Source organism: Notolepis coatsorum (genome assembly GCF_963971535.1).
Source record: "Notolepis coatsorum genome assembly, chromosome: 14".
Lineage (NCBI taxonomy): Eukaryota > Metazoa > Chordata > Actinopteri > Aulopiformes > Paralepididae > Notolepis > Notolepis coatsorum.
Window position 1 is genome coordinate 87847696 of NC_140178.1, and position 114405 is coordinate 87962100.

The 114405-nt window shown below is 43.0% G+C and overlaps 2 protein-coding genes across 3 annotated transcripts; one reads left to right on the plus strand and one right to left on the minus strand.

Moving 5' to 3' along the window:
* Positions 1-17990: 17990 nt before the first annotated feature.
* On the minus strand, positions 17991-21534 carry LOC311240595 (GTPase IMAP family member 7-like; the record flags this gene model as incomplete). The annotated part of the gene is made up of 4 exons (XM_084329169.1): positions 21469-21534; positions 21305-21376; positions 19855-20622; positions 17991-18028 (listed from the first exon to the last, which is right to left on the minus strand). Exons 2-4 carry the CDS (start codon positions 21354-21356, stop codon positions 17991-17993), a joined length of 858 nt encoding a protein of 285 aa, XP_084185295.1. The 5' UTR covers positions 21357-21376; positions 21469-21534.
* An 8887-nt stretch (positions 21535-30421) lies between these two features.
* Positions 30422-108067, plus strand: ints2 (integrator complex subunit 2). Of its 2 annotated transcripts, none has more exons than XM_084328167.1 (25): positions 30422-30495; positions 33573-33887; positions 34279-34417; positions 36175-36277; positions 36886-36999; positions 40972-41102; positions 56691-56861; positions 57494-57714; positions 62493-62618; positions 64530-64601; positions 69057-69171; positions 70045-70113; positions 71283-71417; positions 73309-73485; positions 75746-75857; positions 77961-78065; positions 78510-78674; positions 81391-81592; positions 84850-84975; positions 93783-93984; positions 95602-95904; positions 97881-97988; positions 98339-98444; positions 104436-104612; positions 107202-108067. In XM_084328167.1, exons 2-25 carry the CDS (start codon positions 33595-33597, stop codon positions 107375-107377), a joined length of 3648 nt encoding a protein of 1215 aa, XP_084184293.1. In that variant the 5' UTR covers positions 30422-30495; positions 33573-33594; the 3' UTR covers positions 107378-108067. The 2 variants fall into 2 exon arrangements, with proteins under 2 accessions (XP_084184293.1, XP_084184294.1); XM_084328168.1 differs by lacking the exon at positions 30422-30495 and adding an exon at positions 32966-33029.
* The last annotated feature ends 6338 nt before the right edge of the window (positions 108068-114405 follow it).

The window sequence follows — 114405 nt, forward strand, 5'->3', positions numbered from 1 at the left end:
TCCCGTAGGTGTTCTTTGAGAGTGTTTTTGAAGGTGGGTAGTGATTTACATTCCTTTACAGCTTTGGGTAGGGCGTTCCACATTGTTGTGGCATAATTGCGAAACGTGTTTAGTCCCTTGTTTGAGCCGAATCTGGGTTTTACATGATTTGTGGAGCTCCCTCTGGTGTTGTGATCGTGGTATTCACTGACCTTTGGGAAGTATTTTGACATGTACATGGGTACCTTGGTCGTGTAGTGTATCTTGTAGACCAGGCCCATTGCAAGTTGCTGTACTCTGTTGTCTACTCTAAGCCATCCTAGGTTGGCAAAGTGTGCAGGGGTGAGGTGGGTTCTAGGAGTCAGGTCAAGCAGTAGTCTGACTAGTTTGTTTTGAGATGTTTGTAATTTGGTTTTTAGTGCCTTTGAGGTGCTTTGGTACCATGAGGTGCAAGCATAGTCGTTAACTTTAATTAACAGATTGCAGAATGAGTACAGTACAGCTCAATACACACAATTGTTAAGGGAATGCAGACCAGAGAAGGACTTTCGACTTGTTTACTTCATCAAGGTCCCCCATTTTCAATTCGTAATGAAATTGCTATTATGTGTCTGCATGAACACACAACTGTAACTGTACTCAAAAATAACAAAATAAGGGTTGTCTCAGTTCACAACTATATTGGTCAAGTTTTGGGTGGGACTTGTTTGCGTCCCTACAGCTTCTTATTCAATTGAGCGAGATGCTCGGTTATGTCACACAGCCAGCTTGCATCTGACAGTTCAGACAATATTTCTTCAACCCTTTGTTACAGGGACGTGCACAGGACTTTAGAGGGGCAGGTGCTCAAAGGCTGAAAAGGGCACAACACTTGTGTGTCTATATTAAGCAAGCGCGCGTAAGGGCCCTTTTCGGGCGGGGGGCCCCCTTTTTATGCTTTTTGGGGGGTTTTGGTGATCAAATATTGAATATTGAACTATAATAATCAGTGCAGGAGCTCACTTATCCTTGAAAGACACTTTTATCACTGACTTAAAAGGCCCACACATCTCCATAAATGTTCAGGGGGGAGGGAATAAGTGCTTATCCTACAGACCCCAAGAAGTGCTGTATATTCTGTATTGTTTAATATAAATGCATTTTTTATTCCAATCCCGATTTGTATTTGAGATTCCCAAATCCCATCGGACTTGACTTCTTTGTGTCCCTCAGTGAGTGTAATACCAGCATTCAACAGTGGTTTCTATCATGATCATCATCACCACCCACGCTATGCATAAAATATATACAGTAGGTCCGCGGAGAGGCACGCTGAGGAGGCCGTGCAAACTGCAATGGAATATGGGGCATCTCTCTCTCTTTACCTAATATTTTTATTCTATCCTGACATTTTTCAGTTGGAAGGGCAGTCTATATGCGTAACAGTAAAAAAAAAAAAAAAAAAAAAAAAAAAAAAGGGCACTTTTTTGATGAGGCTCAAAAAGGCAGGTGCTCAGGCACCCCTTGGCCTCTATGTGTGCACGTGCCTGCTTTGTTACCTATTCCGCCTGGATCTTTTTTGTATTTTGGGCTGTAAAATTGTCAAAGAATGTCTGAGGAGTAAGTGCTTTTGGCTTTTTTCCTTTGTTACTTCATCAATACCTCAGATGTTCAACACACATGTATGTGTAAGAATGTGTAATAACTAAGGCTGTCAAAGCTTTATTAACGCATTAACCCACAATTATTTTAACGCCGCTATTTTTTTACCGGCGCTCTTGGGGGGCCACATCAAATGACGTGGCGGGCCGCATTTGGCCCGCGGGCCATGAGTTTGACACCTATGCATTAGACTATTGTGTGATGTCATTATTCAGGCTCATTCTTAACCATCAATATTTGTTCATTTTCTTACTCACCTCTGATATATAATGCCATATTTACTTATTTGCATTTTGCATCTGAAAAAATACAACAATTTAATTTGAAAAATTAGACCAAATTTATGAACTTGAATTAACATTTATTTGTCTCTGCACTTATAAATCAAAAACTAACAAAATAATCTAATGGAAAATAAATAGTTGTATGGCACAACAGCAGCATTTATCAGGATACAGTAAGTAACATTATCATCTGATAATAAAATGAACATAAAATAAATACTTGTATAAATCAAAATAAATAATGTTATAAACAAATGTGCACAGGTAATCAAGAACTGTATGAAAAATAGTAGCAGCATCTTAGAACAACAAGAAGAAAAGTAACTACTGCAGCATGTCACCGACATGCAGACTGGAAGAGCCGGGATTCAAACCACTGACCTCTTTTATCCAAAGCGAGTAGTGACGACTATATTCTCTTCCTCAACTTCTTGCTCTGAGAGCTAGTCACAGTCCCATTCATCCACTGCTCTGCCAAATGGGCTCCAAATGATTTATTTAACAATATCTTGGCGTTTTTACATGGAAGGCAGCCAATGCATCCCTCCTTGGCAAATAACCAGTCATATTTATTTTTCCAAAAGTTCCACTGACTCGGACCCCAGCATTGTGGTGGTTGAGTAGCAGCGCAGTCCAGGTCGCGTGTAGCTTTATGCCAAGCAAGCAGTGCAAAAACTTACCGTAGTGGCATGCAGTAATGCGCCTTTCATTTTCCGCCGCCCAGCGCCCACGTCGCGCGGAAATAGGCTGTCTATTGCCATTCTCTTTGACAAACTCTAACCTTAACCAGCTCCTTAACAACGCCTAAACTTAACCGTTCTAACCTTAACCAACTCCGAAACCATGCCTAACCTTAACCATAGAAATTATATTGCCATTCTCTTTGACAAACTCTAACCTTAACCAGCTCCTTAACAGCGCCTAAACTTAACCGTTCTAACCTTAACCAACTCCGAAACAATGCCTAACCTTAATCGGCGAAAGAATACACGTTAAAAAAAATCACGTTAAAAAATATTTTCGATGGGATTCGAACTCGCCAGCAAACAAGCCATAGGATCCACAGCCATGTGTCCTTGCCAATTGAGCTATTGCTAGATACTGAATTTAGGGGCGGTGACTTATATATATTGAGCTCCGCTCGTGTCGCATGCGCGGGCACCTCGCGCGAGCACGCCGGCGCACGCACGCACCTGAGCGAGCACGCCGCCGCCGGTGCACGCACGGTAGCATTTGTCTGAAAAGAAGGGCGCTTTACCGCACTAGCGTGCGGTGACGAATGCGGAAGCATTTTTGCACTGCTTGCTTGGCATTAACGTACAGGCGTCCAGGTCTAGTGGTGGAGACTCGGGTCTGGCAGTGGCAACCGGCGCGGTAACAATAACAGGTGCACTGCGCACAGGAGCAGCAGAGCTAACACTAGTACTAGCACTAGCAGTGTCAACTTCAGTGACAGTAGCGCTGCTAGCTGCTGCACTAACAGCGTCAGTCTTTGGCCTTTTTATAAAACCAAAGCTGTCCAGCTTTGTACAGCCTTGCGGCGGGTTGAGCCTTTTTTTTTTTCGTTCTTTTTGGCGGCATGTGGCGTACTGTTTAGTGTTTATGTTTTTAGTTGTTCTTCTTTATTCTTTATCATTATTATTATTATTTAAATGTTTCTTGTTTAACTATGGATTGTGTTTCTTTTATAATGGTATAAATGATTATTTGTGTAAATAAGGTTATACGCCGACCATTAAGAAAATACATGTTAGTTTAGGAATAAGGGGCAGGTAACTATAAGATTTATTCTTCTTCCTGCTCCTTTTGTCCATGGAATGGCTATTTATGATTTTTTTTTTAATGAAGAAACTATGATTGTATTATTCCATGTGGCAAATAAAAACTCTGAACTGAACTGAACTGAACACAGACCGGCAGCTTTCTGTTTACAGCAGCTGCTTGCTGCTTCTTCTTCACTAGGTTGCAGTAGCGTTAAACTCATGGGCGACGCATAGCGGCTTGGAGGTGAAATGCAGCCTATTCCACAACATTAATTACTCAGTTCTTTTAAAAACTGAAAAGAAAAATATGATCTATTAACAATTTATTTAGGTAACATAAATAATACTAATTCGTAAAAAAAAAAAAAAAAAAAAATTATATACATTTTTTGAGAGACCCCCACAGGGGGTCTTGACTATGGGGGCTCAGACTATAGCTATGGGGGCTGAGCCCCCATTGGCCCCCTCATAATTCGAACACTGCTCTCCCCGCTGTTGAAAGCCGGAGCACGGAGGGGCGTTGGTTAAGGTTAGAGTTTGTCTTAGAGCGTGACGGCAAGTTCTTTCGACGGTTAAGCTTAGGCACTCTTTCGAAGTTGGTTAAGGTTAGAGTTTGTCTTAGAGCATGGCGATAGAACGCCAGCTAGTTTGCAGGCTGTTCGCCGCGGAAATGGGTAAAGACACAGCTCGTCACGCGATTGGGCAAACATGTCAGTGGCCAATCAGAGAGCGTCAGTCAGTGACAATCAGAGAGCGTCTGCCAGAAATGCGGCTAGGTTTGGTAATCACGCGTCACGCGTCTCCGTAAGAGGCTGGTGGGGAAAAAAAGGTATAGCGGGAGGAGACATCTCTATTTATACTCGCCACCTGGTCGTAACTTGAGTGGCTCCGCCTAGACCGCCCTCTAGTGGAAACAGTTATATATGCAGTTAGACAGTTACTAACAATCCTACATAGAACCTCTAACTTCAACACTCCCACTTAGGGTTGTATTAGCATACTGGATAACTTCTCCGAAAAACATTTTACAAAGGAAATAATATAATCCAAAACATCAATAGAGTATGGCAGTCAATATTTACACATTAAACATGACCTCTGCAAATCTCTTCAATTTCAATTTGGAACAGGTTTCCTCATAGTGTCTGCTACCCTGTCGTCCGTTTGGACAATAAATCAGTGTCATTCTTTCTTCTCTGATGACAGATCTGATGAGATGATATTTTATATCGACATGTTTACATCTATGTCGGCACACAGGGTTCCTAGCAATTACAATGGTTCCCTGGTTGCCCTCATAAACAACAGTCTTCATATATACATAGGTGTTCACCATTTTTAAATGATGTTAACAAAACGCCCCTCATCTTCAAAAACACAATATTCGGTATAGAGGATACATTCCAACTACCTACTACATAATAGGCAATATATTCATAATGTTATCTCCATCACTTCGAGCAGTTGTTCTAGATAAACACATTTCTGCATTGTCATAGCTAGAAACATATACTCGGCTTCACAGGCTGATAGTATCACTGTGGGCTTTAAGCAAACCCTTGCTGCCCTTTCTGAAACACAGCTGTTCTTCTGCTGCACCTCTGGGGTAACGAAAAACATGTTTTTGACGTAGTTCAATGCTTCTCTGTGGCGTCAGCAAAATACTGTGACAATTTTTACTCACTACAAAACATAGGTCAGGGCGAGTACAGGTTGTCTAACAAATGAGGCTACCCACAGCTTACATCAGTCAAAACATCTCAGGATCTTTTCCACATAATTAAATCATTTAGAACATGGTAAATCATCCACCTCTGTATTTAAACATCAAATCAAATCAAATCAGATTTATTTATAAGGCCCGACAACACACGTTAATGTCCCCATGGGCCGTACAGGTCTTCTTTAAACAAGTCAAGAACAGAACAAGAGCACCATAAGGTCCAAAAAAATTAAGATAAATGCAAATAAATGAAAGAATGCAAGCACTCCCAGACATACCCCACGCGAAGGTAAGGAAAAACTCACTAAAACCTAACAATAGGGAAAAATGCTCCACAGGCAGTGTGGAGGAGAGACACCTTAGAAGGGCCATTCAAGGGGGGATCTCCCTTCTTAGATGTCTGTGATAGTAGTGTTGCAGACTAACAGTTGGTAAGCATGCACTCAAGTGTGTAGAGAAACACAGATGAGTGCAAGCAATAGCAACTGGACATTTTGAAAGATTAAAGATAGAGCTAATAGCGATAGCAACTGAACATTTTGAAAGATTGAAGATAGAGCTGATAGCGGATCTATTTGAGGCACAGGGGCGGCGCAAAGAGGGTCACGTCCTCCCCGTCTTAGTCACGGGACATTCAACACTCCGGTCATTGCTCAGGGACAGCCGGAGACAGGGAGATAGGGGGCGGCGCAGAGAGGGTTGCGAACTCCCCGACATCATTGCGGGACGTCCGGCACTCCGGTCACCACTACAAGACCTCCGGAGACAGGGGGGCACGCAGAGGGGGTCGCAGCCTCCCGGCCTTCATCACGGGACGTCCGACACTCCGGTCAGCACTCCAGGACAGCAACTCACAGGGGGACAGGGAGACGGGACAGGCGTTAGACAGCTCATGTGATTGTGGTGGGCGGACATAGCAATAGATACAAGTGGTAAGCATATATGTGAATGGAGTAGATATATGAAGTAAGCATATTATGTGAATAGAATAGAAGTACTTAACCCAGCAATGAAACCGCGTTGACTGTTAATCTGTTAACAGTCTGTTAATACTGTTAATCAGTTGACAGGACCACGGACAGACGACGGTAAGTAACTGATCCAAGGCCTCAGTGGTGCATGTAGAGCTGTCACTGCAATCTTGGCCAAGACCCCGAGGCATCCATCACCTTAGTCAGCGCTAGGAGATGGGCACTCAGAGAGAGGGGGGAGGGAAGGGGGGGGGGGAAGGGGGGAGGGAGGGGGGGGGAAGGGGGGGGGGGAGGAGTTAGAGAGTTCCCATGTTTGTGGTGCTGCAAAAGAGCAGACATGTAGTACCCTGTAGTGCCATGTAGTACCATGTAGTACCCTGTAGTGCCATGTAGTACCCTGTAGTACCCTGTAGTACCATGTAGTACCCTGTAGTACCCTGTAGTGCCATGTAGTACCATATAGTACCCTGTAGTGCCATGTAGTACCCTGTAGTGCCCTGTAGTACCATGTAGTACCCTGTAGTACCCTGTAGTACCCTGTAGTGCCATGTAGTGCCATGTAGTACCATGTAGTACCCTGTGGTGTCATGTAGTACCATGTAGTACCCTGTAGTGCCATGTAGTACCATGTAGTACATGGGACCCATTTCAGTATTTAAACATGGAATTAAACATAGGATCAATTTCAGTATTTAAGCAGTGTAGCCACCCTCCTTCAGTATTTAAACAGGGAGTACCCTCCTTCAGCATTTAAGCAATTAGCTACGAACCATACTTTGTATTTGTTGTGGCCTTCAATACCCTCCTGGGTTGATTACACCCATTTCCCTCCCACTGTCTGTCTGCCCTCTGGTAACTTGGTTGAATACACCCATTTCCCTCCTACTGTCTGTCTGCCCTCTGGTAACTTGGCTGGAGCAAAGGTGTGGTTGTCCTCTAGGGACCTCATCTCCTCATCCCTTGCTCTCTCCCATTTACTTGATTCGGGGGACACTGTGGCCTCTTTAAAGGTCGGGGGTACCCCACTGACTACCCTGTAGCAGTAATCAATGGTGGTAAGTGTACCGTCATCCTCGTCACTCCCTTTCCGGGCATAGTCTGTCAGATACTTTGGGGGTTTGTGTTCACTTGAGGGATACCTCCCACTGCTTGGGGCACTTGACATCACCCTCGGGTGCTCCTCGTCATCGCCCTCTGGGGGTGGCTGACTGTCTGCCTGCACGACCGTGCTAAGTACACTGGGCTGATGTGTCTCTGTTTCTACAGACCTTACTCTGGAGTCCAGCTCTGGCTCCTCTGTCTGTGTCTCGCTCTCACATGTGGTCTTTGTGACAAACTTGACTAGCATGTGTTTCTGCACTCTCCCTTTACCGGGATGATAAACTAGGAGAGCGGGGCTTCCCTTGTCGTGCCCTACAAAGAGTCCTTTTACACATCTGGACTCTGGCTTTCCCCTGTCTTGCAGGTACGCATAACACACTGATCCAAATCGGTGCATTCTAGCTAGATTACACTTCTTTCCTGTCAGTGCTGTATACGGGGTGGTGCCCGTGTGCTTATTAAAGCACCTGTTTCTGGTGTAAGCGGCTTCTTGCACCGCATAATGCCATAGGCTCTTAGGTAAGTTACTGTCTACTAGCTTACACCTAGCCATTTCGAAAAGGGTGCGCCATTTCCTCTCTGCCACTCCGTTCTGGTGTGGGGGATATGGACATGACGTCTTGCGTCTTATCTTGTACCTTCTCAACAGTGATTGGAACTCTCTGTTTGTGAACTCGGTTTCGTTGTCGGACCTCAAGCATCCTACGTTACTGTTATATCTGATCCTGGTAATATAACAAGGAATCATCACAGACACGGAGGTACTCAGTAACGAGGCTTTATACTTGATAGCAGGTAAATACAATAACAACCCCAGGTGCGCAATCACCACGTACATATACAGGGCGAGTACGGCGATCGCCCTGGGACAAACCCAACCCAATACATAACATCTCCTCCCCACTTAGCATAATGGTACCCCTAAGTTGCAACGGCCCACATGGCAATACCACATCATAATAATATATTTTTTTCTTTTTCATTTGCCAGGTCAACAACATTCCAAAAAATCTAACAGTCCACTCTCCCCCTTTCCCATTTTGGACACAGACTTTTTTTCTTTTCATTTTTTTTACATTTTTTTTGTATAAGTCTTTCATTTAGGTAAGTCTATAGATCCAAACGAATGGGCGGCCGCCGTTCCCGACTTGGATATCGGCGGTCACCACTGTCCATTTGTGGCGTCGGTGGCATGGACTTTGGTGCCGGGGTGTCGGCGTCATCATCACCCTCCTGGGTGGGTGAGGCCACTGTAGGCTCTTCCAGGGAAGGTAAGTCAATTGACACCGGCTGCATAGTTGGAGTGTCATTCAAAAACAGCTCTGTCATTCCAGCAGTGCATTGGGGTTCCCTAGGGGTCTCTACACTCCCCAATAACTGCTCTGTGTGCCGTTTCCACACAAGATCGCTGTCTGTCTGTACTGTATAGGACAGTGGTCCTGTCTGACGGACTACAGAGGCGGGCACCCACTTCGGTCCACGATGGTAGTTCCGTGCCAGTACGTGGTCACCAGCACTGAAGGCCCTGGTCTTGGCTCTCAATGCTCTTCTTCTTACTTGCTTATCCTGTTCATGCCACACAATTTTTGCTTCCTCTGGTGGTCTGAGAAGATCCAGGTTGGTGCGCAGCGGTCTCTTAAGGAGCAGTTCTGCTGGGGATGCCTTGGTGGTTGCGTGTGCGGTGTTCCGGTAGGTTAAGAGGAAACCGTGAAGGCGTTGGTGGAGACTACCTTGCCCCTGTGATGCCTTTAGGCTGTGTTTCAGAGTCTGCACAAATCTCTCAGCTAACCCATTAGTTGCTGGGTGGTAGGGTGCAGATCTAATGTGTTTAACTCCGTTGACCTTTAAGAAAGTGTCCATCTCCTGAGAGATAAATTGGGGCCCATTGTCACTCACCAGTTGTTCTGGACACCCGAAACGGCTAAACATTTCCCCCAGTTTCTCAATGGTCCTCTCAGCCGTTGTGGATTTCATTATTGCCACTTCGGGCCATTTGCTGTGGGCGTCTATCGCCACAAGAAACATTTTCTCTTCGTACGGCCCAGCAAAATCAACATGTAGCCGTTTCCATGGCTCACTTGGCCACTCCCAGGGGTGTAGTGGTGCCGGCTGGGGTGCATTACGGACCCGCTGACAGGTGGGGCATGTCTTAGCCTTTTCTTCGATGTTGCTGTCCAGCCCGGGCCACCAAAAATAGCTACGTTCGACCTCTTTCATACGGACCATGCCACAGTGTCCCGTATGAAGTTGTTGTAGCATGGACTTATGCAGCGAAGGAGGGATGACCACTCTTCTTCCCCAGAGCAGGCACCCAGCTTGAGTCGACAGTTCATGTTGTCTAGAGATGAAAGGCTTGAGCTCGGGTGTGTCCTTCATTCTCCCCCCCTTTACGATGGAGTCCATTACTTGTGAAAACACTGGGTCATTCCTAGTGGCCCTCCTCACCTGTTGCGCGGTGACTGGTGCATTTTCCACTTGACTGAAATAAAAGATGTCAACCTGACCCGGGCCTGGCTTTGACACGGGTAATGGTAGCCTGGAGAGGCCGTCCGCGTTACCATGCAATTCTGACTTCCGATATTTAATTGCATAGTCATGGGCAGACAAGAGCAATGCCCATCTCTGCATCCTGCTCGCTGCGATTGATTGATTGATTGATTGATTGAAAAGTTTATTAACAGATTGCAGAATGGGTACAGTACAGTACAGCTCAATACATACAATTGTTAAGAGGATGCAGACCTGAGAAAGACTTTTGTCTTGTTTCCATCAGGGTCCCCCATTTTCAATTCATCATATGACACACACGACATACAGATAGACAGTACTGCTACATCTATACATTTATGACATACCAGATTTTCAAATACAGTACTGTTTGTGATACTAAAAAAATCCAGAAAAAGAGTGTATATACATTTGACATAGAAACTGTGCATTGGAGGAGGTTGGGTAGGTGGGGTGGGGCTGTACATTGGGGGGGGGGGGGGGGGGGGGGTTGGGTAGGGGGGGACACACTGTACATTGGAATACTGACATACATTTGACATAGAAACTGTACATTGGAGGAGGTTGGGTAGGTGGGGTGGGGTTGGGTACATTGGAATACTGACAAAGCCATGCTTGGTCTTTATTGTACAACTGGGTTAGGACATTTGTAGGGGCCAGTTTTGAATTGCAGTCTCCCGTAGGTGTTCTTTGAGAGTGTTTTTGAAGGTGGGTAGTGATTCACATTCCTTTACAGCTTTGGGTAGGGCGTTCCACATTGTTGTGGCATAATTGCTAAACGTGTTTAGTCCCTTGTTTGAGCCGAATCTGGGTTTTACATGATTTGTGGAGCTCCCTCTGGTGTTGTGATCGTGGTATTCACTGACCTTTGGGAAGTATTTTGACATGTACATGGGTACCTTAGTCGTGTAGTGTATCTTGTAGACCAGGCCCATTGCAAGTTGCTGTACTCTGTCGTCTACTCTAAGCCATCCTAGGTTGGCAAAGTGTGCAGGGGTGAGGTGGGTTCTAGGAGTCAGGTCAAGCAGTAGTCTGACTAGTTTGTTTTGAGATGTTTGTAATTTGGTTTTTAGTGCCTTTGAGGTGCTTTGGTACTATGAGGTGCAAGCATAGTCGTAGTACCCTTGAATGAGTGCTCCTGCCAGAGTCTTCAGGGTATTCTTGTTTACCAGAGAGGAGATCCGGTACAAGAATCGAGTTCGTTGATTGACTTTTTTTATTACATTGGATGCCATTTTGTCACAGGAAAGATTAGCCTCTAGGATGGAACCCAGGTAGGTAATTTCATCTTTCCTTGTGACAATATTGTCACCCACTGTAACTGAGAAGCCGTCGGTCTTGCTGAGTTTGTTATTTGAACCGAAGAGAATGGACTCTGTTTTGACCATGTGTAATGATAGTTTGTTGTCGGCGAGCCATATGCAGATTTTACCTAGTTCCGAGCTGAGGGTTTTTTCAACCTGTAACTTGTTCTTGTCAGAGACCAGCAGGGCTGAGTCGTCCGCAAACAGGAACAAGTTGCAGTCACAAGCTGACGACATGTCATTTGCATAAATTAGGAACAGTAGTGGTCCTAGTATGCTTCCTTGTGGAACACCACAGTTCACTGTGAGGGGGGGGGGATAGGGTACCGTTTACCTCCACCATCTGTTCTCTCCCCTCCAGGTAGGATTGTATCCACCTCACTGATAAACTATCAAAACCAATTGCTTTTAGCTTGTCAATCAGAATGGTGTGATTGACAGTGTCGAAGGCCTTTTGTAGGTCTAGCATGACCATGCCGCAGTATTTGCCCGCGTCCACCTCTTGCTTGATGTGGTCGTTCAAATAGAGAAGGCATGTGTCAGTGGAGTGGGATGTTCTGAAGCCAGATTGGAATTCGTAGATTAGATTTTTATCCGCAAGGTACTTTTCGACCTGTTCGTATACTATTTTTTCCATGACTTTCGAGATGGATGTAAGGATAGAAACAGGGCGGTAGTTGCCTGGGTCTAATTTGCTGCCCTTTTTGTGCAGGGGTGTTACTCTCGCTATTTTGAAGTCCTTGGGGACGTGTCCCTGTTTTATGGAGAGGTTTATTATGTGTGTGATGACTGGGGTGATGGCGGCTGCTGAGTCTCTGAGGAATTTGGAGGGGATGTTGTCATGGCCAGTGGCCTTGTTCGGTTGGAGGGCGCTCAGTTTATTGAGTACCTCATCTGTAGTTACCATTTCCAGTTTGAAATCATCTTTGTGGACGCCTAGGTTCTTGTAGTATGCTACTATGTGTTCTACCCCATACTGCCCTGAGTGGCAGGGTAGTTTGTTTACCAGTGTTGTGGCTATGTTTGTGAAGAAAGTGTTTAAGTAATTGGCTACATCCAGTTTGTCTATGATGAGCGTGTTGTCCGTCTTTATGTTTATGTTTGAAAACCTGGTTTTAAGTTTTTTACTGCAGCCTAGTTGATTGCGAGCGGTGGGATGCCCACATGCGGACCTAGTATGGTCGTGAGTGGCTTGTGGTCGGTCAGGAGCGTGAACCGTCTCCCGAACAGGTACTGGTGAAATTTTCGTATGCCGAACACGATGCTTAGTGCTTCACGCTCTATTTGAGCGTAATTTGATTCAGCCTTGTTCAGTGTTCTGGACGCAAAAGCAATGGGTTTCTCTACCCCATCCAGCATGATATGGGAGATAACCGACAGTACCTGAACAACCCTTTGTGGGTGTTAACAGTCAGAAACTCTCTGGAGTCTTGATCCACGTGCATCTGCAGGTACGCATGGCGGAGGTCAATTTTACTGAATTTCTGGCCGCCAGACAGGCCAGCGAACAAGTCCTCGATAAGAGGCAAGGGGTATTTCTCCACTTCCAGCACTGGGTTCAACGTAGTCTTGAAATCACCACATACCCTTATTTCCCCATCCTTTTTTACAATGGGCACGATGGGGGTACTCCAATCGCTGACGCTAACTGGCTCCAGCACCCCACTTTTCACCAGAGCATCCAGTTCCGCCTCCACCTTGGGCCTGATGGCGTAGGGCACTGGCCGCGCTTTCAAGAACTTAGGTGTGCTGCCTGGTTTAACTCTCAGCTTCACCGTAATGTCCTTCATGCTTCCGAGCTCCTTTTTAAAAACATCAGCATGTTTCTTAAGAACTGTGGATAACCCTGTGTCCCCCTGTGTCACCAGTCGCACCGCGGGCCAGTCCAATTGTATTTTCTCCATCCATGCCCGTCCCAGTAAGGAGGGGTAGTCGCCATGCACCACATAGAGTGGTAGTTTAGCGTGCTGTCCGTTCAACTCCACTTTGACCTCTGTGACCCCTTTTAGGGCCACCGCTTCTCCGGTATATGTCTTCAGCACCACTCGGGCTGGCCGCAGTGGTAGGTGTTTCAGTGTTTGTCGATACACTTTGTCTGACACCAGTGACACCGCCGCGCCAGTGTCTATCTCCATACGCACTGATTTCCCCTCTAGCGAAGGTAACACCCAGTAGCCACTAGACCCACCCGCCACAGTTAGTATGTGTAGTGGATACTCCTCGTCAGAGGAGTCACTAACAGCCTTGTGTTCCACCTGGTATACGCCTTTCTTGGTCCTAGGTTTGAATGCCTCTTTTTGAAACCTAGGTTGTCTGTGCTGCGACGGTGCTTCGCTCCTCTTATTACGGCATGCCCGCTCAATGTGGCCCTGTTTGCCACAGCCCCGGCACTCTAACTCCTTGCACCAACATTCCGTCGCTTGATGCCCTGGCTTGCCACACCGAAAACACATGCCCTGTCCTGACATTTGTCTTTGGTTTACATTAAAAACCTGATGCACTTTGGCAGACGCACTCAGTTGTTGTGCCTCTCTGGCTGCCAATTCCATTGACACACTGACATCAATGGCCTTTTGTAGGGTGAGCCCATGTTCTGTTAACAGTCTTTTTTGTGCTGCCTCACTTTGCAGTCCACACACAAGTCTATCCCTGATGGTGTCATTTAATACCTCATTAAATTCACAGTGTTCAGATAATTTCCTAAGTGCTGCTACAAACATCGTTACAGTTTCCCCCTCCTCTTGATTCCTCCTATGGAACCGAAACCGTTCCGCTATCAGGAGTGGTTTAGGAGAAAAGTGTCCCGTCAATGCAGTAACAATCTGTGCATAGGTCATTTCCCCCGGTTTCATCGGTCGTACCAAACTCCGTAGAATGTTGAAAGTCCTTGCCCCAATCACACTCATAAACGTGGGCACAATCTTAATGTTTTTAATGTCATTTGCGAGCACAAAGAAATCAAATCTCTCCGTATATGAATTCCATTGTTCCACGCTCTCATCAAAGGGGCCGATACTCCCCAATATTCCAGCCATTGTTCTTGTTACCACATGCACTTCTTGTTTGTCCGTACTCTTATCACTGTCTGTGTCTAGATCCGACATTCACACACACATCAACGTTACCAGTCCGCCGCAGTGCCGCACACGCATAGCTCCGTTAGCCGCTCAGGGTACACGTATTAGCTCCGTTGCTAATGGCAACCAAATGTCCACCACTTAGTTCCAAAGTCCAACTTTTCTTTCGACCAAGGATGCCGCGCAGTTCCGTCGTCCACATCGCCAATTTGTTATATCTGATCCTGGTAATATAACAAGGAATCATCACAGACACGGAGGTACTCAGTAACAAGGCTTTATACTTGATAGCAGATAAATACAATAACAACCCCAGGTGCGCAATCACCACGTACATATACAGGGCGAGTATGGCGATCGCCCTGAGACAAACCCAACCCAATACATAACAGTTACCATAAGGGGCTACGTCTGCCAGGAATTTCTCTGTGGCCTGGAGTGTGTCACTCTTTGCTTTGAGAAAGTAAACAAACACTGCTCCCGTGCACACATCTGTAAAAAACTGTACATATCTAAAGCCTCCTATGGACTCGTTGCTTACTGGACCGGCTAGATCCGTGTTAACTAGTGCAAGTGGTACCTTTACTTTTTCTGTGGGATTTTTGTTTCTCGATTGAGTAAACTTTCCCGTTTTGCACACTACACATTTTTTGTCAGGTCTACGCTTTTCACCTTCAATGTGCACGCCTTCTGTCACTGCTTGCAGTTTCAGTAAATCCTCGTAATTACAATGACCCATAATCTCGTGCCATGTCTGAATATCGTGACTGGCCATCACGCTACACATATCATTATTATCATTACACTTGTCGTTGTCATTACACTCTGTTTGCAGATAATACACTCTCTGGTACATCTTTATGTCAAACCGTGTACCGTCAGGCTCTACAAGAACATTTGTACCTTTATCGAAGAATACCTTGGCACCGCTTGCAGTAGCAGCTATTACAGAGAATAGTCCTTGTGGGAAAGATGGTACGTAGAGAGCGTTCTTTAACGTCACTGTACGCCGGCGCCCCCCACTGTCCGTGAGGCATACCTGTGCGTCTCCTCTCTCTTGCGCCAACCCGTAGGTGCGCTTCCCATCTGCCAGCTCCATGCTGTGCCTCTCCGGGTGGAAAGTGTTGTCAAAGTTCTTGAACCGACTCCTGTCGTTGATGACATGGGACGACGCACCTGTGTCCACGATCAGTCCCTTCCTCTGGGCCCGCTGCAGCTGTGCCGGCCTTGCGATGCACGCTGTCCGCGCCCCGAAAGCGAAGTCTTCTTGTCCCGTTATTCTCCGGGCGTCGTCTCGATCCGTCTCACGTCGACCGTCGCTGCCATCGTGTCCGCTGCCGCCATCTTGTCCACAGCCGCCATCTTGTCCGTAGCCGGCGTCTTGTCCATGGCCGCCATCTTGTCCATGCGCGTATCGCGCGCTCTGGACGTGTTTCTTCATGCACGCTCTGTCTGTGTGCCCCGTGGATTTGCAGAAGCTACTAACAGACAGTCTTTGTGCAGTCGCCTCTCCGATGGCCTTTCTCTCCGCATCGCCAACACGCCAGTTCCGCCGTGGTCCTGGTCCTCTCCCTTGGCGTCGCTCGGGCCTTTAGCACCCTCTCTCCCGCTTCCGTGGCGGCTGGGTGGGTATCTTCTGAGGCCTCGAAGTTTCTTAACTTGGCCTTGAACTGTCCCAGCGTCATGTCCGCTGAACCGTGTGTTACCAGGAGTGTGAACGGTTTGTACAGCTCCGTTAGTCCCCTCATCACCATCGCCATCATTAGCCCATCACTTGGTGTTTCTCCTGCACTCTTCAATGCCGTCATGGACTGCTCAGCTCTGATGACGTATTCGGTCACCATCTCGGTGTGCCCCTTCCTCAGGGCCGTTAGTGGTATGTAGAGGGCCACGACTCAGGGTCTTCCTCGCCCGATGTAATGCTCTCTCAACACCCCCAGGCTTTCTCTGCCTTTGTCTTTAGTGTCGCGGAATATCAGCCCCAAGCTGGTGTCGTCGAGCAGTGGCGCTAACTCACAGTACGCGTCTGCGTTACGCTGTTCGTCCAGGGCTTGCTCTTCCGCCGTCAGGTGGGGGCTGTCAAGATCGTCGCCTTCAGTCCTGCACCGTGCATGGAGCATAACATGCGCTCTTCCCAGAGCTCGTAGTCCTCTGCTTTTCCATTGAATGAGGGCCATTTGCTCCTTCCCTTGGTCGCCATCCTCTTGGTTGATGGTAGGCGTAGCTTTATCTCTTGTTGGCCTAGCGTCTAGCCATGCGGTGCTCCCGGTGCTAACCTAGCCTATACTTTAGCTAAACTTGCTACCCTTATTATTTCGCCCCGGCGTGATCTGGGCCCATAACCTGTTGACAGAATCTGGCTATGGGGCGACAATAATGTGGTCAAGAGGCATGGTTTCTATCTTTAGCCTTTAAACGGCGTGGTTTATTCATTCACATGGTATGAGCAGCAGCACATGAGTCCTCCTCTCCGTGAGAGGCTGGTGGGGGGAAAAAATGTAGAGGGGGAGGAGACATCTCTATTTATACTCGCCACAGTTACTAACAATCCTACATAGAACAACTTTCCTTGGGCATTCAAGAGAGATTGCCTCATGTGCACCTCCACAGTTCACATTTTAGAATAGAATAGAATAGAATAGAAATACTTTATTCATCCTGAGGGAAATTTGGCACTACAAATCGCTCACAGTAAACAGTAAACATTTAGGTAGACAAAAACAAAGTCACAAATAAGAATAAAAAATAAGCCAAAGAATAAAATACGGTCCGGAATATACATTTCCTATGTTATGTATATACATTCTAATATAAAATATACAGTCAAAATATACAGTAAGTGTACAGTAAAGTGTAATATTGAACAATGTTGGTTTAAAAGTAAAAGTCCAGGAAGATGGTAACTGTCACCCTGTGTTCAGTGATGCAGTGAGGCACAGTGATGCATTGTAAAGTCTGATGGCTGTCGGAATGAAGGACTTCCTGTGCCGTTCAGTGCTACATCTTGGGAGTCTTCTAGCACTGAACGTGCTCCTTCTGTCAGCCAAGTCTGTGTATAGTGGGTGGGAGGGGTTGTCCCTTATGGCATGGAGCTTAGCAAGGCTCCTCCTCTCCGCCACCACCGCTAGAGTCCAGCTCCACCCCTATCACGTTACTGGCCTTCCTGACCAGCTTATCCAGCCTGTTTGTGTCCCCCACTCTCAGTCCACTGCCCCAGCAGGTCACAGCGTACAAGAAGGCGCCCGCCCCCACAGACTCGTAAAACATCCTCAACATCCTTGTACAGACGTTGAAGGATCTCAGCCTTCTGAGGAAGTAGAGTCGGCTCTGCCCTTCTTGAGAGTGCCTCTGCGTGTTTTGACCCATTCAGTTTATTGTCGATGTGTACACAGAGGTATTTGTAATCCTCAACCGTGTCCACATCGACTCCCCTGATGGAAATGGCGGTCACAGATGCACTCCTCCTCCTCCCCAGATCCACAACCAGTTCCCTGGTCTTCGTCACATTTAGCTGAAGGTGGTTCTCTTCGCACCATGTGACAAAGTCCACCACCAGTGCCCGGTATTCCTCCTCATCACCGTCCTTAATACATCCCACTATCGCATAGTCATCAGAAAACTTCTGAGGTGGCAGGACTCTTACAGATAGTGGAAGTCTGGAAGTCGTTGGTGTAGACCTGTGAAGAGGAAGGGAGAGAGGACTGTCCCCTGCGGGGCCCCGGTGTTGCTGACCAGTCTGTCTGACACACAGCTTTGTAGGCGCACATACTTTGGTCTGCACGTCAGATAGTCAACAACCCAGGACACCAGGGGGGCCTCTACCTTTTGAACTGGCTCTACATACAACTCAGAAATGCATGTCATCCTGCTGCACCTACAGGTCTCCTACAGACTGAAGCCACTTGTCCAAATGTCTTCACTGTAGTGGAAACGCTACAAGGGGTCTTACTGCATCCTGTGCTTTTTTCAGTGTATCGCCACCCATTCCGTTTATGTGCCAAAGAGCTTAGCAGTGCATCCCTTTAATTAATGACCACTTTTTCTTTTTTTTTTATATAATTTATATAAAGGAAAATAAGTTGATTTCATATTTCACAGCAGGTAACAAACAAAAAAGTGTTCCAAAGAAAATATTACGTTTTTTAGTTGTGTCACTGTTTTATCTATTCTCAAGGATGCACAATCTAGCATTTTCCTAAATTAATTTACATTTATGCAAGGTCAATAGTGATACATTCACATCCATTCAAGAACCATAACAATAACTGTTCTCCCCTCTCGTTAGTGATATTATCAGTCCATGAAATTCCTAGCATTTTCCACCAGAAATGTCTGTACTTAGCTAATTGTTTCTCTAGCTTTGATGTTATTGACGATAGCCAGATAGGGAGAGAGATTATTAATTTAGTAGTTAATTTAATAGTTTATTTTCTTATAGAATAGAATAGAATAGAATAGAATAGAATAGAATAGAATAGAATAGAATAGAATAGAATAGAATAGAATAGAAATACTTTAATCATCCCAAGGGAAATTTGGCTCTCCTTATACCTTTTTGACCTTGTAAAGACTTTGCCTTTCCTTCATTTCATTCTGTATTAGACCTCTGTTTATTGTAAATAAACTATCCTTTTTATATAAATGGACGACTTGTCTTCAGTTGTTCGATTACGATTGTTCAAAATGTACCAGGGAGAGATAGGGGTGTCACAATTTCCGTGGGAGGACGGAATTGCACCACGAATGATTGCCTCAATGGAATGACCAAACAAACAATACACAACGCAGAGGACAGAGACAAGACAGACAGAGGCTGATAACGATCGACGATCAGGCTGAAATGATTTTGAGAGAGTAACTTTATTTTTTAAATAAAAATAAAAAAATCTATAGACAATGGGTCTCATTCATCAAGGACTTACGACAAAAAGGGCTTTCTCTTAGGGCCATTTGAGACCTTTTCGGGGGGATTTTGGGATTCACCAACCGTCCCAATAAAACATATATAATTAATATTATATTATAATATATTGTCTATATTCATGTCTTGCCCGAAAAGGTCTCAAATGGCTAAGGGTTAGGGTACTTTTTGTCATAAGTCCGTTGGAGAATGAGACCCAATGTGCATTTACATTAATCATTGTCACATGAAAACATGTTTGCACCAGATTTAGCAGAAGCTAATTTCCATCTGTAGTTATACTATGGAAATAACATATTGAAATTATTCTTAATTTGGGTGGCGTTCCCCTTTAAGGAATTGGCAGTTGAGGTTTCAACACCTCAAAAGGAAGTTATCTAAAATAATTGATCATTTCTTTGAATATCTTCCATACAGAGGCAAACAGAGGTCTTCTGAACATGACACAAATGGCACCTACACCACCAATTAGCATGGCCATTGGTTCCCCTGTTTTGTCTCTTAGAAGGATTAAACACAAGACTGCTCCGCACAACATCAGCATGATGCATTTGACAAATTTGGACCACGAGGTTGGCTCACTCTCGGCCTCCGTTCTCGCTTTATCCTCCTCTTTTCTCCACAGCTCCTTCTTCTTCTTCTCCAGCTCCTCCCCCTGGTGGTACTCCTGGAGCTCCCTCTCTTTGCGACTGATCTCGCGGTCTCTCTCGGCCAGGATGCTCTCCTGTCTGACCCGGATCCTCCTCTCCTCCTTCGGGTACAGGTCGCTGTGGTAGTGGTTCCCTCCGTTCAAGGCCACCATCGTCTGGATCTTGCTCATGAAGCCAGTCACCTGCCCCTGGTCCTCTGCGTTCTTATTGCCGAAGACGTGGAACCCGCCGGTACACTTGCGGATGAAGCTGCGCAGGTTCTCGTCGCTCTTGGTGATGACGTCGTTGATGGTCTTCCCCTCCAGGCGATCCCCGTGGGTGAACAGCACGATGGTGTAGTCCCAGACTTTTGGGCCAAATTTGGCCTCGATGCGTTCATTGGTCTGTTGATCCTCCAGGGTCATCCTTCCCACTGGAACCACGACCACAAAGACATGTGGCCCAGGCTCCTGGAGCTTGATGCATTTCATGATTTCTCTGACTATTTCCTTCTCTTCACGGTCGGTCTCGAAGAGCCCTGGTGTGTCTATCACGGCGACGTGGACATCGTCGATCGTCCCACACTCCCTTTCACAGTACTGAGTGACCCTGGCGAGCTTCATGTCTGACTTGAACACAACCTTTCCCAGGATGGTGTTCCCACTAGAGCTCTTGCCAGCACCGCTCTTTCCAAGCAGCATGATCCTCAAAGTCTCTACCTCTGCGTTGAAGAAGGAAGGAAATTCAACAAAACCCATGAATGACTTCAAAATTAAAACGTTTATCTAAGCAGCAAAGTGCACTCTAGGCAAATATATGTGAGGGAAGAGATTCTTGACGACTCTGTGATATAGGTTAATACATGTTACATATTAAAATCCCATTTAAAATCTCAATAGAGGCCTTGCACATAATGTCTGTGTAGTTCTCTTCCTTCCAGCATGGCTGCTTGTAACTACTGGTAACCACTTTCAAAAGAAAATGCCTAATCTTTGTGCAGTGGTAGTGATACTCTATAGAGTAGCTAAAATACTGGAAAAGCATGATATTGCTATTCTACGGTGACTTGTTTACAAGATCCAGTAATAAGACACCAAATTATTATGTTTTTTTTGTATTTCTCATATCAACACATAGCGACTGTTCCATTGCCTCTTCCATGTACAAAATAATGGTTGCTATGTTACAGGCAGGAGGAACTACATAAACATTCCATGCAAGGGCTCTATGGATGGTTTCATCTTGACAACATAAACATTCTAAACAAGACCCAAGTTAATTTCCTGTTGCAATAACTGCCAGGAAATACACTTGGGTCCAAACAACAGAATTCCAGTGAAACCGCCCATAGGACCAAAGTACATATTTAGCTACATTTTCTAAATACTTCATTTTCCACTTACGTTCCCCAGGATCCTCTTGCTCTGCAGTCCCCATGCTGTCTGGGGTCATCATGGTAAAGAAAGACTGGATTTCTGGGTCAAAAACAAACACATGATTAAAACATTTTAAATCCTCGCTCAAGACACATCTTTTATCTCTCTCCTTCAGCCTACCCTGATCTCACCTGGTTGGGGACAGACCCTTAGCTTAGTCTGGTTAGTTCAGTTAGGATGTCTGTTGAATGCTCCCATGTCTGCCTATTGCGGACATCGGAGCTTTTCTAACCCGGCTTGTCCCTGTCTCTCTGTGAGTGTAGTGTATATAAACAGTCAGCCCTGGTCCTGCCCCCTTTGGGCCTGTCAAGGTGGTGTGATCTTCCCTGCACGGTCCTTGATGTGGCCAACAGCGTTGACTGCAGTGACTGTTCTACCTCAAACTGGATCTGAGTACCACAGGCGCAATGGATCTGCTCTACATCGCCGACCTATGGCGTCTAACCGTGCCCGCTCTACTCCAACTGGATCCAAGTGGTTCTCCTGCCCCCTGGGGAATGTGACTCTGAGACTTTGAGCTTTGAACCTTGACTTTGAGCCTTCATCTTATTTTCATACCAGCGCTTGTATTCCTATGCTTTTTTGTTCTTATCTCTATTATTATTTAAATTTTAAAATGTTCTTATGTACTTATGTATGTATGTATGTATGTATGTATGTATGTATGTATGTATGTATGTATGTATGTATGTATGTATGTATGTATGTATGTATGTATGTATGTATGTATGTATGTATGTATGTATGTTTGTATGTGTGTTTTATTACACATTTATACATTCACATACCAATTATTCGCTTGTTCTATTCTCCATCCATCCATCATCCATAGCAACACTATAATATCACCGACATCCTGATGGGGGATCCCCTTTGAATGGCTCATCTGAGGTTTCTTCCCAGCACGGCGCCTGTGGTGTTTGTTTCTCTCCTATATTGCTAGGTTTTAGGGAGTCGTTCCTTATCTTCATTGGGGAAAGTCTGGGGGTGTTGCAAAATGTGGATTTGGTGGTGGCTTTTGTTCTGGATCTGTAAAGCCCATGGGGGCAATCCGTTGTGATTTCGGGCTATACAAAATAAATACATTCGATTTTATTTGATTTAAAAGGTAGCCATAAATACGGCATAGTTTTTACATACCTACATATACTATATTTATAGTATCCCTTACCTACTTTTACTAGTTCTACCGCTGGCCAGTATTACTAGTATTTTTATACCTGTGTAACCAAGTGGATTTGATCCTGGGACCATAGGATCCACAGGCGGCTGCACTAACCAGGTCTAACCCACCAGCAGGTACTGGTTGAGTGTGACATACTCATCGGTAGTTTACAGTCGTCCTCCCCCTGAGAAGTGAGTCCTCGCATGTTCTTTTGTCCATGCACACACTTTCCTAATGTTAAGGCACTGAGATCCCACCCCCATTGCTACGTGAACCTGGATGCAGATTCACAGGGCAGTGAGATCCCACCGCTGCCATCAATGTAACCTGAGTGGATTTAAACCTGGGACCATTGAATCCACAGGCGGCCGCACTAACCAGCTGAGCTAAAGGATCCGACCCGTTATTAGGTGCTGGTTGACTGTGACCGACTTGTCACTAGTTTACACCTGTATCACTGCCTACATAATACTATAACTGTAACGTTGGTGTTATGGGAACAGAGGAACGGGACCCGTATAAAGGCAACACAACAGTTTCAAAGGGGAAAATGCCAACCGGCATGTATTTATTAAGATACAAAACAAAACAGAAAAAAAATATGGATATGAAGTGTGTAATTAATAAATGTGTTGGGAAGCTGGTGACTATGTGTGTGTGTATTAACAAAGAATGGGGTCTTACCGTGTTGTATATGTAGTGGGTCAAGGTTGTCTAAACAATTCCAGGGAATAGTCAGGAGTCCCGGGGGCGTCTATGTTTGTCTGTCTTAATCACAGTAATTATTAACCGGTGTGTGTGGTTACTCAAAAGACATTTTATACCTTCCCGTGTCTCACTTTCTTGTGAGTTGTTCATTCATCATTCGCTACGGCAGTTGCATGTATCGTGTAAGCCTTAACGTTCCCCGCCAGCACTTATTGTGATTTCATCACCTCAAAAGCCCTGTTGTTTTTTGAAAAATGGGGGTTTTGAGTTGATGAAATCACTGCACCCAGGAAGCAATGATTCGGCAAAAAATAGTTCAGAGTATATCTGCTTAGAAAACCAAAATGTCTAATAATTCTTTAAAAATTTCTCCACGTGGTAAATACACATGTCATAACATGTTTACAGGATTGATTGATTGATTGATTGAAAAGTTTATTAACAGATTGCAGAATGGGTACAGTACAGTACATCTCAATACATACAATTGTTAAGGGGATGCAGACCAGAGAAAGACTTTCGTCTTGTTTACACCAGGGTCCCCCATTTTCAATTCATCATAACATATATGACATACATGACATACAGATAGACAGTACTGCTACATCTATACATTTATGACATATCAGATTTGCAAATACAGTACTGTTTGTGATACAAAAGTGTCCAGAAAAGGAGTGTATATACATTTGGCGTAGAAACTGTACATTGGAGGAGGTTGGTGGGGTGGGGTTGGGTGAGGGCTGTACATTGGAGGTGGGGGGGGGGGGGTTGGGTAGGGGACACACACACATTTTACACTGTACATTGGAATATTGACAAAGCCTTACTTGGTCATTTACTGTACAACTAGGTTAGGACATTTGTAGGGGCCAGTTTCGAATTGCAGTCTCACGTAGGTGTTTTTTGAGAGTGTTTTTGAAGGTGGGTAGTGATTCACATTCCTTTACAGCTTTAGGCAGGGCGTTCCACATTGATGTGGCATAATTGCGAAACGTGTTTAGTCCCTTGTTTGAGCCGAATCTGGGTTTTACATGATTTGTGGAGCTCCCTCTGGTGTTGTGATCGTGGTATTCACTGACCTTTGGGAAGTATTTTGACATGTACATGGGTACCTTGGTCGCGTAGTGTATCTTGTAGACCAGGCCCATTGCAAGTTGCTGTACTCTGTCGTCTACTCTAAGCCATCCTAGGTTGTCAAAGTGGGCAGGGGTGAGGTGGGTTCTAGGAGTCAGGTCAAGTAGTAGTCTGACTAGCTTGTTTTGAGATGTTTGTAATTTGTTTTTTAGTGCCTTTGAGGTGCTTTGGTACCATGAGGTGCAAGCATAGTCGTAGTACCCTTGAATGAGTGCTCCTGCTAGAGTCTTCAGGGTATTCTTGTTTACCAGAGAGGAGATCCGGTACAAGAATCGCGTTCGTTGGTTGACTTTTTTTATTACATTGGATGCCATTTTGTCACAGGAAAGATTAGCCTCTAGGATGGAACCCAGGTAGGTAATTTCATCTTTCCTTGTGATAATATTGTCACCCACTGTAACCGAGAAGCCGTCGGTCTTGCTGAGTTTGTTATTTGAACCGAAGAGAATGGACTCTGTTTTGCCCATGTGTAATGATAGTTTGTTGTCGGCGAGCCATATGCAGATTTTGCCTAGTTCCGAGCTGAGGGCTTTTTCAACCTGTAACTTGTTCTTGTCAGAGACCAGCAGGGCTGAGTCGTCCGCAAACAGGAACAAGTTGCAGTCACAAGCTGACGACATGTCATTTGCATAAATTAGGAATAGTAGCGGTCCTAGTATGCTTCCTTGTGGAACACCACAGCTCACTGTGAGGGGGGGGGGATAGGGTACCGTTTACTTCCACCATCTGTTCCCTCCCCTCCAGGTAGGATTGTATCCAGCTCACTGATAAACTATCAAAACCAATTGCTTTTAGCTTGTCAATCAGAATGGTGTGATTGACAGTGTCGAAGGCCTTTTGTAGGTCCAGCATGACCATGCCGCAGTATTTGCCCGCGTCCACCTCTTGTTTGATGTGGTCGTTCAAGTAGAGAAGGCATGTGTCAGTGGAGTGGGATGTTCTGAAGCCAGATTGGAATTCGTAGATTAGATTTTTTTCCGCGAGGTACTTTTCGATCTGTTCGTATACTATTTTTTCCATGACTTTCGAGATGGATGTAAGGATAGAAACAGGGCGGTAGTTACCCGGGTCTAATTTGCTGCCCTTTTTGTGCAGGGGTGTTACTCTCGCAATTTTGAAGTCCTTGGGGACGTGTCCCTGTTTTATGGAGAGGTTTATTATGTGTGTGATGACTGGGGTGATGGCTGCTGCTGAGTCTCTGAGGAATTTCGAGGGGATGTTGTCATGGCCAGTGGCCTTGTTTGGTTGGAGGGCGCTCAGTTTTTTGAGTACCTCATCTGTAGTTACTATTTCCAGTTTGAAGTCGTCTTTGTGGACGCCTAGGTTCATGTAGTATGCTACTATGTGTTCTACCCCATACTGCCCTGAGTGGGAGGGTAGTTTGTTTACCAGTGTTGTGGCTATGTTTGTGAAGAAAGTGTTTAAGTAATTGGCTACATCCAGCTTGTCTGTGATGTACGTTTTGGAGTTGTATTTGGAGTGTATTTCGTGACTGTTGGGAACTAGGCTACACTGGCACACTTACTTCCAGTGAATGACGCTAAGCTAGGCTAATGGTGCGGCTGTTCCCTAAGCCTATGCAAGGACAGAGAAGAAAAGGGTATGTATCTGCTTGTCTAACTCCAGGGTAGAGGGCAAATAAGCCAATTTCCAAAAAAGTTGGCGTGTTCCTTTAAGTATGGAAAGCCTGTTGTATAGATTGCCGTGTATTTTGTATGTAAAGCATTATTGAAGGCTAAAACTTCTCTCTGTGTATTTCATGCTATTGTTTGCCTCCGTGTTCAGTTAACCGTTTTTGGAGCATACGTTTTCTCCAGCTTTATTTTCTTGTCTGTTGTACAGTCCGATTATTGTTTCGTATTTAAATTTTTGGAGACGAAGCTTTCTCCCCTTTATTTTATTATGTTTTGTATATGACTTTCTTGATCGGCAACTCAAATAAACAGTGTTGCTTTTTGTAAATCTACACCTGCATCCTCGTCTCCTCTGTTCTGCACTGCATCTGGGTCCAACACGTTAAATCACTCGAAACAATAACACTTCATACATCTGATTATCATTATTACTCTATTACTATTAGTGGTACTCATTTGTATATACTCCAGTTGAATCACCTGTACATTGTATATAGCTATTGCACTTTACTGTTACATTTGGACTCTGGTTAGATGCCAAACCTCTTTGATATGATACATTTATTTATATTGCGCCCCTCAACGTTGTAGCTGTACTTATACTGTATAATGACAATACATTTTAATCTAATCGAGGATCCACTCAGAGGGATAAATAAAGGATGACTCAAGAGAGAAATATACTCACCAAAAATAAAAAATAAAATATTTGGCACAGTCTGTAGAACGCTCCTTCAGGTTGAGATACCGCCTGACAATATACCACTTGAGTTATACAATATATGCCTCCTGTGTTTTAAAAGTCCCAGAGCAAAGTCTGATTATGACATAAGCCAATGGAGATATGCTGTCTTGGTGACACCTATCTATGAAGTTGTTTTGCAAATGAAAATGTGAAACACAATGAGGAAGTGCTCTTATTTAATAGGAGGGGTTGCCTGTATATTTTCCCCAACAGAGTTTCACTTCCGCGTTCGGTTTGCGCGATCTGATTGGCCACTGACGTTTCTCTCAGCGCCAATCGTGTTACTCCTAACAAACTGGTTAAGCTTGGCAACTCTTTCGAAGTCGCTCTCTTTCGAAGTTGGTTAAGGTTAGGGTTAGGTTTAGTTGGTTAAGGTTAGGGTTAGGGTTAGGGTTAGTTGGTTAAGGTTAGGGTTAGGGTAACAGCCTGCTGGCGCGATTGTTAGGAGTAACGCGATTGGCGCTGAAAAAAACATCAGTGGCCAATCAGATTGCGCAAACCGAACGCGGAAGTGAAACTCCGTTGGGGAAAATATACACGCGGATGGGTTTCCTCCATAGATATATATAGAACACTAGATAGCTTACCCGCGCTGCCGGCCAATGGAGAGCGACGTCGTCGTAGGGTGGCCATCTTGCCCCAGGCAGCTCAGCTACTGATAACATTAATGTCTATGGTGCATGTACTATTTAAATAACCATAGATTGCTCAATTCTTTACCGATTTTCAAACGGGTTGGTTTGCTATAAACATCAAAGATGTAAACACAAAGCCAGGAATGCCCTGCATCATAAATGTATCTAAAGATGTTTTTTTACAAACCGCTTGAATCATAGCCACGTTAATAATGCTTGTAATAAACCAAACCGTTTGTAAATCCGTCAATATTTCAGCGAGTTATGAGTATTTTTGTCTGTGCAGATCACTCACCCTCCAACAGCTACCATAGAACGTAACAGAAAGGCTGACTGGGGCAAGATGGCGGCGGTTCAGCGACGCTGGTGACTCCGCCTTAAGCTATCTAGTGTTCTATATATATCTATGGTTTCCTCCTCCTTCTTTTCCTTCTCCATCTCACTTGGCTTCCTGGAATAAGACACTAACCAGTTTACAGAAAGTATGATGGGCTGGAAAATTTGCAGTGAGCCGATTTGGACTCTGTTTGTGAATAATGGCAATAGACAATGTAATGTAGCTATAAGCATTAAAATGCCTATATGTCTACCTGATACATACAGTACAGCAGGCTATACAGTATGGCCAATCAGAATCTCTATATAGAGGGGTGATCCCGTTGGATTCCAAGCCTTATACTGGTTTCTGAGTACTATTCTGTCGAGGTGTTTCTACGTTTGCTTACAGAGTTGGTGGAGTACAACACTTCTTATCAGATCAGTCGAATCTGTTGAATGTTTTAAGCAGTGCCCCAAAACTCGCTTCTACAGCTTTATATTTTGGTTGTTGTCGTTTATTCTTTTGTTTCTCTTTTATTGTGTCTATTCCTTCGAACAGGTCGAAAAATACATCGCAGAAAAAAATCTAATCTACGAATTCCAATCTGGCTTCATAACATCCCACTCCACTGACACATGCCTTCTCTATTTAAACGACCACATCAAACAAGAGGTGGACGCGGGCAAATACTGCAGCATGGTCATGCTGGACCTACAAAAGGCCTTCGACACTGTCAATCACACCATTCTGATTGACAAGCTAAAAGCAATTGGTTTTGATAGTCTATCAGTGAGCTGGATGCAATCCTACCTGGAGGGGAGAGAGCAGATGGTGGAGGTAAACGGTACCCTACCCCCCCCCCCCCCCCCTCACAGTGAGCTGTGGTGTTCCACAAGGAAGCATACTAGGTCCGCTACTGTTCCTAATTTATGCAAATGACATGTCGTCAGCTTGTGACTGCAACTTGTTCCTGTTTGCGGACGACTCAGCCCTGCTGGTCTCTGACAAGAACAAGTTACAGGTTGAAAAAACCCTCAGCTCAGAACTAGGCAAAATCTGCATATGGCTCACTGATAACAAACTATCATTACACATGGGCAAAACAGAGTCCATTCTCTTCGGTTCAAATAACAAACTCAGCAAGACCGACGGCTTCTCAGTTACAGTGGGTGACAATATTGTCACAAGGAAAGAAGATATTACCTACCTGGGTTCCATCCTAGAGGCAAATCTTTCCTGTGACAAAATGGCATCCAATGTAATAAAAAAAGTCAACCAACAAACACGATTCTTGTACCGGATCTCCTCACTGGTAAACAAGAATACCCTGAAGACTCTGGCAGGAGCACTCATTCAAGGGTACTACGACTATGCTTGCACCTCATGGTACCAAAGCACCTCAAAGGCGCTAAAAACAAAATTACAAACATCTCAAAACAAACTGGTCAGACTACTGCTTGACCTTACTCCTAGAACCCACCTCACCCCTGCCCACTTTGACAACCTAGGATGGCTTAGAGTAGACGACAGAGTACAGCAACTTGCAATGGGCCTGGTCTACAAGATACACTACACGACCAAGGTACCCATGTACATGTCAAAATACTTCCCAAAGGTCAGTGAATACCACAATCACAACACCAGATGGAGCTCAACAAATCATGTTAAACCCAGATTCGGCTCAAACAAGGGACTAAACACGTTTAGCAATTATGCCACATCAATGTGGAACGCCCTACCCAAAGCTGTAAAGGAATGTGAATCACTACCCACTTTCAAAAACACTGTCAAAAAACACCTACGGGAGACTGCAATTCGAAAACTGGCCCCTGTAAATGTCCTAACACAACCCCCCCCCCCAATGTACAGTAAATTACCAAGTATGGTCTTGTCAATATTCCAATGTACAGTTTTGCTTGTTCAGTTGTACAGTGTCCCCCCCCCCCCACCCAACCACCTCCAATGTACAGTCCCCCCCCACCTACCCTACCTCCTCCAATGTACAGTTTCCACGTCAAATGTATATACTCTCTTTTCTGGACTCTTTTCGTATCACAAACAGTACTGTATTTGCAAATCTGGTATGTCATAAATGTATAGATGTAGCAGTACTGTCTATCTGTATGTCATGTATGTCATATATGTTATGATGAATTGAAAATGGGGGACCCTGATGTAAATCCCCTTAACAATTGTATTGAGCTGTACTGTACTGTAGTCTGTACCCATTCTGAAATCTGTTAATAAAGTTTTCAATCAATCAATCAATCGCTGTCAGGATCTATGGGTAACAGAACTGTATATTTGAATATCGTATGTCACAAATGTAACAGTACTAAATACCTGTATGTCCCTATGCCATAAATGTCATGTATGTTGAATATGTCATAAATGTCAATATGAATTGAAAATGGGGGACCCTGATGTAAACAAGACAAACGTCTTTCTCTGGTCTGCATAACCTTAACAATTGTGTGTATTGAGACGTACTGTATTGTACCCATCCTGCAATCTGTTAAATAAAGTTTTCTTTCATTCATTGACTCATTGTATTGTAGAAATATTGCGACAAATTGTTTTAGAACGGTTGTTCTTGGGAGTTTCATGCCGAACCAACCTTTGAACAAAAATACAACCGAACTGAGAGTGGAGTGTGTTCACAAATACTGACTAAACAGTTCAGGCATAAGCACATGTGAATGGTTGGCATTCTCCTTTAATAGTACTACTACTAGCAGCAGCCACCAGAGAGCATTAGCGGCCTGTAATCTAGTTATATATTTAATATTAAAAAGAATATACGATCATAAGTGAGGTAAGCTAACTTTATCATGTTGTGATTTTATGCCAAGCTAGCTATTTTTCAATTCATGGCAAGGGCATACCAGTAAATCCAGGCAAGTTAGTACGTTATGTTATGGTGTTGTATTTTAAGTTATAGCTTCAGAAGAGCTACAGAAAGTTAACTTAGCACTGCAGTGTGTTGTGCGAGGTAGCTTGTAAAACAGAACCGAATCGAGACCCCGATGCTTATTTTTTCCATTTTCGATACCTAAATATGAATATAATATGACCAAATTAAATAAACAAAAGTTGGGTCCTGATTCAGCGCTAGGGAATAATGAATGAAACATAGAGCTATCACATGGATGTCACACCGTCACGGGCAAATATAAGCCTATTTTATACTTCCGGTTAAGGAGTATTGCCTTCAAAACAAAAGCTCGAGGCAACAATTTACATTTAGATAAGATAGAGCTGCATTAAAGTAAAAATGGTATTGGTATTTTGTTGAATAGTTTGATTAAGGTCCTGCCACTTTCAATGATTGCACTTTCTGAAGACCATGTAAATATCATACATAAATGTTTCAATTGGGTGTTTCTCCTTTAAGTTGAGAGTCAATTATGCATGCTTATCGAAGGCTAGATGGCTTGCCATTGCATAGGACTTCAACAAAACGTGATTTCATATTTTGCTCAGTCACATTTAAATAGTTATAGTTTTAAAGATTTTTAGAACTCACCTGTCAAGGTATGCATTATGTGAGTTTATGCAACATTTATGCTAGTTCCAATGCATTGTGATTGGACGATGATGGTTGGACTGCTTACAATCACAATAAATTATTTGTGGAGCACTAAATGAAAGCTTTTGTATTTGCTGAACCTTGTGTTTGAATAACATACCGAGGTCATGCTATAGGGGGTTAGTGGTACCTGTGTGCTGATCAACAGAACACACCAGTGGCAGTGCCAATAACTACAATACAGCACCTGTATACCTGTAGTAGACATATACATTTCCATCACAGTAAAGTAGAGTGTGACTTTCTCCAGAGAAATTTAGCCACTGCGTATGTAACGGAGGTACCGCATGTCTATCCACAGTCACGAGGGACTTGTATAGTGAAGTGACTGTGGACGTTAAGCGGTACTGCAAGTAAACTCACTCCCCAGAGGCATTCAGACCCAGTACTTAGAAGTGAATTCACCTCTTGGTACAGTGGTCTGTGATGCCGCCCGCGGCGCGGGAGACCGGGGTTCAACTCCCACTCAGGGTGATCCCTTAACAGGGGTCGAATCGAAACACAATGCATTGATTGATTGAAAAGTTTATTAACAGATTGCAGAATGGGTACAGTACAGTACAGCTCAATACATACAATTGTTAAGGGGATGCAGACCAGAGAAAGACTTTCATCTTGTTTACATCAGGGTCCCCCATTTTCAATTCATCATATGACACACACGACATACAGATAGACAGTACTGCTACATCTATACCTTTATGACATACCAGATTTGCAAATACAGTACTGTTTGTGATACAAAAAGTGTCCAGAAAAAGAGTGTATATACATTTGACATAGAAACTGTACATTGGAGGAGGTTGGGTAGGTGGGGTGGGGTTGGGTGGGTGGGGCTGTACATTGGAGGTGGGGGGGGGGGGGTAGGGGGACACACACACTGTACATTGGAATACTGACAAAGCCATACTTGGTCTTTACTGTACAACTGGGTTAGGACATTTGTAGGGGCCAGTTTCGAATTGCAGTCTCCCGTAGGTGTTCTTTGAGAGTGTTTTTGAAAGTGGGTAGTGACTCACATTCCTTTACAGCTTTGGGTAGGGCGTTCCACATTGATGTGGCATAATTGCGAATTTGGTTTTTAGTGCCTTTGAGGTGCTTTGGTACCATGAGGTGCAAGCATAGTCGTAGTACCCTTGAATGAGTGCTCCTGCCAGAGTCTTCAGGGTATTCTTGTTTACCAGAGAGGAGATCCGGTACAAGAATCGAGTTTGTTGGTTGACTTTTTTTTATTACATTGGATGCCATTTTGTCACAGGAAAGATTAGCCTCTAGGATGGAACCCAGGTAGGTAATTTCATCTTTCCTTGTGACAATATTGTCACCCACTGTAACTGAGAAGCCGTCAGGCTTGCTGAGTTTGTTATTTGAACCGAAGAGAATGGACTCTTTTTGCCCATGTGTAATGATAGTTTGTTGTCGGCGAGCCATATCCAGATTTTGCCTAGTTCCGAGCTGAGGGTTTTTTCAACCTGCAGAGCAAGATCACACCGGCTACACGTACTATTGACCTTATTAGAAGAAAAAAAGTTATACTGGATATTTTTCAACCTTTATATAACCAGGTAAAATGCTTGAGATCAAGGATCTCTTTTACGAGCAAGACCTGACCAAAATATATACAAAATATGCAAAATACCACAACCTGAGTAACCTTTATTCTGAAAACCAGACCGGAAGTGGCATCGGTGTGTTTTGTGTGTGTACAGTGTACTGTGTACCAAGGATGCTAATTTAGCTTAACGCTAACGTTAGCGTAGGTAAGTTAACAATAGCCTCACGTTATGGCCAAAGGTTTCAAATAAAGATGAAAGTGTCAAGTTAGCGAATAATATACAATTATGAATAATGAATTCTAGCTAATTAAACGGACATCGAACTTTAGCTTGCTAATCGCTTCTTAGCGTTGGTTGCTCCTAGCCACTTTGAAGGTAACAGTTAGCGCTAGCTAGCTAGCGTTACGTTAGCAACATAACAGATAAAGGCTGGTGCGTAAGCTTACGCAGCAATAGAGAGCACGATTCTGGTAAACCTCCATCCTAACCCCTGGCCCGCAATAGTTACATTATTACAATACCTCAGCTCAGGATGCACACAGAATCATCTCTTGATGGGCTATGTTACTTATTTTAAATTTAGTGTTTAGTTAATTATTTATGATCTTGTGTTTATCCCTTGATCTTAGTGTTATTACAACAATTCCACACATCCCACACCATGCCTGCACCATGACAGTTCAATTAATCCTGCTGCTATCACATCCAGACCATTTCATTGTGGGTTTATTTTGTTTTTACTTCCAGGTTTGGAGCCAGTCTTGCAGAGATGGCAGACAGTGCAGGGCTGCAGTTTGTCAGCCCCTTTGCATTTGAAGCCATGCAGAAGGTAGATGTGGTCCGCCTGGCTGCCCTGAGTGACCCAGAACTGAGGCTACTGCTCCCTTGCCTGGTGAGGATGGCTCTGTGTGCCCCTGCTGACCAGAGCCAGGCATGGGCCCAGGACAAGAAGCTCATCCTTCGTCTCCTCTCAGGAGTGGAGGCTGTTAACTCTATTGTAGCGCTGTTATCTGTCGACTTCCATGCTCTGGAGCAGGATGCGCGCAAGGAGCAGCAGCTCAGGTAAACTCGGCTCAAGGGCCGCTCTGACCACTTCCAGCTAAGTCTAGCAGCGTGGCTGCATTCAATTAATTTCCAATGTAAAGGAGCATAAGCAGTACCTTGCGAGTACCTTGCAGCTGCATACACTCCTCTACATGGGAAATTAATTGAAAGCAGCCCCACCGCTAGACTTGGCTGCTTTGGGTGGGAACGAACCATCACACACATGGCCACAGCGGTAACTGGCAACCTGTAGGTGGTGAAGTGCTATTCCGTGTTTTGACTAACTGCGATCCATCGTTTTTTGGTTTGCACCTTTCCTAGCGGTAACTAGGTGACTGTCCTCCAATATTTATTGTGAATATACTGTGTGATATGGTTGGTATTTATTGGTTGATGTTTCCTCTGCCAGACACAAGGCTGGTGGCTCTAACGGAGAGAGCATTCTGGTGTCCCAGCTACAGCACGGTCTGACCCTGGAGTTTGAACACAGTGACCCTCTCAGGAGGCTCCGGCTCACCCTCAGTGAGCTGCTAGCTATCATGAACAAGGTACTGTGCTTTATATCCTTCTAAATACCTTTATATCTTTCTATATACTTACTTATACACCTGCATATAATCCATAACTCTATGATAGCATGTACAATAATGCTATACCATATACAGTATATATTCTCACCATATATACTGTATATATATATCCACACTCTGTATATACCGGCACATAATCTTTTTACATATCTGTATATACTATATATATATTTGTACATATCCCTTACTTACTCTATATTTTATACCCAGTTTAATCACCTGCACATTGTATATTACTATTGTCAAAGTCTACTTTATTGTCATTTCCCATAATGTGCAAGACATACAGAACATTTTAATTACGTTCCCCTCTTCCCATGGTGTATATAAAAAGATCTAATATAAACATAAAGTAACATATAGGACAGAATATACACACACAATATGCAGGACTATATACAATATAAACAGTAGCTAAAGATGAAATGAATGAGTGAAATAAATATAGAGGTAAAAGAGAACTTTGTTCAAATCTAGCAGCAGTGGTACATAGTAAATATAAATAATGGCAGTAAATAAAATAATGGCAGTAAAGTGGCTGTGTGTCTGTCTGTCTGTCTGTCTGTCTGTCTGTCTGTCTGTCTGTCTGTCTGTCTGTGTCTCTCTCTCTCTCAGTGGGGGGGGTTCTTAGTCCAGAGTCTGTGGGGGCAGAGTAAGAGAGGGGGGAGAGCTGGGAGAGAGTTCAGCTTCCTAATAATAATAATAATAATAACTTCGTTTTATATAGCGCCTTTCAGAGGACCCAAGGTCGCTTTACATAGGGGGGGGGGATGACAAATTAACAAACATAGTGGACAGACACAACATATACATATAAAGTGAGAAAGTTAGGGGTTAAAGGCCTGATGGATGAAGCTGTCTTTCAGTCTGCTAGTCCTAGCTCCTAGCCCGGAGGGCAGGAGAGTGAAGAAGCGTTGTGAGGGGTGGGTGATGTTGCCTGCGATGCGTAGTGCTTTGCGGGCCAGGTGTGTATTATAAATGTCCTGGAGGGATGGGAGGGGGCCAGTGGCACCAACGATCCTCTCAGCTGTTCTGACCGTGCGCTGCAGGGTCTTGCGGCAGGATGCTGAGCAGCAGCCGTACCACTCGATGGTGCCCCGGTAGAAGGAGCACAGGATGGGAACTGAGGCTCCAGCTCTTCTCAGTTTGCCGAGGAAGTAAAGGTGCTGTTGAGCTTTCTTCGCCAGTGATGCGGTGTTGGTGTTCCAGGAGAGGTCCTCTGTGATGTGCACACCCAGGAAGTTGGTGCTGCTCACTCTCTCCACCACTGCACCGTTGATGGTCAGTGGAGGGTGCTGGGTGTGCGCTCTCCGGAAGTCGACAACAACCTCCTTTTGTTTTCTCCACATTGAGAATGAGGTTATTGTTCCCGCACCACGTGTTCAGTTGGCTCACCTCGTCCCTGTAGTGAGACTCATCATTGTTTTTAATGAGCACTTTACTGTTACATTTGCACTCTGGTTGGATGCCAAACTTATTTTCCTTGTACTGTACTTGGTCAATCCCAGAATTTGCCAGATAGATGGAAATTATATGTAAAATAAGTGTCAATTTCCACACCCTATTTGTTTCTAGTTGTTTCTCTGTGTTGATCATGTAACATAAATTCACAAACACTTAATTTGTCTCATTAATCCTATAATTCGTCCATTTGTTCTATAATCGTTTAGTCTTCAGCTAACGAGACGTGTTGATTGATTGTCATTGTTTCTTAGGTGGTAGACTCAAATGGGGAGTTTTTCTTGAAGTCCTCTGAACTCTTTGAAAGTCCTGTTTATTTGGAGGAGGTGGCAGATGTACTCTGTATCCTACAAGCAGGTATACAACTCTCAGCATTTACTATGATGATAATAATAATAATACATTTAATTTGTATAGCGCTTTCTCACATAGTATAATAATAGTTCTACATTCTGGCAGCCATCACTGATATAGTGTTTGGTCAGTAACATGGGTCTCCTAGTCCCTCCACTCTGCAGTAAACACAAACATTTTCTGGTATCCTGTTCCCACTTTATCCAATCAGGAGAGAGAGTCTGCCAAAAGCTAGTTTTAAGAAAATATGTGCTTTAAACAAGTAAAATAATCTACCAGTGCAGTAAGCAAATATGGCATGGCAAGATTTCTTGAAACAAAACAAAATTGGATAAAGTGTGAAGGGATACCAGAAAATATTTATTTTCCTGCTGAGTGGAGGGACTGGGTGACGACATGTTACTGACCAAACTCTATATCAGTGATGGCTGTCGGAATGTAGAGCTATTTAACACTTATTTGAACAAAAGAAATACCACTTACAGCACCTTGAACGTTTAACCTGTCTGTAAAGTATTTACTTCAGGGTACTCTTTCTCTTGGGATCTTTACGTTCAGATTGTCACAAGATAAGTTTGCGCTGATAATGTTTCTTCTGTATCTTACCACAGAGCTGCCCTCCTTGTTGCCCATCATCGACGTGGCCGAGGCTTTACTTCACGTCCGTAACGGGGACTGGTTTCTGTGTCTGTTGGTCGCCAATGTCCCCGACAGCTTCAATGAAGGTAACTCGATTGATCTCAGAGGTTTCCCGCTTTTACATGTCATGTCACGAGTGTAGCTTACTAGCATGTAGGGCTGACCCCTATTAGTCGACTAATCGGTCGAAAGGAGCCGTAGTCGACTAGCCAACCTCTTAGTCGAATACAAAAAAAATTATAAAAAAAAGAAAAAAATTTATCATTCTTTCCAAAAGAAAAGAGGCCTAGAAGCGTGGCTAACGCTAATGTCACGCATACCAGAGGCTAACTGCCTACGAAAACAGGCACAGAGGCACTGAAAGAGGATTTCACCCATCTAATGAACACACTAGACTAGACAAATATCAAGATGTATCCATTAGTGGACCAATTGCATGCTTTTGCAGAGGACAAGAAGCCTTCAGTCGACTCCTTCAGACATTAAGCACCCCCACAGCCCAAATGGAATGATAAAAAAAAATAAAAATCTTTTTTTAAAATATTATACTTATTTTTTTTTAAGTCGACCAATAGTCGACTAACGGCACATTTTGGCCAATCATAGTCGACCATCCAAATCCTTAAGGCCTCTGCATGCTACAGAGACTGCAACGCAACTGCAACACAACATCAGCACGACTTCAACGCAACATGTTGTAGAGGGTGTTGTAGAGTGTGTTGTGAGGATGTTGCGTACCTCTCCCCAAAATCTAATCTGAACAACCTTGCGTTGATGTTGCGTAGCAGTGATTGGTTGGTTAGCGAATGGGGGCGGGGCTGTCATAGAATAATATTGGTCCCGCAGCGAGGAATACCATCCTCCATTGTTGTAGCCAGCCAGCTAGCGTTGATGCTATTCAATGCTCTATCATACCCAACTAACGTTAATGCCATTCAGAATTTATTAACATAGCTACAACAACACACAGTAACGTTAACACTTTGGTTGCCTTGGGTTAAATTAATGATATACCGTAGGTTGCCGGCTCTATTTGTCTATGGAGAAGTACCCCTTCTTTGCATGGCTATAACTTTTTAAATTCTATTGCTACATTGCCATTATTAGGGCCCATTCAAAGTCCTATATGTATTGTTCATTGTGTAGCAACGTTAAACTTTTTCATTCACATATTCATAGTAAAGTATGGTCTAATGCAGGGGTGGGCAATTATTTTTCCCGGGGGGCCGAATGAGCAACTGAAAATATGTTGGGGGGCCGGGCCAAAATTCCAAACTCAATTATGCATAATATACATTTTATTTCTATATAAAAAGCAGTAAATGGCATTGTTTTGACCCCTGGTAAGAGTGTATGTTATTATTTGGCAATTAAAAGGTGAGGTTATAGCTTTCAAAAATATCATTTATTCAAATAGAATTTATTTCCAAAATGATAAACAAAATGTGAAACATTAATAACAAAGGGAATTTTGAGTTTCATATACTATTGAAACAAGGATTTTCTTAGCTTTCTAAAGACATCACATCATCTTATAGCAAAAATAAACAAGACATGTCACTGAACTGTGTAAAGAAAAGTGTCCCAGTTTTGTAGCCTTTTTTACTTTACATGCCTATATTAAACATTTTATGTTTTCAGAACTGTGCAAAAAAAAGAAAAAAAATATATCAAGTGTCCCATTTCACTTGTTATATTTCCACATTTTAGTGTTCTTCAGTTCTTTTTTTTCATTCAGTGTGAGAAATCCAGTCTCTGTTGAGCTTTAACAAGTCCATCAAAGTCAGGTTGCATGTCTGAGGTGGAGATGTGAAGCACAGCTGCCAGATGTTCATCAGTGAGAGAGGATCTGTACCTGGACTTGGTAAACGTCATGACTGAGAATGTCTGTTCACATATGTAGGTGGATCCAAAGAGAACCAACATCTTCTGAGCATGTCTCCTAAGCGTATACTGTGCGTGTGAACGTTGACATGAAAAAAAAAAAAAAGTAAAAAATAAAAATAAAAAAAAATATTAAAAAAATATATTTTTTTTTATTTTTTTTTTATTTTTTTTTATTATCATGTAATCTTTCGCGGGCCGGTCAGAATCATCCCGCGGGCCGGATCCGTACAATGCCCAGGTCTGGTCTAATGTATAAGTATGTTTTCATCTCTTTCTGCAGCTTTCTCCAGAACGTGATCTATAGCCCCAAATGCATTATATTGATGATGCAATACAGTTTTATGGCAATCAGCGCGATATAAAAAATTCCAACTAGACGTACTTCTAGAAGTTACTACACGTCATCTGATGTTGACCGGATGGGCTAGGGGGCGTTTATAATTCCGTGGGCAGCGTTATACCAATCATCTAATGTGGGTCAAATGTTGATAATAGCAGTTAGTATCGAAGAGGGTAACGTTACACGCTGAAACTCACCCCAGTCTCCGCGCGCCGTTGGGCGATCATCGTCGAGTTGAGATCTTATCATTATGGGATGTAAATTTACCCGGTCCATCTCCAGCTTGTATAATGGTATATACGTCCAAATCATGTTGTTTATCGAGTTATTGGCAATCGATCACTGTGTAGTGTGACGAGCCAGAGTCGCGGGACCTATAGAGAGCGCCGGAAGTACTACGGTCGTCTAGGACAACCTCTATTCAACATCCTGTTTGGCGATTGCGCCGATCGGCCACCAGATGGCGCTCCTGAACCGCCAGAGAGCTCAGTGGGTCCTGCTGGTGGATCTCAGGCCAGCGGAGGGACATTATGAATCCGATCGCAGATTTTTGAAATATTGATATAAGGACGCTGTACAGCGTCCCCCGGCAACTTTAGCATGGCCAGCAAAGACGTGAAAAGACGTGTCCCGGCACTCAAAGTGTTAATATAATTACATGCATCATTGTTTACAATGAACGGTGGGGCAGTTCGAAAGGACTGGACACGGGACAAGTTGTTAAACAGCAATCAATTAATTTAATATAACAGGTAGTTTGAGCTGCATTTTCGTGCCTACAACCACAGCCACAGGGATATATCCAGCTTTGACGAGCTCTCTCTCCTCCTGCCGATTAAATTCAGCAGCTCTTCCTCGACCTCGAGTGCCTGTAGCTGCCTGCATTTGCACAAAGGTGTCCATCCCTGCTGCTAGCTAACGTTAAAACTAACCTAAAGTTACACAAGCAGAATACATCACAAATACTTCCGGTCAGGGGATTTCAAAATAAAAGACCGACCTCTAAAAGCACCGGAAATACGTTTATTTTGTACATTATCTAACGTTAACACGAACCTAAACTAACTTTAGATTAGTTTAGGTTCGTGTTAATGTTCGATAATGTACAAAATAAACGTATTTACGGTGCTTTTAGACGTCGCTCTTTTATTTTGAAATCCCCCGACCGGAAGTAAAAAATAATGCTTCTTTTTCTGCTTGTTATCAATGGGTTGGTTGAGAAGGGAAATTTCATCTATCTAGGGAACCTAGCTACATCCGGGGTACAATGTTGCATAGGCTGCACATCGATGTTGCAGAAGCATAAAGGCAGAGTGTCTGCAACACCGTTGCTTTGTCGATGTTGTGTTGCAGTTGCTTTGCAGTTTCTGTAGCATGCAGAGGCCTTAAGTCCGGTACAGCCCTACTAGCATGTTAGCTAGTTATATGCATTTTCGACACAATTTCACTAAATGATTATTTAAAAACATTTACCATACGGTCGCTACATTCTATAGTTTAATTTCAACATGTTGACATTAATAATTCCAACTAGTAGTGAGAGTTAAACATTTAGGAATAACATGTTCTCAATTCTGAGTGTATGTGAACCTACCACGGGCTCATTCCTTGTGTAATGATACCACTCTTAACATGGACACTTGGCGTAGTAGCTCACAAGGAAACGCCCACCAACCAATAAGAATACATAGAACAACTAAATGCTATTCTATTGGTTCTTAGTTACCTTGGCAAGTGGAATCACTATCAACTCTGTTACATGTACATACAGAAATGAGCAAAAAAACAAACATTCACATTCATTCAAACGTCTTGACTAACTGTGTTTTAGTTTGCAGGGGGCTCATTAAGAATGGTGAGCGTCAGGATGAGGAGAGCATGGGTGGCCGACGTAGAACCGAGGCCCTCAGGCAGCTGTGTCAGATGAACCCCTCCCAGGCGCTCAACATCAGAGCTATGGTGGTAAGTCACACTGTTGCTGCTGCTACAGAACTCTGTGTCCCGTGTTTTGGGGGACCTCCTGGGATGACTCCTGGGGGGTCATCAAAGAGAAGCAGGCTGTTCTCGCTCCACAGTGGTGGAACAAACTGTTAAGTTAACTTTGGTGTTTGGTAGTAGTACAGTTAATACGGTATCACTAACGGTTCTGTTTTAATTATCGGGTCGATAATTATCGGGCCGATATCAGCAATTATGACGTCATCCGGATAAACCCGATAAAAGTATTGATAGAGGGGAGCTCCAGTAGCTCACCGCGTACCTCGAACGCTATTTCGGCGTCGGGGACAACCGTGCGCGTCACGGATCTGGGGTACACGTAGAGCTGCCGCGATTACCGCATTACCGCGGTATCGCTGTTACATCACGGCCACCGCAGAGTAGGCTGAATACCGCGTCACCGCTGTTTTTTATAATAATAATAATAAATTACCCTCCTCTCGTTGGGCTTGCGGCTCTGCAGATATACCCTACTCTATCGAGGTTCCAAGCGACCCTATTGGGTACCAGAAAAGTCACGTGAAACATTGCAGACCACTGATTGGTCAGAAGAGAGACGCGTCACACGTTTTTTACGTCCTGAATGTCAGCTCATCACAACACGGCTAATAACGTTAGCTTTAACTCTCCGCCGGAGTGGACTACCATCGCTCTTCAGGAGTACTAAACGAGACATAATGATTTTACTGTCTGCAACGAATGTTATAATAAAAGCCCTTCGTTCTATACACTTGTCTGATTGAAAACTTTATTAACAGACCGCAGAATGGGACAACTCAGCACGCTCTGAGCAAAGAAAGGAACTGAGATATGAATAGAGTATTGCTTGCCTTGTTATGGTCCGGTAAATACGCTGATGTTATTGAGCGTATAACTATATAATGTTAATGCCACAAAACGAATGCCTTTATTATAAAGTAGTAACTTTATAGTAATAATAATAAGAAAGGGTCGGGGGGGTTAGGGGTAACCACCCCTGCCCGCGACACCGAGTGAACGGCGCACGACCATAGGGGAAACTTCGAATCCGTGTTTCACTTTCAATAACTAATGCGTGCTTGCCGAATCCCAAACAATATTCATGCTGCAAAGTCATCCTCTAAAGATAGACATTTAGACTAGAGGCAGGCTATATGCTATAAAGAGTAGACTACTACTAAAAAAAAAATGCATTCAAACTTTTTTTTTTTTAATTTTTTGTGCGTGCGGTAATAACCGCGCGGTAGGAAATATTTTGCAAATTAGTGCGGTAAGGAAAACATCAATACCGCGGCAGCTCTAGGTACACGAGTTCGACTCCCGGACTCGCCGTATTTTCTCAGAGTGTCTTTCCCCCGATCTATACCCCATTCAACCTGTTTCTGTCGGTCATACTTGACCAGAAAAAGCGATAAACGCTAAAAGAACCAGCTGACTGGTCAAAGTTTAAAAAAAAAAAAAAAAGTATTGATAGCTCCGATAATAATTTTATCTTTTCATTTCTCTTTTTTTTTACACTTTCTTTTTCTTTTTTAAACTTTTTTTCTTTTCATGTCAACGTTCACACGCACAATATATGCTTACTTAGGATTTGACTTGATTCAACAACAAAGCAGTCGGGGCAATGGCAAGCCGAAAACTGTCGAAAATGTGGTTATTTGAAGTTTGGATTCTTTTTTTTTTTACAACTGAGGTAGGTAGATTTTTAGAGACTAAAGTACAGAAAAAAGGTACCGTTGGGTACCGGTATCGATTCACAGGTACCGGTATCGTATCGGTTCAAATGTGAACGGTACCCATCCCTACTGACAAAGCACAATACCTGTTGGTTTTTAGTTCACTCATTGTTCAGGGAAATACATTGTTAATGACATTGACGGATTGTGAATTTTGTGATTGACTCAAATTATATTTATTTGGAAAAATAAATATAGTCACTTTATTTGAAGAGTCAAAACTGTTCTCTTGGCTTTGTTTTGTTCATAGTAGTAACGCTTGTGTCATGATAAATCTGGTTAGGTCAAAACTACAGGAATATACATAAAAAAAAAATTATAATACAATAAATATATATATATATATATCGGGTATCGGTATCGACCTTGAGGAGCAGAAAGTTATCAGTATCGATATCGGAGTAAAAAAATCAATATCGTGCACCCCTAGTTCTGTTAGTTAGCCTACTTCTACTGCAGCCTTTATGGTAATCTGGGAAGAGGGGAATGCGCTCTGTTGTTGTTCTTCACTTGTTTGAACTGTACTGAGGCTGTGGCCACTAGGCTGCTGAGAGCGTCAAATAAACTGGAGTGCAAATAAAACGGTCGTCTTGTTTGCAGACTAACACGAACTTCCCACCACAGTCAGGACAACTGAAACCCGCCCGATTTCCCCCTTCTTCAATCAATATCTGAAAAAAAACCCAAACAATTTTATTACTATTATGTACCTTACCACTGTGTACTATGTTACTATATCCTTAACACATTGAGTGCCAACGACGAGATATCTCGTTGTTGGCCGACATGCGTTGAGTGCCAATGACGAGAAATCTCGTTATTTAATCGTTATTGCTTTTATTAGCGATATCCATTAATTTTTCATCAATCCAGCCTCACGTTATCATTGGGACTGTCTATGAGCTCAAAAAGGGCAAATACCGCCCCCTATCGTCTCCCGGATGGTATTGCACCCATTGGAATGGACTCAATGAAAATGCATGTGAAAAGAAAACTCCGGATTCCACATTTTACTTCTCAGGCATGTAACCCGAGACTACTGCATTCATTGGGGACCCTCAGAGCAGCGTGGATTATGTGTTTAGAGTACATAACGTTGGATCAATAAACGCGATCGATATTTGGAATGGCGATCAGGAATTGGAATAATCTTTTTGCAGAACATCTGATCTGAGGTAAGGAATCTATTTTACCAGTCTTGGGGTAATCAGATGTTTTTTTTCACATATTTCACAACGTGTCCCCTATGTGTGTATGTGTGTATATACGTTAGCGCTGACCAGGTCATAGATAATCGATTTTTCAGCCCGCTTCTCTAGCGTGCATAAGTACACATATACCGTACTATTGATAATCTAGCGTTTATTTGAAAACGATTAATAAATCAGCCGGAAAATGACAACGTGTTGTGTGTATTACACTAAAGGGCGATTCCTGCGGAATCTTTTTTTTTATTTTTTTTAGACATTTTCAAAAACATCTGTTTTTCAAAACGGTATAAAACGGAAATGTACAGATGAAAAAACAATCCGTTTCGTACATGTTGACTGCAAGCAAGTCATTGATAAGCGACGGGCATATTAGACACATAGCCATAATATAGAATATAGAAATAGCTCCGCGAAAATCATGAAATATCGGAAAATCAGTCCCAAAAGGCTGGCATTCAAGCGATAAATAGTGCGCCCCCTGCTGGCACTCAATGTGTTAAGGTGCTCCCATCGTCGAGCGGACCGTACACGGAGCGGACTCCACGAAGGTCCGCGTGGACTCAAAGCGTACACAAAGCGGACACCAAGTGCGAAGCCCCAATTTTCTAATGCGCGGACATCCGCGCCGCTCACTTGGTGCCACACAAAACGCTGCTCTGCATTTAATGTGACGCCGATCTGCATTTTACTCTGACCACTCGCTCCATGCCAAGTGAGAGTAGGGCAGGATCATGATTAAATGGGTAGGATTGGTCCGGTAAAACGTTGGCAGGTAGATGACGCAAAATTTAGTTTTACTATCGCTAATCGTCACCCATTCCAATTCATATACATTTGGACCATGTCTTTTTTCATCATCTGAAGAAACTTGAGATGTTTGAATGGCTTTTCTAAATGAAGTGTGTAAAACTGCCAGTTTTATTATTGAAATATTGGAAATGGAGATAACATACTCTTTATTTTGACATCGGATGACGACGACATGACAGAAGTTGAACAGCGTGGGAAAAATCGTGTGTAAAATTGTAAACTGGTGCTAGACATGTAGGAAATTGGTCTGCGGAGGTACGCTCGACTATGAAAGCTCAAAGAGCATGCGGACCTCCGCGGAGTCCAGTCCGCGTACAGTCCGCTCGAGCCATGGGAGCACCTTTATACTACTACCTATCATGCTAATATGTCTATACTACTATGCATTCAGAGTGTAACACAAAAATTCGACACTATTATTAACCTCTTAAAAGCCCTAGCCATATTTTCAGAAAATTCGCCAAAAAGTAAATGGAAGATTGCTCCACTTCTACAAGATCCATTGCATGTTCTTGGTATCTAGGGACACCAATGAACCTCAGGGAATGTATTCACAGTGTCGGAAATATTGTGTCTGTTACTATACTTGAGTAAATTGTAATGAACCAAAGGAGAATATAAATTATTATTAAAAAAAGGAAATTCCATCTTTGATGGTGAATAACACCATACTAACATTGACCAGATGTAAAAAATTGCCACTGAGCTCATTCAGCACCTTCTTGAGATCAAGTGTACAGAATATCTAAGCAAATTAATAAAGGGCAGATGATTTGCAGGGGTTTTTGTAGATAAAGTACAGAATTTTGCCATCCGGACACATGCTATTTGAAATATGAATATAGAATATCAGGCCTATAAATTACCTTATTATGGCCAAGTCATACATCTATGGATCGGGCCAAATCTCCTCTTTCCGATGGCAGAGTTCAATCTGAATTTAGTACCACCAGCCGCCCGTTACAGGGCAGCAAAGACAGTGAATGAAATCAACTGTAAGTACAGTTACTTTTTTATAATGTAAATAGCTCCGGCAATTTTCATCAGATTGAGACGTGTTTTTTTCTACATTGTATTTTATGGCAATAACATCCCGTTTGTTCGACCTGTGCGATATAATCACAAAAACAACGCAAAGAATATTTTCAGCAGCATTGACAGGCTGGTGTGAGCTGGGTAGTGTAGTTCTATGAAATTTGTATGTCCATTGAAAGCCCTGGCTCTCCTCTGTCTTAGGACTACAACTAGGGATGCACCGATCCAACTTTTTCAGTCCCGATACCGATACCTGGGTTTGGGTATCGGCCGATACCGATCCGATACCCATTCTCCAAAAAAGTTTAAAAAAAAATTATCCGTTTGAGGGAGGAGGGGTGGGCTGGGACATGGTGGCTGGCTGCAGCCTCAGCCTGACGAATGGCGATCTATAAAAAGTTGTCATCTTTCAAATATATTTGTAGCTAAACTAGGGATGTCCCGATCACGTTTTTTTGCTCCCGATCCGATCCCGATCATGTGATTTTGAGTATCTACCGATACCGATCTTTCCCGATCCGATCAAAAAAATCATAATATTGAATATTTTTTTATTATTATTATTTTTTTTAATCCCAATTTCTCACATTACATTCACCCTGAATGTTGACGTTATCCAGGTGAAAAGTTAACTTCATTCAAGCGAGGCATTGCAATCCTTGACATAAATCATTTGATGTATAATTAGATCAAAGGAAATGCGTTTGGGTCTGAGAGTGTGGCTGGTCTGCCGTTCTGCAGCTGGATACTATTGGTTTGTTTTGGCAAAATTCTTCTGCTCTGTGTGACAATAAATAAAAGAATGATTATATTCAATTTAAAACCAAAACTAAGGCCTCAGTATGAGTTTAAGACGTGAACATGGTCATGTTTGTTGAATAAAAAAGATTTTCTTTTTCTTCTTTTTTTTATCCCGATCTTTGGAAAATCACGTGATCGGCCCCGATCACGTGATCGGATCGGGACATCCCTAAGCTAAACAATTAGCTAAGCAATTATATTTTATTTATTAGCCTATTCGTAATCATTCGTTATTAGCCTAGCTAACTCCGTATTATCTTTGCTTACCTGCAGTGGACGTGGATGGAGATGGAACACTGCGAGCAAAGCAGTCGAAAACTAATGTTATGTTTTGACAACCGATGTTTTGACAAATTGCTTGTAGGGTTAGAAAAAAAAATCCAGGGCTTTTTTTGCCCCCCTTAACACTTTGGCTGCCGGGAACCGTCTTTAGACGTCTTTGCTGGCCATGCTAAAGTTGCCGGAGGACGCGTTACGTCGTCCTTATATCAATATTTCAAAAATCTGCGATCGGATTCATATGTCCCCTCCGCTGGCCTGAGATCCACCAGCAGGACCCACTGAGCTCTCTGGCGGTTCAGGAGCGCCATCTGGTGGCCGATCGGCGCAATCGCCAAACAGGATGTGGCATAGAGGTTGTGCTAGACGTCCGTAGTACTTCCGGGCGCTCGCTATAGGTCATGGGACTCTGGCTCGTCACGCTACACGGTGATCGATTGGCAATAACTCGATAAACAACATGATTTGGACGTATATACCATTATACAAGCTGGAGATGGACCGGGTAAAAATATATCCCATAATGATAAGATTTCTACTCTACGATGATCGCCCAACGGCGCGCGGAGACTGGGGTGAGTTTCAGCGTGTAACGTTACCGTCTTCGATACTAACTGTTATTATCAACATTTGACCCACATTAGATGATTGGTATAACGCAGGCCCACGGAATTATAAACGCCCCCTCGCCCATCCGGTCAACATCAGATGACGTGTAGTAACTTCTAGAAGTACGTCTAGTTGGAATTTTTTATATCGCGCTGATTGCCATCAAACTGTATTTCATCATCAATATAATGCATTTGGGGCTATATATCACGTTCTGGAGAAAGCTGCAGAAAGAGATGAAAACATACTTATACATTAGACCATACTTTACTATGAATATGTGAATGAAAAAGTTTAACGTTGCTACACAATGAACAATACATATAGGACTTTGAATGGGCCCTAATAATGGCAATGTAGCAATAGAATTTAAAAAGTTATAGCCCTGCAAAGAAGGGGACTTTCTCCATAGACAAATAACGCTGGCAATCTATGGTATATCATGAATTTAACCTTAGGCAGCCAAAGTGTTAATTGATTTTCGGGGGCTTTTTTAAATTTATTTCGGGGGCACCGAATTTTTATGATAATTAACAAAGATTATAAAACATTGTCGACACTTTTTTTACAGTCTTCGTCCCTATGTTTGATAACGTAATGTTAATGTCTCCATATATAGGGCTATACGCTAACCTTTTTCCCAAGGAGCACATGTGCTCCTAAATAAAATTTAAATAAAAATTTAGGAGCACACAAAGAAATTTAGGAGCACAGGGGAAATTGTTCAAGTAACAGAGTTTATTAACAAACTATTTATTACATGCATATAATACTGTGCATGTGCATACTAGGGATGGGCATGAGTAATCGTTACTCGTAGCTATGAGAAAAATGGAAAAAAATAAATCGAAATTATTAATATTTTTTATGAGAAAAAAATATAAACTTTTTTTTAAACATATTTGTTCACATGTATGTGTAAGATTATACAACGCCTCTACTTCCTCAGGCGCCTAAGGAAGTTCCAAGTCAGTCAGAAGATCCTTAAGAACTTCTACTCATGTACAATAGAGAGCATCCTGACTGGCAACATCACCTCCTGGTTTGGGAATAGCACTGCACAAGACCGAAGCAGACTACAAAGAGTGACACGTTCAGCCGAACGCACAATTGGAGGGGGGCTCCCCACCCTCCAGAACATTTACAACAAGCGTTGCAGGGGCAAGGCTAAGAGAATCATTAAAGACTCCAGTCACCCGAACAACTGCCTCTTTGAACTGCTGCGGTCAGGCAAGCGATACCGGAGTCTCAAGGCGAGCACAGAAAGACTCAGAAGAAGCTTCTATCCCCAGGCCATCAGGCTGCTAAACGAACAATGAACACTACACAACAACAACCATCAAACGCACATAGCACACACATCCACACGCACACACTCACTTTAAACAAACACACTGTAGCACCCACCCCACACACTTTATAGCACACACTCACTTTAAACAAACACACTGTAGCACCCACTCCCCACACTTTATATTTATTGATGAAGGATTGCACTACAACTCGTACACCTTACTGTAAATTGTACCTAAATTGTACCTCATCCCATTTCTGCTTTGCACTATATAGTACTGTACATTAGTACACTGCATAGTATTGTATATTATATGGTAACTCAGTTACGTCTATTCTGCATCGAACATTGTACATATGTCTATACTGAACACTGTGACCTCATTTTCTACTTTTCTACTTCTAAATTACATGCTATACTATGTTATTTGATACTATCTTGTCTAGCACAGTCTCTGGAGCGTAACAGTAAGAAGCATTTTGTATGAAAGTATTCTGTACTTCTGTATGACAACTATTAAAGAAACTTGAACTGTTTGTTGGTTTCCTTAACACTTTGATTGCCTAAGGCTAAATTCATGATATACCATCCGTTGCCAGCTCTATTTAACATGGAGAAGTTCCCCTTCTTTGCAGGGCTATAACTTTTTAAATTCTATTGCTAGATTGCCATTATTAGGGCCCATTCAAGGTCCTATATGTATTGTTCATGGTGTAGCAACGTTAAACTTTTTCATTCACATATTCATACTAAAATATGGTCTAAGGTATAAGTATGTTTTCATCTCTTTCTGCAGCTTTCTCCAGAACGTGATTTATAGCCCCAAATGCATTATATTGATGATGAAATACAGTTTGATAGCAATCGGCGCGATATAAAAAATTCCAACTGGACGTACTTCTGGAAGTTACTACACGTCATCTGATGTTGACCGGATGGGTGAGGGGGCGTTTATAATTCCGTGGGCAGCGTTATACCATTCATCTAATGTGGGTCATATGTTCATCAGATCAGTTAGTATCGAACACGGTAATATTACACGCTAAAACTCACCCCAGTCTCCTCGGGCCGTTGGGCGATCAGCGTGGGTTAGACAGTTTTCCATTATGGGATGTCGAAATACCCGGTCCATTTCCAGGTTGTATAATAGTATATACGTCCAAATCATGTTGTTTATCGAGTTATTGGCAACGGATCGCTATGTATTGTGTCGAGCTCGAGTCCCGGGACCTATAGCGAGTGCCCGGAAGTAATATGGGTGATCACCACTTCATCCACATGACTTCCTGTTTGGCACTTCTGCCGATCGGCCACCAGATGGCGCTCTTGAACCGCTAGAGGATTGAGAGGAGCTCAGAACTGTGTGTGAAGGCTGCAGAGGGGAAATATGATTCCGATCACAGATTTTTGAAATATTGATATTAAAGACGAGTTAGGGCGTCCTCTGCAACTTTAGCATGGCTAGGAAAGATGCCTAAACACGTTTTCGGCACTTAAAGTGTTAAACATATATACGTGAATGAACAAAAAAATAAAAAAATAAAAATCTAATATATTTTTTTTTCCCTTTTCGAGTAATACACGATCACTCGAGTATAGCATGCGATCAATCAGTCTGGATTTTTTCTTTAAAATGCCCATCCCTAGTGCATACTAAGGGCTAAACATCTGTGCAAAGTGTCTGGGGCTTTTCTTGCCCCCCTTAACTGATTTTCGAGGGCATTTGGTAAATTTTCGAGGGCATTTTGCCCCAAGCCCCCCTTAATTTCGAACCCAATATTGCCACCCATACTTGCAAATGTTTTATTGCACTTGTGGCAACGTGCGTTGTCGGCATCGACTTTCGTAAAGTGTACCCAGACTTTCGTTTAGTTCTCTCCGCCATGATGAGCGCAGAGCTCGGTCTGTGTGGCTTCAACACGGAGCCACGTACAGGCCCCGCCCTTAACACTTTGCATGCCACGCCCGAGATTTCTCGGGTTTACCCCCGCGGGTTGAATGCCCACTCACGAGAATTCTCGTATTTTTTTTTTTAATTTTTTTTAGCAATCTGAAATCATAATTCATCAACCAAGTCTACCGTTGGAAATTCAGCTGCCTCAGGCGCTCGGATGTGAAAAAAGCGCCCCCTATCGTCTCCCAGGTGGTAATTCACCCTTTTGGATTGAACTCAATGCAAATGAATGAGAAAAAAAACCCCGCACTCCACATTTGACTTCTCACTCACGCAGCCGGCATCTACCAGCTTCATGCTGGACTCTCGGAGCCGCGGGGAATATGTGTTTTACTGTATACACGGTGAATCAATAAAAAGATAAAAAAAGAAGATTTTTTCGAATGGCGATCAGGAATTGGAATAATCCATTTGGATACCATCTGATCTCAGGTAAGGAATCTATGTTACAAGTCTAAGGATAATCAGACTAGTTTTCACGGATATATAAGCTTTTATGTGATTATGTGATAATGCTGTTTGACTATGCGCGCCGTCAGGAAATAGGAGAAGCGATTTTCAGCGCGCGCCACGAGCGTGCATGTGTACACATATACTATCGATAATCTAGCGTTTATTTGAAAACGATTCATAAATAGGCCGAACAATGACAACGTTCTAGAATATTCCAGTAAAAGGCGATTATCATGAAAATGAGGGGTTTTCTAAATGCTATGAAACGGAAATGAACCGATAAACAAACAATCTGCTTTGACAATGTTGACTGGAAATAGGTCATTGATAATGCGACAGGCAGATTAGACACATAGCCATAATTTAAAACATAGATTAGGCGATATTAACGTTAACATTGAAGTGGCCTTGGGCATTCAAGGGACTAATAAGGAATTAAACTTGGGCAGTCAAAGTGTTAAAGGTGACATGCATTATAAATGTCATTTTTCAGTCTCTAGCATTGTATTATAGTAATAGGAGTTAGTATCAATGTGTTTTTGTGTCTAAATACTATATTGGCGGATTGCTCCCCTTCAGCTCAGACCATTTCCTGCTCGATTTAATTAGGTCATTCTGATTTGAGGCGCATGCTGACGTCAGTTGGCGCTGGGTAAGCGGACAGTGATCCGATTGGCTCTGTGGTTGTAGCGCACCAAACAGGGTTTGACAGAGCGAGCGAGAGAGAGAGAGAATCAGATAGACCCTCGCGACAGAGCACACATACACACTGTGCCGCGAGCTACAGCTGCTCCCGAATCGAGAGAGAGAGAGACCACCGTGCAAACACTCCGCGTGCAGGTCCCCCCCCCTCCCCCGATTCGGGAGCACAAGCTGCAGCGCGGCACAGCGGCAGACCCCCCCGCACGGGAGAGGGAGAGGGGACCCGCACGCAGAGCGCCCACACAGTTCTCTCTCCGCTTCTCTCTCTCTCTCTCTCCCGCTCGAGGAAGTCCACCGCCGCGCCACAGCCCATGCTCCAGAACTGAGAGAGAGAGAGAGACAGAGAAGGGGACCCGCATGCAGAGCGTCCACACAGTTCCCTCTCTCTCTCTCTCTCTCTCTCTCTCTCTCTCTCTCTCTCTCTCTCTCTCTCTCTCTCTCTCTCTCTCTCTCTCTCTCTCTCACCTCTGTCTCTCTCCTCCACCTTTTGTTTCTCTTCCTCCACTTGTCTCTTTCTCTCCTCCATCTCCCTCTCTCTCGCTCTCTTTCTCTCTGTCTGCCACTCGCAGACTGTGTGGATGACTGCCACCAGGGCTGTACGCTAAGCTTTTTCACTAGGGGCACACTTTAAAAAAATATTTTTAGGGGCACATTTTTAAATAACAATTTTACCATTATTTATATCGATTGTTTTTGATTTAAAAAAATAATTATATAATTTTTTTTAAATAAAATATATATATTATATAATCATACTTGTAGTTGTATTATCTGCGAGACATCGCCACCACGCAACAAGTCAAAATGCTCGCTATATGCAACCAGCTCCACTGTCTGTGTGTACACTGCGATCATCAGCTGCTGGACTACTAGAGGCTCCCAGAAGCAGTCAAAAGAGGATCGGTAATGCAGCCTTTATCAACTATGCCCCAAAACTATGGAACAAACTACCCCAAAACATCAGGGAAGCCAACTCGCTAGACATCTTTAAAAGACAGCTTAAAACCTATCTCTTTGCTCAGGCATTTCACTGATAGATATCTGCTACCACCTAGTGGCAAGAGGAAACATCAGGGATATCCTGACACAACTTGTATTTACCTGCACTATTCTTACCCTGCCTACTCTTATACACTGCCTATCAAATTCATGTGTCGGTTATTGCACTTTTTACTTCTTACTGATGACTATTTTTAAACTGAATCATTTTAAACTATTTTTATTATTTGCTAGATCCAAATGTGAAACACTGATTATTTGTTCATGCAATAGGTCCCACTATTTAGTATGGGTTCGAGTCCCTGTGATCTAATATCACTAAAGTTACAGTGTGGGTTCGAGTCCCTGTGATCTAGTATCACTAAAGTTACAGTGTGGGTTCGAGTCCCTGTGATCTAGTATCACTAAAGTTACAGTGTGGGTTCGTGTCCCTGTGATCTAGTATCACTAAAGTTACAGTGTGGGTTCGAGTCCCTGTGATCTAGTATCACTAAAGTTACAGTGTGGGTTCGAGTCCCTGTGATCTAGTATCACTAAAGTTACAGTGTGGGTTCGAGTCCCTGTGATCTAGTATCACTAAAGTTACAGTGTGGCTTCGTGTCCCTGTGATCTAATATCACTAAAGTTACAGCAATATGTACTGGGAAGTATGTTGGGAATTACAGGAGTATTACTGAATAGAGAGCCTATTAGGATGCTAGATCCTAATGTGAAACACTGTGATTTGCCATATCTTGCTATGCTCGCTCATGCCTGTATTTTTTATGTCCGTTCTATTTTATAATTTTTTTACTATTTTTAAACTGAATCATTTTAAACAATTTTTACTATTTGTGTTACTGAAAACTGTAAGCGGAGAGCCTATTGGGATGCTAGATCCTAATGTGAAACACTGTGATTCTACCTGTCTATCTTTTTATGCTCGCTTATGCCTGTATTTTTTACTGTTGTGAAGCACTTTGAACTGCAACCTCTGTATGAAAAGTGCTATACAAATAAAGTTATTATTATTATTATTATTATTATTATTATTATTACTCGAGTAGCCTCCAGCTACGGCCAGGATTCTCCGGAGCTGCAGCTGGACCCTATACTGTAGCCTCCAGCTACGGCCAGGATTCTCCGGCGCTGCAGCTGGACCCTATTGACTATATTCAGCATGCCCTCAGCTCGAATACGCATCGACTCATAAGACATTGATATCAGGAGCTATCTGTAGCTACTGCTATATAAGACAACTCCTCAGTGAACTATTTAGTTTAATGGGACGTTTCGTTTTGAACAGTGAGCTAACGCGAGCTATCATGCACTACTAGACTTGCTGGAGCATTTGTTGATATCAGGAGCTATCAGTAGCTAGCCGGCTGGCAGGCTCACCGAGGTCCCAGTGTCCCACTAGAGACTAGTGTTTACAACAGCCACGGGTGCGGGAGGGCTGGAGGAGGAGGAGCAGCAGACGCCGCAGCTCTCTTCGTGTGTCTGAGTTCAGTTCAGTTCGGCTCACTATAGGAGGTCGAACGCATCGAAAATATGAAGCAATACTAACTTTACTTTTCTTCATAGCTAAATCAGACAGTCAGCCAGTCTATCAGAGTGAGTGCTCAGTCGATTGTTCCCGCTGATCATACCTGCTGAGTGCTCACTGCTCAGCTCGCGTGAGTGACGTCATCGCGTCATCACACGCCTTGGATAATTTAGGAGTGAAATGCGAATGCAAGGCTTGAAAGCACTACTCTCAAGCCCGCCCCCAGATAATATTTACCAATCGCAACGGCCAATTAAAGGGGCAATTCGCGATCATCTCGTCGCAGTGTACAGCCCTGGCCACTGAAAGTGCTTATGGGCGGAGCCAGGCCAATAACAGTCTGAAATCTTGAGGCTGGAAAATGATGCTTTTGAGTACTCCATTAGAAATATAAAACAATGATTATTTTTTTTAAATAAACCTTACAGATGTCTTCCATAGACTCACAGGAATTGTGTAAAGTTGCCCAAATAGTGCTAGGAATAGCAATGCAGGTCCCCTTTAATAATTATAATAATTTAGGACCTGCTCAGAGGTCATCAATCGGCACACATGCGATGCATGCATGCAATTCGTATCTGCGATTAACCCATCCTGTCGTCCTTCCCCCCCAAGGGCAGCCGGGAGCAGACAGGCGTCAACGTGAGCCGCGCCAGGTGCTCCTGTCCGTCTTCGTCAAGGACGCCACAGCGTTAGCGATCTATTGTTGTGCATGTTTTTCCATTGGGTTTATCTTATCGGGGGGGGAACCCTTGCGAGCACGGGGAGAACATGCAAACTCCACACAGAAAGGCCTGGGAGATACCCCACCTGGGTAACTGGCATCATGGAAACCTGGTCCCCAAGCGGGAATCGAACCCTGGACCTTCTTGCTGTGAGGCGACAGTGTTAACCACTACACCACCGTGCCGCTTTACATTTACATTTAGTTGACGCTTTTATCCAAAGCGACTTACAAGTTCTGTACGACAGGTCATCAGGAAGGATACAACTCTATCAGCTGAGTAACAATATTCATCAAAGTATATTCACGACGGTACTAACACGGCAATGTATGAATGGAAAAATAATGTTCCCACATCCGGAACGATAGATACCCGATGTTGAATGGGCCATAGTAATGTCGATATAGCTATAATATTTAAAACATTATAGCCCTGCAAAGAAGGTGAGCGACTCCATAGGCTTACAGCACTGGCAGAGAGTGGTATAAGATGGGCAAACTGCGTGGCAGACAATGTGTTAATCGTAAAAACGATTTCGATCACGATTTCGATTCATAGACCTATACGATCTCATTTCTAAATGATGACGATTCTGATGTATTTACATTTGTGTCAAAAATGGAGATCAGTTACATTAAAACACTCGCTCCTATTCCCCTATGCATTCACATGTTGACTTATTTGCTTCGGAACAATCCCAGTTGCAATATCAATCACAGTCTTCTTGGTCAACCTTCCCCACTCTCACCCGCCCGTGTGGGATCTCTTTCAGAACCGGAAGTGGGCTTTAAGTACCCATATGTGTATTTTGTGAGTGTGGCTCGCTGAGTTGCTGCGGCTCGCTTCTCGTGCAGACAGAGAGAGGAGAGGAGACCCAACTTTGATAATAGATTAACGGCGTCAATTGTATTATCGCGCGATAATAGTCTGGCGTTAACTTAGCCCGGTAACGGCGTTATCGGCCCAGCTCTAATATATATATATATATATATATATATATAACTGTCCCGTCTCTTGGGTCTTTGGAAATTTCAAATACCAGATGAGGTCAGAGGAGTCTGATCATTATTTACTGAGGATGGCCAGATAATGTTTATATTCAAACATTTAAAAACACAATACATGAATCAACATGATCATGCGTTTTAGTTTGTGTGGGGTTTTACAACAATAAATAATAAAATGTTCTAAATAAATGACAATGTTGAAATGGAGAAGTTTGGACTTATTTCTTTTACAACTGAAATAAAAAATAGTTGTTATTATAGAGAGAGTTAAGTACCGAAAGAAAGTACCATTGGGAACCGATACCGAATTCCAGGAACTGACACTGGTATCGCTTCAAATGTGAACGGTACCCATCCCCTAGTGTGTGTAAATAAATGTCTGTGTGTATTCATGTATTCATTCTGCGTCTGTCTGTTTCCTTGCCTGCTCCAGGTAGAGGAGTGTCACCTGCCAGGCCTGGGCGTGGCTCTGACTCTGGACTATAAGCCAGACACGGCGGACGAGGCCGTCAGTCCGCTGGTCTCCTACGTCAGCGGTCTGCTGCTGGGCACCAACGGCAAGGTCCGCACCTGGTTCAGCATGTTCATCCGCAACGGGCAGCAGGTAGGGGGCGCTAGAGTTCACACAAAGTACATTTGACATCTCCTGTCGCCGTACAGATTCGGCATTTTGAAGAAATGGAAACGGGACCTTTCAGAGGCAGACGAGAGTCGACACTTTGTCATGCACACTCAAGCATTTATATTGTTTTCCTATTTACCTAGGATCTCTTTCTCTCTCTCTCTGCGTCACCTTTCACCGATTATATATTAATTAAGTAATAATACAAATGATGAAATCCCAGATGTTGTTTTAGTTAAATATGACAACCCCAAAACAGGAAAACATCCTTTTATTTATTTTTCGCCATGGCTCTCTGCATGGTGAGCTACTGTGTGTGGGTGTGGGTGGACGGTGGCTGGGCTCTATCCAGTGCTGAACTGGAGGCAACTGAAAACAGTCTCTATTCTATCTATTGTACATTCACTGCTCTAGATCAAATTAATGATTTGTAATTGATATGTTATTCGATAGCCACATTTTTATAGTAATATTCATGCTGGTTTTAATTTAAAAAAATAGATCACCCCCCCCATCTTTGCTGAGCAAGAGTAAGGAATTAAAGGCCTGTCCCAAATATACTCAATATGCTGTTTCATGTCTTTAACTCATTCTATTCTTCTCCGTGTCACCAGCGTAAGAGGGAGAGCAGTTCGGTGCTTTGGCAGATGCGGAGGCAGCTTCTACTGGAGCTGGTAGCCATCCTGCCTCGCTCCTGCAGCACCCACATGCTCAATGACAGCATGGACATGGAGGAGGCCAGCTCTGGATACTCTGGCCTCCGAGAGGAACACGTGGTCAAGGCCAGCGCCTTGCTCAGGCTCTACTGTGCCCTCATGGGCATCGCTGGACTCAGGTGAATAACCTAGTCTGCGACACAAAGACACAGGGTTCCTAAAGTCATAGAAAACATGGAGATGGTCCAGAATGTTTTTACTCGTCCGACCACTTCAAGTCTGAAATGTCAGGTTTGGTAGCTAGTTAACTTTTAACAACTAAAAAAATTACTTATTACACAAGTCGTCTACAGGGATAGTTGTAGCCATTCAAAATAAGACATGGGACAGCGACATTCAATCAGGGAAAGAATTAACACTGACACATGTTGTGCCATAAATGCTCCATTTATGGGATAGTCATGGTTTTTGATAAGGCAAAATGTGTAGGAACCTCGCATAGATGTTGATGCTGCTAATATTGTATAATGTTCATTCATTCATTCAATCTTTATTTAATCTCGAAAGATTATATTTGATTAGATTCAAATGTATTGTCATTATACAGAACAAGAACAACAAAAATAAGTACGTCAATCAATTAAACTATTTTAATTAATGTGTGTACTTACTGTAATCTCTCCTGTTCACTTCCAGACCTACAGATAAGGAGGCAGTATGTTTATAAATAAATACAAAACACTGACCTGAAGCATACATACTATATCAATACAAAACACTGACCTGAAGCATACATACTATATCAATACAAAACACTGACCTGAACCATACATACCGTACTATATCAATACAAAACACTGACCTGAACCATACATACTATATCAATACAAAACACTGACCTGAACCATACATACTATATCAATACAAAACACTGACCTGAACCATACATACTATATCAATACAAAACACTGACCTGAACCATACATACTATATCAATACAAAACACTGACCTGAACCATACATACTATATCAATACAAAACACTGACCTGAACCATACATACTATATCAATACAAAACACTGACCTGAACCATACATACTACCGTATATCAATACAAAACACTGACGTGAACCATACATACTATATCAATACAAAACACTGACCTGAAGCATACACACTATATCAATACAAAACACTGACCTGAAGCATACATACTATATATATATATATATATATATATATATATATATATATATATATATATATATATATATATATATATATATATTAGAGGTGGGCATAGATACTTTTCTTTAATCTATCTGCAATCCTGGAGTTAATCTAGATTAAAATGGCTCATTTGAAGTCTGCCGAAGGCATTAAAAATATGTGTTCTACGCAGTGTTGTGCTAGTTACTGAAAAATAGTAACTCAGTTACTTTACTAGTTACCCAAATACGACATGAGGCCTTTATGTAAGAGGATAACATTAAATCATTAACATTGGAATTTCCCCAAGGGGATTAATAAAGTAATATCTTATCTTATCAAAGACTGCAATGAAGGAGAGAGAGAGAGAGAGATTCTAGGTTGAAAATAAGTGCACGCTAGGTTGAATGAATTGATGGAACAATTCATGTCGCCGTTGGAACGTTTCATTATAAGCGCCTTGCAAGTTGCAACGTTGGTTAAGATATGAAAATACTTGCCAGTAGTGTAAGGATGCATTAGCTTACTTACAGAGACTTGTGGTGGAGGTTCTAGCTGTGTTCAACTTCGAACGAGCCTGCCAGCTTGATTTGAGCCAGGCAGAAAACGGGTCCAGAAACGAACGTTTTAATCCACACCACAATATGTAAACAAAGGTTTTAACCATCCACAACAGAATACTGCAGTCCAAATGTATTTCCGATGCTTGATTCTTCTCTCGCAATGTCTTGAACTATTATGTTTATTGGCGACACGAGTGTAGTAGCAGTGTGTAAACAAACACGCCCACAACGTGTCTACGCACACACAGAGTAATTCGACCAGGTATACATCAGCTAATGTAATTGGCTCCCAGACCCAATTTTGAGAATAGATTAACGGCGGCAATTATTTTATTGCGCGATAATAGTCTGCCGTTAACTTAGCCTGGTAAATGCGCTAACGGCCCGGCCTTAATATATATATGTCTGTACTTACTGTACTCTCTCCTGTTCACTTCCAGACCTATATTAAACTAAATAAGACTCGTGCACATCTAGTTGGATCCCGACTGGAGGTGCAGTTCAGTGCAAGAGAGATATATAAAGCTAAAAGAAGAATACCTTCAAAAGAAGGGACCGCACACTCCTCAGGACTGATTTTTGCTTTTTTATTGCACAACGCGTTTCACTTCTGCTTCCTCAGGTAGCACACATATATTTACACATGTGGTATTGCTGGATTCAGCACAACCACACCTTTCCGAAAAAGCCCTCATCTGTGTTTCTATAACAATCCATGGCAGAGCTACTACAAAGTAAATGAGAACATTCTGCATAGATATTCATTTTTTACATTTCCGCTTATTTTAAGTATGTGTACATAGGTACTATATATTTTCTACATGCATAAAGATATTCACATCCAGGTTCTTCTATTAGGTTAAGCAACTGTCTGACTGCTAGCATATCAAGTTTGAAAACTCTTGGAGCTTGTATTATTAATCTACATTTTTTTTTATATATATTTTATTTATATGTCTCAACTCCCATACGGCCAGGCTATATTTTGGTAATTTTTTCCTTTGGGGGTGTATAACAATATCTATCAATTTAACATGTTTTGCAGTAAAATATTTTTATACAAGAATCCATTTCATATATGGGAGACCTTAGAGATGAGGAAAAACATGCTTGTGTTTTGTTCTACCTCCGGTAGGGGTATCTCAACATTTTGGGGGCATTGTCACTAGGCTATAACTTTGACAGCCCTAATATTTATATAATAATAATAATAATAACTTTATTTGTATAGCACCTTTCATACAGGGGATTGCAGTTCAAAGTGCTTTACACCAGTAAGAAATAAGACATCAAATATGTGTAAAACAAGCAGCAAGAGCAAAGCATAAAGTGGGATAAAAGAATACAGATATATTAATCAAAATCATATCAGAACCTAACGTTCCAATAGGCTTCTTGAATTTCTGTAATCTGTTACAAAACATGATAAAGGTATGCACCCAGTGGATAGTGGGCCGTAGAAATAAAAGTAAAAATAAGTTAAATAATAGCAAGGGTAAAATGAGCACAAAGTGCAGACATGTAAAATCACCGTTTTTCACATTAGGATCTAACATCCGAACAGGCCACTTTGTTTATGGTTTGATTCAGTTTTAGTAGAACAGAATAGACATGAAATGAGCACATAAAGTGCAGACATATAAAATCACAGTTTTTTACAGTGCAATAAAATAGTTCTGGATTACTGTTTAACAGTTCAAAGTGGTCTTTACCTTCTGTTTGGTATCCACGGTTTAAAACCTGACAGTCTTCCCTCTTGCTTGACCCTTCGAACCTCCCTCTCAGGGCACAGTTCTAGGCCTGGGTCCTACACGGTTTTAAAGTCTGACTTTAAAAGTCTTTCTTGCTCGATACCCACACAGTTTAATACCTGATAGTTTCGAACCTGTAATAAAAAGCAATAGACAAAGTAAATAGTGCAGTACAATAAAATTGTAGAATAGAATAGACAGTCAAATTATGAATAATAAAATAAAGTAATAAGAGAATAAAATGGAGGGAATACAAATAATAATAAACAATAAAGACACCAAGACTTGGTCTGTAAAGCCTTTCACATTTCCTGTCCACGGTCCTAAAACGTCCTGCCTATTTGTGGGAAAACAGTAATTGACTAGTACGGATGTCCAGCCTCGGATATATAAAATAAAAGAGAATAAAAACATAAAAAGGGAATAAAACATAGAGAAATAGTGCAATATAAAATAGTGCAATGTCAATCACAGAGAAATAGTGCAGTATTAGTGTAAAGTAAATCAAATGCTTTGGTAAAGAGATAGGTTTTAAGCTGCCTTTTGAAAATGTCTAACATATCCACTCCCCTAATAGTGTTGGGTAACGTGTTCCACAGTTTTGGGGTGTAGTTTACAAAGACTGCATCATCGATCTTCTTATGACTTGCTGGTTACCTCTAATAGACCTGCATCTGATGATTGCAGTGTAGTGCATTGCAGTAGTCTAGTCGGCTAGATATAAAAGCATGAATTAGCTTCTCTGCATCATTTTGATTTATGAATGGTCGTACCTTCGCTATGTTTCTGAGATGAAAGAAAGCTATTTTGGTCACTTTGTTTACATGGGCGTTGAAGTTCAAATCTGAGTCCAGGATGACACAGAGACTTGTCACCTCTGGTTTTATCCAAGTGGTTAAGATTCCTAGATTATTTGGTAGCATCTCTCTTTTTGATTTGGGGCCAACAAGTAGGACTTCAGTTTTGTCCTCATTCAATTTGAGAAACTTTACATTTGTTTATTGGTAATGGAGTTTATGGCTGTCACATTGGTTCAGCGGATATGTACAATTGTGTATCATCCGCATAGCTGATGATGTATAGAGCATATTATATAGAGAGAAAAGAGTAATGGACCTAAACAGCTCCCTTGTGCAACCCTGTAGCGGCTTTCATGTTTCTCTGATGTATGGCCTCCTAGACTCATATTAAACATCCTTCCTCTGATTTATGTTTTGATCCAGTTCAACACACAGCCAGAGAAACCAATACGCTTTTCATGTCGATTTATTAGGATGTAGCTGCACTGAGATCTATATATGTGTACTTACTGTAATCTCTTGTGCACCTCCAGACCCTACAGATAAGGAGGCAGTGTGTTTATATATATAAATAAATAATACACATAATCAATATATATGTGTGTACTTACTGTACTCTCCTGTGCACCTCCAGACCTACAGACGAGGAGGCAGAGCAGCTCCTCCAGCTGATGACCAGCCGGCCCCCGGCCACTCCTGCTGGGGTGCGCTTCGTCTCCCTCTCCTTCTGCAAGTTACTGGCCTTCCCCACACTGGTCAGGTACAGAACCTCTAGCCTTCCCCACACTGGTCAGGTACAGAACCTCTAGCCTTCCCCACACTGGTCAGGTACAGAACCTCTAGCCTTCCCCACACTGGTCAGGTACAGAACCTCTAGCTTTCCCCACACTGGTCAGGTACAGAACCTCTAGCCTTCCCCACACTGGTCAGGTACAGAACCTCTAGCCTTCCCCACACTGGTCAGGTACACAACCTCTAGCCTTCCCCACACTGGTCAGGTACAGAACCTCTAGTTACTGGCCTTCCTTCCCCACACTGGTCAGGTACAGAACCTCTAGTTACTGGCCTTCCTTCCCCACACTGGTCAGGTACAGAACCTCTAGTTACTGGCCTTCCTTCCCCACACTGGTCAGGTACAGAACCTCTAGTTACTGGCCTTCCTTCCCCACACTGGTCAGGTACAGAACCTCTAGTTACTGGCCTTCCTTCCCCACACTGGTCAGGTACAGAAGGGGTTCCCAAACTTTTCAGGCCAGGACCCAGAAAATAAGGCGTCAGAGAGCCGCGGCCCAATGCACATCGTCAGGCTTTTTTTTTCTTTTTTTTTTTGCCAAGCGACATATTTTTTAAGCCAAATATCACTTTAATCCTATTAAGTTAGTTCAAGTTAGTTATTCATTTATATGTGCTATTTATGAGAGGGCTAACTTGTTGCAAAATAATAATGATAATAATAATAGCCTCATTAAAATACTATTGTTGCTTCGGTTGTTTTCAGCGTTTTATATGCATAATCTGTTATTTAGTTTGAAATGTTCGTTGAAATAAGTAGATTTTTCGTTTTTGTTTATTTATTAAGTTAATATAAAACCATATAGTCACATTTTAGAATACAATAGAATATAATTTTAGAATACAACTAGAAACACTGTCCTGGCCTGCTTCTAAGTTCAGTGGCCTGACAAAAAAAAAATTATGATTTTTTTTTTCTTTTTTTTTTTAATCATCTCGCGGCCCACCCGTGGCTGCTCGCGGCCCACCTTTGGGTCGCGACCCCGACTTTGGGAACCACTGAGGTACAGAACCTCTAGTTACTGGCCTTCCTTCCCCACACTGGTCAGGTACAGAACATCTAGTTACTGGCCTTCCCCACACTGGTCAGGTACAGAACCTCTAGTTACTGGCCTTCCCCACACTGGTCAGGTACAGAACCTCTAGTTACTGGCCTTCCCCACACTGGTCAGGTACAGAACCTCTAGTTACTGGCCTTCCCCACACTGGTCAGGTACAGAACCTCTAGTTACTGGCCTTCCCCACACTGGTCAGGTACATGACCTCTAGTCTCATGGACCACCTCTCACTTATCCTTCCCCACACTGGTCAGGTACACAACATCTAGCCTCATGGACCACCTCTCACTTATCCTTCCCCACACTGGTCAGGTACACAACATCTAGCCTCATGGACCACCTCTCACTTATCCTTCGAGACCTTTTCAGAATAATTCCATTGCTGCAGTATTCTGTTGCTAGGGGAATTTTGTCTGGTTTGCCATCTAAATAACTAGACTAATTCTAAATAAACACAGAGTTATTTGGTTTGATTGCCCGACACTGTCTACATTCTTTGGTATCTTATCGGTTTAATTGTACCTTGTCTCTCTCTCTGTCTGTCTGTCTGTCTGTCTGTCTGTCTGTCTGTCTGTCTGTCTGTCTGTCTGTCTGTCTGTCTGTCTGTCTGTCTGTCTGTCTGTCTGTCTGTCTGTCTGTCTGTCTGTCTGTCTGTTTGTCTCTCTCTCTCTCTCTCTCTCTCTCTCTCTCTCTCTCTCTCTCTCTCTCTCTCTCTCTCTCTCTCTCTCTCTCTCTCTCTCTCTCTCTCTCTCTCTCTCTCTCTCTCTCTCTCTCTCTCTCTCTCTCTCTCTCTCTCTCTCTCTCTCTGTGTGTGTCTCCAGCACTCCAGAGCAGGAGCAGCTGATGGTGATGTGGCTCAGTTGGATGATCAAAGAGGAGGAGTACTTTGAGAGGTGAGGAGATACCCTCCATGTACAGTATTTTGTGATAATGACCACAGAGACATGATCTGGATTCATGTTGCTCTATGTCTGTGCTTATGATTTGCAATGAGACAATAACAGGGCTGTACAGTGCGACGAGGTTATCGCAAATTGCCCCTATATATGGCCTGTGCGAGTGGAGAAAAATATTTGGGGGCACCTTTGCGAGTACGGATTTCAACCCTCTCATTCGCATTTCACTCCTTTTTTCCTGCAAATCTTGTTGGTCGTTTTCTATATCTTTCCTCCCTCGGTCTCTCTCCGTCTGCCAGATCAGGAGCGGGGCTGTTTTAGTTACACACTAAAACGCTCACACTCACACATGCATACGGGTACTTGAGAGGTAATGTCCGCGCTGAAGCAGAGCAGAGCGGAGAAAACGAAACGTTCGGAAAGGCTATCGTTAGATAGCGCGACCTGTGTAACGCTAAGTAACTTGTGTTCCGTGGGGAAAGACCGTTCATCACTGCATACAACTTGGTTTAATCCAAATATCCATTCAGAAACATTGTATTATGAAATAATTCTGGGATGTCTGTCTGACTATTTCCCTGCCTTGTTTGGTGCGAAATTACAGCATCAGGCTATTGTTCTAAAAGTATCTCTACTAATAAAATGGAGTATTGAACCATTTTTAACAGCTGAGTATTGGGTGGGACATTCTGATTTAAGAACTTTCTAAATAAAATAGAAAGTCCCAAAATAGTTAATTTATCTGACTGCTTGTATTAATTGATCAAAAAGTAGCCATGTGCAGTAATATAGTTATATAAAATAATAATAAAGCAATTTCGATTCTGTTCTTAATAAAAAAAAAAATCTTGCAAAATAATAAAAAATAACCGATAATAGTATCGATAAAGTACCGAACCGTTAAACAGTATCAATAAGAGTAGTATCGATAAAATACTAACGATACCCATCCCTAATGAACACTGTTAATACACTGTTCAATGAAAGAAGAAATGTTTGCAGCTGTGGTAATACTTCAGTTGGTTCATTATAAAAGATACAAACCTGGGGGGCGGCTACGTGGCGTAGTGGGCAAGGCGCTCGCCACAAATGCGGAGACGCTGGGATCGCCTGTTCGATCCCAGCGCTCCACATTGCTTTCAGTTTAGCTGGTCGTCCACAGTAATACACATTGGCCGTATTACGGGGAGGGAAACTGAAGGGTGGGGATCGGGCGTTGTGGACAGCGACTCCTACAGGTCGGTTGGTGCGCCTGCGCAGTAGAATCAGGAAGTGTCGGGGGCAGCGTGAGCCTCCCACGCGTTACTCCTCGCCACTGAGAGATCGAGCTGCGCAGGTGAAAAGATGCGACTGCTGTTACCTCAAGTACCGGAGGGGACTTGTGCTATGTATGACTTAGGCGGCGGTTACACCTTTCGTATCATCTTCGTATTGTTTTCATATGCGTATCGCCGCGACGTCGTGCGCCTCGAGTCACACTTTCGTTTTTTTTTCGTTTTTGTCACCCGAGCACACTGATGTAGTACACTGCCAAAGCAGTAGGTGGCAGTAGGTGGCAAACATGAAGGCAATTTCAACCAATCAGAACGAATGTGCCAATACACTTCCTGGAAGCTCCAGCAAAGAAAATGTCAATAAGGCAGGCGCCTATGCCGCGCCACCATCTTGCCTATTTACTCAATGCAGCAATTCTTTTTCAGCAAAGCCTAATAAAAGTGCAATAAACAAAACGGATACATTCACTGTGTGTTCTGCCTGTCATTTGTTGATGAAACAAAACTAACATCAACACAAGTGACCACCAAGAGCGGATAGTTTAGTCTAAAAAACGATCGGTAGCATTGTTAGCTGCATGCTAACGTCAATGGAGTATGCCATTATAACAATATAGCATTGTGGCTAGAAGCTAACGTTAGCTCACGCTACTTAGCCAGCACCAAAACTGATGATATCGCGAGCTATCAGTAGTTAGATAACATTAGAGACAACGCTGTGTGTATTAAACAAAGGTGAATAGATGACTGGGCCATTTTGTTTAATGCTTGTTAAGTTGAAAGAGGAGCTCTGAGCTAATGGGGTCTGAATCCTGATAGCTCACGTTAGCCAGCTGCTCATGCAATCGGTAATGCTAGCAGAATGAATGGATGTAAACTTTATTTAACATATTGCATATGGGTACAATACAATACGGCTCAATACAAACAATTGTTAAGGGAATGCAGACTGTTGTAGCTTGGACTGGGGTCCTTATAACAATAACTTGACAACACATGGTAGCTGAAGCTATTTGGGACACGGAGGCTAGCTATGTCCCAAACACACACACTGTTGTCACCGGAAGGGCACGCAGATGGTATCTACTGCGCATGGCCGTTTTCGCAACAACGGCTAGCGTGCTGACTACACGCTGTTGTCGATTCGTTTTTTTTGCATATCTCCAAACGCAAACACAATTTTGCGTTTCAGCCGTATCCACAAAAAAACGCCAAAAAACGCATTTCTGTGTAATAGGGACATCAAACGTCGTCAAAAACGTATAAAAAAACGCCAGGAATACACTAGTCTAACCATGGCCTTAGTCCACATTGCAGCCGGCTTGTGGGAGGCAAGAAACAGCGTTCGTGACAGGGGAGGGTTGAATTGGATGATACGAAATTGGGATGGGAGAAAATATAGAAAATGGGAGAAAAAGTGGATAAAAAAAAAAGATACAAACCTGAAAACAAAAGCACTTAAATGTTAAATAAAAGGACCACAGTAATGAGGCAGGAGGAACATATTATTTTGCACTATAATGGTAAAATTTGTATTTAAAAAAAAGTGCCCCTAAAAAGATTCTGTGCCCCTACATTTTTCATTTAGGGGCACCTGTGCCCCTAGTGAAAAAGCCTAGCGTACAGCCCTGAATAATGCATGGACATTTTCATAATGGTTAGTTAGTACTTTCCATCTTTCTTCGCTCCTACCAATAAGCAATGAATGGAATCTCTGCAACTAATCTGCTCTTGGGGTACATTCAGGGTTGATGTTAATACACTTTCCTGCTAACATAAGAGTCATTGGGTCGAATTCACAAAGAATAGATTGTGCAGCGCTAATGGCACCCTTAACTGCGCGTGATTAGCGCACGCTATCTGCTCTGTCTTTGCAAGCTATTCACTAAAGATATTGCGCGGATGATATACTAGCGCAAACGCGGCCATAGGTGTACAATTTGCTCCTGGTTTGCTCCAGCGCAGTTGGCAACCCGGAGCAGTTTGCACCTGGCAGGAATGAAGGGGGGAAAATAAACCCGCAATGAGGGAGAGGGAAGCTGGCAACCACATTCGTTATTATATTACAGGCGTTGCACACTACCTGTGTTGATTGAATACGTTTGCTTCCTATTTCTAAAAACATGTTAGTTTTTGCTTAGTGGTACAATTGGAACGTGAGTGCAGTCAATAATAATAATAAACTTTATAGATAATACAAGGATTGCAGTTCAAAGTGCTTTACATAATAAAGATATAATAAAACAAGCAGCAAGAGCAATGCATAACACAAATAAAAGTTGCAGCATGATGCAAAATCTCGTTACAAAATCAATCAATCAATAGCATGGACAACATTGGGGAAGCTGACAACGTTAAATAACAATATTTAAATAATAAATAAGATTGCATGGGATCTCTGGGTGGCTGGCTCAATATCACCCTTGATTTCATAGAGTGGATCAAGAATTGCTTGAGCTGACAACCTGTGTCTCCGGATGATTTTGGTCTCGCTTAAATCAAAAAGTGATATTCTCATTAGTAATAATCTTTCACGAGCATGCCTGGCATTACGATACCTTCGCCTGTCAACAATTACTACTGCCATGATTACCATGAGACGCTGGCAATGACACCCCTTTATAAATGCGCTTAGTTACCACAAAATCTCTGGACACATAAATAGCGTAGCTTTAACTGCACGTGGCAATTAGCGCCGATCTTTGTGAATTGGAGTGTTTTTGCGATCAGGCTCATTTGCATAGAAAGGGGCACATGTTCCGCCCATATTACCTCATTTAAATACTCGCAAATAGCACTGACGCACCGAGACGCAATGCTGATGGCAACGCAGTTACCACTGTATTTCACCCTTTGCGCTTGCTTTGTGAATAGCAAACTGTGTTTCAGAGATATTTGCGCCGGCATAGCGTCAGAAAAAGCCATACAATCCCTTTGTGAATTCACCCCTGTATGTTTAAAGTAATATTTTGACATTTTGATTTATATTTGGCTATTAGACACTTGTTACATTGTGAGAAACGTGTCTATATACAGTATATCTCCAGTTTCCTTATCGACACCAAGGGACACTACTAGCATGGAGGTTGCAGCTAGCTTCAGTGAGGAATGCTAACAAAGCTAACATCCCATTTCATGGCAACCGAGACAATGTGCCTGCATGTGTGTGTCTCTCCAGTGCTGCGGGTGTAGCGGCTTCCTTCGGAGAGATGCTGCTACTGGTTGCCATGTATTTCCATAGCAACCAGCTCAGCTCCATCATAGAGTTGGTGTGTGCCACCCTGGGGATGAAGGTATGGAGGAGGGAGAGATAGACTGAGCAGCTAGCCTCACTCATCCATTACAGCAGTGGAGAACATACACCATGCAGTCAGTGATGCATGCAACACACACACACACACACACACACACACACACACGCACACACACACACATGCACGCGCGCACACACACACACACACACACAGACACACACACACACACACACACACACACACACCACACACACACACACACACACACACACACACTTGTTCATTCTATGCACACAGTGGCTTGTTATGCTTCTTTTTATTATGAGGGGATTTCCCTGTATGTGTGCAAAGATTTCCCTTCTTTTTATGTATTTTCCAATACCATCATGGTATCAATTGAATCAAATCAATACCACCCTGTATTGAAAGCAAATAACACCAATTTTCAATACTTGAAAATGAATTTGCTTTGTGTAAATCGGCACAAAGCTCTTTGGGTATATGTTGCCTTAGGGGCGACAGTGGCTCGGGAGGTAGAGCAGTCGTCTGGCAATACCGGAGATATTGGTATTGGATGTTTTGAAACGGATCATGTCCCCAACGTTAAGTGTAATCGGGGTTTGCACAAGGTCCTTGAAGTGCTTAAAGTGCTTGATTTTTTACCAAAAAAAGTCAAGTCCTGGAATCCTTAAACCAATTTTTTAACACATTGCTTAAAAATTCAAATCAACCATTCGCATTGAAAGTTTCGTTCATCCATGATAAAAAAAATGTCTGAATCAAGAAATAAAATTTTATTTATTTAAAGTAACTAATTCTATAAAAAACAGCATGTGTGTTTACTCACCTGTGGTAACTTGACCTCTTCTAATATTGTTCCCGTGTCTCTGTTCATCGTTGTTCTCGTCTCAGATTGCCATCAAGCCCAGTTCTCTTAGCAAGATGAAGACCATCTTCACACAAGAGATCTTCACCGAACAGGTATTTAGACGCCAGGACCGACGTCTCTTATATTATTCACACGACCCAGTCGGTCTACTATCAATACAACAAACTATCTTCATTCCATTTTCTTCTCCCACAGCTGTGTGTGTGGATTCTTTCTGCACCCTTAACACTTTCAGAGCCCAAGCTTAACCTTGATTTACCGGTTGAATGCCCACCATCCACTTCAATGTTAGCGTTAAAAACGCCTAATCTATGTTTTAAATTATGGCTATGTGTCTAATCTGCCCGTCGCTTATCAACGACTCGTTTTCCAGTCAACATTGTCGAAGCGGATTGTTTTTTTATCAGTTCATTTTCGTTTGATAGCATTTTGAAAAGCCCTCGTTTTCAAGGGAAATATAAATATTCCATGATAAAAGACGTTTACTGGAATATTCTAGAATACACAAAAACGTTGTAATTTTTCGGCCTATTTATGAATAGTTTTCAAATAAACGCTAGATTATCGATAGTATATGTGTACGTATGCACGCTGGGGCCGCAAGCTGAAAAATCAATTATCTGATTTCCTCATCAGCGATCGCGCACACAGAGACACACACACACATAGGGCAAACGCTGAGATCTCATCGAATACAACTCTGATTATCCCAAGACTGGTAAAATAGATTCCTTACCTCAGATCAGATGTTCTCCAAAAAGATCATTCCAATTCCTGATCGCCATTCCAAAAATCGATCACGCTTATTGATTGAGTATTGGCTACTGTGAATATATATTCCAGGCTGATTCCCGTCCCGCGATGACTTCCATGTTGAGCAGACAGCTTGCCAGCTCAAGGAGCCAGCTGGCTCCGCCTCTACATATCGACTGATCCCAGGTCAGTCTAAGCGACTGACGTGCAGTTACTCAGGGATAGACGATAGGGGGCGCTTTTTTCCATTCTGAGCTGCTGGAGGAGCTGCTGTACCAACGGTTGACTCGGTTGATGAAATATGAAATCGGATCGCTAATAAAAAAAAAAAAAAGCGCTGATACATGTCGTGGGCATTCAGGCATTGGGCTGATAAAACGTCATATGACGTCATGGCCACTGAAAGTGTTAACACATGTGTGTCCTCTAGTGATGACGGCAGGCAGGACCCGGCATTTTTGTGATAATTGACACCGTTGTGTTTCCCTGCTTGTGTTGTGTGTCCCAGGTGGTTACTGCACACGCAGTGAGGGTCGCCGTGACCAACAACCTTAGTGCCAATATCACCGGCTTCCTGCCCATCCACTGCATCTACCAGCTGCTGCGCAGCCGAGCCTTCACCAAACACAAAGTCTCCATCAAGGTGAGCAGTCCCTGTTGTCATCACGGCCCGTATCGCTGCTTCTTTGTTGTTGTCATCACAGCCTGTATCACTGCTTCCCTGTTGTCATCACAGCCCGTATCGCTGCTTCTTTGTTGTTGTCATCACAGCCTGTATCACTGCTTCCCTGTTGTCATCACAGCCCGTATCGCTGCTACCTTGTTGTTGTCATCACAGCCTGTATCACTGCTTCCCTGTTGTCATCACAGCCTGTATCACTGCTTCCCTGTTGTCATCACAGCCCGTATCGCTGCTTCTTTGTTGTTGTCATCACAGCCTGTATCACTGCTTCCTTGTTGTCATCACAGCCTGTATCACTGCTTCCTTGTTGTCATCACAGCCCGTATCACTGCTTCCCTGTTGTCATCACAGCCTGTATCACTGCTTCCCTGTTGTCATCACAGCCTGTATCACTGCTTCCCTGTTGTCATCACAGCCCGTATCACTGCTTCCTTGTTGTCATCACAGCCTGTATCACTGCTTCCTTGTTGTCATCACAGCCTGTATCACTGCTTCCCTGTTGTCATCACAGCCCGTATCACTGCTTCCTTGTTGTCATCACAGCCTGTATCACTGCTTCCTTGTTGTCATCACAGCCTGTATCACTGCTTCCTTGTTGTCATCACAGCCTGTATCACTGCTTCCCTGTTGTCATCACAGCCTGTATCACTGCTTCCCTGTTGTCATCACAGCCTGTTCTCTGCTTCCTTGTTGTCATCACAGCCTGTATCACTGCTTCCCTGTTGTCATCACAGCCTGTATCACTGCTTCCCTGTTGTCATCACAGCCTGTTCTCTGCTTCCTTGTTGTCATCACAGCCTGTATCACTGCTTCCCTGTTGTCATCACAGCCTGTATCACTGCTTCCCTGTTGCCATCACAGCCCGTATCACTGCTTCCCTGTTGTCATCACAGCCTGTATCACTGCTTCCCTGTTGTCATCACAGCCTGTATCACTGCTTCCCTGTTGTCATCACAGCCTGTATCACTGCTTCCTTGTTGTCATCACAGCCTGTATCACTGCTTCCTTGTTGTCATCACAGCCTGTATCACTGCTTCCTTGTTGTCATCACAGCCCGTATCTCTGCTTCCCTGTTGTCATCACAGCCTGTATCTCTGCTTCCCTGTTGTTGTCTCAAGCAGAGATACGGCCGACTTCACTGGTTTTGTGAGGCTCGACTTTAAAGGCTTGAGGCATGTGTAGGTATGCTATGCTAGCATATTGGAAAAATGAAAAAACTTTGATCCAAAGCACATAATACGCTGTATTCCATTTTGCTAGGGCTTTCAATATTAACACATACTTTTTTCCAATTAATTAGAAAAATTATTAATGCAACGAATCCCATTACCCCTTTTGGCGCCAACCACCTTTCATAGCTTGGACATCCGTTCCTGATCACTCTGACATGCAAACCAGGAGAGTAATGAGTGACCAGACATCCCCTGAATCTCTTATTTCATTATACTTTGTGTCCAAACGGATTTGGATTAAACTTTTGGTTTTGGATTAAACCAAGTTGTATAAACGATGCTGTGATGAACGGTCTTTCCCAGTGAAGCATGTATTAAGAACACAGGTCAAGCTACGCTATGCTTGCTAATTATGCTAACGCTAGGTAGCAGGAATGTTAATGGAGGTTTTCCAAAGGGGTCGTCTTCCAGCAAAGATATTGTTACATCAGAGAACAAATATAGTTACAAAGTGGATCACCTTCTGTAACTGATAAGTACTCGTGATTACTTAAACTTTTCATGCATTTCTTTATGACTGCAGCCCCTACAGGTGCATTTTGCTTCGTTTTTTTTTTAAATTGTGTACTGGTGAAGTTAGTTACCCCCCCCCCCCCCCCCCCTGTGTTTGTATTTTGTAGGACTGGATTTACCGGCAGCTGTGTGAGACCTCCACCCCTCTCCACACCCAGCTGCTGCCTCTCATAGATGCATACATCAACTCCATCCTCACCCCGGCCTCCAAGGCAAACCCAGAGGCCACCAACCAGCCAATCACAGAGCAGGAGATCCTCAACATCTTTCAGAGCTCTGCTGGGGTGAGTTGGCCTCATAGAGGTGGATGGGGGGGGGGGGGGGGGGGCGGGGTGCTCTGATGACGTCCTGTTCCTCACGGCAGAGAGAGAGAGAGAGAGAGAGGGAGAGAGAGAGAGAGAGAGAGAGGGAGAGAGGGAGGGGGAGAGAGAGAGAGGGAGAGAGAGGGAGAGAGAGAGAGAGGGAGAGAGAGAGAGGGAGAGAGAGAGAGAGAGAGAGAATTCTATGGACACATCATTACAATTCCAACACAGAATGTTTTGCCAGGTTCCATCTATAGTCCTATTGTGAAATATGTAGTAACGTTAAGTTACTCAAACTAAAAGAAAAAGCATCAACTAAATGTACCAAAACACCATCTAGTCTGCATCAATGAATAAATCTATCCTGTATGTTTCAGGGCCAATAACTCTAGATTACCGGTACCTTTTAATATCATTATGGCGTCACAATCGATTGGACTGCTGCCTCTAGCAGGCACATTATTTGATTTTGATACAGGGATGGGCATCGATTCTTTTAATGTTCCAAAACCCGATGCCCACTGCTTTCAACAACATCATTGATTTTCTTTAACCTGCTTGTTCTGCTTAGAGAGTGTGTGTTTTTAACCTGCTTGTCCTGCCTAGAGAGTGTGTGTTTTAACCTGCTTGTCCTGCCTAGAAAGTGTTTTAACCTGCTTGTCATGCCTAGAGAGTGTGTTTTAACCTGCTTGTCCTGCCTAGAGAGTGTGTTTAACCTGCTTGTCATGCCTAGAGAGTGTTTTTAACCTGCTTGTCATGCCTAGAGAGTGTGTTTTTTTTTTTTTTTTTTTTTTATCTTTTCCCCCTCCATTTTCCTCAGATTTTCTCCCATCCCAATGTTAGTCGTATGCCAATTCCCAGTCCCTTCCTGGTCGCTGCGCACTTACCCCCCACAGTCAGATCATCTGGGAGAGTGGAGGCTACCACGTGCTTCCTCCGACACACGTCGTCCAGCCAATCACCGCTTCTTTTCACCTGGCAGCGCGGATTCTCATCGAGAGGGCGTAGCGTGTGGGAGGACCACACTATCCCCCTCAAGTCCTATCCGCGCTTAGCAGGCGCCCCGACCGAACTGTAGGAGTCGCTGTTTACAACGACCCGGACCCACCCCGCCAGCTTCTCCCACCCTCTAATACTGCCAATTGTATTAGTGCAGATGGCCAGCCAAGCTGGTGACAACCCCGGAGCTGTGAGCTGGATTCGAACAGGCGAATCCAGCTCACAGCTCCGGGGTTGGTGACGAACGCAATCTCCGCTCGGCCACCTAACCTAGAGAGTGTGTTTTAACCTGCTTGTCCTGCCTAGAGAGTGTGTTTTAACCTGCTTGTCCTGCCTAGAGAGTGTGTTTTAACCTGCTTGTCCTGCCTAGAGAGAGTGTTTTAACCTGCTTGTCCTGCCTAGAGCGTGTGTTTTAACCTGCTTGTCCTGCCTAGAGTGTGTTTTAACCTGCTTGTCTTGCCTAGAGAGTGTTTTAACCTGCTTGTCCTGCCTAGAGAGTGTGTTTTAACCTGCTTGTCCTGCCTAGAGAGTGTTTTTAACCTGCTTGTCCTGCCTAGAGAGTGTGTTTTAACCTGCTTGTCCTGCCTAGAGTGTGTTTTAACCTGCTTGTCCTGCCTAGAGAGTGTGTGTTTTTAACCTGCTTGTCCTGCCTAGAGAGTGTGTGTTTTAAACTGCTTGTCCTGCCTAGAGTGTTTTAAACTGCTTGTCCTGCCTAGAGAGAGTGTGTGTTTTACCCTGCTTGTCCTGCCTAGAGAGTGTGTGTTTTAACCTGCTTGTCCTGCTTAGAGTGTGTTTTTAACCTGCTTGTCCTGCCTAGAGAGAGTGTGTGTTTTAACCTGCTTGTCCTGCCTAGAGTGTTTTTAACCTGCTTGTCCTGCCTAGAGAGAGAGTGTGTGTTTTTAACCTGCTTGTCCTGCCTAGAGAGTGTTTTAACCTGCTTGTCCTGCCTAGAGAGTGTGTTTTAACCTGCTTGTCCTGCCTAGAGAGAGTGTGTTTTAACCTGCTTGTCCTGCCTAGAGTGTTTTTAACCTGCTTGTCCTGCCTAGAGAGTGTGTGTTTTTAACCTGCTTGTCCTGCCTAGAGTGTGTTTTTAACCTGCTTGTCCTGCCTAGAGTGTGTTTTTAACCTGCTTGTCCTGCCTAGAGAGAGTGTGTGTTTTTCACAGGTGATGTTGAACACTTGCAGGGCCTGTCCCTGATCTGTACATGTCCCCTCCTCTCCCTCTCTCTCTGGTTGTTAACAGGCGGAGGGTGGTCGAGGAGGGCGCGTGCGCTACACGATCACCACCCAGCTCCTCATCCTCTACTACATCCTCTCCTATGAGGAGAACCTGCTAGCTAGCACTAAGCAACTAGGTACGTACCAGGCAATGAACGAGTCCTGTTAAATTAAACTATTCTGTACTCTCCTCTACTCCAGAATTTACGGTATAATACTGTCTATTGTACAAGGGGGTGAGTGAGTGTCCAGATATCCGGCCAGTCACACTCTTTATGCGCTGATAAGATCTCCCTCTGGAAGGGTGAATGGCTTCCACTCCCGATAAGAATAACCCAATGGAAAAACATGCACAACAGATCGCTAACACTGTCGCAAGGAGCACTTGGATTGGTCCCCGGGGCGCGAAAAACTCGCGTGCTTCGCGCTGTCTTAACACTTTCAGCGCCACGCCTGGTTTTCCGTTTTACCGCTTGAATGCCACCATCAGCGCCAATGTTAACGTTAATATCGCCTAATCTATGTTTTAAATTATGGCTATGTGTCTAATCTGCCCATCGCATTATCAAAGACTATTTTCCAGTCAGTGCTGTGTAGGCAGATTGTTTTTTTATCGCGTCGTTGCCGTTTCAGAGCAGTTAGAAAAGCCCCCGTTTTAGGGCGGCTAGGTGGTGTAGTGGGCAAGGCACTCGCCACCAGTGTGGAGACGCTAGGATTCGCGTGTTCGAATCCAGCTCTCCACATTGTTTTTCAGTTTGGCTGGTCGTCCGCAGTAATACACATTGGCCGTATTACGGGGAGGGAAAACTGAAGGGTGGGGATCGAACGTTGTGAACAAGCGACTCCTACAAGTCGGTTGGTGCGCCTGCGCAGTAGAATCAGGAAGTGTCGGGGGCAGCATGAGCCTCCCACGCGTTACTCCTCGACACTGAGAGATCGAGCTGCGCAGGTGAAAAGATGCGACTGCTGTTACCTCAAGTACCGGAGGGGACTTGTGCTATGTATGACTTAGTCCACATTGCAGCCGGCTTGTGGGAGGCAAGAAACAGCGTTCGTGACAGGGGAGGGTTGAATTGGATGATACGAAATTGGGATGGGAGAAAATATGGAAAAATGGGAGAAAAAGTGGATCAAAAAAAGAAAAGCCCCCGTTTTGATATAAAAAACAGCTCATTCTGGAGCATTCTATGAAAATCGTCTTTTAGTGGAATATTCCACAACGTTGATATTCGTCGGCTTTTTTATGAATCGTTTTCAAATAAACGCTAGATGATCAATATTATACGTGCACGCACGCACATTACGGCCGCGCGCGGATAATCGCCTCGTTGATTTCCTCTCTGACTTTTACAGTGAAACCGAAAGAAGACATTTCACAAAACAGCTTATAACTTCATCAAACTTACTCTGATTATCCTACCACTGATAACATAGAGTCCTTACCTGACATCAGATGGTATCCAACTGGTATATTCCAATTCCTGATCACCATTCGAAAAAATCGATACGTGTATGGATCCAACGCGATACAGTAGAACTCCATGATCCGCGGGGATCTGAGGCTCCAGAATGAACTCTAGTAACCCCGGCTGGATCAGTGAACTGGAAAATGTGGAGTACCGGATTTTTTTCCCCATTCATTTTCATTGAGTCCATTCCAAAATCACTTATGTCATCTGGGAGACGACAGGGGGCGCTTTTTTCCACAGTGATCGTCGGCGCCCCTCGGCTATACTCGGGTAGGCTCGGGTGATGCAATAATTTTTCAGATCGCAAAAAAAAAAAAATCCGAGAAATCTCGTGAGTGGCTAGCAACCACCTATAAAAAAAAACACGAGAAATCTCGTGAGTGGCACTGAAAGAGTTAAAGTTTGTTCCAATAGTTCCTTTGTTTGACTAATGTTACGCTACTCACGCAGTTTTATATCCTGGCAGAGGGTCCCGCCGACCCGGAAGTAGTTCCTTGTTCCTTGACTCATGTGCAGATGCACGTTCCAGTGCCGGGGTAGCACTCTCTATGAATGCCCACTAGATGGCACCAGATGGTAAACAATTGGTAGCAAAACAATTACTGTTGGAAACAACATCGATTATTCTACAGTGAGGTTTCAGGTTTGAGCTGCACTTTAGGCTTCTATCTCTATCTATCTCTCTCCCTTTTCACCCTTCTTCTCATTCCTGTCTTTGCTTTTTCTTCCCTCATCTCATTTATTCATCATGTCTTTTGTTCTAATTTTCAGCCCTGATGCAAAAGAAGCCAAGGTCGTACTCAGCTACACTGATGGACCAGATTCCCATTAAATACCTGGTCACCCAGGCCCAGGGACTACAGCAGGAGCTAGGGGGTGAGACAACATGTTTGAATTTCATTTGAAAAAAAAAGAAGAGGAACTGCCAGTAAAATGTTTAACTATTTATGGAGTGAACTGAAACCACATCACTGGTTCTTGTCCCTTTTTTGTGACTATGGACAAATCATCTGTGATGTTATTTTCTACAACATAACATCATGAGTGTTCTATTGCTTTCATACAACAGTCTTTATACAATACCGGTATCTGATCTGACATAGTTGACTTGAGATAATGAGGTTTTGATGAAACGACAGTTGAGCACCTCCAAAGCCACGATCCTCTGACAACCTTCTCTCTCTCTCTCCACCTTCTCTCCCTCTTCTCTCCCTCTCCACCTTCTCTCTCTCCACCTTCTCTCCCTCTCTCCACCCTTTCTCCCTCTCTCCACCTTTTCTCCCTCTCTCCACCTTCTCTCCCTCTCTCTCTCTCCACCAGGTCTCCACTCCGCCCTGCTGAGGCTCCTGGCCACCAACTATCCCCACCTGTGTCTGGTGGAGGACTGGGTGTGTGAGGAGGAGGTGACGGGGACCCTGCCCCTGCTGAGGAGGATGATGCTGACCAGCAACACCTGCCGATACACCCAGAGCCAGCTGCACCAGGGTGAGCATCGCCTCTAATACACCCAGAGCCAGCTGCACCAGGGTGAGCATCGCCTCTAATACACCCAGAGCCAGCTGCACCAGGGTGAGCATCGCCTCTAATACACACAGAGCCAGCTGCACCAGGGTGAGCATCGCCTCTAATACACACAGAGCCAGCTGCACCAGGGTGAGCATCGCCTCTAATACACACAGAGCCAGCTGCACCAGGGTCAGATACACCCAGAGCCAGCTGCACCAGGGTCAGCATCGCCTCTAATACACACAGAGCCAGCTGCACCAGGGTCTGCATCGCCTCTAATACACCCAGAGCCAGCTGCACCAGGGTCAGATACACCCAGAGCCAGCTGCACCAGGGTGAGCATCGCCTCTAATACACCCAGAGCCAGCTGCACCAGGGTCAGATACACCCAGAGCCAGCTGCACCAGGGTCAGATACACCCAGAGCCAGCTGCACCAGGGTCAGATACACCCAGAGCCAGCTGCACCAGGGTGAGCATCGCCTCTAATCAGTGATGGGAATAACGGCACTATAAGTAACTTCGTTACTAACGGCGTTCGTTTTTTCAGTAACGAGTAATCTAACGGATTACTCTTCCAATCTTAATAACGTTGTTACCGTTACTACAAACAAATGCGGCGCGTTACTATGAATGAACCTGTTTCTTTCATCAGACATATCTCTGCGCCGAGAGGCAATAATAATGTTCTTCCTTGTTTAGTGGACAGTGCGCGAGCCAAGCATACATGCTGACGATTGGCTGAGGTTGAATACAATGTCATGGTAAGCCAATCAGAGGTGGAGGTGGGCGGGTGTCTAAAGCATCCAGAGTCTGACACACAGCGCGACAAGACAAGCGATCACTGATCAGTCAGCATGAGACCGCGGTCCGTGTAGTGTACGTTTTGAGCTAAAAAACGAATCCAACGAACAACACAATGTCAACATGAGACCGCGGGTCCATGCGCGTTTTGTGTTCACTCTTTGCAGCGCAGGGCACTGAGTGGCTCTACTGCAGTGCTGACAGCCTTATCAACAGTGCTGCACTTCCTGGTTTAATAGCACAGGCTTCAGCTGCTCAGAGATATATCTCTGTATGTCATGCATGTCTTAAATGTAATGATTAGATTAGTTTAGATGATTCGATTAGCTTCTTATATCTGTATGTTGTGTATGTCATTGATTGATTGATTGATTGAAAAGTTTATTAACAGATTGCAGAATGGGTACAGTACAGTACAGCTCAATACATGAATGAATGAATGAATGAATGAATGAATGAATGAATGAATGAATGAATGAATGAATGAATGAATGAAAACTTTATTTAACAGATTGCAGAATGGGTACAATACAGTACGGCTCAATACATACAATTGTTAAGGGGATGCAGACCAGAGAAAGACTTTCGTCATAAATGTCATGAATTGAAAATGGGGGACCCTGATGTAAACAAGACGAAACTCTTTCTCTGGTCTGCATCCCCTTAACAATTGTGTGTATTGCGCCGTACTGTATTGTACCCATTCTGAAATCTGTTAATTAAAATGTTCAATCAATCAGTATATATTTGTTATTTATTTTTGGTATAGTGCTTAACAAGCATAATTTAATGTTGCCCAGTTGTGGCCTGTTGAGGGGCAATACATATCAAAAGTTCCAAAACATCTATTCTGTTTGTATTTGTATGATCCACTATATACACATAGTAATTATAATATCTACATAGCCTACATGGCATTTGATTGGAGGCTAGTCTCACTTTGTCCCACAGCAACATTAAAATAGTTTAGATTTGTGTACGTTGTTTATGTAAAACAAAATCTTGAAAGTAACGCAATAGTTACTTTCTGAAGTAACTAGTTACTTTTATAATTTGTAACTGAGTAAGTAATTTAGTTACTTTTTGGAAGAAGTAACTAGTAACTGTAACTAGTTACTTTTTTAAAGTAACTTGCCCAACACTGCCTCTAATACACACAGAGCCAGCTGCACCAGGGTGAGCATCGCCTCTAATACACACAGAGCCAGCTGCACCAGGGTGAGCATCGCCTCTAATACACACAGAGCCAGCTGCACCAGGGTGAGCATCGCCTCTAATACACACAGAGCCAGCTGCACCAGGGTGAGCATCGCCTCTAATACACACAGAGCCAGCTGCACCAGGGTGAGCATCGCCTCTAATACACACAGAGCCAGCTGCACCAGGGTGAGCATCGCCTCTAATACACACAGAGCCAGCTGCACCAGGGTGAGCATCGCCTCTAATACACACAGAGCCAGCTGCACCAGGGTGAGCATCGCCTCTAATACACACAGAGCCAGCTGCACCAGGGTCAGATACACCCAGAGCCAGCTGCACCAGGGTCTGCATCGCCTCTAATACACCCAGAGCCAGCTGCACCAGGGTGAGCATCGCCTCTAATACACCCGGAGCCAGCTGCACCAGGGTGAGCATCGCCTCTAATACACCCAGAGCCAGCTGCACCAGGGTGAGCATCGCCTCTAATACACCCGGAGCCAGCTGCACCAAGGTCAGATACACCCAGAGCCAGCTGCACCAGGGTCAGCATCATCTAGCTCAGATACACCTAGAGAGGCACATTTAGGTGTTTCTTTCTGCTGTGGATGACCCAATGTCGGGTCCCTAAATTGGCCCTCAAGTTGTCAACACTTTGAGAACCCCTGGTCTATTGCTCTTCTGTTCCTCTCCCAGCCTTCCAGAAGCTGCCGTCCAGCGGCCCCAGGTTGGTGCGGATCCTGGAGCACCTGACCCTGCTGTCGGCCGGGGACCTGATCCCCTACGCGGAGGCCCTGACGGCCAGCATGGGCCTGCTGCTGGAGCCCGGCGTGCCGCGCCGCATCCTGCAGGACCTCAACAAGCTCTGGATGGGCCTCAACACAGTGATGCCACGCAGGTACATACTGTGACCTAGGGTCAGCTGACACGGGTGTGACTACTACTACTACTACTACTACTACTACTACTACTACTACTACTACTACTACTACTACTACTACTACTACCAACAACCATTTTCTTAGAACTAAAAAGCTAGTACCCAAAATGAATTAATATGAATAATAATAATGGTGAATGTGAGCTTCAGCCTGTGTGTATTTGTAATAATAATAATAATAATAACTGGAGTTTTCTTTTAATAAGTCTTTAATCATCATGCAGTGACACACACACATGCATTGGGCAGCACACACACAGGGCTGTACGCTAAGCTTTTTCACTAGGGGCACCGGTGCCCCTAAATGAAAAATGTAGGGGCACAGAATCACGCTAACATTTCTTCTTTCATTGATAACAGTGTATTAACAGTGTTCATTAGGGATGGGTTAGGATCATTAGGATTTTATCGATACTACTACTCTTATCGATTCGATACTGCTCGGTACTTTATTGATACTCTTATCGGTTCTTTTTTATTATTTTGCAAGATTTCTTTTTTCTTATTAAGAACATAATCGACATTGCTTTATTATTCTTTTATATAACTATTACTGCACATGGCTACTTTTTGATCAATTAATACAAGCAATCAGATAAATTAACTATTTTGGGACTTTCTATTTTATTTAGAAAGTTCTTAAATCAGAATGTCCCACCCGCACGATTTTGGGAAATAATCTAATTGCGATTGCGATAAAATTTGCGATTATAATAAAAAAAAAATTAAGCAGCCCCACAGAGGTTTATTGTAAAATGCGGCTTGCATCTGGCCTACGCGGTGGGTCTTTTCGGGACACCGAGCCTGAACATTTTTCTTTTTACCTGGGAATCGATACCGGTACCCAACGGTACCTTTTTTTCTGTACTTTACTCTCTGAAGTCTAAACTTCACAACACACAATCTAAAACCCCTTACCTCCCTCTCCCAAACTTCCTGGTTAAATACATTTAAAAAAAAGTATTTAGCGATTTAGTAGCTTGCTAACGATAGCAGTGTAACTTAATGTTACACACGTCGCGCTATGCATGCTTAGCTTGCTAACGTTAAGATAGGAGATAGCAGTGTAACTTAATGTTACACAGGTCGCGCTATGCATGCTTTTTTCGAACGTTTCGTTCTCTCCGCTATGATGAGCTCTGCTCTGCTTCAGCATGGACAGCACCTCTCAAGTACCCGTATGTGCATGTGTGAGTGTCAGTCGTGCGAGTGTGTAAGTAACAGCCCCGCTCCTCGGGCAGATGGAGCGAGACCGAGGGAGGAGAGATATAGAAAACAGCCAACAAGATTAGTTTGCAACGTTTAAATTCCTCGAAAAAAAGGAGTGAAATACGAATGAAAGGGTTGAAATCAGTACTAGCAAGGGTGCCCCCAAATATTTTTTCTACTAGCACAGGCTATTTTTAGGGGCAATATGCTACGCCCTCGTAGCACTGTACAGCCCTGACACAGGAACACACACATGCAATTTTTCTTTGGGTCGCCAATGAAATCGTGTCTCTGCACTTGACCCATCCCGTCGTCCTCCCCCCCCTAGGGCAGCCGGGACCCCTAACACCCACCCACCCAACTCCCTCCTAATGTACAGTTCCCTCCCCCTCTAATGTATATATTTTCTGTTAGGATCTCTGTTTAACAGTACTGTATATTTGCATATCTTGTATGTCACAAATGTAACAGTACTGTATCTGTATGTCATAAATGTCATGATATATAGTATGTTGTATGTCATAAATGTCATTATGAATTGAAAATGGGGGACCCTGATGCAGTGGCGTCGTTTCAGTAAAAGCCAAGGTATGGCAAGGAGGGGGGGTTTCGGATTTCTTTGTCAAATCAGTTGTGCAATAGTCACTTTTGGTGAGTTGTTTCTATACAATTCACTTATATGACATTTAGGTATGACACAGGACTACAAAAGCATTTAGTATATAAATGTGTCAGCAGACTAAAGCAGGGAACCACAATATTTTGCATAAAAATTATGCTGAGCAGAATGTAATATCATAACTGTCTATTATTTTTCTTGCAATTCAGCCTATTTTCCTTAGGTACGGTTTTGAGGTGTGTTCAACAGAATGTAGTATCAAAAACACGTCCAGGTTACACACAAAAGACCAGACCCCCGGCCCCCTCCCGCGATTATACATGCGCAGGATGTAGTGAGATGTGTATTGGAATACTGTGTGTCGGCCTCCGTTGATGAAGGGGCGAGACATGGCAAATACACACATCCTGGCTGCGCATGTATAATCTCAAATACACATACATATTTATTTGCCAAGTATGGCGAGTGCCATACCTTGCCATACCAAAACGACGCCCCTGCCCTGATGTAAACAAGACGAAAGTCTTTCTCTGGTCTGCATCCCCTTAACAATTGTGTGTATTGAGCCGTACTGTATTGTACCCATTCTGCAATCTGTTAAACAAAAAATGCAATCAATCAGAAGATGGGGGCGTCGGTGTGGGGCCGCGCCCCGGGGACCAATCAAAGTGCTCCTGTCCGTCTTCGTCAGGGAACGCGACAGTGTTAGCGATCTGTTGTGCATGTTTTTCTATTGGGTTTGTCTTATCGGGAGTGGAAACCCTTGTGAGCATGGGCAGAACATGCAAACTCCACACAGAAAGGCCTGGGAGATACCCCACCTGGGTTCCTGGCAAAGCGGAAACCTGGTCCCCAAGCGGGAATCGAACCCTGGGCCTTCTAGCTGTGAGGTGACAGTGCACCACTACACCACCGTGCCGCTCCTTTTTGTGTGTTGTACAGGTTATGCCGGTGAATGTGAGGTTCAGCCTGTGTGTTGTCCTGCAGGTTATGGGTGATGATGACGGTGAATGTGAGGTTCAGCCTGTGTGTTGTACTGCAGGTTATGGGTGATGATGACGGTGAATGTGAGGTTCAGCCTGTGTGTTGTCCTGCAGGTTATGGGTGATGATGACGGTGAATGTGAGGTTCAGCCTGTGTGTTGTACTGCAGGTTATGGGTGATGATGACGGTGAATGTGAGGTTCAGCCTGTGTGTTGTACTGCAGGTTATGGGTGATGATGACGGTGAATGTGAGGTTCAGCCTGTGTGTTTTTGTGTGTTGTCCTGCAGGTTATGGGTGATGATGACGGTGAATGTGAGGTTCAGCCTGTGTTGTACTGCAGGTTATGGGTGATGGTGGTGAATGTGAGGTTCAGCCTGTGTGTTTTTGTGTGTTGTCCTGCAGGTTATGGGTGATGACGGTGAATGCCTTACAGCCCTCAGCCAAGCTGCTGAGGATGCAGACCTACAACCAGAATGACCTGATGGTGGACCCTCTCATCGTGCTGCGCTGTGACCAGAGAGTCTACAGGTTATTATCCCGTAGTGGCCATTGTTGAATATCAGGAAGTGGACACAGATCAGTCTTGGTTGAATGGGATTTTACATTTAACATATTTTTTCCATTTTTTCCATTTTTTTTTTTTTTTTAATGTCAGCTTGAATCCCAAGGTGGCTGTACACCTCTAAGCAGGCTGTCGTTTAAATCAAATCAAATTTATTTGTAAGGCCCGACAACACACGTTAATGTCCCCATGGGCCGTACACGTCTTCTTTAAACAAGTCAAGAAGAAACATAACAATAAGTCAAGAACAAAACAAGAACACCATAAGGTCCAACAAATTTACAATAAATGAAAGAATGCAAGCACTCCCAGACATACCCCACGTGAAGGTAAGGAAAAACTCACTAAAACCTAACAAATAGGGAAAAATATTCCACAGGCAGTGTGGAGGAGAGAAACCTTAGAAGGGCCATTCAAGGGGGGATCTCCCTTCTTAGATGTCGGTAGTGTTGCAGACTAACAGTTGGTAAGCATGCACTCAAGTGTGTAGTGAAACACAGATGAGTGCATGCAATAGCAACTGAACATTTTGAAAGATTAAAGATAGAGCTGATAGCGATAGCATCTGAACATTTTGAAAGATTAAAGATAGAGCTGATAGCGAATCTATTTGAGGCACAGGGGCGGCGCAAAGAGGGTCGCGTCCTGCCCGTCTTAATCACGGGACATTCAACACTCTGGTCATTGCTCCGAGACAGCCGGAGACAGGGAGATAGGGGGCGGCGCAGAGAGGGTCGCAACATTACAACATTTAACATTACAAGGGTTATATTTTGTGCTGTGATTTTGAACATTAAACATACATTAAAAATAACTATCTTAACATTTGGAATCTGAACACAAAATGTCAAGCATTTCAAGCTAATAAAGATTTTTTTTTTTTTTTCAAATAGTTTTTCTTTATTTTCCCTTTTCAACATGAAACAAGACAATACAATACAATAACAATACTAATAAACAAGACATCACAGGACAATAACAGTAATAATAATAATAATAATAATAATAATAATAATAATAACGACAATGACAAAACCATCAGTTAAATCAGAATAATGAAAAATAAAATAGTCATGTATAAATTAAATATATAAATTAATAAGAATATATATATATATATACATATACATACACACATACATATATATACATATATACATGCATATACCCACATGTATGTACCATAAGGCGAGATTACTTGAGCACCCGTCATCTCCAGTATCGACAACCAAGGTCCCTACCCCGTGAGGACCCCAAATCCGGCGCCCCAGCGAGCCAGAGCATCATGCCTCTTTAACACTCCGATTCACCAAGACCTCGAATCAGGGGCCCCCACCAGTCCGAGACCGCGTCTTGTTTGCTTTTCTCATATTTTTATATTCAGAGTTAATGATATTGTTTACACTGTTCATTTTTTCTCATACGTATTTTTAAATAAACAATAATAAATAATAACAACAATGACAACAACAACATCATTGTTATACAACAGACAGGCCTCTTACGCGTCTGTTGTACAACTTCTTCCACTAGGGAAACCCACCTCCAAAAAATACACAACCGGGGATAGACATCCCAAGACCCCCGGCCCCCACCCCTCCCCCAACCAAACAGCAAAACCACCAATCGACACGGCCAGCGACAGCATGCGGATATATTCACATACCGCCACTAGCCGTATCAATCAACAGCCCCTCTGCTCAATCGAGAAAACAGCGGAGACCAAAGGTCCCGGAACATCCACCCCCGGCCGCGCTCCTCCAAGGTCAATCTCTCCAATGGAAGAAGCTGGGATATCTGATCTTGAAACATCTCAAAAGTGGGCGAAGAGTCATTTTTCCAAAACAGGAGAATACATTTCTTGGCAAAGTATGTTATAACAATCAGCAGTCTATATTTTTTTGGATCCATCTGGATCTCTGGTAATTCATTAAGTAAATAGGCACATGGGGACAAGTCAAATTCCGTTTCTAATACAGATTTTGTAAATAAATGAATACAATTCCAGAATCGTTTTAGTTTATCACAGTGCCAAAACATGTGTAGAAATGTTCCTTCGTTAGTTTTACATCTAGGACAGTTTATTGAATTATCTCTAGACATTTTATGCATTTTTATTGGAGTTAAATACAATTTATGGATAAATTAAAAATTTGCTTCTTTGATTTTGTTACTTATAAATGGAAAGTGTATTCTATCACAAATATTTAGCCATGTATTTTCTACAAATTTCATGGTTAGGTCTGTCTCCCAGATCCTCAACAAAGGCAAAAAAGATGAGTGACATTCTTTGGAGAAGATGTCATAAAATTCACAAATTTTACCTTTATTTTTTTATTTTTTATTTATTTTTATTTCTTCTATTTCATGTAATTCTAGTCTTAGTTTATTTTCTCTTCTCAGTATGTGTATAATGTTTCTCATTTGTAAATATTTAAAGAAATCAGTATTTGGGATGGCATATTCTGTTCTTAAATCCATAAATGATTTTAACTGCATATTTGTATGAAACAGGTCTTTGAATTGACTTATCCCCAACTGAGCCCATTTGAGTATATTAATTGATCTTAGATGTTTATCTAGATCAGGATTGTGATAGATAGGAGAGTATATGGAGGTATAATTGGTGATACCCAGTTTTTTTGAGCAGTCCTTCCAAGCACATAGTGTGTTAAAAACAGTGAAGCAATTACCTATGTTTCTTATCTTTTTAAATTGTTTTATAAATATGAGAGAGTCCAATGGTAACGGGTCAACAAATTTAGCTTCTAACTGAAACCACTGTGAGTCCCGTCTTCCCAACGACCATGACAGTACATTTCTTAATTGGGCTGACCAAAAATAATGTTGGAGGTTGGGGAGACCGAGACCTCCCATGGATTCTGGTTTCATAAGTGTCAATAACTTTATCCTAGGCATTTTGTTGCACCAAATAAATTTTGAGATGAGTCTATTCATAGATTTGAAAAATTCTGTAGATAAGTAACATGGTAACATTTGAAAAAGGAAATTTAGTCTTGGAAGGACGTTCATTCTTATTACATTTATTCTTCCCAGCAGAGATAATGGGAGCGTGGACCATTTACACAGATCAGTTTTTATCTTTTCTATAAGAGGACAATAGTTTTCCCTGTACAAGTTATCTAGTAATGTAATGTTTATTCCCAAATATTTAAACCCTTCTGGAGACCAATTAAAGGGATATGTTTTATACATCGTTTCGGTTGGGGTCATATGCAGGAGACAAGCATTTGATTTATTAAAGTTTAACTTATATCCAGAGTATTTTCCAAATTGTTCTATTTCGTTATATAAGTGTGATAAGGACTGTTCTGGGTCTTTTATGTATAAAATAATGTCATCTGCGTATAAGGATATTTTATGTTCCTCCTTATTCATTTTCAGTCCTTTAATGTGAATATTGTCTCGTACACATGACGCCAGCAATTCAATCACCATCGCGAAGAGTGAACTCGACAGTGGGCATCCTTGTCTTGTCCCTCTCGTTAGTGTAAAAAAATCAGAGGAAACTCCATTGGTAATGACAGCTGCTTTAGGATTTTTATAGATTGCTTTAATCCAAGCGATAAAGTTTGGTCCCATATTAAGCTTGTCAAGTATAGAAAAAAGAAAGTTCCATTCAACCCTATCGAAGGCCTTCTCTGCGTCCAGTGATAGGAGCAGAGAAGGGCTCCGACTGGTGTCCAAATGGTTTATTACATTTAAAAGTCTCCTTATATTGTCAGCAGAATATCTCCCTTTTATGAAACCCGATTGGTCTGGATTAATCAATTTAGGCAAAATATCTTCTAGTCTTTTTGCTAATAATTTGGTTATAATCTTGTAATCGTGATCTAAAAGACTAATAGGTCTATATGATGAACAATTTAAAGGATCTTTGCCACTTTTGAGCAATACTGTGATATGTGCTAGGTTCATTGATTGAGGGAGTATTCTATTGTGACAGAAATTATACATCATTGCCATAAAAATGGGATGAAGTTCAGTCCAAAATTCTTTATAAAATTCAGCAGAAAAACCATCTGGTCCTGGGCTTTTATTTATGGGCATTAACTTAATTGTGGCCAGAACCTCTTCTTTTGTAAATGATGAGTTAAGATATTGCTGGTCTAATTCAGACAATTTTGACAATTTCTTATTTTGTAAGTACTGGTCCAGTTGTTCTTGTGAATGAGAACTTTGAGATTTGTAAAGTGTATTGTAGAATTCAAAGAAAGCTTGATTAATCTCTTTAGGTTGATATGTTATATTATCATTGAGATTAATTGCTTTAATAGTTCTTTCAGTTTGTTCTTTCTTTAATTGATGGGCCAGTAATTTACTTGGTTTATTGCCAAATTCGTAATGCTTTTGTCTAACGTAATTCATTTTTGTTGTAATTTCGTTTGAAATATTAAGGTTTAATTTGGCCCTGGCCACAATTAATTGTCTCCAATTGTCCTCTGTAGAAGCTGTCTTATGAAGTGCTTCACATCTTATTACTTCTCTCTCAAGTTCTTGTGCTTGTGCTCTTTTTACTCGCTTTTTAAATGAACCATATGAAATTATTAGTCCTCTTAAAGTGGCTTTTGCAGCCTCCCAGATAATGTTAGGGTCAATGAGGGGGTCATTATTTTCCTTTATGTAGTTTGTAATCCATGTTCGCGTTTTTACTTTAAATTCTTCATCTTGGAGTAATGAATTATCAAATTTCCATTGTTTGGTGAACGAGTTGTTCCTATTAAACTGAATAGTCATGCATATTCTGGCATGATCTGATAAAATGATTGGGCTAATTTCACATTCCTTTATCATGTATATATATTTTGAGTAAATAAAGGCATAGTCTATTCTACTATATGAGTTATGTACATTTGAGAAGAAGCTGTAGTCTTTAATGCCTGGATGTAATTCACGCCAGACATCAATTAGGCCACTTTCTGCACATAACCCTTGAAGAACTTTTGAGGATTTGGAGCTATGGTTAGTTTGACTAGACTTATCCAATGCTGTCATTGTCAAATTAAAATCTCCCGCCATCACTCCAAAACCTTTACAGTTTTCATTGAACAGCAACACCATGTCAGACATAAATGTGGGTTCATCGGCATTGGGGGCATAAATGTTCAAAAAAGTAATGGATGTTCCCCAAATGCAGCCTGACACCAAGACAAACCGTCCGTTTGGGTCTGTAATTGTTTTTTCTACTGTAAATGGTATTGTTTTGTTAATCAAAATAGCTGTTCCCCTGCTATGACTTTTATATGATGAGAAATAGACCTGACCTACCCATTCTCTTTTTAACTTTGCGTGTTCAGTGTCTGACAAATATGTTTCTTGTAAAAAAGCCACATCTACTTTGTTTTCTTTTAAAAGGGATAACATTTTTTTCCTTTTAATAGGATTTCCCAAGCCTTTAATGTTCCACGAATTTATAATTATATCTGACATGGTAGTTGGTACAATCTTTGAGGAGTATCTATGACTGTATACATTTGCCTCGAAAATATTGCCATTGCTTTTATTAATAAACATGACCAAAAAACATAGAACACAAAACATACATAGAATACACATACATAGAATAAAAAACATACATGAAATACATCAACCCACCCCAGCCATGGTTTTCTGAACCACGACATTTACCCCCTTACTCCTAGTAGGCCATAGAGAAACAATAATGGAAAAAACAAAATAACTGAAAAAGAATTAAATCTTTCTTATATTGGCCCCTGGAGCTCTTGTCTTCAGTGTAATAACTTCCTTTTATTTATTTGTATTTCTCTTTACACCCCCTCCCCTCTTCACTTCCCCCCATGTTGTTAAATATGAGTTGGTCACCTGATATTACTGAATGGTGAGGGGTGTTTCTTATTAGGCAGACTTTTTTTTCTTTTTTTTCTTATACTGTTGAGAGTTCTCCTCTCCACATACTTTTTACCATTCAGTCATTGTGACCTTCTAATGTTTGAGAGAAAAATATCAGTGCAAAACAGATGCATGTTAAATTCGTGCCATTCCTTGTACCCCCCTCCCTTCCTTTAGTCATGGTATCGTCCGTATGACGTCACACGTTGTTGCAGGAAGTACCGCTGCCAGACAGTAAATATACACGTTGAGGAGAAAAGAAAGAACAGCCGATCGCGACTGTATTGGCAAATCAATACCCCTTCCTCTGGGGTTTCAAAGTCAAGTGATTTGTCCGTATTATAACAGTCATAATGAGGGGGTGCAAACAAACAAAAAAAAACGTAAATGTCATCTTCTTACCTCCACCATGGGTAACGGTTTACGAGGCAAACCTCAGTCCAGCTCGTCGGCGAATGATTCTGCCTCTTTTGGATCGTCAAACAGGACAATTTTGTTTTTATGGAGGATTCGAAGCCGGTGAGGGTATGCAAATCCTCGAAACATGCCCTTTTCGATGAATATCTTGGTCATCCGGTCGAATTCTCTGCGTCTTCGACGTACCTCTGTGGGCAGGTCCTGGCGAATGGTGAGTTTGGCTTCCCCCTCTGTGATTGTAGATTTCTTTGCTGCTTGTAGGATCAGCTCTTTGTCCCCGATTCGTAAAAAGCGGATTAGGACTGGTCTGGGATATTTCCCAGCGTGTGGTTGTGATTGTGGTCGCGCTGGGCGAAACACTTGTTCCAGGTCGAGTGTTTTTTCCAATGAAAGCTTGAGCCAGTTGGGTAGTTTTTGCTGAATGTACTCAGGTAGAGTTTGGTCACCCTCCGATTTCTCTGGAAGCCCCAGCAAAACCAGATTTTTCCTCCTCCCTCTGTTTTCCAACTCATCCGTTTTCATCTCCATTGTTCTCAATGTCTTTTCGGCTCGGTGTAACTCTCGCTGGGTTGTTTGCAGGTTGTCCTCTAGTGCAGAAATCCTCTCTTCTGCCTCATCCAGGCGCTGCTTGTGTTTGTCGACTGCTTTGTTTGTTTTAGTCAGTCCTTCTTTAATCGCCGATACTTGGTTTGTCACCTTTTCCAGACGAGTATCGATACCGTCTAATCGGCCCAATATTGCAATGCGTTGAGATTTTAACTCCGACATAATTTCGACCAGCGTGGGGTCATTGTCTGTTTCAATTGTTTGGTCGTCGACGTCGACATCTGGTTTGTTTCGCTGGCCTTTCCTTGTTGTTGCCATCTTGCAAATCACCACGTTTTATCAAAAGCCTTTACTTAATTTAAGTTGAAACAAAATTATTGAAATTGTCCTTGAGTGGAGGTAAGAATTGCAAATTGAATCACTGAGACAGTGTAGAGCTCTTAGTTCAGGCAGCCATCTTGTTTCCCAGCAGCCACATTTATTTATTTTATTAAATAAAGAATTTAATAAAAAATTAAATTTGAAAACACCAACTGCTGTGGTTCCACCTACTGATATTCCCTATCGGATGACATACTCAAATATTTTGTGAGAAATTAATTAAATATTCTATAGATAACGTTTTTATGTAAAGTAATAATAGAAAAATTAAATATATCCACAGAGGTGTGGAATAAAAGTATTGCTTTCCCCCCAAAAAGATGATTGATTAATGAATTTATAATAAAAAAAAAGTTAGCTGGTCCAAAATGAATAATGTTGTTTACATGTTGCAGACATGTATCCCCTTCCTACTTCCCATTTCCCCATGTGGAATGCACCTGATTGGATAAATGACATGCAGACATCTAGTGGCTGAACATGATCTATAGCACCTTTAACACTATGGGTGCCGGCCAGAAATCCGGAAAATGACTGTGGATTGCCAGCGCTATTTGTCTATGGAGAAATTCCCCTTCTTTGCAGGGCTATAACTTTTTAAATTCTATTGCTACATTGCCATTATTAGGGCCCATTCAAAGTCCTATATGTATTGTTCATTGTGTAGCAACGTTAAACTTTTTCATTCACATATTCATAGTAAAGTATGGTCTAATGTATAAGTATGTTTTCATCTCTTTCTGCAGCTTTCTCCAGAACGTGATATATAGCCCCAAATGCATTATATTGATGATGAAATACAGTTTGATGGCAATCGGGGCGATATAAAAAATTTCAATTGGACGTACTTCTAGAATGATCTACGTATGATCTGATGATGACCGGATGGGCGGGGGATCGTTTATAATTCCGTGGGCAGCGTTATATCATTCATCTAGTGTGGGTGATATGTTCATCATAACAGTTTATATGGAATACGATCAAAAATAACGCTGAATCTTACCGTATCCTCCTCGCGCCGTTGGGTGATGAGCGTGGAACAGTCATTTACCTATTATGGTATGTAGAAATATCGGGTCCATTTCCAGCTTGTATAATAGTATATATGTCCAAATCATGTTTATCGAGTTATTGGCAATCGATCGCTATGTATTGTGTCGAGATCGAGTCCCGTGAGCCAAACAGAGTGCCCGGAAGTAATATGGTCGACCAGCACAACCTCCATAGCACTTCCAGATGGCGCTCCTGAACCGCCAGAGAGCTCAGTGGGTCCTCCTGGTGGATCTCAGGCCAGCGGAGGGGAAATATGAATCCGATCGCAGATTTTTGAAATATTGATATAAGGACGCTGTACAGCGTCCTCCGGCAACTTGAGCATGGCCGGGAATGACGCTTTAAAGCGTTTTCCGGCAGTCAAAGTGTTAATAGTTGCCTTTTATCAGTTTAATTTATCAGTAATTTAAACAACAGCATTATCATGATCTAAAATAAATAAACATGATAGAATAATGAGGTTAAACGATAAATATCTATATATTGTCCATGTCTCTCCCCTCAGATGTCCTCCTTTGATGGACATTGTCCTTCACATGTTGAACGGTTACCTGCTGGCCTCCAAGGCCTACCTCCACTCCCACCTGAAGGAAACGGCAGACTTTGACAGGCAGAGCCAGACCATCTCTAACCTGGGCCTGGCTGGACAGCCGGACACACCCGAGGTCACCAGGGAGGAGCTGAAGAACGCCCTGCTGGCCGCTCAGGTAGATAACATGGCCTCACAAACACATTGGTGCCGGTCCAAGTGTCCAGGTAGATCCATCAACATGGACGTGCTCACAGTCACAAACACATTGGTGCTGGTCCAAGTGTCCAGGTAGGTCCACTAACATGGACGCACTCACAGTCACAAACACATTGGTGCTGGTCCAAGTGTCCAGGTAGGTCCACTAACATGGACGCACTCACAGTCACAAACACATTGGTGCTGGTCCAAGTGTCCAGGTAGGTCCACTAACATGGACGCACTCACAGTCACAAACGCAGTCAAAAACACCCACACCCCAAAAGATTAGTGCCGGTCCAGGTGTCTGGGAAGATGTCAATGTCTCCGATAAATGGGATGAATTCTGGTCAAGTATCATCCAGCAAATGATATATCATCAAATATCAGCTAGCAGTGCATTGCAGTAGTCGAGACGAGACATGACTGTTGATTGCAGGAGGAGTTGAGTGATTTATTTTGTCAGGAGGGGCGGTTCCTTCTGATGTTGCTCAGGAAGAATCTGCAGGTTCTGGTTGGTGATGCGATGCAGAGAAGTTCAGCCGGTCGTCAAGGATCACACCTAGCTTCTTGTACGGTCAGGGACGAAGCCACGGCTACATTCTCCACTGATCGAACGGTTGATCAACAGGGAGGACCAGCAGGGGAAGTAGCTCCGTTTTGCTTAGGTTCAATTTGAGGTGATCGTCATCCAGGCCGGAAATGTCGGACAGGCAGACCGAGATCCGCTCAGAGACTTTGGTATCTGAGGGAGGAAAGGAGAGGAAGAGTTGAGTGTCATCGTTGGCAGTGATATGAGAAGGCATGAGACGTGATAATGTTAGTTAGATTTCGTGTAGAGAGAGACGAGGAGGAGTCCAAAGATCGATCCCTGGGGGAGTGGGACACCCATCTGTGGAGTGACCCGTCTTGAAGGCTGACTGATTTGGGTCTAGTAGGTCATTCTGTAATAGATAATCAGTGAGTTGGTTGGTTGGGCACGTTCAAGGGATTTAGAGAGGGAAGAGAGAGAGTGGTAGTCATCTATGACGGTGGGGTTCAGGGTTGGTTTTTTGATGAGCGGTGTGAGAACCACCCTGGAGTTGAGAGAGGAGTTGATGGTTGCCGTTAGGAATGGGATGATGCAATGGCCTGGAGGAGTGGGGAGGGTATCGGGTCCAGCTGGCATGTAGTGGGACGGGTCAATGTTGCCAGTGTCAACGCTGGTATAGACTGTATCAACAGTCTATGAACGTTATGTGAAGTAGGCAACATGTTACTCCAGTCCTCGTTTGTTCTCCTGCTTCACACGCGCGAATCCAGCTGCATTGCAAGGTAAACACACATCACACAGAATGAGACTTCTGTTTCACATTATGACCGGAGAGATTTAAATATGTCGCACTACAACCGTTTTTTCAGGTAAAAAAACAAAAACGAGAATTACCAGTTGACGGAAACCCTGAATGCTAGTATCAGTGTCGATTCCGAGTCAAGCGCCTACATCGAACAGCATCTGTTAATTTCGAATAGATATTCCTCTGCTCGTTCTTTCTGCCTCTTTGTGCCGTCTTGATCCCATACTTGATCCCATCCTTGACCCCTGTGTGACCTCCAGGACAGCGCCGCGGTGCAGATCCTCCTGGAGGTGTGCCTGCCCTCGTCCCAGGAGCAGCAGCAGCTGGGCTGCCACACCGACAGCCTGCTGCGGAACATCAGGGGCCCTCCGGGGAAAGTAAAGCCGGGCGGTCCGGGGACGGGGGCCGGGCCCGTGGCCAGGAGAACCGAGGAGGAGGAGGGTGAGGAGGAGGAGGAGGGCGGCCTGCTCAGTGACCTGAGGGAGGTGCAGTGTCTCATCTGCTGTCTGCTGCATCAGATGTTCATCGCCGACCCCAACATCGCCAAGCTGGTCCACTTCCAGGTAAGGGTAGATAATAACGTGTCTCTCTCTCTCTGTCAGGGTAGATAATAACGTGTCTCTCTCTCTCTGTCAGGGTAGATAATAACATGTCTCTCTCTCTGTCAGGGTAGATAATAACGTGTCTCTCTCTCTGTCAGGGTAGATAATAACATGTCTCTCTCTCTGTCAGGGTAGATAATAACGTGTCTCTCTCTGTCAGGGTAGATAATAACGTGTCTCTCTCTGTCAGGGTAGATAATAACGTGTCTCTCTCTCTGTCAGGGTAGATAATAACATGTCTCTCTCTGTCAGGGTAGATAATAACGTGTCTCTCTCTCTGTCAGGGTAGATAATAACGTGTCTCTCTCTCTGTCAGGGTAGATAATAACGTGTCTCTCTGTCAGGGTAGATAATAACGTGTCTCTCTCTCTGTCAGGGTAGATAATAACGTGTGTCTCTCTCTGTCAGGGTAGATAATAACGTGTCTCTCTCTCTGTCAGGGTAGATAATAACGTGTCTCTCTGTCAGGGTAGATAATAACATGTCTCTCTCTGTCAGGGTAGATAATAACATGTCTCTCTCTGTCAGGGTAGATAATAACATGTCTCTCTGTCAGGGTAGATAATAACGTGTCTCTGTCAGGGTAGATAATAACGTGTCTCTCTGTCAGGGTAGATAATAACGTGTCTCTCTCTGTCAGGGTAGATAATAACGTGTCTCTCTCTGTCAGGGTAGATAATAACGTGTCTCTCTGTCAGGGTAGATAATAACGTGTCTCTGTCAGGGTAGATAATAACATGTCTCTCTGTCAGGGTAGATAATAACGTGTCTCTCTCTGTCAGGGTAGATAATAACGTGTCTCTCTCTGTCAGGGTAGATAATAACATGTCTCTCTCTCTGTCAGGGTAGATAATAACGTGTCTCTCTCTCTGTCAGGGTAGATAATAACATGTCTCTCTGTCAGGGTAGATAATAACGTGTCTCTCTCTCTGTCAGGGTAGATAATAACATGTCTCTCTGTCAGGGTAGATAATAACGTGTCTCTCTCTGTCAGGGTAGATAATAACATGTCTCTCTCTCTGTCAGGGTAGATACTAACGTGTCTCTCTCTTCGTCAGGGTTAGGGATGGGTACCGAATTCGGTACTTTAAAGGTACTTACCGAAACACGTCGGTACTACCGAGTATCGATTCACGTGAGATACCGTTGTCGGTACTGTAAATAAAATAAAAACGTAATGTTTATTTTTTTACACTTTATTATTATATATTTTTTAACTTTTTTCTTTTCATGTCAACGTTCACACGCACAATGTACGCTTACCTAGGATTTGACTTGATTCAACAACAAAGCAGTCGGGGTAATGGCAAGCCGAAAACGGTTGAAAGTGTGGTTATTTGAAGTTTGGATTTATTTTTTCACAACTCAGGTAGGTAGATTACATTTTTTGAGACTAAAGTACCGAAAAAAGGTACCGTTGGGTACCGGTATCGGTACCGTATCAGTTCAAATGTGAACGGTACCCATCCAGGGTAGATAATAACGTGTCTCTCTCTCTGTCAGGGTAGATAATAACATGCCTCTGTCTCTGTGAGGGTAGATAATAACGTGTCTCTCTCTCTGTCAGGGTAGATATTGATAATAACGTGTCTCTGTCTCTGTCAGGGTAGATAATAACATGCCTCTGTCTCTGTCAGGGTAGATAATAACGTGTCTCTGTCTCTGTCAGGGTAGATAATAACGTGTCTCTCTCTGTCAGGGTAGATAATAACGTGTCTCTCTCTCTGTCAGGGTAGATAATAACATGTCTCTCTCTCTCTGTCAGGGTAGATAATAACATGTCTCTCTCTCTGTCAGGGTAGATAATAACGTGTCTCTCTCTCTGTCAGGGTAGATAATAACGCGTCTCTCTCTCTGTCAGGGTAGATATTGATAATAACGTGTCTCTGTCTCTGTCAGGGTAGATATTGATAATAACGTGTCTCTGTCTCTGTCAGGGTTACCCTCAGGCTCTGCTGCCTCTGACAGTGGCCGGCATCCCCTCCATCCACATCTGTCTGGACTTTATCCCTGAGCTGCTGGCACAGCCCCAGCTGGAGAAGCAGGTGAGGCCCCCTGGCTGTGTGGAGTCTAATAGCAGGACGGTCCTGTGCACTTCACAGTGTAACATTATAGTTATTTTTCATTCAGATATTTCATTCAGAACAACTAAATGACATGTAAGGTTTTGTAAGCTATTTTAAATAGTGAATAGAGGTTGGTTGGGGGAATGGGCAGGACTACAGGCGTCAGGCACAGCTACTGTCCGATGGTTACAACCTAAAGGGTCAAACCACAGTTCAGCATCATTTCAAAGGGACTTTATTTGCTGTAATGTCTTCATTTGACATACTGTGTTTGCGTAAAGAAATCTGTCCTACATGTCCTGACTCTTGTGTTTATATGTGTTCCACAGATCTTTGCCATCCAGCTGCTGTCCTACCTGTGTAGCCAGTACGCCCTGCCGAAGTCCCTCAGTGTGGCCCGACTAGCCATCAGTGTCATGGGCACCCTGCTCACAGGTCAGCCAGCAGCTCTCCTACTGGGGCTTAATAATATATCCACGCATATTCCTACAGGGGCTTAACCCCTTAAGCCAGACGGGGCCGGAATTAATATCACGTCATGAATATATCAATACAGCAGTCAAAGTGTATATTTTCAGTACTACGTTTGTTTACTAATGATTTGAAGTGTTATTAGCGAAATATGAGTTAATAAATATCTCGGCGTAAACCGGATGAATTAGATGCGAGGAAGTAACGCGTCATGAAAGCGCTGTAGTCCTAAAACAGAGGAGACGGAGGGCTTTCAATGGACATCGAAATTTCATAAAACTACACAACCCAGCTCACACCAGCCTCTGAAAGCTGCTGAAAATATTATTTGCGAAAAATTCTGACGTTATTTTCGTGATTATATCTCACAGGTCGAACAAACCTAAACATTATTGCCATAAAATACAATGTAGATTGTTTCTTTACCTTTCTGTGAATGTCTAGGGAAAGAAACGTGTCTCAATCTGATGAAAAATGGTGGAGCTATTTACATTATAAAAAGTAACTGTACTTACAGTAGATTTCATTCACCGTCTTTGCTACCCTGTTACCGGCGCCTGGTGGTACTAAATCCAACTATTTCATTGGAAAGAGGAGATTTGGCCCGATCCATAGATGTATGACATGGCCATAATAAGGTAATTTATAGGCCTGATATTCTATATCTATATTCATATTTCAAATTGAATGTGTCCGGATGGCAAAATTCAGTACTGTATCTACAAAAAACCCTGTAAATCATCTGCCCTTTATTCATTTGCTTAGTTTTTGTACACTTGATGATCTCAAGAAGGTGCTGAATGAGCGGAATGAATTTATTACGTCTGGTCAATGTTATCATGGTGTTATTCACCGTCAGAGATGAGTCTAATAATAATTTGTATTCTCCTTTGGTTCATTACAATTTACTCAAGCCTAGTGACAGACACAATATTTCTGACACTGGGAATACATTCCCTGAGATCCATAGATGTCCCTAGATACCTGCAAATGGACCTTGTAGAAGCGGAGCTTAATAATATATCCAAGTATATTCCTATTGGAGCTTAATAATATATCCAAGTATAATCCTACATGGGCTTAATAATATGGGCTTAATAATATACCCAAGTATATTCCTACTAGGGCTTAATAATATATCCAAGTATATTTGTGAATGTTATTCTGATGCCAGATATGTGTGTATCATTTTCCAGGGCATGTAAGAAGCATTAGAAATAACTAATGTACAAAAATCGGTCTAAATCACATTGCATGCGTGCACGACAAAGAATAATAGTGATGATCTAGCGTTGATTTCAGGAAGATCCGATAATCAGGGAAAAATTACAACGTGTTTATTGAATTACACAAACGCTGTTTTCGTGTATTTCCCCTGGAATTGCTCAGATGCGGCCGGACTATGTTCATATTCAAAACGGTATAAAATGGAAATGTACGGATGAAAAAATTATTTGTTTTTTTGCACGTTGACCAGAAGCAGCTCAATGAGACTCTGCGGCGTTATTAGACCCATAGCTATACTATAAAATATAGGTTTAGCTCTACAAAGTACAACTATGTTTACATGGGGTTAATGGACGGCAAGGCCAGGTCACTTCCCGGAAGGGGCGTGGCACTCAATGTGTTAATAACAGTACATCTGCAAACAGTGCCAGTGTAGTTCAATGTTCAGTGCCAGTTAGGTTATGAGGTTTCTTTTTTCCAATTCAGTTCAGTTCAATGCAGTTCAACTGCCAGTGCAGTGCAATAACTAAATAATAATTAAATAGTTAAATAATACAAAATAATAATTTGTTTAAAAGAAATCAGAAGAAAACTGTAAAATGTAATGTAAAGCTGGAGCCCTCATCCAATGTCACTTTGACTATGCTTGCACTTCATGGTACAGCAACATATCAAAACAAATGAAGACAAAGCTCCAGACCTCCCAAAACAAACTAGTGAGACTCCTGCACAACCTTCACTTTAGGACTCACCTAACGCCAGCCCACTTTAGCAGTCTGGGATGGCTTAGGGTTGAAGAAAGGGTACACCAGCTTAAAATGCTACTGGTTTTTAAAGTACTGAAAGAAACGGTCCCCAAGTACCTAGTCAATTATTTTAATAAAGTAGGAGATGTCCACAAACACGCCACAAGAGGGAGCCCCACGGACCTGGTCCCGCCGAGAGTCAGGACATGCATGGGGAAAGATGCATTTTTTTACTCGGCTACGGTAATGTGGAATGCCCTGCCAACATTCATAAAACTCCTGAACTCCCCTCTCGGATTTAAATCCGCCCTAAAAACATGGCTCAGCAGCAACTCAAATTGGTCTTAAAATGTTTTTTATCTCTTTTATCATAACTTGGCTTTTATTTCTTTTATCATGAGTTGCTTTTAAGGGTTGCGGATTTTCTTTTAACATTAGTTAACTGTATGAGTTGTCAGGTTAGGTGTTTTTATACACATTTTTAGGATGTATCCTGTCTAGTGTACATGTCCATTTGTGTTTCTGTGCCTTTTTTATGTTCCATGTATGGACCACAATGGAAACAAGCCTTGGCTTTATTGTGTTTTATCCATTTTTGACCAGCGTTGTTGACACTGTTATTGTCTTGTCTTTTAAAAATGTTTTTGTCCTACGATTTGTGTCAAAATAAAGTATTCAATCAAAAAAAATCTAGCGTTGATTTCAGGAAGATCCGATAATCAGGGAAAAATTACAACGTGTTTATTGAATTACACAAACACTGTTTTCGTGTATTTCCCCTGGAATTGCTCAGATGCGGCCGGACTATGTTCATATTCAAAACGGTATAAAATGGAAATGTACGGATGAAAGAATTATTTGTTTTTTTGCACGTTGACCAGAAGCAGCTCAATGAGACTCGACGGCGTTATTAGACCCATAGCTATACTATAAAATATAGGTTTAGCTCTACAAAGTACAACTATGTTTACATGGGGTTAATGGACGGCAAGGCCAGGTCACTTCCCGGAAGGGGCGTGGCACTCAATGTGTTAATAACAGTACATCTGCAAACCGTGCCAGTGTAGTTCAATGTTCAGTGCCAGTTAGGTTCTGAGGTTTCTTTTTTCCAATTCAGTTCAGTTCAATGCAGTTCAACTGCCAGTGCAGTGCAATAACTAAATAATAATTAAATAGTTAAATAATAAAAAATAATAATTTGTTTAAAAAAAATCAGAAAAAAAATGTAAAATGTAATTTATTTCAAAGAGATGTCCTTTAAAGGTTCATGCTTCTCCCCATCTCTGGCTGACATCACCATTGTGATACATGATGGTTAGGCCTTTGTGTTTTCCTCAGTGAGGGATTCTCTTTTGTCGGTCAGCAGCGTTTTGTACTTGCTAAAGCTTCTCTCTGTATAATAATTTTTTAAGTTTAATTATCAACATTATTTGGCCATCCTCAGTAAATAGTAAATACTATCAAACTTGCCAAAGACCAGAGTTTGGATGCACACACACACACGCACACACGCACACACACACACACACACACACACACACACACACACACACACACACACACACACACACACACACACACACACACACACACACACACACACACACACACACAGAAAGGGAGAATGGCTTATATGAACTATCCAGTTAATATATCAACTTATATCAACTATCCAGTTTGTTCATAGTACTGTACTGTAAGGCACTTTGGATAAGATTATGCACCAAATGCAGTTTTCCCTCTAAATTCATTCGGCCGTGATGGGCCACCACATTAAGAACACTACCACACATACATAAAATAATAAATAAAAAAACATTATAAGGCAGCCTTAGCTTGTACTTTGATTTGATTTGATATTTTTTATTTTCGTGTCTTACATACAGATGTATGCCCAGCCCATATGGGTTTACAAGACACATAACAATCAGTATATAATAATATACTTTACCAATTACTTAACAAATGACAATAGACCAAGATGGCCATAAAAAAAATACAAGAAAATACAATAAAACGTAATATAACACAAGCTGTACTCAATGTAAATAAACAGAAAAACAAGGTGAATTCAAATACAATTATATAGGATACAGTGTGTTTTGTCTCAGGTGCCATGCCTTCTCCAAAAATCCTGCAAAACCGAAGATGTCCTCCACAAAAAAACAACTCAACATACAACTCTCAGACTGCTAAAACAAATCTGGGTTTACAATTTGAATTTTTTCAAATAAAGCCCTCCTCAAAGTGGTGTACAAAGGGCAATAAAAAACTAAATGATATTCATCCTCCACCACTCCCAGATCACACAGAACGCACAACCGCTCCTCCTCAGGTTTACCCTGGAATCTACCCACTTCCACCGCCAATGGCAGGGTGCCAGACCTCAACTGGGCACACAGAGACCTCCGTCTTCTCTTTAAGTTTAACATTACATAAGGTTCAGTAAAATACTCATTTTTAATTGCAATATATTTTCTAAGTTTAGTTTTTTTCAAAATCTCCACCTTCCACTTATCCTGATGGATTGTTGATAATTTTGTTTTAATTATGTGAACCTTACACTGCAAATTGTTCATAGAAATCATTCTCAAGTCAGTAGAAGAAAAAATCATAGACATCTCTCTTGACCAGGGATGACCGTGTGCTCTGTCCCAATTAAAAATCTTTTTTGTCACCCTGCCATTTGGCAGCTGGACCAGGCGGTTCCATAACCTCACCATTTCACCTTTTTGCTTGACCAAGCAAGAATCCCACCCCATGTCCCCTTCTATAGCCCCTTTTGGTGTGTATTTATGGACTCCTAAAAAGTATCTTATGGCCCGGTTCTGGATCGCATTACATTCAGGTGCATCATCAAAACCCCATACTCCAGCAGCATAAAACAAAACAGAACCCACCATTGAATCAAATAATTGTGTAAATGTTGAAAACCCAAGGTCAGTGCACACTTTCATTTTACTCAACACGCCCCCTAGCGCCCTTCCTGCTGACTCAGACATTATTTTCCTTCCTTCTATGAAGCACATGTACTCATTAAAGGTGAAACCAAGATATTTATAAGAATGTGTGTAAATCAGGGGCGTTGGTCCAAATTGAAACTTATGACTACTCTGCTGTTCGTGTTTTTTCCTAAAGTGCATAATCTGTGTTTTTTCACTGTTAATCGCAAGTCTCCATTTCATGCACCAAGAACTCATAATATTCAACATGTTTTGTAAATTTGCTTCATTTTCTGCAAACAAAAAAAACAATATCAGCGTACAATAAAATACTTAGGATTATATTATCTATTGGAATACCAAGATTGGCTTGCTTGATTTCTTGCGCCAGGTCATTAACATAAAGGGCGAATAAAGTAGGAGAAAGCACATCTCCCTGTTTTACACCGAATGTACTGCTACAAAACGCCAACCCCTTGCTACACTCAATATCACAGGCCCAGTGTTTTAGAATTAGTGTTTTAATAATAATCAAGTACAAACACCAACCCCTGCTACCACTGTCACACTGCTACAAAACACTAACCCCCTGCTACCACTGTCACAAAACACTAACCCCCTGCTACCACTGTCACACTGCTACAAAACACTAACCCCCTGCTACCACTGTCACACTGCTACAAAATACCAACCCCCTGCTATCACTGTCACACTGCTTCAAAACACTAACCCCCTGCTACCACTGTCACACTGCTTCAAAACACTAACCCCCTGCTACCACTGTCACACTGCTACAAAACACTAACCCCCTGCTACCACTGTCACACTGCTTCAAAACACTAACCCCCTGCTACCACTGTCACACTGCTACAAAACACCAACCCCCTGCTACCACTGTCACACTGCTACAAAACACTAACCCCCTGCTACCACTGTCACACTGCTACAAAACACCAACCCCCTGCTACCACTGTCACACTGCTGAAAACGGTTAAAGAGAAAACACTGTCTCACATGTCTCCTTCTCATCCTCCTTGTAGTTCTGACCCGTGCCAAGCGGTTCTCCTTCTTCATGCCCACCCTGCCGTGCCTGGTGGCCTTCTGCCAGGCCTTCCCTCCTCTATATGACGACGTGGCAGCCTTGCTGGTGCAGGTGGGGCAGGTGTGTGCTTCTGATGTAGCCACCAAGGCCAGGGACATAGACCCCCTCATCACCCGTAAGTATTCGGAATCGGAATACTCCACAGTTGACATCAAATGGCTCACTTGCATTGTAAACATGGCTTGTTTGCATGTTGCATTGCTTATTGAAACCAGAGGGCGTGGCTTTTTTCTTTTGCTTGTGTGACTCACATCATTTCACAACAGTGTGAACAGCACAAATCACATGGAATCTCATCTTTTCAATTCGGATTTCGGCCACTTTCACATGTGGTCCTAAATCAGATACAGGTCTGTTTTCTTTTGCAGTGCAACCTCAGTCTGAATAGTCATACCACATCCACACACACACCTCTGTACAGAAGTAGTAGCCATAATTCAAATTGTGGCTCTCTCTCTCCTCATCCTCCTCATCATCTGCTCATGGATTCACTGGCTTCCACTGCACATCAATTATACATTAAACCGTAAACGCTGACTTCAGTGGCCTCCATGTTTATTTCTGCTGCGTGTGACGTCTTTGTTGTTGTTCTTTAGCGCATGTGGGTCAGTTCAGGAGTGCGACCAGTTCACACTGGAATCTGATATTGGCCATATAATGTAAAATATATATAATGTGAACAGCCGAACAAAAAAGATTTGCACTAAGGCTTGCAGTTAGGGATGTCCGATATTATCGGCCGACCGATATTATCGGCCGATATCGGCAGTAAAATGTGATATCGGAAAATATCGGTATCGGTTTAAATACAAAAAAAAACAATAACAATATTTGTTATATATATATCCAGTGAAATTATTAGTTACCTGAAATTATTCTGTTTTTTGGACGGGGAAACCCTGCATATATCGGTATCGGTTGATATCGGTATCGGAAATTAAGAGTTGGACAATATCGGAATATCGGTATCTGTTACGAAGGATCAGATTAAACCGAATATATATATTTACTGATTGATATATATTGCATAATATTTGTATATCGTCTGATATCCCTTGTGTATTCTTTGTACATATACACGGAATATCCCTTTAACCTAGTACAGACCATAATATTCGTTCTCCTATTGGACAGCGGTCCCTTAGGCGCCACTGCCATACCCCCAAGGTCTAGTTCAAAGTCACCGCCACAGACTTGCCTGGACATGAACGGCTCTGCGCAAGAATACGAGACAGGAATAAGGCTGGTACTAGTTTGTTCGCCTAACGTATAAATATGGCGCAGGTGAATACAGAAGTAGTTCGAGTTACCCAAGTGAAGCCTCACCCACGATACAACGTGCGGTGAAGTAGGGCCCGTTTGGCCCCAAATAGAGCATTGAGACCGCGTGCGAATTGATAACTGAAGTATCAGAGTTTAACGCTGTACCGTCGAGTTCGACCTATTCTATTATTTCAGTAATAGTCTATTTATGTATAGTGTATCGTGCGGCTACCGTTCTACAGTGACCAGCATCACCAACGTTTCCTCGCACCAGCTAGTGTGCTTATCCAGGCTGGGCAGCTTAACCTGGCGCCTTCACCCGAGGAGCCCTAGACGAGGACCGTGTGGACATGTACACTGGATAATCTACCCGACGACTACATAGCCCTTTTCGGCTGGATTATATTTGCTTTGGTCCTGTAATTGATGGAGCGGAGAATCGCCTACACCCACAATTGTGTGGGATTTACCCTGTGAGGAGCATCGTCGAGCCCGCCTCTAGGACGCCCGAGGCTGGCTAGCTTTCTTCAATGCGGAGCTGCATACTGGAGAATAGCTGCTGCTTTCGTCTGCTGATCAAGGGAGTAATGTACCGTCTCCCGTAGCAGGAGCTTATTGAGTCCCCGTTGATCCAGACTTTGCTACCGACAAATCCTCTCCCCTTGCTGGCCTACAACCGGAGGGACCCTACTATTATCTCCCGCTGCCTTACTAGTGTACCATAGATATAATTCCTAAGATACAGGTGGCATTCATTATCTCCTGCGTAATATGATAATGGACTTACGTTATTGATTTACTCACGCACATTCTTTCGCCTTATAAGCGCGACCCTACATAAAGTATTGTTATATACTATCATTGCTGCTAATAAATATTATTATAACCCAGATTTGTGTGGAACCGTGTCATTGTGGAGGTGTTCTCATCATATACCTGTGTACTGTATGGCCAGTAGTAATGTACATAAGACAGTAGTGGTTTAATGATACCATACTTATTAATACAGTCAGGGAATTGTACCCCTCAGTTACAGTATCGGTAAAAAAGCCAATATCGAGCATCCCTACTTGCAGTGTGAACATAGCCTAAGAATTTTGTTGTTTGAAGTGAGGACTGTGTAGACTCAATGCATATAAATAGGATTACACAGTGTAACCATGTCATTTAGTGGTTGAGTCTACAAGGTCCTCATAGCTGGCCCGATTCGTAGACTCGACCACTGAATTATGTCCCGATTCGCTGTAAATTGTGCGCAGCATTCTACACTGTCCTAATGTCAAATGATTTGATTTCAAAGTTGGAATTGATCTAAATATGGAACCAGCATATAAATGTGAAATGCTTTTTAACCCTTCGTCCTCGCCTTCTCCTCCCTCCCTCCCTCCCTCCCTCCCTCCCTCCCTCCCTCCCTCCCTCCCTCCCTCCCTCCCTCCCTCAGGACTACAGTATCTGAAGGAGAAGCCTCAGGAGGCTCCAGGAGGAGGCTCCTCCAAGCTGAGCGAGCCCCACAGAAGAGCAGATGAGCTGGGGGGCACCGACCCAGACGTCCAGCTCTGCTACCGGATAGAGGCCACCTTCATGGACATCATTGGCACTACCCTCCATGGTCTATAGACCTCACACACACACTTGGGAAGCGAGGACTGGACTTGAACTGACATTTCTTTCCAAGTGCTGTCTCTGCCATAATATTTACTGTCATACGTGATTTTGTAAAGCTCCCAGGTTTTCATTCGATTATGTTTCTTATAATGTTGTTCTTGTCCTACTAGGGGTGGATTGGTAGCCTCACAAGCCAGAGGAAACATTGTGTGATGTCACTCACAACGCAACATTACAAGACATAATACCACGTTGTGAATTCATGCAAGGTCTTTTTTTCCTGGCTTGTGAGGCTAGTGGAACGGAGTGTATGTATAAAAAAGAAAAGACGATACATTTGGTACGCGGCTGTTTGCGCTCATTTACTGCACATTCTATTTCATCTTCACGGTTTGTCGTGTGAAAGCCACAGGCTAGTGAGCTTAGCCACTTAGTATATTGTGTGTTATTCCAGAATTTGTGAAATTGTCATGTAGGGGGTGGGAACCTGTCATTTCCATTCACTACCATGCAACCCTTAGAGTAGTAGTTGAGCAGGGTGTGATCAGCTGTGGTAGGTTGATACCGGCTGAATTACATTGTGTTGAGCAGGTTGTGATCAGCTGTGGTAGGTTGATACCGGCTGAATTACATTGTGTTGAGCAGGGTGTGATCAGCTGTGGTAGGTTGATACCGGCTGAATTACATTGTGTTGAGCAGGGTGTGATCAGCTGTGGTAGGTTGATACCGGCTGAATTACATTGTGTTGAACAGGGTGTGATCAGCTGTGGTAGGTTGATACCGGCTGAATTACATTGTGTTGAGCAGGGTGTGATCAGCTGTGGTAGGTTGATACCGGCTGAATTACATTGTGTTGAGCAGGGTGTGATCAGCTGTGGTAGGTTGATACCGGCTGAATTACATTGTGTTAAGCAGGGTGTGATCAGCTGTGGTAGGTTGATACCGGCTGAATTACATTGTGTTGAGCAGGGTGTGATCAGCTGTGGTAGGTTGATACCGGCTGAATTACATTGTGTTGAGCAGGGTGTGATCAGCTGTGGTAGGTTGATACCGGCTGAATTACATTGTGTTGAGCAGGGTGTGATCAGCTGTGGTAGGTTGATACCGGCTGAATTACATTGTGTTGAGCAGGGTGTGATCAGCTGTGGTAGGTTGATACCGGCTGAATTACATTGTGTTGAGCAGGGTGTGATCAGCTGTGGTAGGTTGATACCAGCTGAATTACATTGTGTTGAGCAGGGTGTGATCAGCTGTGGTAGGTTGATACCGGCTGAATTACATTGTGTTGAGCAGGGTGTGATCAGCTGTGGTAGGTTGATACCAGCTGAATTACATTGTGTTGAGCAGGGTGTGATCAGCTGTGGTAGGTTGATACCGGCTGAATTACATTGTGTTGAGCAGGGTGTGATCAGCTGTGGTAGGTTGATACCGGCTGAATTACATTGTGTTGAGCAGGGTGTGATCAGCTGTGGTAGGTTGGTACCAGCTGAATTGCATTGTGATTTCTCGGTGTTAAACAGTTAAAACATAGACGCTGGCAAATGTACAGTTTAACGTTTTTTTCCCCCCACCGCTTTAGGGTTTGTGTGCCACTCTGAATATGTATATTATCCCCAACTAGTTTGTACTTTTTGTTTTTGCGTTGCTAGCTCTTGGCTCCAAAATCCTTCTCTTTCACACGGTCAGGTGACGTGACGGTTGATTGTTGGACTTTCTGTTAAACAACTTACCATATGCTTTTGGCCACAAACTACAGGCCCGGTTTACATGGGTTATACAATTGTCACAAAGGTCACGTTAGGCTCAGGAAGATGGTTCCTGTATGGAGGCTTCAAGTAGTTTATGCTACTGCTGTTGCTTGAAACAGAGAGGAATGTTGAGCCATAGAAAGGTGCCTCGTCACTAGTCATGCCTGCCATCAGAACAAATTCCCATACCACAATTTTACAAAAAAAACTATAAAAAAACAATAAATTATCTAGCAAATAACTATAATCATCATCACCATCAGAGTCCTACAATGATCATCAAAGGAACAACAGCAGCGTCGATTTCACAACTTCGCCAAAAAACAACGCAGATTTATTTTGCACATAATCTCACAGTTTCGCACACGTTTGTTATTTTATTTTTATTTTTTTATTATTATTTTTTAGCATTTTTACAGCTTTATTGGTCACGCAGGACCGACAGAGGAGAGGGCGAACGGGAGGAGAGGTGGGGAGGATATGCGACAAATAACGACGGGAGCTGGGATCGAACCCGGGTCGGCCGCGTAGGTGCGCAAGGCACTATGGTATGCGCCACGAGGGCGCCCCACACGTTTGTTAGGTTTGACAGTTATTGGGAGTAATTGAGTTTAAATATTGCCACCAGTGATGTCATCTGGGACATTGCATCCTTGTTAATTACAGCTCAATGATGGCAGTCGTTATTTCTTTCATCATCATTTCATGGAGCTATAATTATAACGCAACACAAGGATTCAATGTCCCTGATGACTGGTGGCCATATTTTTTTTTTATCCACTTTTTCTCCTTATTTTTCTATTTTTCTCTCATCCCAATTTCGTATTGCCAATTCTCCCCTCCCCTGTCTTGAACGTTGCTAGACTATGCCTCCCACTGGTCGGTTGTAGTGAGGATAGAAGCCTTGCATCACGTGTCCGCTCCGGTACACGAGGAGGCAGCCTGTCGCATCTTTTCACCAGACAGCATGGACTCTCAGTGGCGAGGAGTAACACGGGAGGCTCACGCTGCCCCCGATACTTCCTGTCTCTGCTGTGCAGGCGTCACCCAACCGACCTGTAGGAGTCGCTGTCCACAACGCCCAGATTACCACCCATCGACTTCCACCCACTACCTCTGCCAATTGAGATAGTATGACGACTGGCCCAAGCCGCAGGCAATGCTGACACCGGGAGTCGAGACCGGAGTCTCTTGCATTGGTGACGAGCGCAATCTCCGCTACGCCACCCAGCCGCCCCCGACTGGTGGCCATATTCAAATTAATTTACTCTCAATAACTGTCAAACTAAATGAATGTGTGCAAAACTGAGTTTGAGATTATGTGCAAAATAAATTGGCATTGTCTTTTGGTGAAGTGCCCCTTTAACATCTAACTATATATACGATAGCTGGTTAACAATAGTCATTGAAGATCTGCGTAGCACTCGACGCAAACAAGCACTTAAACACTTATCTGAGGACTATTGAGGACTACAACTTGTGTTAATTGCACAACCCATGGAAACGTTCACTATAATGTTGACGTTTCAACCCTGTGTTTTGCTTAATACACCTGGGACACCCCACTACCACCACACACAACTGTGTCCAGAGTGGTAACTTGGTTCTAGAGCTGCATAACACAAATATACTGATCTAATTTAGTTTAATTACTGCTCAGGTCACATGATCATCTCACTATGACTTATGAGCCGATCTGTAGTCTGGACTCTGATCACATGATCATATACAGTACATCTCACTATGACTTATCAGCCAATCTGCAGTCTCTGGACTCAGATCACATGATCATATACAGTACATCTCACTATGACTTATTAGCCAATCAGTAGTCTGGACTCAGATCAGTACTTTTAGATAAATACAGGCCCAGATTCCTGGAGTACAACATTTAAAATTTTGAGGCATTCATTTGAGTTCCAGTGTTCAGGATCCAACAGTGGACTTTACTTCAACATGTCACGTCACCACAGGAAGAACATTGAGAATCCCTGCTGAGGTCTTCAGACGGTGGTGTGTTTCAATTCAATTTGGTGTCTTGATTCTTTCATACAAGAATTTGTACAGTTTTGATGCTCTTGATATTTATTTGTTCATGTGCTACATGTACTTTTGATAAATAAACCAGCTTTTGGAAAAGCTTTTTTAATTTTCCATGCAAGTTGTGTCAAGGCCGTTGAGATGAACGCCTCTTTTTTTTATAAGAAAATAACCAAGAAAAAATTTACCCGCTCCTCTTTTGTGTTCACATTGTTTGCACTTTGCATGGGGGCTTATGTGACGGGTCTTACTCAGTAAAATGATGTAGGAGTAGGGAGGAATTCCTCAACAATTTTCACCTGTTTTCACTATGCAGCTGTGTGCCTAGTAGACTGTCGGACATTAGGAAGAGTGGACGGTGCATTGCGTACAAGAAATATAATATTGGATATGATGTTCCTAACGTTAATTACGGAAAGTGAATTATAATTTTCGCAGGGATAGTTATCAAAATGACATTCTCTGTTAACCTTACCATTGCAGTTGCTAACGTTCGATTGACAACACCTCATTTTGTTTACCCATATAACTTTAATGTTAGCTTAGCTAATGGACAAGTATCATGACATAGGGACTGACTACATTGATCCATTGTGTCCGTCTATATATTTTCTTTTGTATCCATTTTGCAATGCAAACGCTATTAACAATTCACGTTACATTAGGCAATTTAAAAACAAAGTTGGGAACTTGGAAAACACAACCCGCTCAGATCTGTCCCGTCTCACCCTCCTTCAAGCTCTGGATGCAGGCTCAGATCTGTCCTGTCTCACCCTCCTCTTCAAGCTCTGGATGCAGGCTCAGATCTGTCCCGTCTCACCCTCCTCTTCAAGCTCTGTATGCAGGCTCAGATCTGTCCCGTCTCACCCTCCTCTTCAAGCTCTGAATGCAGGCTCAGATCTGTCCCGTCTCACCCTCCTCTTCAAGCTCTGGATGCAGGCTCAGATCTGTCCTGTCTCACCCTCCTCTTCAAGCTCTGGATGCAGGCTCAGATCTGTCCCGTCTCACCCTCCTCTTCAAGCTCTGGATGCAGGCTCAGATATGTCCCATCTCACCCTCCTCTTCAAGCTCTGGATGCAGGCTCAGATCTGTCCTGTCTCACCCTCTTCAAGCTCCGTGATTTACTAGATTTACGTTAAAAACATAGGCCTACAGTCTAGGCAGAATAAATACATGGCCAATTTTACTGTCTTATACACTGCTAAAAAAAATAAAGGGAACACTTAAACAACACACCTAGATCTCGAATGAAATATTCCAGTTGAAAATCTTTATTCATTACATAGTGGAATGCGTTGAGAACAAAATAACATACGAATGATCAATGGAAATCAAAATCATTAACCCATGGAGGTCTGGATTCGGAATCATACTCAAAATAAAAGTGGAAAAATCTGATCCAACTTCTGTGGAAATTCCTAGACAATTCAAAATGAGGCTCAGTAGTGTGTGTGGCCTCCACGTGCCTGTATGCACTCCCTACAACGTCTGGGCATGCTCCTGATGAGACAACGGATGTTCTCCTGAGGGATGATCTCCCATACCTGGATCAGGGCATCAGTCAACTCCTGGACAGCAATGTAAACGACACATCAACAAACACCATACCTAAAATGATCTCAGGCTCAGGATTAATAATATAATCCTAAATATCTTTTTTCGGGGGTAAATACCAAATTAAATCATCACCACCATTAAAAACAAAATACCTCTAATCCATTTTTTTTCAGAAGGAATTGTATATTTGCATTTCTTTATTTGTATTTTATTTCCAATAGAAGAGCCGGGGAGAATGACCCCTTTCCCATACAACTTCTGAACCTCACAAAAACCAGTAGAGCTCCCTCCAGCGGAGTACGAATGTGTATCGCTGACACACTTCAAATAGTCCCAGAGATTATTTGGTACTTTAACATAAACATATCCTATGAACTAGACACAGCTTTATCTGCTTCTCCGTCTTCAACCTTGAGCATCTCGGACTCTCATACTGACGGTGACAGGGCTCAAGGTGGTATACCTGCTGGGAGCCACACACACTGCCAGACCAGGCTGCAGAAACAAAATTAGTGGGGGGCATCAAATGTTCTCGGGGGGGGCACAATGGTTTTTCAACACAGGTTCTGATAGTTTTAATTCATTGATCTGTTGTCAATATCTTCTTCAGGCTGTACACTGACGTCAGATGTCTCTGTGTAGACACAGGCCGCCCCATGAAACGGTCTCTGTGTAAACATAGGGCTCCATGAAACAGTTCTAGACACAGGTGCATGATGATATCAGAAGCATGCAAAAGCCCACACACACACCAACACATACACTTTAACACACACACAAGCACACATCACGCAGACACCAATGCACAGACATAGAGAGAGATACACACCCCCCCCCTTTTTTGTTCAGCTAAACATGCAAACTCATGTCTCTCACTTTAACACACACACAAGCGCACATCACATAGACATCAATGCATAACACACCGAGAGACATACACACACCATCTGATAAGGAGAGCGGAGGAATCAGCCCCTCCTTTCCCCCATCTAAGCAAACACCAGCACACACACACACACACACACACACACACACACACCACACAGACATCAATGCATACACACCGAGAGAAATACACACACCATCTGATAAGGAGAGCGGAGAAATACAGCCCCTCCTCTTCCCCATCTAAGCAAACACCAGCACACACACACACACACACGGACACACCACACAGACATTCATGGATACACACAGAGAGGGATACACACACCATTTCTGACGAGAAATGTATAAATGATGTGACGATGTATTGACGAAACCACCACTTGGCACTGGCTCGCTCTGTGTGCGGAGGTGCGTGGTCCGGATTGTGATCTACTTGTGCTGTGACGGTTCAGTAAAACTCTGCAGACTGCCATCTGACTCTGTCTCACTCTCTGTTCACCTCGCCGACATTCAATAAAAGAACTATGAGGGAATTCCTTTCAAATGGGGGCTCGACCGGGATTGGTGATCGGAAAGAGGTGAGCAGAGACCGAGTAGATTATCTGCAGAGTTGGCACAGGATGAGTAGATCATAATCTGTATTTTTTTTTTTTTTTTTTTTTTTTTTTTGTCTTCTTGTCCGTTTCGTGCATTTCTCCTGGGACGAGTAAGTTGAATGGCTGTGTGCGGCAGATCGGATGACGGACCCCGGGGCTGTTTCTTCAATGACGAAAGGTGAGCAGAATACCAAGTTTCTGCAATTGGGAA

Coding starts and splice junctions, on each gene's coding strand:
- ints2 (XM_084328167.1), top strand. CDS start 33,595: ATGGCAGACAGTGCAGGGCTGCAGTTTGTCAGCCCCTTTGCATTTGAA. Junction 34,418..36,174: donor TGCTAGCTATCATGAACAAG/GTACTGTGCTTT, acceptor ATTGTTTCTTAG/GTGGTAGACTCAAATGGGGA. Junction 98,445..104,435: donor CATGGGCACCCTGCTCACAG/GTCAGCCAGCAG, acceptor TCCTCCTTGTAG/TTCTGACCCGTGCCAAGCGG.